General features: G+C 47.7%; 7 protein-coding genes and 3 non-coding genes across 19 annotated transcripts; 4 read left to right on the forward strand and 6 right to left on the reverse strand.

The window, feature by feature from the left end:
• The first annotated feature begins 2956 nt into the window (after positions 1–2956).
• SHF (Src homology 2 domain containing F) lies at positions 2957–30106 on the forward strand. Of its 2 annotated transcripts, XM_064517705.1 has the most exons (7): positions 2957–3653; positions 14444–14573; positions 16313–16531; positions 18732–18869; positions 23210–23381; positions 23803–23922; positions 29284–30106. In XM_064517705.1, the coding sequence occupies exons 1-7, from the start codon at positions 3186–3188 to the stop codon at positions 29468–29470; spliced, it is 1434 nt and encodes a 477-aa protein (XP_064373775.1). In that variant the 5' UTR covers positions 2957–3185; the 3' UTR covers positions 29471–30106. The 2 variants fall into 2 exon arrangements, with proteins under 2 accessions (XP_064373775.1, XP_064373776.1); XM_064517706.1 differs by lacking the exon at positions 18732–18869 and having other exon boundaries at positions 2961–3653.
• A 13593-nt stretch (positions 30107–43699) lies between these two features.
• Positions 43700–57107, forward strand: LOC112992545 (mitotic-spindle organizing protein 2B-like). 9 transcript variants are annotated; one of them, XR_010390841.1, is made up of 8 exons: positions 43700–43925; positions 44021–44166; positions 44250–44375; positions 45455–45520; positions 46360–46527; positions 46672–46708; positions 49117–49157; positions 56837–56883. XR_010390841.1 is itself a non-coding variant. In XM_064517710.1 (5 exons), exons 1-4 carry the CDS (start codon positions 43768–43770, stop codon positions 45469–45471), a joined length of 447 nt encoding a protein of 148 aa, XP_064373780.1. In that variant the 5' UTR covers positions 43700–43767; the 3' UTR covers positions 45472–45520; positions 56837–57065. The 9 variants fall into 9 exon arrangements, 4 of the variants coding, with proteins under 4 accessions (XP_064373780.1, XP_064373779.1, XP_064373777.1 ...); XR_010390840.1 differs by lacking the exon at positions 49117–49157 and having other exon boundaries at positions 56837–57065; XR_010390839.1 differs by lacking the exons at positions 46360–46527; positions 46672–46708; positions 49117–49157 and adding exons at positions 51901–51989; positions 52168–52227 and having other exon boundaries at positions 56837–57065.
• Positions 57108–61769: 4662 nt separating this feature from the next.
• Positions 61770–61841, forward strand: TRNAM-CAU (transfer RNA methionine (anticodon CAU)). Its single transcript has one exon. It is a non-coding gene; the product is annotated as a tRNA-Met (tRNA).
• Positions 61842–62036: 195 nt separating this feature from the next.
• On the reverse strand, positions 62037–62110 carry TRNAI-AAU (transfer RNA isoleucine (anticodon AAU)). Its single transcript has one exon. It is a non-coding gene; the product is annotated as a tRNA-Ile (tRNA).
• A 150-nt stretch (positions 62111–62260) lies between these two features.
• TRNAM-CAU (transfer RNA methionine (anticodon CAU)) lies at positions 62261–62332 on the reverse strand. Its single transcript has one exon. It is a non-coding gene; the product is annotated as a tRNA-Met (tRNA).
• A 2588-nt stretch (positions 62333–64920) lies between these two features.
• On the reverse strand, positions 64921–66139 carry LOC112992383 (olfactory receptor 10A7-like). The gene has a single exon (XM_026115400.2). The coding sequence runs from the start codon at positions 65884–65886 to the stop codon at positions 64921–64923; it is 966 nt and encodes a 321-aa protein (XP_025971185.1). The 5' UTR covers positions 65887–66139.
• A 6806-nt stretch (positions 66140–72945) lies between these two features.
• LOC112992372 (olfactory receptor 11A1-like) lies at positions 72946–73923 on the reverse strand. Its single transcript, XM_026115389.1, has one exon. The coding sequence runs from the start codon at positions 73921–73923 to the stop codon at positions 72946–72948; it is 978 nt and encodes a 325-aa protein (XP_025971174.1).
• Positions 73924–84064: 10141 nt separating this feature from the next.
• LOC112993020 (olfactory receptor 8H2-like) lies at positions 84065–85015 on the forward strand. The gene has a single exon (XM_026116320.1). It carries the CDS (start codon positions 84065–84067, stop codon positions 85013–85015), a length of 951 nt encoding a protein of 316 aa, XP_025972105.1.
• Positions 85016–95379: 10364 nt separating this feature from the next.
• LOC112992368 (olfactory receptor 10A7) lies at positions 95380–96363 on the reverse strand. Its single transcript, XM_026115376.2, has one exon. It carries the CDS (start codon positions 96361–96363, stop codon positions 95380–95382), a length of 984 nt encoding a protein of 327 aa, XP_025971161.2.
• Positions 96364–103015: 6652 nt separating this feature from the next.
• LOC112996852 (olfactory receptor 6N1-like) lies at positions 103016–103966 on the reverse strand. The gene has a single exon (XM_026122557.2). It carries the CDS (start codon positions 103964–103966, stop codon positions 103016–103018), a length of 951 nt encoding a protein of 316 aa, XP_025978342.1.
• Positions 103967–114534: the final 10568 nt, after the last annotated feature.

The raw sequence follows: 114534 nt of genomic DNA on the forward strand, positions 1-114534 counted from the left end.
CTGTGCCTGTGATGAGCTGTGCAGGGTGTGAAGAACTCATTTGGTCAGAACTTGACTCCCCTTTGAATCTGCCCAAGCACAAAGAAGTCTCCCACCGTAGCTACGCTCTCCTCACCCTGCCAGGCATCCTATCATCCTGTGTTGCTGTCTGGGTGGTTTGGCCTCTTCTCTTAGGAAGACATAGCCTATATGATGTTCATACCTGAAGGCTCAGGTGCTGCTGATTCCAGGATGGGATCCAGAGATCTTGTTCTAGATGCTCTGTTTGCATCGGGCTTTGCTACAGCCTCGGGTGAGGTCAGGATGCCCCATGGTGCACAGAGAGCTGAGACTGGGGCTACGCTGTGCCAGGTGCTGCATGGAGCCCACCTGCCTGGCTGTAGAAGGCTGTGGAAGAGTTTGAATAGTAGCATTTGAATTTGCAGAAGAATTTGCAAGAGAAACAGGCCCTGCGAATGGGAAGGAGGTGCCCAGCTCCCCTGCGTTCAGATACATTCAGATCACAGACCCTCTTCCATCCCTAGCACGGCCCTGGTGTGGCCGGACCTCAGCCAAAGAGGGCAGGAGGGGAGGGATGCACCAGGACGGGATGGTAAGGAAGGATCTCTGCAATTCCTCTTGTACTGCAATATTTGTACAAAAAAAAATGCGATGAGCCAGATCCCTCCTCAGTCACCGATCAGCGGACGCTAAGCACGTGTTTTCCAGGCCTGAGGATTTAACAAGAGCTGTCTCCAACAGATGTTGCTGAACATCCTCCTTGGCTACTGACAGACGGTGGAAGTACTCTCACTCCTGCGTGCCATCAGTCCTGCATCCTGCTTCCTCCCCAGTGCAGGACAGACAGAGTTACTGAGAACCTCTGGTTTCTCCGCATCTTAATAGCAGTTTTATCATCTCCATCTGCTGGGATTTATTTTGTTGCTGCTAGACCTCTGCCTTGTTTTCGTGTTATTCCTGACAGACACTTTTCCTCCTCCTGGTGTCTTTTGTGTCTAACTTTCCTACGCTTTGAAATTTGTAATCTTAGTTGCTGGGTGCTGGGGCTGTCTTTTCCCTAAGGAGGAAGCTGCCCTGTTGCCCAGCTGGAGCTGGGAGCTCTGTCTGGGTTCCTGCGTAGGAGTGTGCTCAATACATCGGGGAATTTGGGAGGCTGTGGGCTCACTGGGCGTGCTTTCAGCAGCTGGGACCATGCCGTGCCACACTGGCGCGGGAGGCTCGGCTCCTCTGCAAACCGATCCCAGCTCTTCTATCGGGTGCAGGGGCTGGAAGGAAGGGGTACAGGGAAGCCTTGGTCACTGCGGGAAGCTTCCCTCACCCTGCATCCTATCCTCCCTGCAGCTGGCACCCCAGAAGCCGCATCCAAATGTCTGTAATCCTTGCAATAGCTCAGTGCAGTTGCACTGAAACTGGTCTGACCCAGGAGGCTGCAATCTCCCACGGCCCTTTCACGTGGCCAAGAGTGTTGGGGGCCCCAGCAACTCACAGGCAACTGCCCCTGGGGCCCGAAACATGGACACTCACCGCTGGCTTTTGGATGCTGCATGTCACAAGTGCACAGCAGAGGTGATGGGGCAGAGCGGGGTGCCGGGGCCTGCCTGGCCTCCCTCTCCGCTCCATGGTTTCCAAAGCCCTGTCGCAGGGACAAGAGCCTGGCTCACGGCGTGGGGCCTGGCAGGGCCATGCCGTTACATCTCTGCCCCTCGCCGCCTGGCCTCTGCAAGGCTTCAGCTCCACAGGGTGTCCCGCTTTCGGAGCATCCTGCCTCTGGCCCCCTTCCCTTTCACCCTTCTCAGGCTTGGCTGGCCAAGGTCTTGGGGGGATGCAGTGTGTGAGAAGGACCATGAGTGGGTGTGCAGGGCCGGCTGCTGAGCCCAAGCGGGGCTTTGGGGGTGAGCTGAGGTGCCCAGCGAGCTGGGCAGCGCGTGGTCTGGGTGAACGGTGGGTGCTTAGGATTGCCTCAATCTCTGTTGCCACACTCCAGCACCTGCAGGGCCACGTGGCGATTCTGCTGCGGCCTTTTGGGAGAGGGCAGTGCTGAGGAGCAGCATTAATGTGTGCACTGCGCTGGCTGCAGCGGCGCCCTGCCGATGCATGTGTCTGGCATCCGAGGACAGGATGCTTTTGGAGAACGGCTACACATAGATGAAGACTGGCTGGCGGGCTGCTCCCCTGCCGTCTGGCCCTGTGAAAGCTCTCGTCGTAGGCTGCCCCCCTGTGAAGGCCCGTGTCCTAGGCTGGCCCCCCACCTACGAACTGCACCTTGTGCCTCTCGCTGATGGCCTCTGCCCTGTCCTTGCCCAGGTCCCAGGTGACCATACCTGTGCTCCACGGGATGGTGGGATCAAACTGTCTGTGGGCTGGAGCCCACCACCTGCCGGGCTGTGGAGACGCGTAGCCACGGGAGCGCTCCTCCAAACCCTTCCCCTGCGGAGCCCGGCGCGGTGGGCGCTGCACACACGCGTGGCCCTGCTCGCCAGCCTGGCGAGGGGAGCAGGGGGGCACGGCAGGGCACGAGGCCGGGGCAGGTTCAGGAGGCGCCGGGGGCCGCATTGCCCGGGCGGGGAGGGCGCGCAGGGTCCCCGGCTTGGCCCTGGGCGGGATGCTGGGGGGGAACCTGGAGGGCTCAGGGGAGCCTGGGCAGGCGCTGGGGGGTGGCCGAGGGGAGCAGGCCAGGCGCCGTGGAGGCAGGCCGGGCCCGGGGTGGGGGGAGAGCCCGGAGTGCTGGGGAGCAGGGCAGGCTCTGGGGGAGCCACGTCGGGCAACGCGGCGGGACAACGGGCAGGCGCCGCGGGCGCGGGGCGGGCGCTGGGGGAGGCCGGGCGGGGCGCAGGGGAAGGCGGGGCGGGCGCTGTGGGGAGCCGCGCCGGGCGCTGAGGGAGCGGGGCGGGCGCCGGGGCAGGGGGCGGGCGCCGCCAGAGCGGGGCGGGAGCCGGGGCGGGCTCCGGGGCAGCCGGGGGGAGCGGGGCCGGGCTCGGGGGCAGCCGGGGGGAGCGGGGCCGGGCGCCGGGGCAGGCGGGCCGGGCGCTGGGGGGAGCCCGGCGCGCAGCTCGGCGCCCCGCTCGCAGCAGCCGGCGCCGCGGCTCCGGCAGGTGGCACTGGCCGCCTCCCTCGGCCGCCTCCCTCGCTCCCCCCCCGGCCGGGGCTCCGCCGCCGCCGCCGCGGCGCTCAGTCCGCCAGTGCCGATGCTGCTGAGCGGAGCGGCGGCCGGCTCGGAGCGCGGCGGCGGCGGCGGGGCCGGGGCCGCGGCCGGCGGGGCGCCGCAGTGCGTGGGCACCATGGCCCGCTGGCTCCGCGAGCACCTCGGCTTCCGCAGCGCCAAGCCCGCGCCGCCCGCGCCGCCCAAGCCCGACTACCGCGCCGGGCCGCCGCAGCCGCCCCCGCCGCCGGGGGGCGCCGCCGAGCCGCTGGCCGCCGCGGCCCAGCCCGACATCGTGGCCGCCTACCGCCTGCAGAAGGAGCGCGACTTCGAGGACCCCTACAGCGGGGCGCCGGCGGGCGCCGCCGCCGCCGACGGGCCGCGCTACGTCTCGCCCAAGCACCGGCTCATCAAGGTGGAGGCGGCCGAGAAGGCGCCCGCCAGCCCGCCGCCGCCCGCCGCCCCCGGCTCGCCCCCGGCCGGCCCCGAGCCGCCCGACGAGCCGCCGCAGGAGGTGAGTGGCCCGGGCCGCGCCGCCCCGCCGCGCCGCCGGCGCCGGCCGCCCGGGGCGCCCCGCCGGGCAGGAGCCCCCGCGCCGGGCACCGCTCCGCCGCGTCGCGGGCCTGCGACAGCCTCCTCGGGGCCCCCCAGCCCCACAACCGGGGAGGCATCCCGCCCCACAGCTTGGGGTGCCCCAGCCCCACAGGTTGGGGGGCTCCTGCCCCCAAACTCGGGACCCTCCGGGCTCACAACTGGGGGAGGATGCTCCGGCCCCACAAGCTGGGGTGCTCCTGCTCCCACAGCCTGCACCCTGCTCGCTCCCGTGGTCCCCGCCAGTGGAGGACTGAGGTGCCCCGTGGCCTGGTTTGGGGGGCGGAGGTTGAACCTTGCGCTGAGCAGGGCCTTTGCGGCCGACGGCTTGCTGGGGCAAGGGGTGCACTTTTGGGAGCTGTGCTGTGACGAAATAGCTCCCCAAACGCCTCTGCGGAGCAGCTGGGCTCTGAGAGGTCTCTCGCTTTCCGTCCCTCGTCCTGGCAGCAATAACATGCCAGTCAGATGTCAGCAGCAGCTCTGCGGGCGCTGCGGAGGCGGCTCTATCTGTCTCCTCCAACTCCTCGCGGGAGACAGGTATAATCCCCAGCAGGAAACGTGCCCGCTCAGATGTGAGAGCGCAGGGCCTGCCGGTCTCCGTGCGCCGTCTCCCGTCCGGCCCCCCCTTCCCCTCTTTGCTCCGTGGCAATTTCTTTCTAGGCAAGCGCTCGGTGCCGCACGGAGGTGAAGACGGGCAGCCTGCGCAGTGTGCTTGCAGCCCGGGCAGGCTCCACCACGCAGCGCAGGACCGTCTCCGGTAGCCTCCCGCGGCTGGGCAGGTTACCCCCAGGCCTCCTTCCCGCCTGCGTGCGGCTGCGGGAAAGGCAGCGCGGATCCTCCTCTGGGCCCGTTCGCCAGGGCCCCGGCTCGCCCGTGCCAGCTGCGGCGCAGGCAGGCGCTGGCGGCTGGGCCTCTCCAAGCTGCCGCGCTGCTTTGTCAGGAAGTGCCTGCGCCTCTTTTGTCTGCCGCCTTCGAGCAGCCTCCTCGGGGGTAAGAGTTGAGCTCGGCGTCGCCGGGGCCTGCCTGCTCCCTCCTGCTCTGCCGGTCGGCATCGCCAGCAGGGCCGCTGCCGTGGACGGGCTGGGAAGCTCACGGCGTGCAGGAGGGGAGAAAAGTCCCCGGAGAGGTGAGGGGCAGGAGCCGGGGAGAGGCTCCAAGCAAGGGGACAGGCTCCGGCTGGCGCGGGGAGCTGGGAAAGAAGCTGGGGGATAAATGCGTCGGGGCTGCAGCCACCAGTGCTGGGCCTCATCGCGGCGAAGCTGATAAGGGGACTGTGCAAAGAAAGGCAGGAGGGGTAATTAGTGCCCGTCAGCACTGCAGCGTGCAAGACGGGGCTTGTCAAGTGAACTTGACAAGATCACAGATCTGGTTGATGGAGGGAACTGTTGATATAATAATAATATACTTGGTCTTGGCATGGCCTGACATCCTGATTAAACAAGTGCTGGGCAAAATCCACTTGAGAGTATTTTAAACAGATTAAAAACCGATGGATCTTTGAAAGTTGCTCGTAATGAATAACTGCCATTGAGTCGTGAGGTTTCCAGAGGGGCATGGCAGAGACCTCCTCTTCATCTAGGATCCTCAAAACTGTGACTATACCTTGGCTGCTACAGGAAGTCAGTCAGCAGCACAGGATAAGGAGGGAGTAAAGGTACTGTTGCAGGGATGTGGTTCGCTATGGCAGGCCCAGGGCGTTTAAATGATTTTCCTCTGACGACATGGGAATACGCACTGTCAGATCAGAGGAACCAGGGCTGTAACTGTAGGAGGGACTTGGGCTGTGGCATGCGAAGGGCTGAGCAGGAGCTGTGGGAAATGGGGAACTCTGACAGGTACTCCTTGCTGCAGCCGGGCCTGGCTCTTGCTTCCCAAGTGTCAGAGGGCCGGGGAGACATTGGAAAGTTTAGAGAAGAGCCAGAAGCTGTGAGGCATCTGCAGAAAGGCAGCTAATAGCATGAGTCTGAAGAAGGCCCTTCGTCTTAACCAAGGCAGACAGTGATTAGATTATCTCCTGATCGTCTACATGCCTCTGTGGGGAGGAGGTTTCTGATTCTTGAGGACTCCGGTATCTGACGGACAAAGGCAGAGCTCCAGAGGCTGGTTGGCAAAGCTGGAGATAGGGTGAGAGTATGTGATAGTGCATGCAGCTGCCTATTAAAACTATTTCTCTGGAGGTGCCTAGGAGTATCCATCAAGTGGAGCATTTCCATCTGGCTTGGACACCCTTTCTGCCTCACATTTGCTGTCCCTGATTTGGGCTCAGCAGTGGGGAGGGTTCCCCAGTTGCTGTGAGGTCTGGTGGTCCTTTCTGGTGGCCTTGAGACCAGTGCTTGGCTGGATGTGGCCCAGTGGGGCAGGACCTGGGAGGACTGTCAGAGCCCGCACAGACTCCTCTGGTGAGGATGCAGCCCTGAGCATCCCTGGGCGCTCAGGAGGTGGTTTGCTGGGGCTGCCCCTTCCTCATCAGAGGCCACGCTTCGGTTGGAGCTCAGTCTGGGCTCCTCAGCTCCCAGGAGGATGGAGGGCAGCCTGCTAGATAGTTGCTTACACCCCTGATGTGTGTTCTTGGCGATACTGTCAAGGTGTCCTGGAGCAGGGGAAGCAAACTGGGGTGTGGATGGAGCTGCTGCTGAATCCTTCAAATTGAGTTGGGGGGTTACTGTGGGTTGCATCGGGGGCTTCCGCGCACCCGCTTGCATGAAGAGCTGCTGGGCAGGTTCTGTTCCTAGCTCTGCTTTCCACTTGCTACAGGGACTGGGGCTCCACCAAGCTCATGGCTATGGACCTTGATGATGATGCTGAAGACGAAGGGAGAAGTTTAATTCTAGGTACAGGCAAAGCTGTGCTGGAGCAGACACACTTTCTGCTTATGACTCAGAGACACTAGCGTGGCACTGTCTAAGGCTGTGAAGCAGGAATTGAAGCGAGATACCTCACCTGCTAGGTATGGGCATGGGGCAGGAGTAATGACAGCTTCTGAGGCAGGCTGCGTGGTGCTGGCCTGGGTCAGTGCTGCTGGGGCTCATTTAACATCTTCATTAAAGACATGACAGTGAAGAACATGCTGATAAACTTTGCATCCCTTCCAAGCAGGGAGGATGAGGATGGGCAGGGGTGGAAGGAGCAGCCACAACTCCAGCTGCGGGGATCCTGGTTGTGCGGTTTGGCCAGGGCAACGTGGTTTGTGTTACAGGCTCTGCACCCCAAGGATGGGAAGCACATGCCCTGGGAACCCTGTGCCCGCCCTGGCCATGCTGCCCTTTCTGGAGAATTCAGGACAGGGCAGAAGCATCTTGGCAATAGCATCCTTCCTGCTTGAGCCACACGCGTGTGGCTGACAGTCGTTTCATTCGTGTACAGGGGAGAAGAGACGGTCGAGCCAGTTGCCCTTGCAGTGAGACAGAAACGAGAGAGAAGGTGGCTAGCAGGAACTGCGGGATTCTTTCTCTCAGGAAGGCCAGGAAATCCCCATGCTGGAGATGGCTGTGATGTGGAGAACAGGTTGAGCCTGGTGCTGGAGGTTAGGACACGCATGGGGACGCTGGCTAGCACAGCTGAGAGCCCCCCTGACTGTGTTTGAGTGTGTGTTTTCTGGTGAGTGCAGGAGCAGCCAGCACTGTACCTGGCTGAGGGCAGGTGAAGGAGGCAGGTGAAGGAGGCAGCTTGCCATCGTCGGGTGAATCGTTGCATCTTTCTGCGTTATGTGGGATTCGCAGCGTCTCGTGGGGGTGGGCAGTGCCTGCCCCTGCGCTTTAGGGCAAGCTCTGCAGTAGCTCCCGCTCTGCTGTGAAGCTGAAGGCTTCCTGGGCATGGGGTGGACAACGCAGCTCCTCCTCCCTCTGCTTGCTCTAGGCAGCCCCTTGCCTGCAGCGGGGGATGATGGACTGGCCCTGCGCGACTCACCTGAGCGAGGCAGGTACCTCTGAGATATTGTCTTCTGGGCAATGTTTTGGATTAGGAGCGGGCAGCAGTGTCACCAGGACACCCCTCGATGCAGTGGAGAGAGAATCTGCCTCTTTTTGGGGAGGGACCTCCCTGTGCAAGAGAGCGTGGGGACATGTAGGTGCCTGGGCCCAGGGCCTGGCATGCTTGGGGATGGGATCGTTTCTTGGGGCTGTTGCCTCTCTACGTGGCTTCACCTGCAGTAAGGATACAGTGGGTGGCTATTGCAGCCTGCTGGCCTGTGCTGCTGGGTGGACCTTGCCACACAACCGGGCACCTGGGTCCTTGCAGAGCACTTGGAGCCTGTCCTGTTTGGTGGCACCTGTCTCTTCCTCGGCCACCGTGGGATCTGTTTGAGCTGTTGCATGCCAGAGGCGATGGGGACAAGGGATCACAGCGCAGGGATGCGCGGCTCTGTGTGCTCTCTCCTGAGTGCTGCCTGTTGCCCACAGCTTGTCGGCACTCAGTGGCACTGTGATTAGGGCCAGGCCTAAGGTCTGGGGTCCTTTGGTGCGAAGTTTTTGCTTGGCACGCACAGGGTCAGTGCTGCAGGGTGTGGGAACAGCCGGCCAGGAAGCTCTTGGGTGTGTGTCTTTCCTGCAGGAGCCTCCCCGGACTGAGTCATCCTGCAAGATGTCGTGCTGTCCGCACTGGGCTACCCTTTTCCAGTGCCCCGCGCGCTGGGGTGCAGCCGTCCCGTGGTTGACTCCAGCTGCCGACTGCACATCCCAGCCTGGCCTTACCCCTCAGGAACCGTCCAGGCAGGGAATCAGCTCCCCGCTTGGAAGACCAGCACCTGCTTCGCTTTTAGGTTTTGCTTTGACCTCTGCCGAAAGCAATGAGCTGCAAGATGACAGACCTGTGCCTGTCTTCCGGTGTGTGTCCTTGGCGGGGGGCTTTGCTCTGTGGTGGCACTTTGTGCGTAGGGACGTGGAGTGTCCCAGCAGCCCAACCTGCTGGAGTCTCTTCTCTTAGAAAGCTCAGAGGAGGCAGTGTAATTCTGCCAGCAAAATTCACTTTTTGGCTAAGGTAAAACTTGGGAAATTTTTACACCCCAGGAGAGAGCAGACCGAGTTCAGTTATAACTCGGAGTGGCTCGAATGTGAAACAGAGCATTGCACCCGTGATCTGGGGAGACACTACAGCTACTTTATCTCCGGGGCAAGAAACATTGGTTGTTTATGGAGTGAAGAATCTCTCCAGATGTCCTTTGGGTAGAAATAGACCTTTTTATGAAGCAGAGTGTCTTGTTACAGCAATAACTAGTAGCAGCTTGGACATTTGTGGTTAAGACCGTGCAAACAGCCTTAACTCTGACCTGGGATTTCTCTGGCCGAACCGTGAACTCTCTCTTGGATAGCTGCCATATGTCTCGTTCCCTGGTGTACGGTGTAAAAACCGTTTTACTGGCCGATCAGCAGTGCCAGCTTTCTGCAGCCTCGGATTTCCAGCAAGCTCAGTGCACGCTCTGGCTGTGGCTATATTCAAGTTGTGTGCCCGCGCACAACCTGTGTGCGTGCGTGCATGCTCTCATGGACCTTGCTTCGGAGGGTCAGCATTGGCACGGCCCGCGGCAGTCGCTGCGTCCTGCCCCTGCTCTTCCCTGCCTTGCCATCCAAGGAAATTGCCGAAATACCGCCCGTGCTCCGTGCGCAAGCCCCGTGTGTGAGCGTGGGGCGGAGACTGACCGCGCGTGTCGAGTTTTGAACGTCCGCCTTTGTCAAGGGGGTTGTGTTTTGTGCAATGCGTATTTAATGCTGCTCTTTCTCACCTTAATTTTGCTTGTGTGTGTTTTTTGTTTTTTTTTTTCTTTTCCTTACAGGGAGCATAAATAATTGAGGAAGACAAGCCTTAGCACTGCATTAGGGACCTGAGCGTGTGTTGACGTGGTAGATAAACGCATGAAAAATCCTCGGGAGCCTGAGAAGGATGTACCAAAGGTGTCCAGCTGCCACGGAGGCCTGACCGCTCTGTGCAGAGAGCTGTCCCAGGACCTCGGCTTTGTGCTTCAGGCATATTCTTTTCACCTGAATTGTTTCAAATATAGCAAATAAGTCTGTGGTGTTTTTGAGAGGGAGCTAGTGTGAGTTTAGCAGACTAGCCTGACTCTGGAGGAGCTGTGTGGAGAGCGGGGCTGCCCTGCTCCTTCTGACTCCTGCCACAGAAGATGCTCAGGTCTCGTGTGTGTCAGTGCTAGGGCTAAACGTAGCCATTAACTAGAGCTTTTCTGGCTCTGCTCTTGGAGGAGATGATGGAAAATGCTGTGCTGTCCCCCGTTGCTGGCATTGCCTCGGTAGCCAGGGCATCTGAGCAGCGTGGGGTGCGGGGATCGCTCGGGCGGTGAGCGGCTCCTTCTGCGATGCGGTAGGTGAGCGAAGCGTCTGAGTCTTTGGCCTTTGACCATACCGGCATGGAGCGCGACGTCCCTGGGAGCTGTCGCGCCCGCGGCGCTGGGGGTCACTGCGGTGACGGCTCCAGCTCCGCGCCCCCCCCCCCCCCCCCCCCCGCCCGCGCTTTGTGCCGTCTCAGTGACTGGGGGCAAAGTGGCTGCGGTGAGGAGCCCTGCGCGGCTCTCAAAGTCCGACACTCGGATTAGGAAATGTCAGATACGCAGTTGCCCGGGCAACCTTAATTCGGGCCCCACGTGCAAATGCATTAGGATACAATTGGTATTTGCGTGATCCCTGCTGCTTGTCCTCTAACGGCCCTGCCTCGTTGCCTGCGCAGGCGAGCGGGGAGTGAGGCGATGCCTCCTTTCGTCCTCGCTGTTCAGGGTACGGTTCTCACTTGCTTTATTTCACATCCCTGACGTATCGGAGGAGTAAAGGCAATGGGGCGAAACCCCACCGAACCCAGGGAACACGGACACTCAGGTACCTGATCAGGGACCTTAGCCCTGGTTCTGAGCTGATTCCAGTACGCTGCGTCTCGCTTGCATAGAGTCCATCTAGTTGTTTCTGAGCACCTCCACAGCACCCTGGAAGCAAAATATCTGGTTTTAGGTCACTTAGCAGGTTCTCGGCAGAGATCTAGTGGGATTTCCCACCTTCGCTCTGCTTTCTAGACCTGGCGCCAGGAGCACCCAAGCGGGGGCCGCTCTCTGCAGGCTCGCTGGGGCTTGCCTGTCCCTCCCTCCTTACGGAAGTGGAGCAAAGTACTGGGGAAAAAGTTAATTTAAGCATTTTTGCTGGCATTCCCAAGGAAGTTGACAGCAGGGGTAGGGAGATGATACGGCAGCTCTGCTCTGCAGGTGGGTTAGCCGGGATTTTAGACTGCTGCTTTTGGGAGACAGGGTGACTTCGGCTTTTGTGGGACTGCCAAGGCTGGGGGGATTTCCACCGGTTGGAGAGAGCGAATGCCACGTGTGTAGTCTCGTAGCTGCAAAGCTGTTGTGCTGGAGCCCTGTCTTGTCTGGGGTTGCTCGGTGTTTATGGGGTGGGAGAGGGAGGGTACGGGACAGGCGCCAGCAGCAAGCCAGGTGTCAGTATATCTAGCAAAATGCATCTAGGAAACGGGGTTTGTGGCAGGTTTTCATGCGGGCAGGTTTGGCTCCGGGTAGGAGGAATGAGCAGCCAACCCCTTTCTGACCCCAGGAGGATCATCCTGCCGCGTTTCACAGCCCTGCAGCAAGCTTGGAGACGTCAGAGCTCTTAGCAAAGAGCATTTCTGGAGAGGAGTATTGGGCACGGTGCCTCGGACTGCACAAAACCTGTCGGCAATCGCAGCCGTTCGGTTACTCTGCGTCGGTGTGCCCGGCATAACGCCCGCGGCACGGTCCCAAGGGCCAGATGGGGGAACGCGCCATGCCGTTGCCAGTCCCGGCGGGGAAGGGCCGCGTGCGCCCGCTGCTGGGGTAGGTCGGTGCCACGCTGCGTGTCGAGCGCAGCCCGTGCGTTTGTGCGGGTCGATACACGTGCCGCCTCTCTGTGTGTCCCTTTGCGCTAACGCTTCTGCGAACGAGCTGTCGCCGTTTCTGGGCTGTGCTTCTCCGTGGATCACGTTGCAGCAGCATCAAAGGCTCTTTGCTGGGAACCATTTCCAAAATGTGGGCGCAACCTGTGCCATCTCCTGGCGCTTTAGAGCTGCGGGCAGCAGCGCGCTGCCTCGGTGTCTCGCAGGCAGCGGGCGGAAGGCATTCAGCTATCGCGGGCCGAGTCCCCCTTTGCTTTAGAGAGAAAAGAGTGTTTAGAGAGCAGCTTTCTGGAGGGGCTTCCCGCAGTGAATTTGCAATTGCTGTCGCTCATCTTCCTGCCACGTGGGCGTTAGATCTAACTGGGATTTTAGCAGGGGAGACAGCGCACGTTTGGGTTTTGTGCAAACACAACGCCCTCTGCTAAATCTTGCTGCGGGTGCGGGGTGAAGGGGGGGCAGATCCAGCAATTTCACAGCTCGAAAAGTGAAGAGCAATTCCGACTCTCCTGGAGCGGTTATGCTCCAGCGGCAATGAGCAAAGTGCTACAGTCCCCTGGGTTTGGCATCGCCCTGCGGGTGCTTGGTGCCCTGCTGGGAGCCTGGCGCTCAGGGAATCGCTGAGCTTAGGGAGGCAGGGCTGGCCACGTCTCCCTCCGATGATGGAGGAGAGAGCAGTAATAGCAGATTTCCTGTCTCCCGCTGCAAGCCAGGCGCTGGCTGTTCCTGCAGCCCTGTCCCGGCTCGCTGGCACCAGGCCCTGCCTGCAGGGCCGGCAGGAGGTTTTGCTCTTTCCCTCTCATCTGGAGAAGGCCATCACTCCTAGCAGCCATGGCTCCTCGCGCTGGCGTCCAGCCCGCGCTGGTGTTCGCTTGCTCCGGGCTTCACCCCCCTCAGCCGCGCCTGGCCGGGGCGGCTGCAAGCCCTGTGGCCGGCCGCGGCTTGTGCAGCCCCTCGCGCCCCCGGCACGGAGGGGCCGGGCTTGGCGAGCCGCCCCGGCTCCCCACTGCTCCGCGCTCTGCTGCCGCCAGGGCCGTGGCGCGTGGCTGGCTGGCGGCGCCCGGGCTGCTCCTCCCGTGCCCGGTCGGGGCTGGGGAGTGCGTGCGGCCGGCCAGCGGCTCATCCCTCCGCCGGGGCCTTCGCCCAGCCCTCCTGGAGTGAGCCGGGGCCGAGGAGCCGCGTCCCCCCGGGGGCTCAGGACCCTGGCGAGGTGTTTACAGCTCGGTTCTGGTTCACTTTTCCTCCTGCGTTTCGTTGCTCGGGGCTATTGTCGGGCTGTTTCGCAGCAGAAGGAGGGAGAGGGTTTGTTTGAAGCCCCGTACAGGAGGCCGAGATTAATCCGTGAGCGGCCTGGGCCTCTGCGGCCGCCTGGGGCAGCTCTTCTGGCGCGGCACGGGCGTGACGATAGCGTGGCAGGGAGGATGGAGCAGCTGCAGATGGCCGCGTGCCGTGCTTGGGCAGCTGGCCCTGGCTGCGGGAGCTTGACGCGGCCAGCGTCGCGGTGGCAAAACCCGTCCGGCTGTACGGCCTGGGGCTCTGGCATTGCGGGCTTGCAGCCCAGCACCAGTGAGCTAAGGTGTTTGGGTGCTCTCGGCCCATGTTTTAGGCTGTCAGTTTTGGGGGGACATGGGATGTGTGGCCTCAGGCTTGCTGGGAGCTGCTGCCACTGCACGCTGGAAGCTGCTGAGATGCTGAGGAGCAGGAGCGTGGGAGGACCGTCCTCCGTGATGTGTTGTCTTGCCTCGTACCCTATCGTGGCATTGGCCCTCTGTAAGGGCAAACTTTGGGCTCTTTTCTTCCCTCCTTGCAGTGTTGCACCTGAGAGGCTTCCAGGCCTGTGGCCTTTGGACCCCTGGTCATATGGAGGAGTTTCCCATCTTGTTACTTGGGGTGCTTGTGGGAGTCCTGCAGGGACCTGGGAGGGAGCAGAGGGGACCTGCTGGGCTGTTAGTAGCCATTTCGTTAAGAAACTTCTTCCAACGATGTTGACAAGCCTGCAGGAGCCTGGGAAAATAACCAGTTGTGCCAGCTGACAGCTCTTTGCCGGGAGCCTGGGCGCCCGTAGCCATGCAGGGCCACGCTGGCCTTGTGGGGCTGCCACACGCGCCCCTTTTCCGCCTTGGATGTGGAAAATCTGACTGTGATGCCTTTGGCGAGGCTGCCGGAGAGCATCTGTGCACAGCGCAGCAGGGGGGATGGCGGCTGCAGCAGGGCCCTTGCCTGGGCGTCTGTGCAGGCACTGGCGGCTCTGCCGGCGCCAAGCTGATGCTAACGGAGGAGGCCAGGCTGCCTGCTGCTCTGCTTGGCTCTGGCCCAGGTTTCGGGACAAAGGCTGGAGCGTTTCCACTGCTGCGAGCCTCGTGCGGGTGCCTGACAGCGCAGCCGGCTTGGAAAGCGGCCGGCTCCCAGCACCTGCTCTGCAGAGCTGCTCTGATACAGGCAGCGTGGTGAAGCCCACTGGGTGCTTTGCTTAAAAAGAAAAAAAGGATGCAGAAGGGAAAGCAGGAGGCAGCAGCCTGTGGTTTTCCCAGGCCCTCGGTGCTGGTTTGCTTTGCTGTGGGTGCCTTTGTGCTCTGGGCGCAATGTTGGGCTCATGCCAGTGGGCTACATTGCTTTTGCTCCTGGGCTGCAGGACCACGCAGGGAAGGGTCTGCGTTGTTGTGAGGGGTCTGTAATGGCAGCAATATCAGAAGCGTTCACCCTCCGCCGGCCTTGGGGCCTCCCTGCTGCCACTTTCTGGCTGCTCCCAGCATTGCTTGTGGTGAGATGGTGATGTTTCGGGGGACTTCATGTGGCCCTTAATGCCCCAGAGAAGGCAGGGAGTACCTTAACCCTTCTCCTATCCTGCTCTTCTTCCAGCTGGCTGTCCTGGAGGACTATGCAGATCCCTTCGATGCTACGCAAGTGGCTGGTAGCCAGATAGGACTCGAGAAGGTGATGGAGAATGATGGATATATGGAGCCGTATGAAGCCCAGAAGATGATGGCTGGTAAGATTAAAAGCGTTCTGCAAAGGCCAATGCACTCTTGGTGTCTAATCGCCACTGCTCTGTGAATTTGGTGGTCAGTGCACTGTCTTCCTCCTAGCCTATGACGTAAATTGGTGCCAAGTCCCCAAGACAAAGCTCCTGAGAGCCGGCCGGCAAACTTGGGGGATTGCTCCAGTGGGGCACAGCCACTTAGGAGCCGAAGTTTCTCATCATGACCCATGTGTGAGGAGCTTGCCATAGCCAGAGTGCTTTTGAAGGATAACCGAGCAGTAAAGGCACCTCTGTGTTTCTGCCTGTTGTCCTTAGCTCGGCTCTGTGCTGCGGCGCTGCCTCCAAGATCACAGTGCCCGCTTGCCGATTCACCCTGGGGGCAGCGGGATGGCCTAGCAAGGCTGAGCTGCGAGAGACCTGCCTTTCAGTACTGACATTTGATACGTCTTGCATAAAACAAGACGGACGCGGGAGCTATTTAATTCGGTTATGACTGGTCCTGAACGTGCCGTTGTCTGCTGCAGCAGCGGGGTCCCCAGTGGTCTTGTTTACGGCTTGCAAGCAGGAGAGGTGAGAGCGTGTGCTCCCAAAGGCTCTGCTCTCCCTGCTGCAGTGCGCACAGGGCTGTTATGCTGGCTTGCGCACTCCAGGCTCTGGCTCTGCTTTGCAATCTTGTGGTTTTCCTGGAGCAAATGGTTTTGGAAAGCTGAAACAGCTTCTGGAGGAGACCATTGCTTTTTTGGAAAAATCAGCAAGTAGCAAAGAAGCTGCATGTGTCTGTGAGACTTGTGTTCCTGTTTAACTTGAGGGAAGGGCATTTTATTCAGACTTCCTTTCTTCCAGACTAGCTGTGCTGGATGTTCAGGGAATAAACTCGTCCTTGTTGCTCATGCGGACCCTGTAGCTGGGATGCTCTGTCCCTGTGGACCTGCTTTGCAGGGCTGCCTTGGACTGGGGATGTTGTGCTGCAGGGAAGGAAGGGATCCTGGTGCTGTGGGAGGGCAGCAAGGCTGGCTCTGTGCTTTTCTGCCCAACAGTATGAGTTTGGCTCCCAGAAGACATGCCCACTTTGCTTAGGGCTGTCAGGGAAGGGCTGCGGGGCATCCGGTGTCGGTATCCATCCAAGAGGCCTGCCAGGAGCTGTGCCCAGCACAGTGCCACTGCTTAGCTCCCTCTGTGCCCTCTGAAGAAGTCCTCCAAGGTGTGCCATTTCCAAATATTGTTCCTCTGATGAGCTTGGAGCCTTTGGCAGCTGTACCCAGCTCCACTCTGCAGCCTGGGCAGACCTGCAGGGTGAACCCTGGTGTCCTGACCACCTTTTCCTGTGGTGGTTCCATCCGGTGACACGTGGGCATTTGGAGATAGATCTGCATTCCCATGATGGTGGCATTTTCCCCCACTGTGGTGTCTCTGGCATCTCAGCATCTCCTCTCTGTGGAGCAGCCAGCAAACTCCTGTGTGCTGTTGGTCCTGAGCCCAGATCGGGCTGAGGCAGGTGGGGAGCCGTCATTTGGTGCTTGCTGATAGCATGCTGGCTCCCACAGAAGGAAGTATCACCGCTTTCTGCTCCCAACTAGCTCCACTGCTTCTGGCAGGTGCTTGCTGGAGGTTTGGGCTCTGCTCTTTGCTGATGTGCCCTGTCCCATGTCACCCTTGGCTGAAGGCAGGCCCTTTCACCCGGCTTTGGGGACTGCAGCCAGGCTGTATTGGTCAAAAAGCTGATGGTCTTCTCTTTCGTCCTCTGCTAGAGATCCGCCAGAAGGGCCTCAGGGAGGCTCCAGCGCGGCCGCTGCACCTCTACGACACTCCCTATGAGCCTGTGCCTGGAGGGCTGGACACGGATGGCGACCGCCCAGCTTGCCCCAGGCCCAGGGAGTCCCGGCTGCCCGAGGATGATGAGCGGCCGCCTGAAGAGTACGACCAGCCCTGGGAGTGGAAGAAGGAGCGTATCTCTAAAGCTTTTGCAGGTGAGCAGGATGGAGGCAGCCTGCGGTTTGGGAAGGGTGGCTTAAGCACCTCGAGAGGCTCTTCCCTGCTAGCGTTGTGTAGTGTTTTGCAGAGGAGGGAAGCTGCTTCCATGGGTTCCCTTTGTTTTTGCGGGGTGGGTAGTGGCAGCCTCTGCTTTGTGGGAACACTTTCACTTGCAGAGGCTGTTTGTCTTCAGCAGGGCTCGTGGGAGCCAGCTGGGAGCACTGGGAGGCCCAATGGGGTGCCAGCCAGCCTGGCTGGACTGGTGGCTGGAGCTGCCTTGGCAGCCTGTCCACTGCCCATCGTCTCTAGCTCCACTCTAATTGCCTTTTCCCCTCTCTAATTGATCAGAGCCCCCAGTGTGAGTCGCCTCCACCGTTGCAAATTGCCGAGGAGAGGCTGAACTCCGGGCTCAGGCTTATTCCTTCTTTTGCGGGTCTGCCGTTGTACGGGCAAGAGCTGGTCACTCCCCGGGGAGCCTTTGGCCGGAGAACATCCAACCCCCTGACCTATTTATCCGTGCTGCGGGATCGATTGCGTTTGTGTTTGTTAATGAGGAAATCCATGCTGTGCATTAGTGCTGGCTCCTGTGCCAGTGCTGGCTAATTGCCACGCTTTTATCTAGGGTGCAGTTTAATTGCAGCAGTATGTCTGCACTGCTGGCAGCGTGCACGAGGCGCTCGAGCTGGTGGTGGCTGGCACTGTGCAAGGATGCAAGTGGAGAAGCATTGGCACTGGGGCTCGTAGCTGGGGGAGTGATTCAGCTTTTGAGCTTGGGCTCTGCAAGCCGGAGATGTGCGTGTTGGACTCTGTGTTGTGGCACCTGGATGAGCCTGTGTTGGCACCTGAGACTCCTGGGTCCTAGCATGGATGGGTGCAAAGCCGGGGGTCCACAGCACGCTGTGTTGAGGATTCGTCTTGCCGGGATCCATGATGTGGAAATGCAGTGTGCTGGGTTTATGCTGAGATGTGCCTGTGCTGTGGATTTGGGCCAATTAGCTGCATTGCTCGATGTCCCTAGGTGAGGGAGATGAGTTCACTGGATGTGAGTGGGCCCTTCCCAGGGCCCTCTTAATTTTGCGCCAAGTCCCACGGGAATTTGTGCGTGGCATGAATCAGGATGCCATGCCCTGGGGCATGTTAGGCCCTGCTGACTGTTTTCTCCCAGAGCTGGAGCAGGTCCTGCTGTTGCTTGCAGGGCTTTTCTCCTCTCTTACGATGCTGGAACCTCTCTGCTGGCCCTTTGTCCCCTTGCTGTGCCTGTGAGATCCTGTGCTGATGGGCACGTGGTACTGGTATGAGGCTAATGCACCACGAGCAGTCTGCACCCCCTTCCCTGATGCTGCTCATCTCCACTGCAGCCTTCTCATCACAGATGGTGGATTGTCTGCCCGTGACCTTACAGGCCCCAGGAGTTTTGCAAGCGCTTTGGGGTCCAGTGCTCGCTACCCCCATTTCATCCTCTGGCTGTGGAGCAGGACCCAGCTGGCTGAGCGCATCCCTGGGGAGCAACCTGCTGGCATGTGGCAAGGGAACTTGGACTGAGCTGGGTGACTGGAAAGTGCCTGGGGCGAGATGGCCGAGGTGGCCGAGGGTGTTTAAATGCATGGACAGGACAGGTTGTGATAAGACTTTCAGCCTAGGTCTACTGGATGGTCTTGCACGTAGGATGGGGGAGACTTCAGGCTCCCTCCCAGGCCCAGAGACTGTGCTGAGGCTGGCTGGGAAAGCTGGAGCCCTGACGGAGGAGCAGGGTCTCTACCCTGGGAACTTACCCTGCATCAGACCTATTCCTGCTTGGTGCTGAGGAGGGGATGAAGTGGCAGAGCTGTTTGAGCACCATCAGCTCCAAATATTTCCTCCTTGATGATTTCCAAGGCCTGAGGAGACCATGAGCCCACCAGCTCGGTTTGCTCCTGTGGCCTTCCCTGGGCCTAGCTCTGCTTGCAATGGCCTGCTGTGACAATGCAGGTCCCTTCAGCCACATGCCTTGCTGTCCACCCCGGCAAGCCTCGGCCAGCTTCAAGCTGCGTGCGCTCAGGCTCCTGGGAGTTTAGTCCTTAGGTCTTTCCTTGCCACAACTGCTCTCCTTCTCTGTAGGCCTCGTGTTGCTGACATTTATTTCTAAGCCCTTTCTCTTTCTCTCTCTCTTTCTCTCTCTTTCTCTTTCTCTCTCTTTCCCACCCCCCTCTTATCCAGTTGAAATCAAGGTCATTAAAGACCTGCCATGGCCACCGCCGGTGGGACAGCTCGACAGTGGTGAAAGCCCCCTGGATGGTGAGGCTGGTGCCTCCGTCCCTCCGCAGCATGGCCAGCTGAGCTACGAAGACGCCAACGGTGGGTCTCGCGCGACCAGTGGGGTGTTTGGGGAGGCTGGAGCCGATGCCTGATGGGACCCTGCCTTGCTGGCCCCACTTCCAACCCAGGCCCGGGATGCCGTGGCATCTCGGAGCTTGCTGACCCTGCCACATGGTGAAAATGCTCGCCAGCCCCACTGTCCTCTGGTCACGTCTCAGGGCCCAGGTGCTTAGAGTTCATCTACAGCTTTACTAGCTATTTCGATTTCTTGCCTCTTCCTCCTCCTCTTGATGTTAAAGAGGTACAAAGACAACCTTGTGGCTCTCACAGGATCCATCCAGCTCGTCAGTCTCTGACAGCATCTATCATCAGATACCTAGGAAGGAACATAAGACCAGGACAAGCATATACTCATACTTCCCACACAAATTCTCCTTGTGTCCAGCAAGCTGCAGCTCGGAACCTCAGCGTGAACCAGGCTTGGCTTTGTATTTGGAAGTCCATATCAGATTGATCTTCCATGAGTTTTTCCAAATACCGTTTGAATCCATCTAAGCGCTTGGCATCCACTACATCCTGTAGTGGAGATCCCCAGTATTGCCTCTTGGTGTTTGAACTGGTCCCCGATAACTTCATTTGATGCCCTCCTGCCTCTTGCCGTATAGGACCCCCTTTGCCGTGTCTGTGCCATGCGGAGCTCTACAGACATCTTTCCTCTTCCGTCTTCCCCCAGCTCCTCCTGGCCTCTTCACTTGTCCTTTGCAGGACATGAGACATTTGTCCTTGTCTCTTCTGTCTCCCCTCCGGTTATACGATATCTCTTTGCACAGAGTAGTAAAGATGCACCAGGGATTTATTCAGTGACAGAATTGTTGTCTTCTGCTTTGTTCTCTTCTTTTCCCCCAAATTCCTAACATTTGATTGGTGATTTTTTTTTTTTTTTTGCCAACTACTGAGCATTTAGCTGATGTTTCTTGGGACTCTGAACACCCAAGCCTCTTACAGGGGTGGTAACAGCTAAATCAGATCCCACCACTGAAGTTAGGGCTGTTTTTTTCTCCAGGTGCATCACTTCATTTAGCAGTGTTAAATTTCATCTACTGTTTTATTGCCCAGCTGATCAATTGCAGGAGAGCCTTCCGAACCCTTGGTGGCTAGCTCTCACTTTGGCTATACTGAACAACTAAATCTCGCAGGCACGCTTTGTCATTTCAGATTTGCCATGTTTTAAAGTCTTTTTTGTGTGTGTTGAGCGGAAGAGACCCTGTGTAAATCCCCTTGGACTCCGCTGGTTAATCTCTCTTATAAAAGGCAATGATTGTTTCTTCCCTTTTACCCAATTATTAATTTTTTAAGGACCATGCTCTCATGCCATGGTGGATTAGATTTTTAAAGAGCTTTAGGTGAGGGTTTTTGTCAAAATCCACCCTTGCCGTGTTGGTTGGATCGGCCTTGTTCACGTGCTGCTGCTCTTTCAGAGAACTCAGACCTGTGAGACGTGACTTCTCTCTACAAAATGGTGGTGGTGCCCCAGTGTACTGTGTCTGTCTGTGTGTCACTAATTCTGCTCCTGACAGGCACTGCAGTGTGCCAGGTGCAGATGTCTGATTTTCTTATCTGTAATTACCCAGATCCCTGCAGAGCTTTGTAAAAATCGGTAAGGCTTTTGCTACCTCCCGGGTGGTTTTGAGCAAGAGATTGCACGTGACTGCTGGTATTCATTGAGAATCGTAGGGCAACTCCAGAGTGAGGTGGCTGATCTGCCTGGGCCACTTTGTGGTATTGTCCCAAGCCCACTTCTAGGGATGTTGCGGTCTGAGATCACTCTTCAATGCGTCCAAAAAAGAAAAGTCTTGGCAGGCGGAAACTTCCATCAAGAAAATTTAATTTCTTTGCTACAAAGCCGCCTCTATTCCTTCATCATTTCTTATTCCTGCAGTCACCCTGACAAGCTTCTTGCTGCTGATGAACACATCAGTTTGTCATTTTTCATGGTTTTAGCAACACAAAGTCTCTCTCTCTCTCTCTCTCTCTCTCTCTCTCCCTCCCTCCCTCCCTCCCTCTCTCCCTCCCTCTCTCTCTCTCTCTCTCTCTCTTTTTTGACTTGCTTTGTTATGTTACGTTTATTTTGCCAGAGTTTTGTGTTATTTTCTACTTTCCCTTTCTGGGTGCGACTTGAACTTCTTGAAGGATGTCTTCTTATTCCAAGGGGCTTCTTTAAATATACTGTTTCATCATGTGCTCTTCCTCTGTCTCTCTCTGACAGGTGCTATGCATTTGTTCTGAGCCTCTAATATGATGACTTTAAGCTGTCTCTGGTGCCAGCAAACATTTCAGTGTTTTGATTGTCTGTTTTTTTAGTGCTTGTCCCAATTTTTTAGGTGATGAGTTGAAACTGAAGTTTTGTTGTTAAGTATGAGACAGAACCTGGCAGGTTAAAAGCAAGACTGCTGTAGAGGCATTGCTGGTCTAGACTTGATGCTGGGCACTTCATCCCCAAGCTTCTTCTTGTGGTTTTTAAGCCATGCAGAGCTGCAAAGGATTTTGGATGGGTTTTCTTCTGGCTCCCTTCCTCTCTTCTCAGCCCGAAGGCAGGCTGGGGTGGCTGGTGACCTGCTGCTGGGTAGAAGTGCCTGCAAGACCTTCCCTTTTTTGCATTCCTCATTTGCGAAGCTTGTCTGCTCAGGGTGCGGACCAGATTTCCCTCAAATAGCCCCCTTAGAGGATGCCTTGCACCCCGCTAGAGGGAAATGTCCTTCTCCTCCTGCTTTGATGGCCAATATTTAGCTTTCTGCATCTGCCCTGCAGCAGCGTGGCCTTGGCCTCGCTTGGGTTTGCCAAGCCCTTGGGGGAGGCCTGTGCGTGCCCGTGGGGCCCAGGAGCAGCACGAGCCTTTGCCCTGCCTCACGCCCCGTCCACGTGCAGGGCCAGCACCGGGTAGAAGGGCAGAGCCTGAGTGAGCCGAGCCCTTGTGCTCCTGGTCTCCCCGAGCCCGAGAGAGCAGGTCCCGTGGGGCAGGCCGAGGGCTGTGCTCCGGCAAAATCATCCCAAATGACGGGATGAGAGAGGATGTGGGGGAAGCGGCTCAGCCCAGTGGCTCCCGGTGAGCTGGAGCTGGCTGAGAAGCTGTTTGGACCACACGGCAGCCGCCTGCGGCTCGTCCTAGGGATGAGGGGAGGCCAGAGGAGGCCGTCAGGGCTCGGCTGCCTTTGGGGCACCCGTGCCTCCAGCTGCCAGCAGCGTCGTGTCAGCTCTGCTCGCGGCTGCCCGATCGATAAGTAATTTGTGCAAGGGGCTTGTGTTGCAGGGAAGCAATAATGAACTCTCTGGAGGGGAGAGAAACAATATTATTAATGCTGAAATCATCCTGCGAGGAAATAACATTCAGTGGGTGGCCGAGTCCCCAGGGCACATCTCCGCGAGCGTCCTGCCACTCGTGCGCCCCCCCCTTCTGCCGGAGCTGCGGGCAAGGCGGCCGGCGGCCAGTTTGCGAGGCCCGCGGGGGGCTTGGTGAGACCAGGCACGCGTGGTGGAAAGGCTGGGGCGGCCACGCGGAGGCACTTGACCCGGCAGCTGTGCCCCCAAGTGCTCCCCGAATCTCAGTTGCAGAGCCTCAAACCCACCGTGGCTTTGCCGGGGCTGTCAGAAAAAAACTAGGCCACCCTCGCAGAGCTAAAGTTTGGGTGCTGCCGAGGCGGTGCGCAAGGCGGATGGGAGGCCAAAAGGGCTCGCCGCACCAGGCGGTTGCGTTTCTTCCAAGCACCCCGCGTGGAGGCCGGCAGCTGGCTCTGGTGCATGGAGGTGTCAGGGAGGCATCGCTGAATCAAAATGTCTCCTTCCCCAAACTGATTGCCTCTCCCATTTGCTCCCACCTGAAGTTGTGCCCTCCATCTTTCCTCCTCCTCCCTCCTGAGATTGGAGAGCCTCTCAATGCTGGTGTTTTCTCTTGAGAGATATACTTAATTATATGCCACAACCACTGAATCTTTGGTTGGATTAGCTTTTGAAGGCTCTCTGGAAAATATTTCTAGGAGTTAAGGCATTGCAAAGACTCCAGTTTGCACTAATTCCCAGCTTGGCGTGGTTCTGACCTTGTGCATCCGGGGACTCTGTAGAGAGCAAGAATCCAAAAGCTCACCTGGCCTATCTGTGGTTAGACCAAGAGGATGGAGAAGTGAGAGGGGACCCAGCATGATGCAAAATGTCTCTGGGTGTTTCTGTGGCCAGGAGCATTCCCGCAGGCTCTTCCATGTGGAAAATGCGCTCAAAAGCTGGGATCCTGGCAGGCCCATTCTCCATCCAGCCCATCACCCTGCTGTCGGTCCTGGTTCTTGCCAGGGAAACTGCTCTGTGCACTCTGACGCGTGTCTGTCTTGCAGGCCAGGTGGAGGGGCTGGGATACGGCCGTACTTCGCCCTGCAGGGAGGAGAAGGCCAGAGCTGCCCTCAGACACGGGACCAGCAGCCTCAAGAGCACGAAGACGCTGAGCTTGGAGCCGGCCCCATTCCTCGGGGAGAGGATTGACCCGGCCCTGCCCCTGGAGAGCCAGTGGTGAGTCCTGCCACCAAATGGCTCCCCAACCCCTCTGCATGCTCTGGGATCCCCCTCAGGAAGCCATGAAGAAGCCCAGGACGAACTTGGTTATTGCCCTTCCTTTCTTCCCTGGTACCCTGTATCTGCCTGCCGCCATTTGTCCCTGCCATCCTTCTCGGAGTCCTGGTGTCCATTTGTGCCTGGCATCCCTCATGCTTGGCCTGCGTGCAGCCCCTGCTCCTTGTCCCCCATCCCCAGCCAGTTCTCACCCATATCACTTAGCCTGAACACGGTTCCTGTCCCAAGGGAGATGCTGAGTAAGCTGGCATTGCCACTGCCGTGAGGCACAGGTATAATCTGTTAGGGCTTTCCTTGTCCGGCATGGGGCATCCACTCCGGTTGTACCCCAGCAGCTTTCTACTCTCTCTCCTGTCTACAGCTGGTACCACGGGGCCATCAGCCGGACGGATGCGGAGACGCTGCTGAGGCTGTGTAAGGAGGCCAGTTACTTGGTGCGCAACAGCGAGACCAGCAAGAACGACTTTTCCCTTTCCTTGAAGTGAGTGAGTCTGCCTGGGGCTGTGGGGCCAGAGGTGGCTGGCACCTCCAGGGCCGTGCCATCCTGTACCTGCAGGAGCAATGATGCTGCCACGTGGCCCTGAGTGTTAGCAACTTGTGTGCAAGGGCTTCCAGAGTAACAGTATTGCACGTGGTGAGCCAAATGTGGAAATATCCCTGGCCTTAGGCTCCCCATAGGCTGGCCTACACATACCTGGCACCTCTCTCCAGCGACACGTGTGCGGGTAATGCCGTGCCACGCTACCACGCGTGGATGTGAGTTAGCTGCAGCCACATGTGTGCCCAGTGACGTGCATGCTCAGCCCTTTGTGTATGGCTGCGTGGGTTTGTGCCCACGATTGCCTGCATCTGTGGGCTGCTGGGAACGTGCACGCATGCATCTCCTCGTGCTGTGGGCCACCTTGGACTGGGCAGTGAGCCAAGGGAAATGGAATAACTTAGAGACAACTGCAAGACGTTCATAAATCGCTAGAATACAAAGTTTGTATTTCTTCGCTGCATAACACGGGCTTTTGACATTTGGTTTGATGTTTGGCAAAAGTGTCTCTCAGAAAGACTTGCAGATCTGAAGGCATGCTGCTTTCCCCTTGGCAGTGTTAGTAATCCAGACGGATAAAATGGTGTGCCTTATTACTCATTCGAATATGCCTGATTACAGCTTCCAGCTCTGGCTTCTTGTTATCCCTTTTTAGCCTAGTTTCATGGGAAAGAAAAGTTAGTGCGATCACATTATTTATGGAATTGAGGCTATCCCTCTGAGCCTCCCAGCCCAATTAAGTGTTACAGCTTGTTGCTTAGCCACACTGTAGAGAGGGTAGCAGTTTAAAAAGTACTGACATCCTACACAGCCCATGAAAACAGACAGGTAGAAGAGAGAGAGAGAAAGAGAGATTGGGAGACTGTGAAAGCCCCTAAAGAAAAGTCCACAGTGTGGGCTTAGCCCTTCTTAGGCTGCAGATTGGACCACTGCAGGAAAAGAGAGGTTATAAACACCCTTCCTGCAGGGGAAGTTCGTCATGTTATTACACAGCACAAAGTCCAACCCAGGGACGCCAGGGTGGTCTACCCAGGGACCTGGTGTAGTGACGCTGCCTTTTGGTTTTCTTTCCGAGAAACCAGGTTACGCTGCTTTGGTTTCTCAGCAGAGAAACCTCACCCCCTCAGCAGAGCTTGGTTTCTGTTTGTTTTTTTGGGAGGATTTTTTGTGCTCTCTCCAAGTTTTCCAGATTCCTATAAAACATGAGCACTGAAACTGCATGAAGCATCGTAGTTCAAGTCCTGCCAGGGAAAGAGTCCTGCTCCCCGTAGCTCCTCATCCAGCTTTTTTGGGACTCTTGGGGCAGCCCCCTGTGAAAGCAAAGCTGTTCCTGTCTTGAAGATGGATTAGCAAATACCTTGTTGCCCTCCTGCAGTACAAGTATGTCAACTTTGTTCCTGGCACACACAAAAAAAAGTATTTATTGAGCACTTCAGTCATCTCTCTCCAACAACAGGCCACATATCCTCAAGCTTTTCTTAATATACTTTATGTTTTTCTACCTGCATTTCTCCCTGGTGATTTGAGCTTTCCCCACTTATTTCCCAATGCCATAATTGGGAATCAGATTGCTTTGTCTCTCTTTATTTTACACTTTTTTGCTGCCTTCAACACTAAACCAGGGCAGATGTTTAGCTGAAAATATTCTCTCTTCCTTCTGCCCTTGTAGCTTTTAGATCACTCAACAAACCTTTCCAAAAAAACCTCTGCTTTGATTTTTTTTTTTTTTTTGCCAGAATTTTTCCTGACATTTTAATTTTCTCAATAATTTTTTCTTGCCCCGGGTTGCGAGCTCTTTTGAAGCAACAGCTTCTACTGGCCCATTGTATTTCCCCTTGGCCTTTTCTAATTGTAACTGTTTTGCATATCTGGTGATGCCCCAGTGATTTATCTTTGCCTTTTGGGGCAAGGTTCAAAATCAGGCAATTTCAAAAAGGTGTCAGTAGGCCTTGAGTAAGAAGATTAACTTGTCTGATTTGTCCAAATATGAATGATTATTTGCTCCTGCTAGAGTGAGTTTTTCAGCAGCTGTTTCCCAAAGTAGCGTTTTGGAGGCAGGCATCGCGGAAGTGATGAATCTCTGATTGTGTCTGAGGCTGCGAGAAGTCCTCTCAACCATCACCATGTGGGTGGCATTTGCCACTGCATGTATTTGAGAGTCTGGGAGGTGGTGGTAGGTTTCTTGATGGGCCTTCGCCCTTGGGCCAGCTTGAAAGCACTGATGTTGCTGGACTTCTCTCATTTTCATCACCCCTCTGCTAAGATCCCCAAAGTTGCCTTCATATCCTGTCTGTCCCTGCATGCACTGGCCCTGATGGATACCACCTTGAACCTCTTGCAGAGTAGCAGTGGTGGTTCCCAGCTGTGCTCTGGGGCATCACGGTGTGCTGTTGCTTTTGTGCTTAGGGGGCTCTTCCCGATACAGAGTTGTCTATATGTTGTCGCACTCGTTGCCTGTCTTTGGCGACTTTTGCAAGTCTCCCTTGGTGCTGATAGGACACTCCTGTTGGGTCACCCTGTGCTGGCCTTGGGCTGTCTCCTGGAAGTTAGATACTTCCAGCTCAGTTGGACACCTCCCATCTCTTCCCTATATGCCAGACATCTATTTCTTTGTTTTTATCTTAGCTCTTTTTGCTGATCTTACTCTTGTGACAAAAATGGCCAAATCCCCTTCGCCAAGAATTGCCCCTTCTCAAATGGCACATGAAGTTGGGATGTAGCCTTCCAGCTGCGTGCCTGCTCCCTGAAGGCTGTCTTTCTGGTGACGGAGAGGAGGCTGCAGACCATCCAACCAGCTCCAGGCAGCTGCTCGGACATTGCCTATCCACTGGCTGTGTTTGCAGAGAGCACACAGCCTCTAAAACATGTTTTTTACTCTGTTGCCTTTCTCTATAGGGCCTTTTCAAGGTAAATCCCCTAGGACCCTTTTCATGCAGCCGTAAGCTGGTTATCTGCATCCCTCTTTCTCTCTCTCTCTTCTTTTTTTTTCCCCTTTTTTTCCTTTTTTTCTTTTTTTCTTTTTTTTTGAGGAAGGAAGAGCAGCCAAGGAGATGGTCTGAAAGGGGAACTCCAGCACTGACCTAAAGTCCTTTTGTGCCACTTTAAAGGAAAACACGCACAAAAGAGAGCAGCAGGAGTAGCTGTATCCATAGCGTGTCAGGTAGCCTGAGGGATTTAACCCTTCCGTGACAGTCCTGTCTGGTGCAGGCTAGCCAGCCCCATGCATCGTGGCTGGTCCTAGGCAGAGTTGTACTGTTGTTGTCTCAAACCCTCTGAAAACGAGTCCTGCCTCATTTGTGCCTGCATAGCAGTGGCTGAGGCTACACCATGAAGGACTGCGTCCTTCCATCTGTCTCTGCCTGTGTGTGCCCATCGCTCGGGGCAGAGGCTGTGGGCCACACAGGAGCAGCATCCTCTTATCCTTGGCCTTGTCCTCATCAAAGCCCAGCTGCTGGCAGCAAGGCTGTTGTTGTTGGTTTTGCAGTGTGGTCTCTGGAGCATCTCCCTGGGGGTCTGGTGTCAGTAAGGTCCTCAGGCAGAGTTGCTGGTGTCTCTGAGCTCCTCTTGGTGCTGACCCCCAACCGTGGCCCTGCTCCCAGTCACACAAACCCAGGGAGTGATTTGGGCAAAACAGCCTGTATCGCTTCTCCATGGACCTGTATCGCAGCCCTCTTGCTGTGGACCTGGCAATAATCCTGTACCTGTGCATCTCTCCACTGCCAGCGCTAGGGAAGGGGTAGATCTGTCTGCCAACAAGGCACAGCGCCGATGGGCAACTGTGTGTGTTTGTGGTGACCTGGTACACGCGTGTGCGCATGGACAGGATGCCCATGTGCGCAACCTTCACGGGATGCCGGCACTCGCTGCGTGAGCAGTGCAGCTCTGTGTCTCTGCTCCTGCAGCTCTTCCCCTGCATCCGGAGGGACACGGGATGCAGCAGGTCTCTGATCGGAGGACTCGACAGCTCTGCTCAGACTGAGCGCCATCGCTTTCCTGGTGGGGCGGCAGTCCGTTGGCCTGGCACCTTGTGGGGAGCTGCACCTCTCCCGCCTGGCTTCTCCTGGCCTCCCCTTGGGGCAGCTCGTTCCCTGCCTCTCAGCTTGAACAGCTCCTAAATGGATTGCAAACCCATTCTGCTAATGCAGCCAATCTGTCCGTTATGGGCACCGTCTCCTCCCGAGATCCAGCTGGGGGGATGGGACTGGACTGTACAAAGCTGGAAACAGCTCAGCATTGCTGATGAGGTCCTGTCTGCTTTTAAGTCATCAATATTTTGCCGTAATGTGCATTCCAGACGCTGCAGACAGGCTGTGGCTCTCCTCAGAGACGCAAATTAATAGCAACAGGGCCATTAGCCCGTCACTTGGAATCAGAGCTCGTGGCATTATCTGCCTGCACAGCCTCAGATGGCTCGGCGCCCGCGCTGTGCCGGAAAATGGCCTTGCTACGCTTAGTGGGTTTTTATGGAGCCTGCAGTGTGTGTGCGTGGGGGTACACGGGGCCCTCGCACGGCTGATCTGAGGCTGAAGGAGAAATCCTGCTCGCCGTCAGCGTCCTCCTGGTGAGGTTGGGAACGCACAAGCACAACTCCGGGCGTGTCTGCCGCGTGAACCAGGGCGGTTGTAAAAAGCACTTTGCTGCGTGCAAGGGGCAAAAGCTTCTGCCTGTATGTCATCCTGAGCAAGAGCTTCCCGCTGCTCCCTGCCTGGCCCCTCTTAGCCGCAGCATGCGTGGGGGTTGGAGAGCTGGCCCACCGCCTCTCTGCGCGCGGGCAGCATGCACAACTGCTGTCCCCTGCATGCTGTCTGGAGCGCTGTGTGACTTCACGTCTCACAAGCCAGGGCCGGGCCCTCTTTGTGTGCCTTGGACCCACTCGCTGGCCCCTCACCTTCCCCTGCCCATGCGCATCCCGCCCATGCCTTGGGCACCGTTCCTGTCCCCAGATGGGCTTGTTCCACCCTGCGGTGCCACGGTGCTCCTGGTGCAGCCTGGCATGGCCATGCGTGGGCATGTCCCTCTACATCCCACATGCCGTGGGCTTCATCCCACTTCGTGGGTGGCTGCGTTGGTGGAGAGATGCATGGTTAGGGGAGGAGGAGAGACCTAGAGACTTGGGGAAGGGCAGGATGTGGGGCAGCATGGGCATAGCATGGGTATGGTTGTGGCTGAGGCAGGGAGCTGGCAACATCCCAGAGAGATGTAGGGGCAGGTTGCCAGTCTCGGTGGGGCCAGAAGTGGGGTAAGAGCTGTTAGGATGCTGGGAAAAGCTGCCTCCACCAACCCTGCCTTGATCTTTCCTTACAGGAGCAGCCAGGGCTTCATGCATATGAAACTGTCCCGAACGCAAGAGAACAAGTACGTGTTGGGTCAGCACAGCCCGCCGTTTGACAGCGTGCCAGAGATCATTCATCACTATGCCAGCCGCAAGCTGCCCATCAAGGGGGCTGAGCACATGTCCTTGCTGTACCCGGTGGCTATCCGTACCCTATAGTCCTTACCCCGCACGAGCCTGGCTCGAGGCCGGGTGTACCCAAAGCTGGCCCATCCTCAGGGCTGTGCAGGGCTGAGCGCTGTGATGCCAAGGATGGGCTCTGGACCGGCAGCCTGCGAGCGGCTAATTGGGCACAGTTGGCGCTGTCTGGGATTGCTGCAGCCAGGCCCCTTGTCCTGCTCTCTCGTGGGGTTCCCGTGCGCCGGTTTTTCTTCTAGGCCGACTACGGGAGATTCCCCCGTGCGAGGAGCTGAGCTGGGCCTGCTGCCACGCTCGTCCGCTGCCTGCTGCCCTTGCCTGCCTCCGGGCAGAGCTCAGGAAGCAAGAACTGAAGCTGAGGCCTTGGGAGAGGCCAGGGGTGGGACAAGGTGGGGGAAAACTTCTAGCCATGTGCTGCACAAGGGAGCTGAAATACCCATGTCTGCAGCCAAGGAAGCCCGGAGCCATCCCTGGCAGGGGCAAGGGGAGCTAAGCAGGGCCTGCCTGGGGCTAGCAAGGAGCCGGGGGGGCGGGCAGGCCGGTGGGGCCCCAGTCTACGTGGGTGCTCGGTACTTGCCACCTTCCTTTGCCAAATGTAAATAGTGACCGTCTTGGCCGTGCGTGCAGCACCACTGCCTAATAAAGCAGTGCATAGTCCTCCTGGTTGCCAGCCTCCTGCTTCATGAAGCCCTGTCCCCTCTTGTGCTCTCCTCTCCCCTCTGCGCAGACAGCCTGCCCTGAGTCAGGCCATGGGATCAGAGGCTGGCTGCCTCCTTGTGCTCCTGCTCTAGGAAACACATGTAGCAAAACTTGGTGCAAGACGGTGGGGAAAATCTCTGAGCAAGTTGATTTTTTTATTATATTTTATTCATTCCCACATACCAGTATGCCCAAGCAGTCTGGCCAGCTCACTTGTATGTGACACAGAGGACAAAGGATGCCACCTGTTAAGTCCTTGCAATGTCTCTGGGGTTCTGGATTGGTGGCAATGAACTGATTTTGGACTTACTTTTTATGCCCTGCAGGAGGGGATGCTCTTGGGGATCTTTTGCCTCTTTATTTTGCTTCCCCTCTCGTAAGTTGTAGGCAAAATCCCTGAATTTCACAGTTCTGTTCTCCTTCTGTGGGAATTTAGTGACTCCAGTGCTGTTCTTCATCTTCCTGACACCTTGTCTTTGGGTCAGTTTGTTCCTGCTCTTCATCTGAATGGTTACATCTGACACTGTAGCAGTTAATGCATACCCTGCCTTTTCACCTTTGTCCCTTCTGGATGCTTTCTACCATGCACATGCATTTCCATCTATAGTTCAAGCGAAGCTTAAGCTCTCTGTTACTAATGTCCACTGCATTTCCTTTACCCTCCTTTTCCTGGGGCCCCATCCTGCCATGCACAGAAGAGGGGATGGCAGGGACAGATTCACTGCTGGCCAGCAAAACCTGAGCATCACAAACATCAGCAGAGCAAAGCACCTGGAGAGTCTGTAGCCCTGTGTCTGTCCTCTTTGTCTACCTTGCAGTGGGCACCCAGGCACAGCGGATGCCCTTGATGGTGCTGAGCGGGCCCAGCGAGTTGTCGAAGGCTGTGTTGAAAACCGCTGTCATCCGCATCGCCTGCTCCTGGGAAGGAGCCTGTCTTGGAGCTTTCTTGAGAAGGAGATGATGTTCCACGGGAACACAGGGACCTTGCGTGCGCGCACGTCTGTGCTGCTGCCGCAGTGGGGTCCCAGCTCTACCCATCTGGAGCTCGGAGGTTTTCAGGCTCTCAGTTTTTAGGCAGGGGATCGCTATCCCAGCTGGTGATCATGGCTTTCAAGCTGTCACGGGAACCATTGGGTGTGACCAGCATGCTCCCAAATTACAGCTGCAGTTTGGAGCCCACAGAAACCCTGACGTTTCATTCCTGGACGCCTCAGCCTTCGTCGCTCCTTAAAAGGCAGCAGTTTGAGCTGCTCGGGTGCTTGGTGTCGCCTTACAGCCGTGCTTGCCTAGTGGCAGCTCCAGCTCACTGGCTGCCTCTCTCCAGCCCTGCCGGCCTCCCAGGGAGGCACCTTGTCCCACAGGGAAGGACCAACTCCGGCCAGAGTTTTTCTCCCTTCATTGCATCTGTGAGGAGCATGGGTGAGCAGCAGAGCCCACAGAAAGGGCTGGAGACGCAGGAATACCCTTTCAGAGATGCTCTTAGATGCCTTGATCCATTTAAAAGACTTAGAAGGGCCCTTAGCAGCCCTGTGGCCAGCATGATTGCTCTGAAGCCATGTTTTGTATGCACGTGCTTAAATTAAACAGCTTTCATAATCCTCCCTACGTAGCAAAGTGTGCAGCTCTTTGCAGAGACCAGAGTGCATGCATGCTTTTGCATAGCAGGTGGTGGGGGGGGGCTGCTGGCTGAAGTACCTGTTCTCACTCTTGCAATGAGGGCAGCAGATCCCTGCAGATCTCCCTGTTTGTATCCAAACAGCAGCTGCTCGGTGACTGTAAACACCTGACCTGCTTCCAGGTAAAACAGCAACTAGCTTGGTTATTTTATGGAGTTACTTTAAAGAGGGCCAAGGTTTGATTCAGCTGGTGTTTGATGGGTATCTGTGGGCATATAGGTCCTGACTTTTCCCCACCAGCGACTGCATGCTGCCCACCAGCCATGGTACCCCCCAGCCATTTGAATTCATGTTCAGGATGAATCTCTCCTCACCTTGCTGCGTGGTTCTCCTTGTTGCACGCTGCTTTGCTTCTCACTGGCTGTGTGCAGTCCTGTGTGAAGGCTACCCGATGAAGCTGCCTCTCTGGAGTGGGAGAGCTTGACTTTAGATTTCTTTCTTAAAATGGCTGATTGTCCATGGCATTTTGCATGGTGCGCTACAGGGAGATACAGGCTGATGCTTGGGGATGACATGATGCTGAGAGAGCCCCTGAGCTTCAGAGAAAAAGCTGAACTGTACAGCCATCCTGGCATTTAACAGCAGGCAAGAAAGCTCAGATCAGCTTGAATCGGGCCTAGCACCTACTCCTGACTTAGGGAAGGTGAAAGCTCAGCAGATGGGCTTTCCAGGACCTGGCACTGGCAAAGTTTATGGCTACAGATGGTAGAAACCAGCTCAGGTCCCCCAGTCAGCAGAAATGGTCTTTTCCTGGGGCAGGAGCGGAAGAAGTCTTGGCCTGGGAATGGGAAGAGCAGAGAACAATTTTTTCCTTGTGTCCAACTGGAATTCCCTTCCTGCAACTTGTGCCATTGCTTTTTGTCCTTTCACTGTGTGCCTCTGAGAAGCATCTGGCTCTGTCTTCCCCACAACCTCACTGCAGATAGTTGGAAATGGCAATTACATCCCTCCTCAGCCCGCTCTTCGCCAGTCTAAACAAGACCAACTCCTTCAGCATCTCCTTGTATATCAACCATCCTAGTGACCCTCTGCAGGACTGTCTCTTTTTACTGGGGGGACCAAAACTGGACACAGTGCCCAGATGCGGCCTCACCAGTGCCAAGTAAAGGGGAATAACCTTTTCCCTTGACCTGCTGGCTACACTCATAGGATAATTCAGGTTGAAATGGACTTCAGGAGATCTCTAGTCCTGTCTCCTGCTCAAAGCAGGGTCAGCCATGAAGTCAGAGCAGGGCCAAGAAAAGCTTTTTTTGGAGAGAAGCAGATCTGTCCTAGGCCCAGTTAGACTTTTTGCTTTCTTCATAGCATTAGCAGGACGGGCTAGACCCCAGGCATAGAGAGGGTTGCAAATTTCCTCCAACTTGAGAGCAATAGGAAGCCGAACACGCTGGACCTCCTGCAGTGGAGGAGGTCCTACAAGAAAGAAGTGGGGGTGGGGGGCAGGATGCAGAGCCATAGCAGAGAGTCAGCCCATAGCTTGATGTGGGGTCAGGGGATGGACCTGAGCTTCTCAAGTGGGGCAGATCCTGTAGAGTTAGTGTCTCAGTTTGGGATCCCCATAGAAAGTACATTGTACTGGGCTCTGGGTCTGGTCAGTGTGTTATACCCTCTGTTTGTGGTCAGAGCTGATCTCCATGAGCTCCCCAGAAAGTTTAAACAGTTTGAATCAGTCTTCCATGGGTACTTTAGTGCTCCCTCTGCCATCCTGTAACTGAAATGAGGGTTGTGTGAAAATGAGAATGGGGCAGCCTTGCAACAGAGCTAGAGAGGATACATGAGGATCCTCACCCCTGGGATGGACAAGGCCCTGAGCAACCTGATATGGCATTGAAGTTAACACGTTCTGCACACAAAGGTGGACTAGACAACTTTTTCTGTAGTAATTTCCAACCAGCTTGACATTGTTGCAACTTCCTGTGTCCTCCCAGCTGCCTCTATTCTCTGTACCTCCTCCCTGCAAGTGAAACAGCTCTGTCATTCGTGGCCTGTCCTCTAGTCCCTTGCTAAGCCCTCTGTAATCGCCAAGCTGTTTTAGCATGCTGCAGGCCCCGATAATGAAGGAAGGAAGTTTGTTTCATAATTGGATTAGCACTGCTGGGAGCATGCACTTGCACAGCAGTCAGGTCTGAGCTGGCGCAGTCTCCGAGCCCCGTGCTGCTCCGTTGGTTGTGGTCCAGCCGGAGGGCTTGGGGCTGTGCTCAGCGCAGGCTCCTGGCCGCTCTCACGCTTGCACAGGACTTTGCTGGCTGAAAAACATACTCTTTCAGGAGGAAGCCAGCCAAGAGGGATGAAAAGCTGATCCAGGGAAGAATTTCAGCCTGTCCTCTTTGGAAGTGGGGATGTGTTTCTCAAACTCCTTCACAGTCTCTGATGCCTCCTACCCGCTGGAATTAAAGGAATTTGGTTAGCATCAAGCCCAACATCCATCTCGTCACCCCAGCCTGAGCCCTCTGGGCTCCTGACTCCCACCACAGTGGTACTTAGGCTTGAAGTCCTGGGCTATCTGTGTTGAGGGATGCCCTCAGAGGTGGCATCAGCTTTTCCCAGAGCATGCTCTTTTTCCAGTACCTCCTTGCTTTAACACTTTAGGACCTGATCTCTCCCCAAAAGATTACACATCAGCTTGCGCCTCACAGGAGCATTGGGATGCTCACACTAGATGCAAGATGGAAACATCTCAGATACTGGAGAGCATCACTATAACTTTGATCCATGCAGGATGGAGTAAAACACTCAGATGAGTGTAGGATGTGGTCCATCATCCATGGCCCCTCCCTGACAGTCTGGCCCAGAGGAAAAGTTCCCTTCAGCCCAAATCTAGTGATGAGTTTAACCCCAGACCTACCAGTGATGCTTGAGGCACTTGAATATCACCGCCCTGTCTCCAACTGCAGTAATCTCCAGTGCTGCAGGAAAAGGATCAAATACCCTAACAACTCAGCTGCCAAAATTTATAGCAAAGGAGAGACATTTCTTCCTGATCCCTGCAGGCTACCAGCAAAACATGCAGTGTAGCACATACATAGCGCACACATGCATATGGTGCACATATGGCCTGGCTAAATGCCTCCTTTCAAACCCTCTTGTAGAGACCAACATATTTGACACAAGGGGCAAGCTTCAGCTCCTAACTCAAAGACCACTGTTTTTCAGCCCCTTCAGGACACTTTCCCAGCATTGTCTCAAAATAGTTGCTTGCTTCTGGTGCCCTGTTTGAAAATTGCCCTGAAACATCTCTGCTTGGATGCCTCCATCCAATTTTCAGCCTGTATTTGTCATCAGTTCTGTCCTTTTCCTTGCACAATTTTGAATGGATGTCTCCAAAATGGCATGCTCAGGAAGATCTTCCAGGTGAAGATCTTCCCTAGCTACTGATGCAGCTGTGTCCCTCCTGAAAATGCATCATGACATTATGACTCCACACCCTGGTCTCAGCCCTGAACCTTTTGCTGTTAATATGAGCAGGATCATCTCAAGACCAGGGATGGAGGAACAGTGCTAGTAACATCTCTTCACCCAGAGATTTCCCCTTTTAATCCAACCCATTGTCAACCCAATTAGCCATTTCCTCTTCCACTTCACATGGTATCCACCCCCATCACTTTCATCACTGGAAACTGGTTCATATTGGCTATCAAATCAAACCCTTCATTTAAACCTAAACAGCCTAAATGTGCTGTATCACCATATCTGAGTTAATTATTGAAGAAAAATCATTACATTAAACTGACACAATGCATCTGTGCTAAATCCTGTTTCCATTTGCCTTCCTGTCTTTAAAAACCTGGTCATAGCCTTAGAAGGGTATTAAAGTCTATGTATGTTTTAATCCTTCTTTTCCCTCTTCTGGATGTGGGCGGCATATTTGCTATTTGAGCGACAACCAGATTGTCCTAAACCATGCCCTTCTTTCACAGCGAGGTGACCCTGCTCTTTTGCTTCTTGATCTCATTTTTTGTAGCCTGAGAACATTTTTAAATATTTGAAAGTACATGGAAGTGCAGCTCAGCAGTGCTTTGGGCAGTTCCTACTTTCTGGGACATGGTTGTCTAAAAAGCCCCTTTACATGCTTCTTTAGGTCTTGTGCTCTCCTGTTTGAAGTGGTCACGTGTACAGAGGCATCCTTAGCTCTTTTTTAGTAGTTTGTAATTGCTTGAAAGGTAAATGTCAGGTTATGCTGCATTGACTAGCTCCATCCCTTATACATTTACACCCTTGAGCTTGTTAGTCCTTGCTGTCTCTAATTCTTTTCCGTACATGGTGGAAACTGCTAACTTTAGAGGACTTCTCAAGTCTTGTAGTTCAGCCTAAATGAAACTTAGGGCTGGTCTTAGCAAATGGGGAGGGAGAGTGACCTGCCTTGTGATCTCTCTGCATGCCTGCAGCATCTCCTGGTCAACCATCATCCCATGCATTCATAGTGTATCCTCATTTGGTGGTTGTGCCTCAGGCACTCACTCCATCACATCTTCCTCAGCCTGATGACCTGCACAGCTACAAGTCTTTCTCTAATTTCCAGGATAAATGTATGCATGCTGAATTTTTCTCCATTAAATGGCAGTGCACAGCAAGTCCTGATTTGTGTCTCTGTGTGACCGATGGGCTCTCTGCACGTGCATGTCCTCATTCACTGTTCACATACGGGGTAGCCTTGCTGCGTGCATACAGTGCAGTGTGATTTACTGCCCATATGCAGCATTATGGCCATTCTGCGCATGCACGGTATGTCCTGATTTACTGCACACATTAAGGGTTACCTCTCTGCAAATTCACAGCACGTCTGCCTTAGTGCCTGTGCTCAGTGCGCTCTCTCTGACCGTGCGCAGCATGTCCTGATTTACAGGGCAGGCTCCTCCATCTCTTTGCCGCTGTGTAGAGCACCTTGAGTTACTGCATACACATGCCACTGTCTCTCTTCAAGGGGAATAGTCTGGTCCATTTGCCACTTGTGCACAGGATGGTCTTGGATTTGCTGTGCATGCAATAGCTGAGCTCCCTGTGCGGCTGGAGAGCAGTGTGGCTTCCCTTACTATGCGTGGTATGGCCTCCGTGTGCGCACAACATCATAATCTATTGCATGCATGTTGGCAGCAGGTCCTGATTTCCTGCACATATGCCATGAGTCACCTGCGCAGGCATGGCACGGCGATGCTTTCTGCATGCATGGTGCCACCTATTACAGCAGGTGCTATCATTATGTCCTGACATTTGGGCAACAGACCCTGATTTTGGAGTCTCCCTGTCCAAGCCTGTATCCTGCTTTGCCTGTTTCCCAGCACAGAAATAAAACAGAGCAAAGGCGTATTCACCAAGACTAAAGTGAAATGTTTGGCCACAAGCCTAAGAAAAACAAAGCTAACCCACAATTCTAGCCGGTAGTGTATTGTGAAGACTGTGGACTCCACACTGCACTGAACTACCTTTTCCTTCCACACATGCAGGACGGCTGAGCCCACCGGCTGTCTGGTCGCCTCTGCCCCTGGCCACCTGCTCTGCTCCTGAGCTGAGCTGAGATACAGCCTCACACCACTGTCCCAAGGCTTTCCTGGCTCCTGTCCTGCTCTGGAAGCTGTGGGCTACATGGTGATTAGATGTTAAAGTCCTGCTTTAACGGAGGTAACGGAGGGTGTGTCTGGTGGGCAGCAAGACCCAGCGTCCTGTAGGATGGTGTTTAAGCCAGAGTCCCAAATGCCACCCATATTGCAACTCCAGCAACTGAGGTCATCCCTGGAGACATTTACAGGCTTCCAGTGATTTCCTTTATGGACCTGTTGATGTAGGAGAATGAAATGGGAAAACTGGCGTATCAGAGACTGCAGAGGACCCCAGAGAAAATGCTTCAGAGAGCAGAAGAGACCACACGGTATGTTCAACGGTCCAAAGGAGACTGTCGTCACTTGAAGAAGTTGCAGAACATGCCTGTTCAGGCCTACACCAGGAAAGGGAATAGTGAGGAAGACAGGACCTCACAGCCATGGCTTTTGACAGCCCATGAAGAAAGCGCTGGGGAGGCAGGGCCTCCCATTCCTTGTCCTGGGAAGGTTTCCAGTCCCAGCTATGGTGCTGGTGGCTGGAGCATATGGAGAGAGATGCCAGACTGAGGGGAACCCACTGGGTCTGATGAGGAGAGGGTGCAAGGTGGGACTCTGCCAGTTCATTGTACGGAAGGAGGTTTCTGTTTTTCTTCTTCTTTCCAGGATGGGGGTGAGGTAAAAAGCATCGTGCCCTGTTTTGCTGTGACTTGTAGCTGAGCTTGTCAATGCCACAGACAGATGCCACAGGTGAAAGTGGTCCAGGTGGGACCAGGAAAGGCTAGAAAGTGCATCATCCATGCGGTGAGGGCTATTCCATGTGTTCCTGTCCCAGATCATCTTTGCTTGTGCTCCTCCTGTCTTTTCACCACTGCACAGACCCAGGGGAAGCTGCAGACAGAGTCCCTAAAAGGCCTTTCATTTTTCACTCCCCCAAATAGCCTATACTGTTCCCAGCTGCCCCTGATTTAGTGGTGCATGTCTCCAGGAGCTATGCAGAGGCAACCATGCTCCTGGCTGAAGGCCTGTGCTGATAGTGGATGCCCTTGCATTTGACTTTCAGCCAGTCCCAGAGGTAGTTGCACATTGTATGCCACTGACACAGAGTGGGTGAGAGAGCAAGCACAGGGATTTTGGCTGGTCCCTTCCTAACTGTGGGCTCCTGACTGTCCCGCTCAGCTGTGGGTCCCTCTGAAAGTCCATTATTGGGGGCAACACCAGGCCTTCGTATCTGTGCCACTGCTAACCCCGCAGCTGGTATGGTAATTCACACTGGCAGCTGCTGTTCCTGCTATCAGCACTGCGATAATTGTCCCCTCCAGGCTGGTCTCGCTCAGGGCCATTAGCAGCGATATTGTTCTTTTATCATAATATATCTCATTCACATCTTGACAGCTACAGTAAATGTCTGTCTGTTACTGCCTGTAAGGACGCAAGGTCAAGTCGCCCTGTGGCAAGGGATAATTTAGACATGCTCACAGGTTGCTTGGAGTGTGGAGAGGGAGCGTACATCTCCTGTGGTGTATTGCAGACATGGGCCAGGGTCCCTTGTGACAATGCTGGGGGGGGGGTGACATCCCTGCATCTTGCCTCCATCCCTGCCCACCCTCTTCTGCAGCTCTGCCATCCGTTCAGTAATGGAGCTTGTCTCTCTGTGGTCTGTGTGTGTGTGCTGGGATGGGGGGAGCGGAGACATGGGCAAGCCCTCCTTGATGCCGGAGACGCTGCTGATTTCCATTTAGATAGAGGAATTTCAATCTAAGCTTGATGTCTCTTTGCCACAGTGGAACTAGAGACCCAAATTTCCAATTTTCTTTCCCACACAAAGCCAGATGCTCTCTGTTGGCCTGTGAACTGAAGTGTGTTACCGATGCTACAGCACAGCACAGGCAGACAGTCAAGAGCATGAATGCAGCTGATTATTCATGTGTAGCTCCATGGGGCAGCTGGCATGCAGGTGGCTGCATGGGTCCTTCCCTGCACCCAAAGCCGCTGCCCTTCCGAGGGCCCAAAGGACTTCTGCCACCCCTCATTAACACCTCCCCCTGCTACTGTCTGGGGCAAGGAGATAAATATCCAGGTAAAAGCACCCAGAGTTGGCCCCCAGCAATGCAGGATCTAGATGACTTGGCATAGCCACACAAAGGCAATCCCAACACAAAGGCAATGAAAACAACCAGCTACTTTTGTCTTCCATCAGGAAAAATGCAAGAAGAAATTCAGCAAGGGGGTGAGGATGCCCCCATTTATTGCCTGTATCAGGTACACTTTTGAATGATCAGAGGTAGGCAGCATACAAGCACAGTGTATTTAGAGTCTCTATTCCTGTAGGAATAGAGAAACACCCCACATCCACCGCAGTTTTGCTCAGCTAAAAATGTGAAAGTTTGTGAAAAAGAAGCTAGAGAGGATTTCTGGGGGAGTTACAACCTTGCAGGCAGAACAGTGATAACCAACGAACCCAGTCTGGAGGTTCAGGAAAGATGTCTACCACCAATGAAGAAAGCCTTTAGAAAGGAAGTTAAGGAAGCTAAACAGAAATGTAAGAGATGTCATCAAGAGTAAAAAGACATCTTTCAATGAGCTGAGGCTGTGTCCAGATGAAGAAAATAAAAAGGAAGATAAACTTGGAGAAGTTGCGTGTATGCACAGAGTAAGACAGGCCAGAAAGAATTTGAGGGACAACTTGAGGAAGACATCCAAAGCCATCTTAAATGTTGCTTTAGAGACATGAGAAGCAGGAAAGCTGTTGGAGAGCCTGCAGACCACTGAAATATAAAAGCAGCACTCAGAGAAGACAAGGCTACAGCAGAACAACTGCTAGTTCTCACTAAAACGGGGTGTAGGAAACCTGAGGAACCAAATAATGCCTGGGAGCCACAAAAGAAAGCAAGGGGTGAGGGGAAAAGACAAAGATCAGACACTTCAAATAAGGATGCTGGAGGAAGGGATGGGGCAGAGTATTACTGAGAGCACCCTGATGGAGCTCAGGGGCCCAGAGGCTGCCAGTGCCTGTCTAGAGATGTGGACGAAGGAGGTGGAAGCAGGTCCTGGGGTGCCAGGTCCCCAGCAAGTGCACTTACACCAGTGCTGGGGGTGGCAAGCTAAGCCTGGGCTAATGAGAGGGTCCCATGGTGTAGTGGGGCCTGGGACGGAGAAGCAAATGAGAAGGTTGGGGCGGGGCGGGGATTGCAGCCAGAATGCAGGATGTGGGTGTGGAGGAGAAGGAAAAGGGACCATCCCTGTGCAGGTGAGATGGATGAAGTATGTGCTTCAGACCATCTCCTGAAGGACCTGGATCTTCATTCAAACAAAGGCACATCAAGCCAGGCTCTCTGTGTCCTGCTCAGAGCTCACCAAGTGTCTGCTGACATTCACACAGCCAGCCAGGCTCCTGCAGCTCTCAAATCTCTGCCTCAGTCTCCCTGACACTCTATTTCTAAGGTAGCTGGTCTTCCACGTGCTGCCACAGCCCCTTCTCCATGCTTCTCTCCCTCTGGGCTGTGAGAGACACACTTCACTTTCTGCTGGGTATGCCATACTCTCCCAAGGCCACTGTGAAGGCTATATCTGCTGATAGGCTGTACTTGAACTTGTACGTCTGTGTGTGTGTTCTGTTTCAGCTCACAAGAAGCCAGGGGAGGTGGATGCTCTGTGAGGAAAGGCAAAACCAAAGGGGAATCCCACGGGCTTTGCTCAGAGTCCCCCTCTCTCTGTGTACCTCTTGGTGGGGACCTGTTTCTACAGGTGGAGGGTAGAGATTGCCCAAAGGGTGGACTGTGAGAGGTTGAATGAAGAGCTGGTGTTCAAGTGACTTCCTCATGAAGTATGGGAGAAAGACATCTGCTTAACCTTGGTGAAATACGTTCCCCTCCATGGGGTTTGGGTGCAAAGAAAATAGGTACATGCGTTCAAGTAAAGATGGTACAGACTCTGCATGCCCTGCAGAGGGTGGCAGCACCAGGTGACCCATGAAGCAGTACCATGAGCCTGAACCCACACTGCATGACAAACTTGGGAGGGAGCAGGTACTGTATGCTGTGGCCACTCAGTTTGGGGCTGACTTTGAAATACTGAAAGAAATTGCTTGGCAAGGATTCCAGCGATGAACAAAATAGTAAAGGATTAAGACAAATATCAAAGCATTTGTGAAATGCTGTTGCCATCTACTGGACTTTGGTGAAAGGACTGGAGCAACTAAGCCCAGCAAGATCTTTGTGGTTTCTGTACGGTCTCAGGCTCTGCTTTTGTACCCTGCCTGCCTGATCTAGTTCATTCCTGGCTCTGCAACAAATAAGGAGTGGCACTGAGATGCACCCTTCCGACAGCAACAAACTGTTGGAGCTGCTCAGCTTGTTCTGCACAACTTTGGCACCTGGGGCTGCACGCCAGCATGTAGGGTCTCAGCTGCAGTGTGCAACAGCGGGTCAGAAGGAGATGCTGAGAACCACCGTAGCATGGGACTTCCCTTGCTTGCTCTTGGAGCGCGTGCCAGGTTCTGACTGCTGACAACTGGAAAAATATCTATGTGATCCCTGGCACACATGCGCAATGCCATTAAAAATATTCAGGCACACAGTCATGAGAGGAAAGCACACAACAGCAAAGCATGGAGATGCACAGCTAATTTAATGCAAATGTTATGACTTAATAAAGCGTAAGAAGATGTAACTTGTCCAGAAGCAGAACCTGTTAGTGAAATGTGTGTGACAAAAAGGACAATCAGTCCATTTTTAGCAGTTTGGGGCTAGACATATCACCAAACCTAGCCTGCAGTCTGTCTGAAGCCTGGTTGAGGTTATATATCTTTATATTCTTTATATATTTCTTTACAGAAGCTCCAAGTCAGCTTAGCAAAGGTGTATGTTGAAGCTAGTAAGGTTTTAACTTGTATTATTCCATGACTATTATGAAACACCTCTTGAGTTAGTTTTGCTCCAGACCCTCAAGTCCATATGATTTTGTGTACCTTAGAGTTTGCTCTATTTCCAGGGCGCAGGGTGGGGAGCGGGGCTGGGCTGCCCCGGGTCTGCCCCGAGGCCCTGGGAACACGGCCTGGGGCTGGGGTGTGATGGGGCTGTGCAGGGGCGCTGGGGGCTGAGCGGGGTCTGAGGGGGCCATGTGGGGGTGTGTGGGGCCTGACGGGGGGGTGTGTGGGAGACAAGCGGGGGTGTGTGTAGGGGCTGAGCAGCATCTGTGTGGGAGCAGTGAGAGGGCCTGACAGGGGGGCCCTGTGGGACTCCAGTAGTGCTGTATGGGGCTGAGGTGGCTGTGTGGAGCCAAGTGGGGGCCATGTGGGTGCAATGTGGGGCTGAGTGGGGGCTGTGTGGGGCCGCATGCAGAGCTATATGTGGGGCTGTGTGGAGTTGTGAGTGGTGCTGTGTGTGTGGGGTTGTGCATAGGGTTGTGTGTGGGCTGTGCGTGGGGGTTGTGCAGGGGGCTGTGAGTGGGGTTGTGAGTGGGGCTGTGTGGGGGGTTGTGAGTGGGGTTGTGAGTGGGGCTGTGTGTGGGGCTGTGAGTGGGGTTGTGTGTGGGGCTGTGTGTGGGGTTATGTGGGGTTGTGTGGGGGCTGTGTGTGGGGGTTGCGCAGGGGGCTGTGTGTGGGGTTGTGTGTGGGGGGTTGTGAGTGGGGCTGTTTGTGGGGCTGTGTGTGGGGTTGTGAGTGGGGTTATGTGTGGGTCTGTGAGTGGGGTTTTGTGTGGGGCTGTGTGTTGGGCTGAGTGGGGCTGTGAGGGGTGGTGAGTGGGGTTGTGAGTGGGGCTGTGCTTGGGGTTGTGTGGGCGCTGTCTGTGGGCTCTGTGGGGGGTTGTGCAGGGGGCTGTGAGTGGGGCTGTGTGTGGGGCTGTGTGGGAGGTTGTGAGTGGCGGTGTGTGTGGGGTTGTGTGTGGGGTTGAGTGGGTCTCTGTGTGTTGGGTTGTGTGTGGGTCCGTGTGTGGGGTTATGCGTGTGATGTGGTGAGCGGGGTTGTGAGTGGGACTGTGTGTGGGGTTGTGTGTGTGTCCGTGTGGGGGGTTGTGAGTGGGACTGTGTGTGGGGTTATGCGTGTGGGGTGGTGAGCGGGGTTGTGAGTGGGACTGTGTGTGGGGTTATGCGTGTGGGGTGGTGAGCGGGGTTGTGAGTGGGACTGTGTGTGGGGTTGTGAGTGGGACTGTGTGTGGGGGGGTGCGAGCGGCGCTGTCTGTGCGACGAGGGCTGAGCGTCGGCCCTCACCCAGCTCCCGCCCGGCCAGGGCGGGGGAGGGGCACGCAGATGGCGGCCCCAGCGCGGGGGGCGGGGCGAGCTCCGCGGAGGGCGGGGCCGGAGCGCAGGCCGTTGGGGGGCGGGGTCAGGTGCGAGGCGGGGCGCTGGCGGGGCGAGCTCTGTGGGGGCGGGGCTAAGGCGGCGCGGCGCGGCGGCCATTTCGGGCGCGGCGATGTCGGGCGCGGCACTGGACGGGGCGCTGGGGAAGGCGGCGGCGGCGGCGACGACGACGACAGCGCGGCCGCGGCGGAAGCTCCTAAGCGCGGAGGAGGCGGAGCTGTTCGAGCTGGCGCAGGCGGCGGGGAGCGGGCTGGACCCGGAGGTGTTCAAGTGAGCGGCGGAGCGAGCGAGCGGGCGGGCGTCGGCGGCGGCTCCGGCGGCGGCGGCTCCGGCGGCGCCCGCCGCTCAGCGCCGTGTCCCCGCAGGGTGCTGCTGGACCTGCTGCGCATGAACGTGGCGCCGCTCGCCGTCTTCCAGATGCTCAAGTCCATGTGTGCCGGGCAGCGGCTGCCGGCGGGCGCGGAGGGCGGCCCCGCTGCGGCGCCGGCGCCGCTCCCCGCCGACACCCGAGGTAGGCGGCGGCGGGCGGGGGGGCGCGGGCGGGACCGGCGGCGCGGGCGGGCCCTAACGTGTCTGTGTCTCTCTTTGCCCCAGAGGCCCCCACGGACAGTAAAATCCCCGCGCCGCTCGCCTTCGCCTCCGCCCTGCGGCCTCCGCGGCTCGGCGGCGCGAAGCTGGTGGTCTGCAGCCCCGCCGACGGCCGCCCGCCTCTCTCGCAAGGTCCCCCCGCGTCCTGCCCGCTTCCCCGCTGCCTGTCCGCTCCTCCCGCCGGTCGCGGTGCTCGCTGCGCTCCGGGCTTGGCGCAGGCCGCGGCGGCGCCGGGGGCACGCGTGGGCGGGCCGGGGGCCGGGGCCGGGGGCGCTGCGGGGAGGGGGCCGCGGCCCGGGCGGCAGGGCCCGCGGGCGCTCGGGGGGCGCTGGGCCGCCGGCGGCCCCCGAGGGCCCCCTCCGCGGGCGGCGGCGGGGGGCGGCGGCGAGCGCGGGGCCCGCTCTGTGTGAGCCGCCGGCGGGGCCGCCCGCTCGCCCCGGGAGCCCCCCGGCCCGGGGAAAGCCGTCAGGTTCAGCTCGTGTTTCAGCGAGGTCACCCTGGAGAGCGCGTTGCTCCCCCGTCAGGGTTTGAAACTGCTGCGGATCGGCTGCTTTGGGGGCGTTATCTGCCCCCCCCCCCTTTTTTTTGTTGTTTTACCCTTTTTCTTAAGGCAGCACAGGTAGTAGTTTGTGGAGGAACGTGTGTGGTGCGATGTGTCAGGAATAAGGTGGTTTTTAAAGTCACTTCTGTTAGGTTTCATACCTGGATACCTTAAACCCCTGGCTCTGCCCTTCGAGTCTTTCAAAAACAAAACGAAAAAACCCGTTAGTACCTAATATTAGCCAATGCTGCTTCGTTTGTATCAAACTCGCAAAAATAAAGTTTCTGAGATGATAGGAATTGCTAAAAATAAGGGGAGTTGTGATGCTTCATCCAGTCCATCCTCAGGTAGCATGGTAGCTTTGGCTGCTCGTCTCGCCACTCTTCCAGCGGGTTACTGTACCCAGATGAATGGTATTTAGCAGGAACATGAGCACTCAGGGTCTTTTTCCTTTTCTGCCTGTTGCTGCAAAGCATTCAGCGCACCTTGGGTGAAATAGAATTGGAAAGCTCTGCGGAGCTGGCAGCTAAAATAGCAACTGCTTTTGAATATTTTTCTTTAGTCCTCTAACCTCAGTGGACAGTAGCAAATTTAGCCCTGAAGTTTTGCCATTTTTTTTTCCAAACCAGTTCTAATAAAACTTTTACTTGTTCTCTGAATCTTCCTGAAGTGACTTTTGGCTGGTAGCCTGCAACTTCTGGATATCTATGGATTACGTCTAAAAGGTTTAAAAGAGGTAACTAAAATACACCCGTTGTCACTCAGCTTAAATTCACTGTAAAGGGCTTCTCACTTCTCTTCTGCTTAAAAATATAGTAAAAAGGGATGATAGTCAAAGCAGTCAGATTTCGTGGTCTTTGTTTGTGGTTGCAGAGAACAAAATTGCATGCCTAACAACACGTTTTCTCCACATCTTGACACTGCTATACCAGTAATGTGGGAATGCTTGTTCGCCTGGTGGGAGCATAGAAATGAATGAGGTCAAGTTGGGTTTTATTGTTGTTTCGTTATCCCATCCTCTCAGTATTTCAGGGTGAAAACTCCCATGTGTGTACGTTGATCCACAAAGAATTTTCTTACAAAACTGAAAAAGTAAACTTTGGTCGGCAAGGACTGTGCTGACAGCATGAGATAAGTGGGGGGAAGCTTTGCCAGCACAGATAACTGGGGAAAACCAGTAAGCTTTACCTGCCACGCTAGCATACTAGCATTTATTCTAGTCCTACTGCCCAGACTGGCTTAGTGATGGGGAGTGTTTCCTCTGTATGGCAGCTGTCTGTGCTTGTAAGCTTTTATATCTGATGGTGAGTCCTATAGAGAGTGAAGTTCAAAGCATGATTCATTTGACCAAATACAGCGTTTTAGAATGAGATGAATTATGCCATGATCCAAGGTACCTTTACAGTAACAGAGCCTGCTAGCTCTGGTGTAGATTCCCACGCAGTAAGTGGGTGAGATTCACCTCACTGAGTGGCTGAAGGTGGCTGTACAGGGACTTGGGAAATTTGCTACAGTTTTAACGGGAATTAGGTGTAGAGTGTGCTAATAAAGTGTCTTGCACTTCACCTTGGACAGTTTCCTCTTTCTTGCTGAGTGAAAGAGGTGCTCTTGGTTAAGAATTCCCTGATGAGAGGTCATTTGTAGTAAGGAGAACAGCAAGATGTGTGATTAAGAAGTGACTCTAAAGACGTACAGGGGAAAAAGAAGACACCTGGCTGACTGTTTTCCTGAGCTGAGAAAGAGGTACAGCACTTGCACATTTTAAGTAACAAACAACATGCTATTCCTGTACTATGTTGAGAGGAAATGTCCTCAAAAGAAAACAGCAGTTTTGAACAGAAGATGCTGTTAAATTTTGCTTTTTCTTCTTCTCTCTTGATGCTTCAGGTGTGGTGGGACACTCAAAAACTATGAACGAACTTTGGTAAGGTTTTTGTTCCTGTCTGTCTTCTAATCTGGAGTAGCTCTCGTTCCCTCACATACGCTGGTTGTGTAGCACTTCCTGTCAAGATGAGATTTGTCTAGCACTGGGCTGCTGCTGTGATTCCAGTTTTGGCTGCTGGTAGGCTGACTCAAATTTGAAATTGCCAGATGGCTGCTTGTTTGATAACCATCACTAAATTTCTCAAGAGGAAAATCCAGAAACCTTTCGCTAGAGCTGACCTGCCCTGAGCAGTTGCCTTCTACTAGCTTGAGGTGGTACAAGTACCTTAGAAAGACTGAGTTTCCAGGAATTGTTATGCTATTTCTGGGGCTTAATTCAGTTGTCAGCTGAACCAAGGGAGGAGGTATGTAGTGAAGCTCAGAGAAAGATAGCGTTAGTACTGTTTTGCTTGTAGTAAACATTCACGGTATTAGTCTGGCCTTCTGTGTGTCTCTCGTTGCTGCTTTATTTCAGATGGCTGAAGTGTACCTGAAGTACCTTCAGGGCTTGTTGATGCACTGAAATTGCCGATTAGGTTGGACCATCCAGCCTTACAGGAGGTTGCTGACCGTCGAGCCACGGTCTTAATGTTTTACTGCATGTCTGCAGTGAATGTTGAACTTAGATCTCCATTTTTTTGCAGGTTGGTGCTTAGTGCTGGTGATAGAGATGCATGCTGGCCTCCTCTCTGTCATCAGATTAGATCCTAACCAAATTCTGATGGGCAGCATTTGCCTGGTCTTGCTAGAAGGTTTGGTCTTCCCAGTTGTGTCGGGGTTTTTTGTTTTCTGGAAGCTTTGGCTACATTAGACGAGTATCTCACTTTGAATGAGAACTTCTTTTTTTAGTTCCTATTAGCCCAAGTGACTTTGCTGTTATCCAGGGCCCTCTGAAGTTAAACAGCAGCTGATCTATATGTGAATGAAATCATTATTGAAAACCCAGTTCTCTCAAAAAATTCTTTGGGCAGAACATGTGCTCAGCAGTGGTTTATCACAATCTTACTCCTGTACTCTCCTTTCTGTGAGTGTAAAAAGTGCCAGTCAGCTCTCACTAGTGTCAAGAGCAGCACTCATTTTCTCTGGATCAGCTTGTGAGGATGTATCTCTATAGCCTCTCGGCTGGCAGGGAGTCTCGTGCCTGCATAGTGCCCAGTCTGACCTAAAACGGGCATCAAGTGCAAGCTAACAAGTTGTGCCACTTTAATTGCAGCTGTACAGTTTTTGGCTAGCTTGTGTCTGGCAGCACAGTGCGGTGTTGGTGCTTGGAGGGGTGTGCCTGGCATGTCCAAAGGAAGATGCATAGGATTGCTGGTTGAAGGTCACGAAAGCGAACAGACTTCCAGAGAGATGTCCCAATTCATGGACTGGTAATGATGATGTAAAGCAGAACTGGATCATCAGTACCAGCCATATCTGTGCTTTACTGGACCACCTGAGGCTGAACTAGGATTCGCACTATCTGTACCTCAAGATAGCAGCTTGTTTTACTAGATCCCTTGGGGGCAAGTGTGTAGCTGACATAAAGATCACATTAAAATCAGCATATCTTCAACAGAATAAGTTTTTCCCCTTAAATTGGGGAAATACCCAGTTAGCTCAAATTGAAGAGGAAGAGTCAGTTTAGGCTTACTTCTCTTTCTCTGAACTTTCTAGTTCTGCGCACAGTTCAAGTCCATCATCAGTGCCTCAGTTCAGGAGTTGGAGACTAAGTGTTAATAGGCTGACTGGGGGTGTCTTCTGGGCTGGATCCGTTCTGCAGGAGTGTTCGCTTTGCCTTGCCTCCTTTCCCTCTAGGACCTGCTGCGGGGAAGGGGAACCAAAGCTGTCTCTGCTGTTGGCCCTGCCACCCCTTGTTGGAAGATGCCTCTTCTGGTTAAGAAGAGGACAGTGCCACTTCTGCATGGAACCAGGCATTTGGAGATGGGAGATGCTGCCTCTGTGTGACCAGGACTTGTCTGCTGATAAAGCCAGAACTCCCTACACTAAGACAAAGAACAGTGATTGTCCTATATAAGCTTGCCTACCTGCTCTGCACAGTGTCCTTCAGCTCTGCATGTCTGCTCTTTCTCCTATGTTTCTTCCTTTGTCAGAAGACAGGCAAATGGCTGAAGTAATCCAGGTCTGTCTTAAAGATTAGCCAACAAAACTGCTTTGCTCAAGTTCTATCAGTAACAACGAGATACCAGTTTAGGCTTCTGAACTCATCGTGATGCAGGGAGGTTTGTTTGAAGCAGTTAATGACTGTTGCAGCATTTCTAGTCAACAGTATATTTAAAAAAAAAAAAAAAAGTTCTCCTCCTTCTCTTCCCCCCACCCCATAATGTACAGTTATTTTGGCTTTTTAAAACTAAAGCTCTTAAGTAGCAGGGAATCTAACCTGAATGGCTTTGTTCTGTGTTTTCCCAGAGAGCGAAACCGTGGTGTTCAGCCTGGAGTGGTGTTCGCTGGTAACTGAATTTCTGATAACTGGCTCAGAATTACTGGTTTTGAGCATTAGAGCATCCATGTGGCATATTTAGCTAGAAACAACTGCATGTAAGCCATGCACAAAACTGTTCATCACCGGTAACTGATTTGAGAGGGAAAGAGTTGATTTTAAAGGGAAAGTGTATCCTTTGGGCATTTTCCTTCTGTGGATGTGAGGGGGAGGTGTGTGAACCCCTTGGGACAGTGGTGCTGGTTTTAGTCTAGACTACTTATGTATATAGTTTATGGCTGTTAAATATGCCATTTTCCTACCTATTATTTCCTGTCAGCCCACAATCAAGCTGCCGATGCTTTCCCTGCAGTTTTCTAATTCTACCGCATATGCCAAAGCCTTGCACTTTCCTTCCAGGCTGATGAGTGTCTTGTCATGCTCCTGTTTCCCTCCACACTTCCAGTATTCTTTTCTTCACCTTTCCTTTCTTCTCCATTCCGTGTGTCTTCCATAAAGTTATTTCCCCGAGCTTCTTCCCCAGCTACTTCTCTATACCCAATGAGTTATTAATGTGAGCTTGCTTTTCACAATCCTCTCTCCATTTTGGGCATCTCACTTGGCTTATTAATTTTAAGGCTACCATGGACCATTGCAGCCTTCTAGTCTGCTCTGCACAGCAGAGATCAGAGCGCTTTCCTTCCCCATGAAATTCTGCGTCATGCTTGGGTGCCTGTTTGAAATGCCACTGAGTCCACCACCAACTGTGGGCTCAGGGAAGGGTTCAGTGGGTGAGTTTTCCTTGTCTGAATGTAAAATTGTGCTTCTGAGATTCATAAGTTCTTTTTCTGCCTCTGCATTTGTAAGTACTTTCTTGTGTAAATATTTAAGATGCGGTGATCGAGTTCTCTTCTAAGTGTTGCTATTCAGGTGTTTCCTAAATATCCCTCTACCTACTATGTTGTTTGTTGCCAGCTTTGTCCTCTTTACCTGTTCTACTTGCCATCCTTGTATTTTGCCACCATCCCTATTCATTCTTTGTCCCACTTTTTATTTCTTGCGCTTTCTATATGTTGTCTGCCTTGAGCTGCGGTGAGCATTTCAGGGTGACAACTACTACTGCAAGGACCCCAAGTAACTATTACTGCTCTGGGGTACAGCTGGCTGGCCACACTAGCTGCACTGCAGTCTTTCTGTACCCACCTTCTGCTTATCCAGCCTTGCATTATCTCAGGATTCATCTTGATGCTGGATTTGTAATGCAGGCTTCTCTATTAAGGAGATACAGCAGTTGGCAAGGATGATGCTGCATGGAGCTCAAACATGATGCGGGGAATGCCGCCACAGATACTAAGGACTTCCCTTTAAATGCACTTAATCTCTTTTCTGTACAGTGTATTTTTGTGTTGGTTAGGCTGGCTATCGTGCTTTGGATATATAGTATATTGTGCTTTGTTATTTTTAGATTAAATATATCCAGGAGGTTTAACCATTAGCAGCACATTCTTAATTCATGCTATGTACCTGAAAATACTGTATTCAAACATTTGCTGCGTATCTTCCTTGAAAAATTCTGTAGGACATCCTATAGATAATCTGGGGGACTGATCAAAGGACTAATATACTTCTGATCATGGTTTTCTCATGTAGTGGATTCACTCAAGTTTTCCAGTGCTTCATCAGTACCATTCCAGTAGCTGGATTTCCTTTGACTTACATTCACTAAAGAGCAGTCAGGTTGCACTCCAAAACAGATCTTTAACTTGTAACTCTCACGCATCTCTCTTGTAATGCTTTCTACCAAAGCAGTGCAATGTAAGCTCTTTGGAGTTTAGAGGCCTCTATTCTTGTTTTGTGTAGTGTGGTGGATGTCAAGAAGTTTTGATTTTGGCACTTTACTACTGTGGAGTTGCTGCGTTCCTCCCCAAGGTCCCATTCCAGCATGTACTTTTGTTTTTACTTTTTTGGATTGTAAGTATTTCCGTGTTCTATCAGCAACTGAATAGCTTCAGTTTATAGAAGATAAGTGGACCACCTTGTTCATCTTGTAGGACAGGGATTACGAAATAGTGTTGCCTGGATTTCAGATGCTGATATCAGTTGTTTTGTAACTGATTAAATTTGAAAACTTTCTCAGTAAGCTGTGCCGTACTTCCTTGGATGGTTTAAGACCCCTTAGTTAAAAATTCTAGCTTCTTTCCCCTCCCAGGAGGTGTGTGTATATGTGTGCACACCAGAACAAACATGCAAAAAGTTTGGGCTGGAGAACTGAAGCTTTTCATGGACCTAGTCCTAAAAGAATGTGTGGTTTCATTGCTCCCCTGAAAACATACTTTGCTCCAAGTAATGCACTTTGAAAGCTGAAGTCTAGATATACTTGTCTTTTAGTGAATCTTTAACTTTTTGAATGGAAAGAGCTGTATTGGATGCTGTGACTCCAATCTGCACTACTATATTTTGGGGAGGAATCTGTTAAAGACTGCTTCCCATTTCAGTAACTCTTAAGGAAAAATAATTGCCTAATCTGGGGTGTGCAGGCTTCTTCCGTACTCTTGTTTTTTTAAGTGTGCTATATTCTTTGCAGTGCTACCTGTGTAGGAGCCTGACATACAAATTTGCCAAATGATTTGGTCGCGAGTATTGTGGCTATGTCTGCTGAAGAAGCTAGGCCACAATTCAGTAGGAGAGCCGGTCTAAAACCATATTCCCTGAAAGCATTGGAGTCCCCCGAGTAGCCTGGGTTGCACTGTGTAATGTTTTTACGTATACTCTAGGTATGATGGACATGGATGCCCAAGTTAACATGGATGGATGGCTAAAACCAGGAGTTGTCTGGAACTGACAATGCTGTCAACATGAAAAGGTAGCAGAGACAGTTGGCAGTCTCTGGTCAGTATGGATGTCACGCTTTTGGCACAGAGGCTTTCAGTTTTACATGAAGCTGTAAGGCTTTCTCTGTGCTGGCTATTTGAGCTAATTCCCTGTTGTACTGGGAATTAGCTAAACACTGCAGTGGGATCAATTTTTAATATCTTTTTCAGGATTATTTTCAAGGCCATCCCCCTGCTCTGTGAGGCAAGACTCCAAAAACTAATAAAGAGGTAGGATTTAGAGGAGTCCTCTAAATGCCAGGCTTGTCATGTGTGGCTTTGTGGAAAAGTAATGAGATGTGAGTGCATCATGAGCAGCAAGTAATTCTCTCTTGCGCATGCTCTCTCCAAAAAAAATCCGGAAAATCTTGCCTGTAGTGGAAGGTAACCACACTAGGAGCCAGGAAAACAGACTGAGAAAAGCTCCCTGAGGAAAATAAGGAACATCTCCATCTTCCTATATAATCTCCATACAAGAGAGGGGGAGGAAGAAATGAGGTTATCCCAGGTGTGGGGAGAAAAACCAATCAAATGAGAAACAAACAGCGCACAGGTCTGGGGTAGATTTGTAGGAAAAGATTGGTGATTTTATATTGATCAGTAGATGGGAAATGATCTCCAGTGGCTCAGCTGAGCAGTGTCAAAGGGAGCCATCTTGAAAGAGTGGGAGATACGGATGAAAACCTTTTCTAAGGTAAAACAGGCACTGTTTGGGTTTTTAAGTTGGTAGCCTCCCAAGGTAACATAGACACTAGGGTTGCAGGGGAGAAATTCATTGTGCAGATAGAAACGGAGGCAGTACCATTTCAGAGCTGTTCAGAGAGTCGGCTTGGAAAAGGGATGTCGTATTCATCAGCCTAAGGCAGACCTCTGCTCTAGGAGCTGGTGAGTTGCTTCATAACTTAACCCACCTTCAGACATCTGAAATTTAGGGGATTCTTACTGCATGTGTTAAACTGAGTTGCTGGAACAACTAAGGAGGCTTGCCAGTGTGTTGAAAAGGATCTGAGAGTTATTTTGTTAACTTACTCTTCTGTAATTGCTTCTAGTGATGTAAGTTGAATGCATAGCCTTTTTTTTTTTTTTTTTTTTTTTTTTTAAGTAAACAGGATGTTTGAGAATAGAGGAGGATAAAAGTTTTCTTCAGGTGACTTATGGGCCCGTGTAGGTCTCAACTCTTCTGTGTTCTCTTCTTTCTTTAAATTCTTTTCTTCAGATAAGTGCGTGCACAGGAAAATGCACATACTTTGCCTTAGTGCATACTTAAGGTCTTAGTTAACTGCTTTAGAAGGTGCATTTAAAAAACATCCCCCTATTTTGCCTCTTCCTGTGTTTGAAAACTGTTCAGCTGGATTTGGCGAGACATGTTCTACCATTCTTAACTGGCCTCCTTACTGGGTCCTCTCAGGGAAGCTGCTTTAGCAAGGGTTGTGTTTAGCTCTGGGAGGAGCCTGACATGTCATACCTGTGTGTATGAGCTGTTAAGAATATCTCAGCAGCTTTGGAGACCTGAGAATGTACCGGTTTGTGTTGCAGAAGACGACTGCTTGTGATATTTGTATAGGGATGTGAGCAAGACTTTCCGTAGAGCAAACCTGGGAATCCAGTAAAGCATTGATTGTAGCAAGGCACAATCACATTTTTGGGTTGCTTTGGAAAGTGAGGTCTAGCTGTGGCTGTTTGAGATTTTTCCATTGCTGGGAAGTGATGAAATCTGAAGTGAGTGCTATCGCTGTGCCGTCTTCAATGGGTGCGTAAAAGATGTCTGTCTTTTAAATCTTGTAGGTAACGCGCAGTGATCGCAAGGAGGAGAGACTTATGCTATTGCGATTTATTTTTCTTCCAGGCCTAAAATTGAGTCACTGCCCTGTTAGAAAGGCCAGCTGGTTTATTGTGCCCAGTGTAAGGCTTGTTGTGAGACAAACAGGAGCAGGGTGTGGGAGAACTGAAATAAACTCACTGTTGCTCTAGTCCTTCAGCCCTGCCAATACTTATTGAGAGATGTTTCAGATCTATTGCAGTCCTGATATCCTAGGCCTCCCTGACTGTGTTCCAAGTAAAAGTAATAATATCAGCTGCTGAAGGCCTTTTTTTTTTTTTTTTTTTTTTTTTTTTTTTTTTTAAAAAAAAAAAACACGCTGTGAGAAAAGAAAGCTGCTCCAGATGCAGGAGGATCTGCAGTTCCTGTTACTGCTCAGAAACAGTAAAGGATCCTTTGGAGAAGGCAGTAGGTTGAGCAGAAAGGAGGCTGAAAAAGGACTTTAGATTTCCACTTCTAAAAGCATGTCTGGGGTAGGGATGCTTCTTCTAAATCTGATCTGATCTGCAGACTGGTGAAGACTCAGAGTGGCAGCTGTCTCCTTCTAGAGGTGGCAGTAGCCCTTCAGTTCTGTCAGAGATGATCATCAGTAATGTGTCCGGCAAGTAGCCAGAGAAGAGATGTGCTGGCAGTTTAGATGGGGAAAGCTAGCAATCAGAGGAAGAAAGGGCACGCTTCGACCACTGTTGCTTGCACATACCCATTCTTTTCAAACTTTGTCAGGTACTTGAGCAGATCTGCATGTAACTGCTTGTTTTTGAGTCATCTTTGGGCTGGGAGGTACTTGACTAGGTTCACTTTTGATGTGACTCTTATGTTTGCATCTGTAACTATTTGGACTGCAGCTGTGTTGTGACAGCCAGACACATCCAAGATAATGGCAACTTGTGTCACCAAGACAAGTATCAGTAGAATCCTTTTGCTAGTCTGTAGTGCTTGAATTGCAGAAAATCTGTGGTAGCTTCACTTCTGTGCTTTGCTCTTGTGGACCCTGATATCTCTGATACTCAAACTTGCAGACATGCACAACCTGTGCCTGTCCTTGCACATTTCCTGAGCTATTCTTCATTGATTCATGGGTCTAGATATGATACTTCCAAAAGCATGGATGAATCTCATGCTGTTGAAATAACTGGTTTGTTTTACTGTGATTTACTGTGGAGGGTATTTGTTTTATCTGAACGTGGCTTCTCTTTACAAAGTGATTCTCTTTTCCCAAGTAGTTTCCCAAGTCCCTCAGTTTTCCAATAGGTCAGAAGATCAAGGGCCTGACTCCCTGTAGCATTTAATGGTACAGTTTTTGTATGTGCACATGGTTAGAGTCATGTCGTACACAGGTTGGGGACCTGCACAGGAAATGTGCACGTAAGGAAGGGGAGGGCATTCACCTATATAGATGTACTGGGTTGCTAAAAGCATCATGGTGAACTCTAATGCTCTGTTCCTGCCAATTTTTCAATTATATAGTGTAAGATCATGTATTGCCTTCATGCAATTTGTTTGTTTTTTCATGGACAACACTTGCATTAGTAAAAATTGCTTAAGTGCTTACGAGCTTGAGCTAAGAAGAAAAATTGCAAGGCTGGCTGGCTGGCTTGGGCTGATAACTGCTGGCAGATCACTAGTGTGGTTTACAATAATGACTTTCTTAAGAGCACCTGACTTGGCTGGGATAAGTGAATTTATTTCTTTTGCCACCTTAGTCTGTCAAATGTTACAGATATGAAGGGGCCACATATGCTTATTTGGAAGCTCTCAGGGTGTCTTTCCAGTGCTGTGAGGTGTTAATTTGTGGTTTTGACATGAGTCCTATTCTCAGACAATACTGCAAGGAGGGAGGATGGTGTGGTAAGTAAAACAGGCATATATCTATGGTCTGCTGTCCTATCAGTAGTGCAAATGATCCAAGATGATGTTTTCCAAACCATGCCCATGGAGACTCCCCCATGTGGAGTAGCTACTGGTATTCTGGTATTTGTTGTGATACAATTACCAACATGCCACTCTCCATTTTAATTGCAATCATGTAACTACAGATATTCAGGAAAAAACTTACTGGATCCCTGTTTTTGCTTCCTTCTTACTGGTATTCATTTTTTTGTGATTCTTCTTGGAACTTGCTGTCTTTTGTAAAAGCTGTGGCCATTTCACCTTTCTGCTTTGTGTTTCTTTGTCCTTTTATTTCTGTTATCTTTCCCAATGCAAGTGCTATTTTTCATCTGAAGTAGTTCTCTCCAGTGCCAGGAAAAGTCAGACTTGCTTACTTCACCTCTTGCTCGGTTTTTCCCACCTATCTTTTGTTTGCAGCACAGCTTACTCTGTCCCTCTTTCTTCTTCAGGCTGAATATGGCAGGATGGGTGGATGCCCCTCGCCTCCCCTGCTTTGCACCTCTCTACCCATTGTTCCTCTCTGCTGTCATATTTCATTATAGAGACGGTCAGCTGTGCCTATAGAAAGGCAACTCTATTGCATTCTGAGCACAATAAGGAAAATCTGTGAGTAGCTGGCCCTGTATGGGATTTGGAGCTGCTGGGAAACTGCAGAAAATGATAGGAAATCCAGACTTGCTCATCAGGTTGCGAAAGTGACTTGAACAGATGGGTTTCTGATGTGACTGCAGGCTTCAGAAAGAAGTGGACACTGGCATGTCAGTTCACTTATCCCAGCTACGAGGTGTTAGATGCTCTTCATGTTCTTGAATTGCTGTCTGCAGTGCTGGTGTTCCTGTGCAAAATGGAAGCAATTGAATTTTAGAGAACAAAGTGACTGGTTACTTCATGGATTAAAATTGATGACAATTAATAATGCTCCTACTGCAATGCGTTTTGACTTTGTGGCCCTGATATCTGTTGAGCTGAAACCACAAATTTTGCTTTGTGTTGGATGCTGGATAAATTTGTGACGTCTAATAAAACTTTGCCTTTTGCATGAGTTCTCAAGGAACGCTTGCAGCTTAGATGCAGTGTCGTTGACGTATGGGGCTGGGATTTCAAAATTAATATGTTTGTCTGTTCATTCAGGGAGAAATAAAACCAGTTCTGCCGCCAGCGGGACCCAGGTTCTAGCAGAAAGGAGCAGCCGGGAAGGATCTGCCCAGAGGATGCCTCGACAACCAAGTGCTAGCCGGCTGCAGAAAGTAGGAGCTTCTGGAAAGAACAGTGGAGGCAACAGTACCTGAATAAGACACTGGCTCTGATGTATTTTGATGCTTTAAAATGTATATAATCTGTCCTGTGAAACTGCATGTTTTGTATGTATTTGTCTTACAAATAATATTTGTAATATCTGGGACTGAGCTGTTTCTTATTTCCAAAACTTCCTTTGGCAACTCAGGTTACTAGGAGTTGCCTGAAGACACCTGGGACAAAGAAAGAGATGTGAAGACCAGAAGGACTTGCAGTAGCGCTCAGTTTTCTCTGGAGAGGTCAAGACTCATCTTGCAAGGCAATGCTCCGTGCTGCTTCGCTGAAATCCAGTTTGACACATTCACAGCAGCTGGAGCATAGTAGCTGAATTATGGGAAAGGGATAGTATTGGTACAGGTCACATATTGGTAAAGGAAGAGCCTTACAACGATGGTAACTTGCACTGGAAACTTGAATGTCTGATAGGAGGTGTCTTTGTACTTGGAAATTGCCCTGTCCCCTTCCTATGCATGGTCAGGTAGGGTATTAACACCCTAATCTGAAAACCAGCTTGACCTAACTGTGTAACATCTGGTCCTTCTGGTGCTGATTCTAATATGTGATTTTTTTTTTTTTTTTTTAATTTATGAAGTGTTACAGAGCCTTTTTGCCTAATGAGCCAGGTTAAATGAGAAATTATACCACATAAGGGAGAGAATAGCTTCATCACTTTGTGTAAGATATAATCAAGTAGCTGAAATGGATAAATGGCTTTGGAGCTGTAGTATTGTCATTTATCGTGCTGGAGTGTCTCCAGGCAGTGGGCTTACTTGCTCTGTTCTCTCTAGCTCAGGAGCTCTTAGTGAAATCCATTTCTCTGAATTAGGAGAGAGCGCCTGCTCTTTTAGCTGCCTCTGTTCTTTGAGGGGATTAATAGCATTTCCTAGACTGGGAGATTTCACAAGCCTGGTGAAACAGGTGCTAAAATCTTTTCCTGAGCAAGATGAAAAATGCTGGAGAGGAAAACTTGTGCAAAATCTTAATGATGGTCAGATACTCCTTCCTTATTTGATTCTTCTCTAATATTGCAGATTAACTTACTCTTAATATATTAAGTCATTTTCCTTTTTCTCTGCCCAGGCCTGAGAGTGTTCTTAGTAGGAAGGTGACATGTCTCAGCATATGGCAGCTGCTGACCTAATTGTGGGCTGACACTTTGGATTACCTTCAGCCCACTCCAGTTCAGGGATTTTGTGAGTGTTGGTGAGTGTATGAAGGTCCTGCTTGAAGAACTAGCTGTAGGGGCTGGAAGACTGCAACCCCCTCTATGGTGGTCAGAATTTTTCAAGGGTGGGAGTTAGAAAATGGAAATGGGGCAGTTCATGGCTTGCAATCTTACGCCTTGGAGCTCTGCCATAGGAGAGGCATTCAAATGAGAGTTTATGCTTAAGAGCGTCAGCACAGTCTAGGTATCTCCTACTCTGATCCCTGTGCAGGAAAGTGTACAAGTTTGTCTTTTCAAACAAATCCCCCAAACCAGCTAGGACAGCTAGGAGAAGAAATGTTTTATTTGTTTTAAGAGTTGTATTTGTTGGTGAAAAGGAGCAGCTCAGGGTCTACTGTTCTTAGAAGAATCATTAGTAGTGCTCTTTACCCTGGAACAGGAGTGAGCAGGCTTGAAATGCAGCAGAAACAATCTCTGTGAGGGATATTGAGTTTTATTGAGAATAAACAGTATCTAACAAAGATGGTTCTTGCCTGCATGCTTGCCTCGCCCTCTTTCTTCTTTTGCCATTTATCCTTATTCATCTCTAGCTTGGAATAACTCCTACGTTGCATCTACCCATCCATCTTCAAGTCCAGATCTTCCCCCACCATGTTCCTCTGAGCTCTGCTGCACACTCATCTTCAGCTCTGCCTTTCTCCCTTCCTGGTGTCCAATTTTCTTGGACCTACTGTCCTGTACTGCCTTACACACCATCTAGATGAATAAAAGTGCTCAGTGCATGCTTTTGTATCCTATTCCTTCAAAACATTTGCTGTTTTGAACATGTGTCTGGGGAGGTGGTGGTGCCCAGCAGGTAAGGCACCCCCAAAGCTGATGTCACTTTTGTGCTCCTGGAGCACCTCGATGGAAGAGAGGTTCTCTGCTCTTCCCTTCTGCCCAGCCTGCTTGCTTTCTGTGGTGTGACGACTGCCTTGGTGGGTGATGCAAGAACAGTGGATGTAATTTTCCTTGACTTTAGGAAGGCTTTTCAGCATGGTCTCCCATAGTGTCCTTGCAGCCATGTTGGCTTGGATGGGTGGACTATTGTCCTCACATGTAGTGGTCAGAAGTTGGAAGTCCACCTAGCAGCCAGTTGCATGTGGCTTTCCTCAGGAGTTGGTGCTGCTTAATGCCATCAGTAAGGGGCTGCTTGATGGAACTGAATGTGGTATGAGGTTGGACAGTCATGGATTAGTGTCATGAAGCCTGTACTGACAAATGCCTAGGCTGTGGTGCAGGAAAGATCACCAGAGGGACATGAGGTCTGTGGTGTGTGCCTGGCATGGTGGGAAGGGCAGAAAACCTGTGATCGTAGTTGTCCCTGTTGGGGTTTCTCTGGAGGTGGGGGGCAGCTACTTCCCAGATCATTGTTGTCACGCTTGGGCCTCAGCACATAGCAGACCAGTAGCACATAGCCCTTTTACCTCCAAGTCCTTTCCAGTTGCCTTGCTCCTGCACTATTCATGGAAAAGGAGCACTCAGCAGCTGGGGAGAGTGACACAGATCTTTGGTTCTTCAGAGTTTTTCCTTAAAAAAAAAAAAAAAAAAAAAGTGCGGAGGCCTTGGACAAAGTGGTGCAAATGCTCAGGTCTGCTCTCTGTTGGCTCAGTTTTTATCTCTAAGGGCCTATGACCTTTATGCTGAAGAGCCACAAAAAGAGTGGTTCTTCTGTAAGATCACCAAGTGGGGAACCTGGCATCTTCCTGGATCTCAGGTTAGGATTTGTAGGCAGAGTTTTGTTTGCTTGACTCATTTCTCTCCCTGGATGGCCCTAAATCTCAGACAGCATCTGCAAAATAACCATCAAATATTTCTCCAACTTGATGAACAAGGAATGAAGCCTTCTTGCTGCTTGCGGGCCCCCTTGAAGTGCTTCAGGCTTTGCAGGCACAAACTAGGATGACGTAAGTTTGCTTGATGTAAGTGAACTGCATTGCAGGTGTGTGGACACAGAAACTCCCCTGTGATGGTTATAGTGACCTTGTGTGCAAAAATGCAGGGATGGCAGGGCAGGTCACTGAGCAGTTGGATTAGCAACAGCACACAACATTAAACCATGGTAACATAATCATGGTACTATGGGGGAATGAGTTTAACGCATGGATTTTGATATTTAGCAGAAATTATAAGTTTAATTAACAGTCAAATGTTCGGGGAATGAGTAAGTATGAAGAATATTTTGTTGTTGCAGGGTGGCTCCTTCTGACTTGTTTTCCAGGAATGATGTGCTGAGACACTTGGATTTTAGCATTAGTGACAGTTAACCCTGTGTCTTCTGACCCCAACCCTGCTTTGCAATAATTTTGACAAGGTTCATCAGAAAGGACCATGGCAAAGGAACGAGCAGGTCTGAATCTCAATCTGACGTGAACAAGCAAGCCCCTTTAGCCGTGGGGGTGCATGTGCAGCCCAGCCCTGCTATGTTCTGGCCCCAGTGCTTCCCTGCTCCCAGTGCTGGGGTGCCCCAGGGCCCTGAGATGGCAGCGCTGGGTCCCAGCGGGGATGCAGCACCACAGACTGTCACTGGTAGGCGATGAGGCTGGTCCATGCTGGGTCTGGGCCAGTATTGCTGCAGGGGAAAGTCCTTCAGTAATTTTTCCCAGTGTCTCCAACGTGATGGCCTTGGGTGTGTGGGAGGTGGGCAAGCTATGTCACCCAAACCCTTCCCAGCCTCTCGCCCAGGAATGTTCAAGCCTCCCTGCCTCTTCCCAGGCTGCTTTAGGGCTGCTGGGCAGCCGAAAACCATGCCAGCTCCTTGGCCCTGGGATCAGTAGTCTGGGGAAGGTAGAGGGGGCTGCAGGGATTGGTTATCCTTGGGGACCTGCTCAGAGACAATGGGGATATCCATAGCCATCCTCCTGGCCTTGTCTGGGGCAGGGAGGTGGCGAGCGATTTCCTCCCTGCCCCACTCCCATGTGTGGCCCCTGGGACTGACTCCCAGGCCCGTGTCTGACCCTCAGCTGCACATCTGTCCCCAGTTGTGGCTGCATCCCCACATCTGACCCCCAGCCCCATCCGTGTCTGACTCCCAGCCACATCCCTGAACCCCTCAGAGCCACGTGCCCGTGTCCAACCCCCAGCCCCGTTTCTAACCCCCAGCGCCACATCTGACCCCTCTCACAGCCCCGTCCCTGTTTCCTCCTGGGCCTGCAGAGCTGCAGGGGCTCCCGGTATGCGGTGACACCTCAGTGCCAGCATGCTAGAGCTGCGGGTGCCGGCCCTGTCGTGAGGGGTGCTCTGGCAGGGACGGGATGGGATACAGGATGGGAGTATCGGGGTCTGTCCTGGCTGGCATGGAGTGAGGCAAGTGGGGTGTGTTGGCGCAGGCTAGTGCTGGTCTGTGCGGTTCCCTCCCAGCACTGCCAGCGTGGAGCGCCGCGTGGGGGAGAGGCAGAGCTGAGGCTTTGCTGCAGAAGGAAGGTGCCAGGGGCTGCCCCCCTCCCCCGGCTGTCAAGGGCTGTCTGTAGGTCTCTGTGGGGCAGATCCTGCTGGGCCCGCGCAGGAACGTACCGCGTGCACGGCTGTCTCTGTAGTACGTGGCGGAAACACCCGACTTAGCGGAGCAGAGTGGCGCAGCGGAAGCGTGCTGGGCCCATAACCCAGAGGTCGATGGATCGAAACCATCCTCTGCTAAGTTGTGTTTTCTTTTCCCCTCCCCCCCCCTTCCTTCCCTTTTCTGTCGCTGCTGCCTCCCCACCGCTCTTACCGCACACTCGAGGGTTGCAGGGCGCCGATGAGGGTCGTGCGTGTCCCCGCACTACTGGGGCTGGCCATGGCCACGCAAAACGGAGGAAGACTCGTGAGGAGAGGAAAAAATAAAAGCACAAGTGGCCCGTACGGGGATCGAACCCGCGACCTTGGCGTTATTAGCACCACGCTCTAACCGACTGAGCTAACCGGCCGTCGTGCAATAGTTTCCCCGGCTCGCTCTGCAGTGCTGTTCAGGTGCGGCGCCGCGCAGTCGGCCTGGAAGAGTGGAGCGGCGGCGCCTCCAACTGCAAAAGCGACGTGAAGGCAGGAATGGGAGTGGGGGCGCGAAAAGCAAATCCCACTAGCAGAGGATGGTTTCGATCCATCGACCTCTGGGTTATGGGCCCAGCACGCTTCCGCTGCGCCACTCTGCTAATGCGTAAAAGGTTATGCCACCACCCCTGAGAGAGGCAGTGATGTTTGCCCTCCGCACGTGCACCAGCACCCTAGGACTGCTCCCATGGGGCCCCTGTGGGACTGGGTGAACCGTGGTGGCACCCGCGTTCCAGCAGCGCCCATCCCTTGTGAAATGATGCCATAACAGCCCTGGTGTCTCCCCAGCAGGCCAGGGGGGATCACATGAGCAGGCAAGTGGGTAAGTGGCTACCTTGGGTGGCTGCTTATCTGCTGGGAGTAACAGCTCTGAACTCCTCCCAGAGAAGGGAAACAAAGGGTCCCCTGTGTCCCTGAAAGCCAAATCCAGAAGATGCCTCTCTGTGATGTCCTCTGGTAGCTGTCATTTGCCTGTTGGATACAACTGCCTCTGCACAGGCTTGTAGAAAAATGAACAAGTTCCTGGTGGGGAGTGTCAAGGAATGACGGTGGGTCTGTTTTTGCACAGGTTTCTTTCAGTTTTTGGGACCTGGTTTGCAAATGCCCAAAATGCTGGCAGTTGGGAGAGTTAAAGCTTTTTGGAAAAAAAACCAAAAACAAAAGAAAACAAAAAACCTGGGAACCGCGCTGTTCATCACCTCACTCACTTGCAATCCACCTCAAAGTGCATCAGCTAACTCACTCTGGTTCCATGGAGCAAGACTTGGGTGTGAAAGGAAAACACCCTGCTGGTGCTGAGGTTTGTCTCCCTTTCTGGAGGAGAAGACAAGACTGTCACCTGTGCAGCTTTCTCAGCACAGAGCCCATTTGGCCTTGCAAAGAATGTGCAGCAATGACTGCCCTTCTTCCTCCATTCTCACTCCCAAAGCTCTGGTTTCAAATGGGTGCAAGGAAGTGGGGAGGACCTCCTAGAGGCTGATGTTATGCCACACCAGTAGTCCACAGATCTTTTGACTAAGCCCTTTCCTCTTCTTGTCTCCTGAGATGGCTGTCCCCAAGATTTGTTGACTTTCTTGAGATGTTCCTGCCTTGTAGCATGTCTCTGCTTGAGGCATCTTGCCAGACTTTGCTGCTAGCATAGCATCCTGCCAGTGGTGTAACAGCCAGACCTTGTCCTGAAGCCAGTCAGGCCCATCACCAGCCACATTCGTGTCCCCCTGGTCCTGCCTGCTTAAGCTACCTGGGAGTGCAGGACCTGCTAGGGCTCTGCGCCAAGCTCCTCCTCAGCTAAGCACCATGCCATGCCTGGTTTGCCTGGACACCCAGAGACGTGGAAGGCAGCCAGTCGAGCATCTGCGAAGGGCTTGACAGGGCTAATACCTAGTCCAGCTGATGGGGCTCTTGCTGCCTGGGTGGTGAGAGTCTGGACCTTGTCCCATGTTGGCATACTGAGGTTCTGGGCACGTGCTGGGGCCCTGCTCAGAGAACGCGGCTTTTCATGCTCCACTGCTGTATCCTGGCATGCTGTTTTCCTTTGTACCCACGTTCCATACTGCACAGAGGGGTCTGGCATTGCACCTGCCCTTGCTCTCTGATGTGTTTTTGAGCTGTTTTTGTGCAATTCTTCCTGGTGTTGGTTTGCAGTTTGGTAGAGCAGCAATATTCAGTTCTGGCAGCATGTGGAAACATCTCATGCAGCACGGTTCTTAACCATTCCCCATGCATCAGGGGATGAATCCTGCTCATCTCTCCAGAAGAATGATGGATAAGGGACATGGAGACGGGATGCAATTTCCTAACACTTCTCTGGAATGGCAGCTGGAGGCCTTTTGGGTTACCTACACAGTGCTTAAACACCCCTTGATTAAATTGCCCACATAGGCATGATTTGAAATGTCCTTGGGTGTCTGCAATCCCCATGGTTATTTCTTCTACATTTGGGCTGGCAGATATAACACAGACTTATGGAAAACACACCCGTTTGCACTGAAAACTGGAACTAGAATAGGATGACCTAGAATGTTTCTAGCAGCAGAAGATACCTATGTTCAAGCAACCAAATCAAGCTCTTCTCAGCTGTTCGGCTGAATCGCTCCTTAAATGCTACTGATCGTATTGACTATATTGTGATTGACTTTGATGGGCATGTAGGATATACCTACAGTTAGACATCTTCATCTTGAACTGAGTCTCATCCCTATACTCAGTCAACTGAATCTCTCTCCTTACTCTTTACTGTCTGGTAGGAGGAACTAATTACCATGGGATGAGTTTTACTGATATGTCAGCAATCACTTAGCATATTTTCCATGAAAATATTCATGACTTTTTTCCCCAGACTTTTCTGGGATTTTGCTGCATATTAGACTTTTTTGTATGCTGGAGCCATGTTTTCTTATGACAATAATTACTTTCATACACTCCTGAAGGTTAATCATTGAGTAGAAAAAGGGCAAAAGATTTAAAGACACTGTAATTAATGTACAGATTTGGCTCAGTTCTGTAGCCTGTGCAATATTTTGGAAACTTACATTAAGTATACTTATTAATTCAATACATAGATGATTTACATTTCTTCGTATTTTCCAATAAAAATCAAAATGACCAAACTCTTTAAAGGCTTTGAGGAACACTAATTCATTGATATTTAACGTTTCAAGTGTGAACGATTGTCAGAAAATCAGTGATACTATCTGGGCAGAGACATCTTGCTGAAGAACTGTCTCCTTCCACATGTCTTCCTCAGAGCATTTTTTACTTCTTTGTTCCGTAAGCTGTAGATGATTGGGTTCAGCATAGGAGTTACTACTGTGTAAGAAAGAGCCACCAATTTCTTGCTGTTTAGCGAAAGACTGGACTTTGGCTTTAAATGGATCACCCCAGTTGTGCAACAGAACAGTGTCACCACCACAAGGTGAGCAATGCAGGTAGAGAAAGCTTTGTGCCTTCCTTCAGCGGATGGCATTCGGAGGATGGCACAGATTATCTGGATGTAAGATGCTGCTATCAAGATAAATGGGATCAAAACAATTATAACAGTGGCAATGAACACAAGAAGCTCAAATAAGTATGTGTCTGAACAAACCAGGTCCAGAATGGGGGAAATATCACAGAAGAAATGCTCAATCTCCTTTGGGCTGCAAAAAGGGTAGCTAAATAGCCAACCAGTAAGTCCTACAGCAAATGGCATACCAGAAACCCAACATGCAATGACCATATGAAGACACACTCTCCTGTTCATTGTGGTGGCATAATGCAAGGGATGGCATATAGCCATGTATCGGTCATATGCCATGGCACCCAAGAGAAAACACTCAGAAGTGACAAAGAATATGACAAAGTAAAGTTGCAGGGCACAGGCAAAGAAAGAGATGACCTTTCTCTCCAACAACAAATCTACAAGCATCTTGGGCACTATGTTTAATGAAAAGCAAATTTCAATCAAAGACAAGTTTTTGAGAAAATAGTACATAGGAGTGTGCAAGGCAGGGTCAGTGGTTGTAATTACAATGATGAGAATGTTCCCTGTCATTGTGATCAAGAACATCAGAAAGATTCCCTCAAAGAGGAAGACCTGAAGGGTGGCAAGGTGGGAGAACCCTTGCAAGGTGAAATAGGTCTGGTTTCTGAGCCATGGTGCTTTGGCAGCTTCCATTTGAAAGAGGTGTTCCTCAGAAGGTTCCCAACTCAGTCTGCATGACCCAACACGGAAGAAATAAAGAAGAAAATGTTTATAGGGATCAAGATATAATAGTGAATTTCTCTGAAAACACTTCCATTATTCAGTAGGCTGGGTGATCAACCATAGATGGGCAAATAACACTTATCTAAAATAAACCCAATAAAAATCCTTATAATAAAAACAAGGAAATAAGAAAAACAGTCACATTAAATACAGAAGAACTAGGCTTTGCCCCTTTGCTTTGCTTATAATTTGCTTGATTTCCTTTTAATTAAGCTATGATGTTGCTGTGTCTAGTCAGCATTTCAGGTGAACTGATTTTTTTTGGGGGGGGGAATTATTTTCATCAACAATTTATGTATTTTATTTTGTGTGTGCAAAATAGCAGTTTTTTTTCCTACAGAACTGTAATTTAATTAAAATATTTGCTTTATTTTTAGAAAAAAATATTTCCCCTTGTTTTTACACACACGTACACACATGTATGTATGTATGTGTATATATCTATATCTATATCTCAAATTAAACATGGAAAATAAATTTGTTGATGGTACATTTGTATTTCTGACAGTTTGAAGAGTGGACAAAGCATGTATTTGTCTATTTAGTCTCATTGCTACTAAAATATAAACTAATGACATACTAAATTTATGTTTTTTAGTTATCATCATTCTTTATTCAGCTCCCTGAACAATTGCTTATTGATTCCATGTTTTAAGAAACCATCTTCTTGTAGACCTGTACAATCTACCTGTCCATATTTAGATGTTTGCAATGTAGATATCCATATGTGAGGTAAATGTTCAAATTACCTTTGTAGCTGGTGTAAAGACAAGTAGATTGAGAAGGTAAGTCAGAAACCTAGGTTGTATTTCTCACTTTATTCAGGTATCTGCATGGATATCACTGTGTGGAAGAACCTATTTCTCTCTATGCCTTGTCACAGAAAGGAGCAGCTACATGCGTTGCAGAGAGCAATATTAGCTGACAAAGGTGGTACCTGACAGTTTTCAGTTAAGGGACCCTCCCACTTGCACTTCAGTCACCAGCACTAGTTGACTTTCCTGTGTTTTCTCGTAGTAAAACAAAGCTCTAAGTCTGCATTCTTATACAACATAACCTCTTTCAGTATGTTTTTCCAACACACTTGTTTTCTGGAATGTGTCTTGCCACCACCTGCAAGGCAGGAATGAAATTATAAAATTAAACAAGCCATCACATTGGTTGTTTTTAAATATACAAATGAGATATTTCCATTTTGATGGTTTTCCAATTCCAGTTCCATTTGCTGAATAATTGGAAAATACTTCACTCAATACACCACTTCTTAATTTGATGTATTCTTTTTCTAAAGAATTTCTTTGTTTAATTAGTTGAACAAGGTATATGCAATTCCTACTTCAAAAATGAGGATGAGAATAAGATGGTGTTTGAAATATGCTACATAAAACACTATAATCTGGAATGTGAGCACTTAGGTCAGGTGAGCTGAATCCTTCCATTGATACGCGAAAATTTGTATTCGGTATAAAATGACAATGCTTATTCTTGGTGATGTTTTCTTGTCTTCCAGTGAGGTGAAGATTTTCACAGGCACATACACTCAAAGCTTAGAGTGAAATTCAAAGAGATCACCTCCTAAACTTCTTTCAGCAAGTTTGAATAGTCTAGTGTATAACTGTAAAAAAGTTATGAAATGGAATTTTTTTTTCCTCCAAACTACATGGATTAACTACTAAGAAATATGTACTTTTGAATTATAATGTATCATTTATTCTCGAATTTGAACAAGTGTATAAAATTACATGAAATCAATGACTTCTAAAATAACAATATCCCAATGAAATTTCTATTAAAGGGAAAGGAAATACAAACTTGGACACTTTAGGGATATTGCTATTATTAGTAGCAATAGTACTATTATTAGGGCAACTGTAGTAAATAGTATTCTGAAAAATTTGCAATAATAAAAGGATAACTTCAAAATCTAATATGTGGTGGTCCATCATGTGATGACATGGCTCTGAGAGATCATATGTAATTATTACAATTGCATGTGAAATTTTTCTTTCCTCCTTGAAAAAGAAAAAGGAAATGGGAAAGTAATTCAAAGGAAAACCATAGTTTGGAGCAGAAGTGCTTTTATGTTGTCCATGGCTAAAACTCATCTGAAGCCTTTCAAAAATTTTAAGAATTGTAGAATCATAGAAAAACTTGGGCTGGAAGTGAATCCTGAAGGTCTGTAATTCAACCTCCTGTTCAAAGCAGGGCTAATTTCAAAAGTATATGGAACTGTTCAAGACCTTGTCCAGCTGAATTTTGAAAATCCCCAAGGCTGAGGACTCCATGGCCTCTGGTCCAGTCCTTGACCTCCCTCTTTTTGATTTTTTTTTTTCATGCCCAAGTGGAATTTCCTTAGCTGCAACTTCTGCCCATTGACTTTCTTTTCACTGTGCACTGTTCAGTAGATCTGGCTCCATGTCTTTTACAGCCACCCTTTATGCTGAAGACAGCAATGAGATTCCCCCTTTTGCCTTCCCTTTGGCAGGAACTCCGTTCCCTTGCCTCTCCTCGCATGCCCTATGCTACATCTGACCATCTTAGTGGCCCTCACCTGGATGCTCTTCAGTTTCTCAGTCTTTCACTTGCATGGGGAACCCTGGGGTTGGATGCTGTTCTCCATAGGTGGCCTCACAAGCACCAAGCAGCGGGGGGGAGTGGGTGCTTCCCTCAACCTGTTGGCTAGCCCTTGCTAGATGATTATCTTTCACGATCTCACGAATGCACTGCTGGCTCACATTTGACTTGCCCTCCCCCAGTACACACACATCCTTTTCTGCAGAACTGCTCCCCAGATGGCCAGTCCTGAATCTGTACAGATGCATCTTTTGTCCCAGGGTCGGACTTTGGCCTTTGTCTTGGCTGAACTTCATGAAGTTCCTGTTGACCCATTCCTCCAACTTCCTGAAGTCCCTCTGAAAGGCAACCCTGCTCTTCGGTGTATGGACCTCTATCCCTGTTCCCAAATTGTTGTCATCTAGAAACTCCTGAGGAGGTTCTCCATTCTATCATCCCAGTCACTGATGAAGACATGAAACAGTGTCAGTCACAGTAACAGACCCTGACGAATGTCTCTCTTAGCCAACTGCCAGCTAGATTTCAGACTGTTGATCACTACTCTTCAAAGCCTGATGGTCCAGATAATTTCTTCACCTTCCTATTAGTATTCCCATCCAGTCCATACCTTTACAATATATCTACATGGCTATTACAGGAGACTGTCAAAAACTCTGCTGATGTCAAGATAAATGACATTCTCCCCTCACCCGTTGAACCAGTCATCTCAGCACAGAAAGGTAACAAGTTGATCAGGTATGACTTGTTTTTGGTAAATCTGTGCTGATATACACCCCTTCTTGTCCTTCATGTGCCTGGACATGATGATTTGCTACATATTCTTCCTAGGGCCTGAGGTGAAGCTGACCAGTCTGTCATTCATCTTCTTTCTTGGCCTTCTTGAAGATATGGACAATATGTGCTTTTTTCCTGTCATCAGGAACCTCCCCAGTGGCCACAGCCTGACAAAGATGGCAAATAGCACTGTCACAATGGCATCAGCCAGTTCCTTCAGCAGCCTCTGCACCATCATGTCCAGATGTCCAGTCCCTATGGATTTGCGTGGGTTCAGTTTACTGAATTAATCTGTAACTTGACTGCACTGCTTTGGGTAGCACTTCTCGCTCCCAAACTGTGCGGCTACTTTGCTGCTTTACAAAAAGGTTCATTTCAGACCGTGGAAGAGGTTTTTTTCCCTAAAGAAATCCATATTTTTAGCAAATAAATATGTTTTCCTGAATGATAAAAGCTTTTGTATTGTTATCTGCAAACATCCATATGGTAACCATCAGTAGCTGAGCTACTCATTTACATTTCCCTTAGAGCCTGAAAAGAAATAAATACTTTTAGATGTTATTTGTGTCATCCTTCAGAAGTAATATAAAATAGGCTAAATGCCGAAAGTGCTTGATTTTTCTTACATCTCAAAGGAAGTCTTAACATTTAGCTCAGACATTGTGTCCATTGCAAATGTCTGGAGTTCTCAGATGCATTCTATCCTGCCCTATAAAGATACAACTATATTTTTGCTTGAGCCTTCTATACTAATACACATTTTTCTTGCCAATTTCTGTTGCCATAAAGTCTAGAAAATAGTGGTATACCTCAATTTTCATGAGAAGCAATCGAGAGTTTTTGATATGATGCCTTTGTTCCTCATTTCAGATACCAGGATACCCGTTTTCCCCTTTTGCACAACACTTCATGTCTGTGAAGGTAGTTTCATCCAGGATCCTGAAGACTCAGTGGGATTTGTCTGCTTTTCTGAACTGTATTTTATCTTACATGTCTTTCTGAGATGGGAAGCCCTCTCTGTATTCATTACCAAGTATACTCAGAAGACAAAACATCTCCCTTGGTACTGTAGCAGACAGTGAACAACTTAAATTAGTGAAAGTCAACTATTCTTTTTTTCCTTCTTACGTGAGTAGAAACAATAAAATTAAGAATACTTAAGTTAAAAGTTAAAGTTAAAATAGGGAAAAGTGTGATTTTTCCATTGGAATGTAATGGGATGTGGGAAACACTTGTAGCTAGACGCCTTTTTTGAACTGTTAAAGAAGTCTGTCTTGACAGAGAGAAACAAAATCCCAAACAAATCAAACTGTTTGTTTTAGACAGTGATCTGAGGATGGGTAAACCACCTTCTGGAAACAACTCTTTTTTTTATTAACATGAAAGTAGCAGAGCATATCATTTAGTGAAAATGTTTACATTTGAATAGACAAGCTTGGGTGAAATGGTTGCTACAGCTTTTCAGAAAATTATAAATTCATGTTTCCAAAACTAAATTTTGAAAAGTGTCTGAGACCCACATTGAAAATAGTATTTTGTGAAAACTTAGGAAACCCATTAGCAAGTAAAAGAGCAATTCACCATACCTAACTTCAGACATTTGTAATCCAGTGTTTTGGTTGTTGCTCACGCACCTAGTAGTGTTCAAAATGCTCTAGAGTATCCAAGACATCCTCATAAAACTAGCAAATATGATACTGTTTTGTCTTATAGGTCTCCTGTAGGAGACCTGTCCCCTTCTGGAACATTACTGGAAGCCAGTCAAGATGCTCTCAGGTATCTCAAAGGGCACTGAAGGTCTGTGTTTGGCAAATGATTTGACCTCTAAATATCAACAGCTGAGCCTGTCATAGAATCACTCCCTCAATAGTCAAAGGAGAAGAACAGACACTTCTAAGACAATCCATCATATCCTTAGAAGTCCAAAATGTCACAGTATAGAAATGTCTTTTTTTCTCCAGTAGTATGCTGGGGCACTAGGTGACTAGCACATATGCAGAATTTATATTGCAGGTATTTAAGTGTTAACTAGTTTTCTAGACATCCATTAGAGTAAATGAAGAGATGTAGACATTTCTTGATCTGGTAAATTTGACCTATTGTAGATATGTGCTACATTAAGATCAATGCTCTCCTTTGTTCTTAAGTTAGGTACTAAGTGCCTAAAATTAGCCAAGGCATGGGAAGGCTCTTTCAGTCTCATACAGCTTTGGTTGTCATGGGGTACAATTTCTTCCCATTTCTGCTAACCACCTCTCCAGCTGTTCCTTCCTTCAGACCCCCAGGGGTGTTCCTACTAGCCTTTTCTTGCTTTGCCTTTTCTTGCTTGCCCTGCAAACTGATCTCAAGAGACACATTTCCTTGCCATGATGGCCACCCCCTGGTCTTATGCTCCCCTTCTTACTCTGCTTTCTGCTCCTGCTCTCTGTTCTCTACTGCTTGTTGCACTGCTAGACACTATAGAGAAATGTGAAGCTTTTCTAGCCATATTATTTCTTTATTTTTTTAACCACGTTAAATCTTAGTAAGAATTAAGCAATCACAATTCTATAACCTATAGAAGATTCCTAAACAGCTCTTCCTATTTCATAGCTCACAGAAAACTCTTCCTCTAGGTTTTTGGCCCTTCTTATTTTTCAACATTTCTGCTGTCTGTGTCCTAGCCTTGGAAACAACTGCTTTAGATTAGGGTGGTGACTTGAATCTCATTCACTTAGACAGTTATTTACCTTAGACTTCTATACACTGCTACAATAGGAAAAGTTTTTCTAACTAATGCTTTGACTCCTGTTCCAACAGAAATTGTTCTCAAGGAGAATAAAACAACATATACAAAATGGAACTAATTTCAAGTTGGTGAAAATGGTCCTTTCCATTTAACTCCTCTCCTCTCCACTAAACTGCAACATGGCATGCATTCCTTTTTGGAAGCTGTTGTGATGACGTGGGAGTTTTTCTTTCACTTTGAAGTTTCAGTCACCAATCTAAGTATGGGTAGGATTTAATTAATTTTAGACTGTCTACATTGTATGTTCTCCTATATGAGCTGGCTCTCTAAACTCCCTTAATTCTTCAGTGGAATGAATTGAGCCCTTCTATAACATAGTTTATACTACCTCAGAACAGACATCCAAAACAGATCAGATGAATCACGTTCAAGAAAATATTCCACTTTCTCTTCATTTGCAATGAAGGGAGTCCAGATGACTATCTTGGACACAGACTTCTACATTGTAGATGTAAAAACTAAGGCTAATCCAGAATGTAACATTATAAGGAACGGTCTACCCACTCTAAATTAAGTTTCAACTCATTCTGAACTGAATTTCAGTTGTAGCAAGAAGAAAAAAAAGGAAAGAAGGCAAGCAGTCAGGCAAGAAGATATAATGTGTAATAATACATTTACAATAAGAAATATGGATTTATTTTGCTTAATTTGTAATGTTTACTACATTCATTGTCTTTTGCCATACCCCCTGAATTGATAGCAATATTATATCACTTCTTTCTTTCTTTGCTTATTTATTTTTAAGATGCATAGCTATGCATTCCCAAGTTTTGTTCAAATTAACTATATTCGCATGCCATGTAGTTGTGTCTGAACCTATAAGTCACTATGGATTATTTGCCTTTTTTAAAAATACAAAACAATTCTCTGAAATCCAGTAATTTACTTGTCTGTTTTTGCAGAGCTTCCTTTACTTCTTTGTTTCTCAAACTGTAGATGAGAGGATTGACCAAGGGAGTGAGAATGGTATAAAAGACAGAAAAGACTTTGTTTAGAGATATTCGAGTATTGTAATGAGGAAATACACAGACAGTTAATATTGACCAATAAAAAAGTATCACCACAATAAGGTGTGAGGAGCAAGTGGAAAAGGCCTTTTTCCTTCCAGTGGCAGAAGGAATCCTCATGACTATGACAATGATGGAGAAATAGGATGAGAAGGTCAATAGAAATGGAGGCAGTGAGCATATGCCCGCCACAACAGAAGTGACAAGTTCCGCCACATGGATGTCACTACAGGAGAGTTTTATGATTGGGAAGGAATCACAGAAAAAATGTTCAATTTCATTGGGACCACAGAAGTCTAAATTTGAGATCAGAAACATCAATATAGAATTAGACAGAAAGCCACTTATCCAAGATGCAGCACCAAGTTGTAGACAGAGCTTGCCATTCATACACAGTGGGTAGTGCAGGGGTCTGCACACTGCTAGGTACCTATCATAGGACATTGCTGCTAGGAGATAACACTCTGCAGCTGCTAAGCAACCAAAGAAATAGTATTGTGTGAAACATCCATTGACTGAAATACTTCTGTCTCCATCCAGATAACTAAACAGCATCCTCGGCAAGATGTTTGAACTGTAGCAGATTTCCAGGCAGGACAAATTGCCCAGGAAAAAGTACATTGGGGTGTGAAGGTGCCGATTAGCCATGACCAGCACAATGATGGAGATGTTTCCAGTTATGGTCACAATATAGATTGCCAAGCACATCAGGAAGAGAAGAGAATGTAGTTCAGGGCCATTTCCGAATCCCAGGAGGATGAATTCTGTAACAGCTGTTTTGTTCTTCCACTCCAGCTGTGACATAACTTTCATTCTAGTGATAAATGGAGCTGTTAGCACCAATGAAGACCCTGCCAGTTAAGACAGAATAAAGGCACGCTCAAGCAGTGAATATTTGTTAATAGAAGAGAAGAGCAAAGAGAAAAAAAGTCCTTGTATTATGAGACGTGTCCTCTGATATCTATACAGATTTCTCATTCACTAGGACTCATAGGGTCAATTCTTTTATCCCAGGTACTGAAAAGAGCACTTAAAACTGAAGTAATGCACCCATGCTTCTCTTGTAGGGCAAGGAGTCTTTCTGAGAAGTTTTCAACATGTGTAATCAAATTAAAAATTAACTTCTTTTTCCATCAGAAACCATCACAAATTTTGCCATATTCCATTCTGGTGTGGAAAAAAGAAAGTATTTGGTCTGATTGCTTTTGTAGGAACAGAGCCATATTTCCACTGCTAATATGCATAGATGCATATTGTATGTTCATTATATATAACTATGTAACCATCTTTTATGTGTTTGTTTTTCTTATTTGAAGGAAGCTAAAAGAGAGTAGAAGTTGTAGAATCATGAACTAATGTAGATGGCAGGGAATTTAAGAAATTGTGAAATCCAACGGCTTCCAATGGAAAAAAGTGTGAAGAACGCCTATACCCTCACCAGCATATGTTCTTCTACCTATCAAAAAACCCCAGGACACACAAACACCTTCCAGTTGTCTCAGCATCCAGTATTGTCAGTGGGTAGAATGAAGGACTCCAGGCTGAAAGAGTCACATTTGCCCTACTATGAACAAGATGAATACTCTTCTGAAAGTAATGTCTTTTTTCACTGATAATGGAGAGAGTTTAGTGGACTAATTTTTATCAGAAACTTAACTGAAAAAGTACAGCTTAGCTGAATCCTACTGTTTGTCATAGTGCCCTTTTTGATTTTCTCTCGTATGTACTGAATTGCCTCAGTCCCTCTAAATCTCCTTAAAAATTCCATTTTCCAAAACTCTTGTGGTTTTGGCTGGTCTTTTCTGCATTTTTTTAAGTATATTCTTAAAATTCAGTAGCCAAAACTGGACACAGCACTGTGGTTAAGGTCATATCAGCAAAGGAATTGAACAGAAAAGTTACTTCTCTTTTCTTCTATATAGACTCGTCACCTCTGCTTTCACCCAGATAGGTGTAGAGTTGGAAGAGATATTAACAACCTTATGGGGATGCATTAATGAGGTGCGTTCTTTAAATCCATGTGGCTGGCAACACAAATTCCAACCATGACCCTCTGCAAACTGGAAGGAACAATCTTCCACCCTGGGGTTCCCTAAACACATCCTCTGTTAGACACACAACCTAGGTTTTTTTCCTGCCCACTCTCTTCTCAGATACAGCATTCCAATTTAGCATTGTCTGAGTCTTCTTCAGTAGTATTACTGTTACCTAACTTCAAATATCTGCATCTAAAGTACTCACCTCAGACTCCTTTTATACTCTACAGAGAGAAGTAAGCACTTTAGATTAATTCACTCAACATGTTTTAGATATCTACACTGAAAGGGCTTATTCATCCAAGGAAATGATCTATTTCCTTCCATTGACAAGAGCAGGAGTTCAGATATAGAAGTCGACTGCTGCAATGCAGGCTGCACTCCCATTTAGATGTTATTCAGCACATGTGTGCACTATAGAGAAGTGACCAGATGCTGTAATAGTGAATGTCATATAAAAGCAGTCCTTCAATCACTTGTAACTGGATAACTTTTGGAAGCATAACTCTAAGATTTTCACATTTCTTTCCACAGATGTAATTTAAAATTTTGCATTAAATCTTATTTGTTCAAAACTCCAATCCTGAGCCAATTTACCAGCATCTGGCAACTGAAATCACTGAAAGTGTGTCCCATTTCTGTGCCAATTATCAAACTTTTTAGAGCAACACTCTTTCTTACCTGAAACCATAGGAACATTGAAACCTGATCCAACAATCTTTCATTTCTCAAGGTTTGGTACCCTGCTTTATTTTCATTAGAAATTGGATTTTCTCATGGGGAAAAAAAAAGTTACAGCACTTTTCTTGGCAAAGAAACCCCAGAAAATCATTCTCATCTTTTTCTTTTGTTACAAGCTGAATATATAAACTCCCCTTTTCTGTTCTGATAGGCAGAGAGTGTTCCTCCCTTCACCTCCTTCCTTAAAAACATTTTCAGAGCTGAGTCTGGTGAATCACCCCAGGGGATAATCAAGCAAACAAAAGCCTAGAGAGGTTGACTCATCAGCCTCATACGCACATAAATAACCATTCTCTTCATGCACATTCGAGTTGTAATGCATTTTTTAGTCTGAATTTTGATTACTTTGGAGACTGGATGGAATCATATTGATAGATAGCATGAAAATTGAGTAAAAGATTACTATGGTGGTCATCGTTGCTATCAATTCAGCTCTTCCTTTGGGTTCTACAGAAGTTCCTAAGTCTAAAACTCACTAGGGCCTGGATTCAATACCAGGCAGCTGTCTGAGTGCCAGCTATTTCAGTCAGCCTCTGGAGATGCTGCTCTATCTATTAGTAATGTAGGGTAACTGTGCTACTAACTTTGGTGTAACAGATAAGTGAGATTGTTCCAGGGCCCCAGTCTTTAACCTCAGCTTCTCAGCTTGCATTAGAAGGCCAGGTGCCTTAGCTTTGTCTTGGTGGGTACTATTGGATTAACTCCAAAGCAGAGCCCAGGAACAAGCAAACCTGCAAGCAGTGTGGGGGTTTTGGAACCAGCATCCAAGGATAAGCTAGAAAGCTAAACTATTTAAAAACACATATGAATCCACTGTGAATGTGCAGAGTGGCAAGTTTAGTTCCCTAAACTAAGAGAGATCTCTAACACTTCTTCAGACATCTTTGTACTGTCAAAGACCTTTGGGGCATGTCCGAGGCATACGGCATTCCTCACGTCATGCTGTGAAACTTTACTCTGACACGTTGTGATACAGCCCTCTTATTTCAAGCACTTTGAAGAAAAAAAAAAAATCACACAAAGTAACTGTGGTTCACATCCATAAGGATACCAAAGATGGATAGGAGAATATCCAGGCCAAAGGATGTAGTGTTGATATGGCAAATCCACTTGGGGAGCGGCCCAGAGAACTCTGTGGAACAGCTCTGAGAACTGTAAACACAACCCTGTCCATATCAACTGTTCGGCAGTCAGATTTCTCTCTCTGGCATGACAAGACAGACATAAGGGTGGTTGCAAGAAATAAGAGACAAGGACTGCTTTGAGTCAGCTTGATAAGCCTGGAAAAGACAAAACATAAAAAACATGGGGGAATTCAAAGACTACAGGGTCCAATAAAGAGGAAAGGAGAGTTATATTACACACCACTAGATGTGAGTGTAGTCAATCCAAAACACCAGTTTCTATCCCAGTAACTTCTGCTTTCAGCAGGTGCAGAGAGGGTGCTAACTGAACGGCACGGACTGAATGCCATATATTTTGACTGCTAATGTGAGATGAAATAAATTTGCCTCAAACATCCAAAATCTACCTGTTGACTTTCACATGAGATACCCTTGGTTTCCCACCCAACATTGGCTCTGTCAATGCCAAGACAGTTAAAATGCTTGTGTTCAGCCAATAACAGTCTCAACTACATCATTGCCATGGTCTGTGTGGGGGGGTGCCCTTTAGAGGCTCTAGTTTGAAGGACAAGGCACATCAGAAGGCAAATCTCTGTTTTTGGTGCCAGAAGCCTCCATATAATCAATTCACAAACTACTAATTTATACCTAGCCTAGGATGGCTATTTACAGACTCCATCTGGAAAGTGAAGAGAGAATATCTACTGAGCAGTGTGAGTCATCCAGTCCCCAAACTGTCATCTGAAAAGGCTATGGAAACTCTCAGAAGTGTCTGTCTCTCTTCACTGATCATATTGAAAATTCAACTGACTCCTTAAAATAGTCAAATATTCAGGGGACTAAATTTGAGTGAGATGACTCTAGTTTCAAAATGTCTAATGAGATTTCTATCCTTCTTTTCTAAATTTGGAGAATTGTTACAGTATTTGCTCATTAAGTAAAATAATTGAGTCCTAACTGTCATATAGCTCAAAGGGTTGTTACTCCCAACTCCCTTAGTAACAGAGGGTATCCTAATGCCTAGGCTACAGGATGGCTCATAATACATTTTTCCCAATCTGACACTGCATTTTGCAGTGGGGTGGAAAGTAATGCAGGATTCATGGATGGCAAGAGGGACTCAACTAGGGACTGTCCCACAGTGATATCACAGTGATATTTTATGTTATTGTCTTCAATGCAAAATGCATTATCTGCTGCTAGGGAAAAAAAGCAGGCCAGCAGAAGGGAATCCTGCACATCTCAGGTCAGTACCTACACCTGTGTACATAGAAGGCTTTTAGTGGGTGCTCTTGTGAATTAAAGAAGAAAGAACAAGATGAAGATTTTATGAATGATGATTTGTCAGACACATTCATATTCTGATCAGATAATCTTAGCTCTGAATAGTTATTGTAAATCATTTAAATAGGTGGCCCTCCAGCATTTAAGCCAAGGAGCAACTTGCAAAAACAGATGACATCTTTCTTATGGATTCATTCCAGAAATTTCAGTTTGCTTTTGGCTAGGCAATCACTTGAAGTACAGAGAAGTCACATTGGCCATTAGCAATAAGTAAGCACTGGAGACGTGGAATAATGGTGAATGCTTTTAGGCTGTACAGAAAAGGGGTCTCAGAGAGAGGTAAAAAAGCTTTTCACTCTACCTTTTGGAAATGGATAGAAATATCTGCAGAGATAAACTCAAAAAAGAACATATAACCACAAACAGGATTACTGCTCACCTAAACCTGAAGATTATGACTCCGTCTGGACAAATCTGACACTAACAGGGGGCTCAAATAAACTTTGCTTTTCATAGTGCTTTTTCTCTTCCTTGAGAATGAACTTATAATATGCATATTGAAAACAGGATTCATTTGCCTAAACCTATGTGTCCAATGCCATTTTAGGTGGATTTGGATTTCTTATCTTGCCTCTAGCTGCTGCTTAAGAATGGTGCGGGTCTACCACAGGTATTGTGTCATATCTGCCAGCACCCTACAGATGTCTCAGAGAGAGTAAGATCTATGTTGAAGCAGCTGAATCCTGCACTCAGCTCCAGAGTGAAACACTTACATTGCAGTACCTGCCATGTAGGTCTCTACACATGATTAGGATGTCTAAGCTCCCATTATAGTCAATGGATATTTGGTCAATACTGCCTGGAGAGCTATTCAGCTCACGAACTTATAGCGGGATTCAGATGCATAAATATAGGAGCCAAGAACCAGTTCAGATACTCTAGAGTACCTTAGACACCCTTACAAAAATGGCAGGTGTGGCATAGGGTCTATGGGAGACCCTTCTGGAGTGATGGGTGGATGCTGGGTATTTTTGGGTATCTAAATTAGTACTAGATGACTATATTCAGGCAGTTAAATAAAGCTCCTTATTCACAGGGAGACACCTGAATTAGAGATATCTAGAATTAGATATTTGAATTTGGGTTTCAATTTTACCCCAGCAGATTTTTTTCCCTAGGGCTGTGTGCACATATTATCATCCCTGTAGGAAAAATGGAGCTGCAGAGATGTGAAAGAAACCCTGTCCAAAGATGAGGAGTGAATCAATAGTCTATCTTTAAAAACTGAAATACACAAAGAGAGTGCTGAAACTGCAATGATGTGCCATTCATACTTGGAAAACAAGTATAGGAATGAGCTACCTTGTTTTAGACAGCTAGTGCTAGGCAGCTAAACTGAGATCTTCACTGTAGGTCCCCTTTGCATCCTGGAGAGAGAAAGAGAAAACATGCTGAGAAAACATGTGATTCCTCCACCCTCTGGAACTGCTTCTTTCTCTTCAGTGACTATGGTGGGAAACCAGAATTACTATTTTGGATTCCTGACTGGAAAGAAATCTGTCTCTGTTTGGGGTTGCATCACCCAATATTATTTCTTTTGCTCTGTGGCAGTAGAGGGATGTCATGTTCTAGCAGCAATGTCTTATGACCAGTAGTTAGCCATATGTAAACCTCTCTGCTGTTCATTTCTTATGAACAGCAGACTTTGCAACCCATTAGTCACTTGATCCTGGGCTGCTGGCCTTCTGACTAATACTGTACTGATAACTTTCCTTTCACCGCTGACATTTTGTGCCCACCTCAAAATTGATCATTTCTTTTGTGATTTTACTCAAGCAATCCTAGTCTATTGCAGTGACCCTCACCAGATGGAACTTGTACTTTCTACTCTGGCCTCTTTCTGATTCCTGCTCCCATTTGTATGAATGGCAACATCATATATTTCCATAATTTTCACCATCCTGAGAATCCCTTCTACCACTTGAAGGCAAAAGGCATTTTTCTACCTGTTCCTCCCACCTCAGTGTGATTATCATTTTCTATGAAAACATTATGATTTTGTAAATATTACTAAGCACAGATTCATGGTGAACAGTGAATAATATTGCTTTCTACACACTTTAGACCCATAGTGAGCAATCTTATTTATCACTTGAGAAACAAAGAGGTGAATGAAATTGCAAGAACTTTTATAAAAATGCTGAAGTATGAAATGAAACACCAGTAAAAAAAATACTAAGTAGGGAGAAAAAAATCAGGAAAGTAATAGGAATTCAAGATGGAATTTCTTGCAGCTTATAGAATAACCACCTATATACGAACCAGGCTTCTAGATACGCTTCAGTGGAGATCTGCATTTCTACAGTATTGATCCTGAAGGCAACATCTTTAACATATAAGGTGGAACACACTTTAGAAACGTGTGCTTCTTACCCCTGACTGTAATGGTGGTCTGGATGATTAGCTCAAATGTTGCTGAAGATAGCTGAAGTTCACGGACTGACTCACACCTGAAATGTGTGTCATTCGTAAGAGTCAAGACAGTGCTGTTGTGTGAATTATCATCACAATTACAGGTTAATAAATGAGCTCCCTAAGATATGAGGAGCAATCTCATCTCTGCAGATGCAGTCAAGAGGTCTGCAGTAAGGATAAGTTGGTATTTTGATACGGTTCCCTGAGGACCAGCACACACACAAAAACAGATCATGCTCCCATAATCATGAACACTACAGACTGCCTCACTCTGTTCCTCTCCAGCTGGTCAGGGTTGATATGTGCTGGCTTTCACACATACACATGCATGCACCAGGTAGTCCAGCTTGAAGTTTGCTTAGGATGGGAAGCACACTCATGCAGAAGATAGATAGAAATAGGATTTAATAAGAATATAGGGTCAGCTAAGGTGATCAAGAACAGGGCTCAGTCAGACAGGTATACTGACCGGCACCTTGCTTGCACATGACTGACCCCTTCAGCCCCTTTTCCATTTTTCCATGTTTTTTCCTCCCCAATCCACCTTGATCCCTCCCTTTCCCCACCTTTTGTCCTTCTCCTAAACAAACCTTAATAAATTTTTCACTATCCCACACTCCCCTTAAAACATCCCATAAGATATTTTACATGGTCCCCAAATTCTCTCTGCTCTGTCCCAAATGTCTCTTCTCCCTGCTTACAGTAATAGGCCCTATACTCTTTTAAGTCACATGCTCCTTAATTTGTATGGCATTTTGGAGAAAAAGTTCCTTTCTTTCCCTTGTCTTGGTGGGTTTGTACTAGGGACAATGGTCTAGTGGTTCTCCTTCAATGGTCTTAGAAGTAGCCAATTCTGTGCCGTATTTGAAAACCTAGGACATCCTGCCTGGCCTCCAATGCTGCCTCAGGAGGGCATGGGTGTCCCAGGGACCCCAGACCATACCTGCTGGTCCTGTGTGGTGTCTCAGATACTCCAGAGTATCTAACATGACACTAGATGCCCCCCCTTTAGGCACTGGATTCTCTCTGCTAACTCTTAGCACACCAATGCTAGGTGCAGAAAACACAGCCACTGCTAAAAAGATGCACTTTGGGTATTGCATGGGAACAGCTGAATAATTGGATTCATTTCAGCTTGTTGGCAGGCAAAAACTGAAGACTGAAGTATAGGAAAAAATGTGGCACTTCAGCTTTTTGAAGTTTCTGCCCTATTTTTAATTCTCTGCCTGATATTTGGCATACATTTGACACTGAAGCCAAGTGGGAAAAGCATTCAAGAGAGCTGGGCTATAGCCCAGACTGTGCAATACTCTCTGTCCTGCTCGCTCTGTAGATTGAGCAGGAGTGCTCATTGTCTGGAGTCGGCCAGGACCCATGGTAGGAGTCAGTGCGTGTACAGTGTTGATTTGGCTTACTCTGTCTTTCATCCTGGGGTGTCGGGGCTTCTTATAATCCTCACTAGCCACCTATTTCTGTATTTCTTGTCTTCTTTCTGGAGCTATCCATCTATTCCCATTCAGAGAGAACTCAAGCAGAATTGATAGGGTGTATTTCTCCATAGTTTTCTCTAGATCAGGAATCTGGCTGTGGAAAGCACCAGTTGTGATTTGGTGCAGTAGCGACTGCTCTCTGAAATGCCACTGCATGCCCTCATGCCATACACGAGTGGCTGCATCAAAGGCCCTTAGTGCCATGCTATAAAGACACCTTTCAGCTGGGTTGTGATACAGTCCCCTCTTCTTTGGCATAACAGGCACCCAGCTCACAGCAAGTTCATGGGGTATCTAGATGCTTTTGGAAAATGGAAGATAATTGCAGATAATATGTGTGGGAGAGGGAGAAATAAAATTTTATTATTAAATATATGTGTAGTGTTAACGTATAAGCTTTCTGTGAGAATGTTATTGGGAGGTTTTCAATCAATCTATAAATTAAAATATTTATAATTCCCATTAGTAAAACTGTCAAAAGAGATTTTTGCATTCATATTAGAGAACATACAATGAGTCACTGGGGACTTCTGGAGTTCATTTTGGCTCTAGTAAATACAGAGATTTATTAAGAGCAAAGCAAACACTTTAGAAGATGTAAAGATAATGGGAAGAGAAGACAGCCTGCAGAATCCACACTTCATCCCACAAATGGTGACTGCAGATGGTGTATGAGAGATCCCAACTAGCAATTGGCTTGCCATGTAGGTAATGCTGTGAAAGGAAAGTGTTCAGATTTGGGGAGAAGGGGAATGAAGAACTGATGAAAAGATTGATTTGCTACTGTCTGTGGATAGCTTTTCTCTCAGTGGAAATAACCAATGTACTGAGCTGTAAAGCTCAGCAGTGACTGACATGATTTTACTATGGCAGTCACAGCTTTGCCTGAATGCCCCAATATTTTTCAAATGATTTCTTTGAACAAACTGGCCTGGAGATGAAGAGTTTTTTTGTTTTTTGTTTTGTTTTGTTTTATTTTGCTTCGTGCGTGCATGTGTGTGTGTATGTGTGTATGCGTTTTTAAGATAAAACCCATTTACATTATGCCCTCCTCCCCATCAAGATCTGTTTCTGGATCACTTACACTACATTTCTGTTGCTTTCAGTAGCTGTGCTCAGTATTGCATTCAAACTTAAGTCAAGTGGCTTCCAAGATTTGAACTCACTCTGTCTGTAGAGCATAGCCATAATGTGAGACAGTCCTTCCCCATGTCTGAATTTTACCTACCTTGTAAGTCAGTCAGGTCACACAAGATCCAGAATATGAGAAAGTTTGTGTTCAGGATGACTGGCTGGAGAAGCTGATCTGATGTGACTGCAAGCTTATATGACAGCTCAGATGTAGAGAGATGTGAATATGTTTCACCACTTTGGCGTAGTTGGGTGATGTACAAAGGAACTCGAGCATGTTGAAGTATATCCAGAGCACAAAAAATAAGAACTGGGGTATCTATTTTCAAGAAGAGGAAATAGACCAAGCCACACAGCCAAAAAATGGCATGTGATCATCCATGCTTCTTAGAAAAGAAGAAGAAAAACATTTAAACTCCTGTTTCATCTTGCCCCTAAGGCATACCAACTGTGAATAAGAAAAAATGAAATAAGGCAATTTGTTTTTTCATAGCAAATGTTGCTGAAACATTTTCAGAGTTGGAGTAATTGATAAGTTATCAGGACATAGCAATTGGATCAAAGAATGAATTTGAAAAGTGTATTTTGACAGACATGCTTTGAAAATAGCTTTATTATTTTTCACATTATATTTTAATGTTTGCTTGCCTCAAAATTCAGCCCAATGTCAGCTACAGGAAAGCAAAACCAAACCTACATTATGGAATTCATCCTCCTGGGATCTGGGAATTTCCCTGATATCCAGCCTGCTCTGTTCCTGTTCTTCTTGGTGGTCTATATGGTGACAATGACAGGGAACATCCTCATCATTGTGCTAGTGGTGGCTAACCAGCATCTCCACATGCCAATGTACTTCTTTCTCACCAACTTGTCTTGCTTAGAGACTTGCTACAGCTCTACCATCCTGCCCAGGCTGCTGGCCAGCTTCCTGACAAGGGACAGAAGTACTTTTTACAGCAGCTGCATGACACAGTTTTTCATATTTGCTTTTCTAGTTGGGGTGGAGTGTTATCTCCTGGCAGTGATGTCTTATGATCGATACTTAGCAGTATGCAAACCTTTGCATTATGTCACCTTAATGAATCGTAAGTGTTGCATAGCACTGGCTGCTGGGGCCTGGGTAGGTGGTTTTATGATTAGCTTTGTTATCATATTGTTGATGTTGCAAATTACATTTTGTGATCGCGGTGAGATTGACCATTCCTTCTGTGATTTCACACCTATGATAAAATGCTCCTGCAGTAACACATTCCTGATAGAAATCATAACTTCTTTGATGTCTGCTGCATGTACTGTGCTGCCATTTCTTTTCACTGTAGCATCCTATATTTTAATTGGCATTGCCATCTTGAGAATCCCTTCAGCTACAGGGAAGCAAAAGGTGTTTTCCACGTGCTCCTCTCACCTCATTGTGGTCACTATTTTCTATATAACTCTCATCCTTGTCTATATGTTACCAAAAACTTACAATCTCACAGCTTTTAACAAGTTGTTGTCTGTCTTCTACACTGTTGTGACTCCCATGGTGAATCCACTTATCTACACCTTAAGGAATGAGAAGGTCAGAGAAGCCCTGGGGAAAGCACTCCAGGCATTTATGGATTTATATAAATGACGTATCAAGAGCTATGCTTTGTGGGGCTTTTTTGGCCAGACTATAAAAATATGAACTATTGAAGATGATTTCCAAAGCAAGTGTATGGTAACTGGTGTGGTGATTTGCCTAGTCACAAGCAAAAATAAATTAAATTGCTTTCTCTGGTTGTGTGGTTGTTTGAGAAAAAAGAAGAGAGAAAAACATTTTTAGTTAGACTGAAATGGGCTTCTTTTAGAAAGAATGATAAAACCAAAATGTAAATACACTCCTCTCCCCCAATTTCTGATTAAACTCAAAACATTTTTGTCATGTTTTCATACTATTTCAGTCACTTAGGAATTAAAAGCCACAAGAAGAAAAAGTATTTCTTATGGCTACAGGCACTCTCCATGGGGCATAGACGAGGACCCTGGCTAAGTGCCATGCTGTGTGGACAAAAAAGGCAGGATTCACCTGCCCAGATGTAGACATACATTATCCTTTTAGATGCTGTGGGAATGCCTCCCTGGACTGTGTCTACTGTTCTAAAAGCACACAGGTCTATGCTAAGGCACAGGTCATATCTGCCAACCTTGTGAAGATGTCACATATATCTCAGGACTTCTGCTTTGACACTGGATGCCTGTGTTCAGCCCACCTGTGCCAGAGGGGGCTTGCAGCAGTGTGGATGAGAGCCAGCACTATCTGTCCAGAGGTCAGGTATCACTTCCTGAGGAGCTACCTTTAGTAGTGTAGATGCTGTCAATGCTTCCCAAAGGACAAAAATGATAAAGACATCCATATAGCTTTAGTGACACTATAAACAGGAATCCAAAAATTAAAGGCCTGTGTCTGTTCTCATCTTGGTAGCTAGGACTACCTTTGAAGTTCATGGAAAGAAATAGGCATTGCCAAGAAAAGAACATTCATCTCATCCGAAGATCAATGATATGAATTGCATCTTTAGGCATCATTTAGATGTCTAAAGTAAAGAGACAGGAATCTTTTCTCACTGTGACACTACCACATGGGTCAAACCTCACCTAAATTTGACAGCTGAAAATTTGTAACATAATCTGTGTTAGGTGTTTTGGTTCCCTCATGGAGAGAGAGAGAGGGAGTTCCCTATTCCATAACCCTGGTAGCACCAGTCTCTACCAATTATTTGGGGATTGTGAGGGAGCTGAACATTGTAGTTGCCAGGGACAGCTGCCTCTTCTGCTAAGTTTAGCCTCCTGATAAAGAAGAGCCATGCTAATGTGGGGAATGCAGGGTCCCTCAGGAGTCAGTGGGAAGCCACAAATACCTCTCCAGCATGATTCCTCAGGTTCTCAGGTATGCGTCTTGGTCAGGAGGGACTAGTTACCCTCTGGAGGTGCTTATTTCTTTTCCACTGACTGTAGAAAGATGCTAGGTATGAAACTTAGAGAGCTAATCTGTGATGTCCTTAGGTATGGTAAAATTAATATAAGAAATATTAATTTAAGCTCTTTTCCCTTTGGATCACCATTCTTTCTAATATTCCCTGCCACTTACTGTGCCACCTAGTAATCCTTCATCCAAGGTCAACACACTCTTTTCTGAAGACCACTCCACAGAAGAGATGTCCATTCTGTCCTTCTCAGCTGCTTTTGCCCTGAAATGCCAACTATATATTACAGTCTCATCTTCCCCATACCTTACTGCACTCCTTTGGTTCCAATGTTACATTATAACAGTTCTTACTCCTCCCTACCTCCTTTATATTCCTAGAGAGGTGTGAGATAGTCAATCTAAATCATTGTTTTCCAATGTTAACAGAAAGGTGACTGTAACCCGGGTTCATCTCACATGGCTCTGTGTCTAAAAATTCAGGCTCTGAGCTAAGCAAATTCCCTAGGCTCCCTTTATGGCCAATGTTGAGAACCAGTTACTTCCAGAAAAAAGATGATCTATTCTGATGGTCCACACATCAGGTAGGTCAGAGCTGCTTTTTCTATCCATTGACTCCAAAGGGAGCCAAGATGACTAGCTCAGAACTTACATGTCCAATTTTTGTGTCTAAGAGCACAATCAGTGAAACCTATACCCACGAGCAGCTTACATTTAAACCATTAAGTTTCAGCCACCCCTTGTGAAATTCTTGCCATCTAGACTGTAGGCATTTCTAATGAAAGTGAGAAATAATTGTCTAAATATAGGTATCTGGTGCTATTTCAGCTACCTTAAGGTATCCTGCAGCTCTCCTGTCTAGGTCATATCTATCAACCCTATGCTGACATCAGTGCTACCCTAGGTCACCCCAAATGGCACAAGATGCCTATGTTCAGACATGCATTCTTTTACCATGAATGGAGAGGCATTTCTAATGAATTTACGTTCTTCTTTACCTTACAGTGAGTTGGGTCAAGGCAGAAACTGTATGCTTGGTTTAGACTAATGCAGGGTTCATTCAGTCTGGCTTTAGCTATCTGAAAATTAGTGTTGGAATTGATCTCGGAAAAACTGTAAACATCTGCTATATAGGTGTTTACATCTACGTTAGTTGCTTTTGGCTCTCTTAACATCCAATAATCAGAAAAAGGTACTTTTAGGGTGAAAATCAGCTGAACAAATGATGTCTTCTCTAAGAGAAGATGCATCTTATTCCAGGCTGTGTTCACTGTACTGACTTTATCTTCTCTGACCAAAAAGGGGCCTGAGGGCCTGATACAGACACCTATGCCATAGATACCGATACCGAATTAAGCAAACCTTTCTAAATTAGTCAGCTAGACTTCATCCCTTGTCCCTCTGATAAGCAATAGCCATGGCTCAGCAGAGACTGATCCCATTGTAACTTTCAGGCAGCCTGAAGGAGTTGATAAGCAATTACAAGCAGAGTCATGGGTGCAAAAATATTTTAAAGCGCTGATTTTCACATTCGTTTTAAGCCTAAATCTGGAATTAAGTGTAATGAATCCTCTATAGCAAATTCCTATTTTGTTGCTGCTGTTCATTGGCTTTAAGGATACCCTACACAACTGTCTAGATTAACTACCAAACTTGTTGGTACATATACAAGATACACCTTGTCCATATAGCTTACAGCTAGCTTCCTCTAAAACACACAAGCCATGTCCTTACTGCAACCCAAGCTTGGTATTTATCCCACAGTTCATTGCATTACCTATCTACAAGCTTTCCTTGAATATTGACTGTGCCACACCATAGTGTTTTTCACATTTCCGTGTTGGTTCCTATCATGGCCTGATACACAGATCACTGTTGGATCTTTTTTTATTTATTTAAATGGCTTTTGCTTTCCAGTGTGCCTGAGTCCCTCAGCACAAAGACAAACTGTCTTAATCCTGAGACCTGCCTTAACCTTCCTCATGGCTTGAGACATTTAAAGGTTCTTTAGGAATTAATATGTCTTCATAATTTCCCCTCAATAGTGAGAGTTCCTCAGTTTTCTAGGTTTGTGCTAGGACAGCATGGTACAAAAGGAGAATTCATTCTCCATGCAGGAGGATGCTGCATGTAGGCATGTAAGGATGCTAAGTCTGCGCAGATACTGTTGGATGGCATATGTTAGCCATACTGCCCTTGGGAGTGGTCTCTGGACTAAGTCACTGAATATCTCTCAGCTCTTTTAAGGAGAGATCTATTTTTTTCACAGGAGTGGATCCTGGAAATGATCTGGCAGGTATGCAGTCTGGAAGATCAAAGGATCAAAGAGTCATCTGAACTGACAGTGTAAATTTACTTGTATTATGTTTGGGGCCTGCAACAGAGAGAGAACTCTGGTTCTCAAGCAAGCTGGTGTGGACTGCCTTTTATTTGCAATGCGAGGGTAGATAGTGGATGTTGAAATTCAGAACATGGCAACACCTGCAATAACAATTTCTGGATGTAGACCCCATTACTCTGAATTTTCTATTTTGCTGAAACAGCAGTGCCCAGATCTTGGTCTGTGTCACGTTAGCTGCTCCTGTTATGACCAAACCAGTAAGTGCGCAGGGAATTTCAAGTTGTTATTCTCTCCCCTCAACATAAATGATGGAGTTGATCTCTCAGAACAGGCATACAGGCCACTGTAGCTTGAGCTAAAGAGACAGCCTTATGCAAATGTCACCGAACACAGCTCGAGTGGAAGGGCACAGTTAACTGTGGAGCTCCCCAGTGTAGAGGTGTACACATGAACTCATCATCTAGATCCCCTTTAGAGTCAGGAGGGAGAAATAGTCAGTTCTTAGGGGTGATTCATCTCATCCTTCACAGTTGTCTCAAATACTCTTCCGATATCCTCCTCATTGTATTTGTTAATGCAGTTCCATCCTGATATTTCTTTCATATAATCCAGTATATATCATACTTTGCCTTAAAGTCACATTTTTTCTGCTTCTCTCTCTATTCATGCACGTGTGTTTTGGGAATAATTATATTTTATTCAATAACAATAATTAATTAAAATTATATTTTATATAAAGCTTCTAATGAAGCTTCCAATGAAGCTTTAACCTGGAAATAGCAGATTGGGATTTTAGAGAGGAGAGATGCTAATATACTATGGAAACAACTTATTTAGATTTTTAAAGAGAGGAATCTTCTCTCTTTTCAGAAATATTTTCCTCTGACAACAGGAATAAAATGATGTTCCTAAAACAGGATATAAGTAGGCATAAAAATCAGGAGATTCCTCAACTGAAATGTTTACTGTGGAACTTGACTCTCATACAATCTGAACTGATACTATTATTGAACTTAGGAAAAAAATGAATCAACCCAATGTGATAGAAAACTGTAATTGAACTATACCTGAGCGAATTTTGAAATCTACAATTCAAGAACACTTTTTTTTAATAGGAAGGGGAAAAGGCTGTTTCCTACTGAAATATGAATATTGTGAAACTTCTTAAAACAGGAAATTAAAAAATATACAAATAAAGGAAGGTTACTGATGTTTCCAAAGTTTTTAAGAAAAAATTCAGAATGAAATCTGATAAGTGGTCTAGTGGCGATTTAGGAGCAACCCAAGCCTTGACAGCCAGGCTGAGGACATGCCCTTAATAGAACCCTGGTTTGTCCTTTTTCCTGGAGAAGATGGTTACAAGGTAGTTGCTCAGATTGTACATCTCAGACAGACCAGGGAAACAACTTCCTATCTGCTGGACATTGTATGTGTGCCAGTGAGGCAGAACTATTCCTGAGGTAAGCTAGCTGCTAAGAAGCGAAGGGAAGGATGTTTCTGGAGGATATTCAGATATCAGATATATGGCATTTTTGTGGAACATTTAGCTATTCTTTCAGATAATCCTTTCAGCTCTCTTTTCGCTGTGTCCCCCGGATACAATTGCAGTATCAGCACTAGTCATATTTTGAGAACTCTGATTTTTTTTCCCTTCTTCTACTTTTTCAACAATTGAAAACGATAATGATGACATGTTCTTTATGAGGACTTAAACCAATGATTCATAAGAATAGCTGCATAGGCGAGTGTTAGGCATCTGTGAACATGAGTAGTTTCAAACTGGACTGAGATATCTTCCCTGGACTGCCTTAGGAGTCTCAGTTATCTCAGTAGACATCTTTATATTCTGAAAAAGATGAGTTGATAATTTGAGCTAGCTTGAAATAAACTCTTCCTCTTTTTGCTTATTCATTTCAAGCTGTCTTTTTATTCTTTGATGAAATAGATTGGATTTCACTCGATTCTCTCAGAGGCTGTGGTATGATGTGTTCATCTCTGAGGTACATGAAACCAGGCCCAGAGACGCTGTGGATGGACATTTCTCTCTATTTTTAGATAGTGACAGAGGCCTGGAACTGTAGTTTTTGAGCATCCACATCATGAGCATGTATGCATTTTATTGTTAAAACAACTCTCTTCAGTAGAGAGCAACCCATAACCTTATCTCAGTGTTAAGGAAGTTTTTGAACTGAAACTGTCTAGAGGTAGCCGCTTAGCACAACTTACATAAAACTTGCTTAGCATGAGAACTTACATAAAACTTGCTTAGCATGAGGCGCTAAATTTGCTGAAGCCTTAGGCCGCACTCAGATAACATGAGGAACTTTCACCTAGTTCAGTAAGAAAGGGCCCCAGAGCTGGACCAAGCTGAAAAGATGAGGAAGTTACAAGCAGCCTGCATTCCTGTGTCTCACACTCTGAAAGGGGGGATATCAAGACTTTGAAATAAGGCCTGTGCAGGGCATCAGGACCTTGAGAAACAAAGTCTCCTCTCACTGCTGGAGCGTTGTTAATTGTTGTGGTCTGGAATTACCTCCTCTTCGTCAGGACCTTGAGAGACAACGGCGGGACTCAACAAGGAACGAAGGTACATCCGTCAGCAGAAACTGCAACAGTAAAGATAAGGAAAGCAACAGCCTGGCTAGGGACAACAATGAGCCCCAATAAGGAATGGGAGACCCCAGACCTGAATATTGCTATTGGTCTGAACTACCGCATGAAGGGTGGGGAACTTAGACCAAAAAGTTAGAATTGCCCTGGGATTTCTTTGTTTGGGATCCCTGTTCGGAGGCACCCAGCTCAAGCTGTAATTACTGCACGTGCACCATTAAAATGTATTTATTTAATTCACTTTGATTTGGCTCCGAACTTCTCAGCGGGAACCTAGGGGTGGACCCTGTTATGGTGGCTGGTGAGCCTAACACTCCATAACACTCAGATCCACAAAAACCTCCAACATGAGAGGCACTGAAGATGGGATGCATTTTACCTGTGTTTACCCATCTAAAAGTTATGCCCGGGGCTTAAGTTGGTGCTATTGGATCCTTTGAGAAAGCAATTTCCAGAGGGGAATTGAATATCCCACTGGAAACACTCCTGGAAGAATGATGACAGTTCAGGACTGTGGGGCATTGGGCCAGCTGGAGCAGTATTGCTGAGGTGGTAGGGTCTAGGAGGCAGGATTTCTGCAGGGAAGTGACCAAGGCTTTGGGCTAAGGAACAACGTATGACACAGAGCGTGGGAGCTGGGGCACCCATTAACTGGAGCTAGACAGCAAGGCTGGGATAACTGGTGCCTGCAAGCTGTCACTGAGGAATACCACATCACCTGGGAGAAGATCCTCTTCATGTCTGAAGATCACCTGTCCATTTCTGGAAATGTAGGAGAACAGTGTTCGGGGTGGGGGTGGAAGCTCAGTGATAGTAGGGACAAGTATTAACTACTGCCGGCTGTGATTTGTGACCAAGAGGCACCACTCAAACAGAGGGGTCTGGTGGGGTGGGGAATAGGTCTGGGTCTGGAGTGGCTCTGTGTGCAGAAGCTGGCCACCACCTATATGGGGGTCAGACTGCTGGGGGCCTGCAGGCGAGGCTTGAGGGGGTATCAGAGAAACTGAGGTAGCGAGGGCTATGTTTCAGATCTGAGCAACGGTCCTTGAACCTGGGGGGGCTGGGGGAGGAGGGTAGCCCAAGGGCAATGTGTGGGCCAGACTGATATGAACTTGTGTGCTTGTGTGTGTCAGAGATGGAGTAAGAGTCACAGGGGGTGTTGCAGGGGTGTCATCAGGCTGCACCATGACAGGGAGGTCTGTCCTGTCCACAGCCCCTTGGCTGATTTCTGCCACAGTGACCTGGACAGCAGGAAGAGATGTCTGCTCAGACACCTTTGCTGTGCTGCCTCTGCTCCCTCCCAGGACCCTGGATGTGCAGCGGTGCTGTGTTGCTGCAGCCCTTCTGCGTGCCCCACACATCACACCAACCAGAGAGAAACTTCAGGCAGATGAGGGCTGGGAGCATTGCCTTCAGAGGGACTGAAAAGAGCTACGTGATAAGAAAGTTTGTTAGTTCTTTTGTCCTCCTGCAACCACGCCTCTGATTTTCTGGTCTAATTAACCTCTTGGGAGGGACACTTGCGTTTCCTGTAACAGTTCCACCTCTAACACCTCTCAGCAGGCCCTATTAAAACTCCAAGAAACTTTACTTCTGTGTCTGCCCTTCACACTGCATAACTTTTCCCCATGGGCTTGTTAGAGTGAGGAAACTATAATGAGCTTTTTGTTGCTTCTAATTTTCTGTACACTCATCGAGTGACTAATAGGAGAAATTGGCTTGCCGGAAGAGACTTGAGGATTTTAATGAGCACATGACATAAGATGGGATTTTTTTGTTTCTTATTTTTAAGCCTAACAATGTTAAATTAATATGCTCCAAATGAACTTAATGAAAGCCCGTTTCCAGTAGGAGCTGACAATGTCAGATAAAAATGAACATTATCCTTGTGGTCAAGCATTTTGTGGACTGTCTGTCTCTGGCTATTTCTCTCATGAATCCCAAAGGAGTAAGCTGTTGCTGATAAAATCTTCCCTCTCATCAGCCCCTTCCACAGCAGAAATAACACTGCCTTACAGTCCTTCAAGAACTCTGACTCCCTCTGGAGCTGTTGTTGTAAAATTACCTGCAAAATTTACAAATCAGTTGGGTTGTATAATCCTCTAGTTACAAAATATCATGACATGTATAAAATTATTAAAAAGCTGAGTAACATTTTTTAACATTCTGAATATGTTTTTTTCCAGACTCTTTCACCTAACTGTAAAATGTACCAACAGAACCAAACCTTGCCCCATTGCTAGAGACAGGCATATGATCAGGAGACACACAAACCAATATATAGTCATGAGCACAATAAGATGACAGAAAGAAGAACAGAGAACTAGCGGGAATTAGTGTTGAGAGTCTTTATTGGTATTTGTCCAAGAATTAGACAGACAAATAAAAGGTAGAACAAATAAATACCAGACTGATGGAAAAAATGTGTTGTAAGTAGACAGGTGGGCAAACAGACAGCTGGACATATTAGTGTATAAATGGAGAAAAAGGCAGAAGAAAACTTAGCTGGATATTTAGATACCTAAAGTATTAAGAATGCAAGTGCGTGTCATGCAGATCCAGACATTTTTTTCTTTCAACAAAAGAAAAATGTAATCGTAGAAGCAGGGGGAATATTTGCAAGGTGTGGATCAATTTTAGAGAATAATTTTGCACAACAAAATTAATTGATTAAAATTGGTGGAAAATGTTGACATTTATGGAATTTATGTATTTTTAATTTCCCAACAGCAGCTTTTCTTTAAGAAGTGCACCAGATTCATTTTTTGGGGGAAAAAAAGATTGTCTTTAAAAAGTTAAGCAGATATAAACAAGACTAAATATTTTGTTTTAGGACGAATAACAGCAACTGCCCTTAGTCCAAAATTAAGCTGGTGCATGACATGACTTGTCAAAAAAGACACACAGGAATGGGTGGACAGACTAGATTTCCTCTTGTGGCCACTTCCATGCTGTTTTCTTCAACATGGCTGCAATTGTAGCCCATAGGATGTATAGACATAAGTATCTGAGGTGCTTCCCACAAAGTGAAATGGGGGTAAGACAATTTTATGGGACAGGAAATCACTCATTTACTGAGATACACATTTAAAAATGCAGATAGTCAAAATGTGAATGGTGATATTTAGTTAGGTGAATTGATCCTCCTGTGTCCAGAAGTGAAGTGGATGGAAAAAACACTTGATTGCTACAGAGGAAAATGCTATTCTGGTCAAAATGATGTAAATCAGGTGTTAATCACACAAACTGAAAGGGAAAATGCTGCTCAAATTAGAAGGAATAAGAGAGAAAATAAAAGCACAAGCCACACTTCACTTTAATGAATACTCCTTCTGACAGACCAGAAAAAGGATCAGACAGAAAGGGTCAGGTTCAAATCAGTTAAAAATAAATCTCCTCCCATAACTTTCTTTCAGTGTACCTGAAAAGGGCAGTACTTCAAAGAAAGCTACTGCAGCTAGCTGGAAATGTTTCAGTTTACCATTTCTGTTTAAAAATGAGCAAGTCACTTGCTATACTGGGAATGAGATCTTTGTTTTGAGAGAAAAAAATCAGATCAAGTCTAGACTTGGACTGGGTCTCTCTCATCAGTGGGAAAGACACTTTCAGGAGTTACAGCTGTCTTTTGCAATTTTAAGATACTAATTTGTTTCTCATCTCATTATTGAGTTTTTTTTTTTTTTTATGTGAAAAAGGTTCCAGGTTTTCACTTTTACTTTGATGGAGGAGTAAAAGACTATTTTTTTTCAAGCAAGATACTTTTTGAACTTATGGACATACAGGCATAATTATGGGAGATGATTCATCTCATTGAATTGGAATTTTATAATGAAGACTTTCACATTTTAAATATTGCAACGCTAAGTCAGGCTTGCTTATTTGATTGCAAGGCCAGAGGTACAATCACAATAATTCATTCTAATATGCCAAGTAAATAAAGGTCAGATATTTTATGTTTTTGGTAACAAAGGACTGCTAAAAGGGCACAGATACTTTTAAAAGGCATTCCACTTTATTTAAAAATTCCATTAAAAATTTTGTTATTAGGGGAACAATTATTTCTACATCTATAAGGAATCCCTCACCCAGATAGAAGAAAAATGGCAAGCTGCTTCATAAGTAATGTTCTGTCAAAGCATCTCCTCAGGCTTTGCTTGACTTCCTGATTTCTCAGGCTGTAGATGATGGTGTTCAGCACAGGGGTGACAACTGTGTAAGAGAGGGAAACCATTTTCTTCATATTGGATGAGAGACTGGATTTGGGTTGCAGGTGAATGATGCCGGCTGTGCTGTAGAAAAGAGTAACTACCAGGAGGTGGGCTGCACAGGTGGAAAAGGCCCTCTTCCGGCCCACACCTGAGGGTATATGAAGCACAGCATGGATAATGCAAAGGTAAGAGATAGCTATCAGTGAAAAAGGGATCATCATTATTATGACAGTAGCAACAAAAATCAGTAGTTCAAACAAGGCTGTATCTGCACACACCAGCTTCAAAACAGGAGAAACATCACGGAAGAAATGATCAACCTTGTTTCCCCCACAAAAAGGCAAGGTAAATAACCATGTGGTGAAGCCCACGGCCACCGGGACACCAGACAGCCAAGACCCAATAGCCATCTTGACACAGAGGTTCCTGTTCATCATTGTGCTGTAGTGCAATGGATGGCATATTGCCACTTGCCGGTCATACGCCATTGTGCCTAACAGGAAACATTCACAGGTGACAAAAAGTACAACACAGTTGAGCTGCAGGGCACAAGCTGTGAAGGAAGTAATTTTTCTCTCCACCAGCAGAGTCACAAGCATCTTGGGGACAACGCTCAAGCTGTAGCAGATCTCCATCAAGGCGAGATTCTTTAGGAAGTAATACATGGGTGTGTGTAGGGCAGGGTCAATGGTTGTTACCACAACAGTAAGAGAGTTCCCTGTCATGATGGCCAGAAACATGAAGGAAATTGCTATGAAAAATAGGAGCCGAATCTTGCCGTGGAAGGCAAACCCCAAAAGTATGAAGTGGGTAATGATGGTCTGGTTTCCTGGCTTCATTTCCTCCACAAGTTGCATCCGAAGAGAGAAAAAACACTCTACAAAGGGATTAGTAGCTTGGGACAGACTTGTGGTCTCAGAAATAGCTGCAGTTGCAAATAAATTGGGGTTTAAGATGTGAGATGAGGCATGGATATGGCAGTGACCCCAGAGTAAAAGAGCTCAGCTAGGGAACCTGTACAAGACAATCTTTAACAGTCACAGGCTGAGATTTATCTTTTCTAAATTAGATGAACAGAAGATAGACATACGAATTTGAAATAGCCTTCCTGTGTTAATTTTATATAGAAAAAAATGGGTATCTCCAAAGAACAGGTTATCTTATCACGAGAGGCATCTATGATGGGCCAGAAGAATTTCACTTTGGATGGGCTGGATGTCTCTTAGTTAACTTCAGCATCTAAGATACAGACATTTACATGTGAGGCAGTCATCTTAGAAACACTTTATATTTAAGGAAGAGAAATAAATCACAGTACAGAAGCACAATTTGTTCCCATTTAAGATAGATGTCAAAGGAATACCAGTATTGGTGGTATCATTAATAATGAAGTGAGTATATGATTACCAATTTTTAGATAGCTGAAATTAACTGAAAATAATTTCATTCTTGGTGCTCAGAGCTAGGTGATATGAAAATCCTTGTGGCTCCCCACCTACTGGTTTGATTCGTGAGCAGAGATGATCTACCTAGGTTAGAATTATTTTCATTGGTTAATCTTACCTGCAAAAGTACAGTCCAGTCTAACCAAGATTAAATTAATGACAGTGTTCACACACTTACACTTATTTCATCAAATCTTATAAAATGTATATCCTGAATTTTAATTTAAGTTTTGAGAAGTAAAAAGATGTTTACCATACAGATAGCTGCCCGCATAAAAGAGGTCACCAACATCTGCATCCTGCTGCCGTTTTGTGGGAATTTATCCCTGATGAGCTCTACTAATGGAATTATTTGTCTGGGAATCTTCTTGGACTGTTTTAGCCAAAATATACTTGGCTGAATTTGAGTGTGCTGGATTGAGAAATGATCACTAGTTTCGTTTCATCAGCTGTTGCACGGAAGGTAAACCTCCAGAAGTTAACATCAAATTGCTGGAAAAAGTAACATCCTGAAAGGCTTTATTGATTTGCTAATGGTCTTGGGGTGGGATTCAACGGTTAATTCTAGCTTTGAAAAAGTAAAGTGTCTGGGCAAAGTAGTTATGCTGCTTTTGCTACCAGGAAATAACAAATAACAAATGGGAATAGCCTGCACAAGAATGTGCTTCATTTGAATTGATTTAACTGTCTTATGATTTAATGAATCACTCCTGCTGTGAATTTTTAATAAAGGTAAAGTTTTACTGACTTAAACAAAGAGACCTAACAGCTATGCACTGGAAACTAGGTAAGATCAATGCCATTGCTTACAAATGCAACACTGTGCAGCGCAGAGCAATGAAGAGAGAGATGGCGAAAAGACAGCAGAGCTGGATGAAAGAGGAAATTAGTCTCAGTAAATTTGGATGATTACAATGCACCTATCTGTTCTAATTTTCATATTATTATTAGAAAGAAAGAGGTGCTCTTAGGGCATGAGTAACCTGTTAAATTTTAAAGAAGACTTCAGAATTACATTAATTTTGCCAAACTGTCTGTTTCTTCCCACTTACAGAGAAAAGATAGCTTAGATACAGATGTCTATATTGTAGATATTTAAGATCAAGCAGGATAAATCCCAGCTTGCAAATTAGGAAAGTCAGAGCCATAGTGACAAAAAGAATAATAAAAAGTATTTTTCCTATATTTACAACATTGGTATTGAGATCAAAATCTGACCCACAGGATCTGGACCTCAGCTTTACAAAATGGAACTAAGAATTAGCATTTCTTTTTCAGGATTTACATGCATGAGATCAGGATATACAAGTGCAACAAAAATTCCAAACTAATAATGGGAAACAAATTGCTTTGACTACCATGAAGATATCTGTGTGTCTGGTGGAAATTTGGCTTCAACCTATAGATTAAGAAAGACTCTTGCTACTGACACAATGGTGAAACTCTATCATTAATAACCATTTCAATTATACAAAATGGCTTAAGATTTTGGGGGCTTTGGGTTTTCAGAATTTCTGAAAATGCTTTTTTTTTCTTTTGCCTTAGCAATAATGAGAGAGAAAATAAGTAGATCAGTAGGCTAGAAAGAGATAGATAGAGAGAAAGAAACTGTGTATTTCATATGTTCAATGTAATTACGAGCAATATAGGCAACTACAATTGCCAAATTCTTTTATAGACGATAGAAATAAGGAAGGATTTTCTGGGTACAATTAATCTTTCTCCTCCATAGACACCTAAAATAGTACAAATTGCTCATGCTATGGAGGTTTCTATTTCTCTCAGATGACCAAGTGAATAATTCAGTCTGCATTGCCAGTGTTTAGAGCTAGGTGGGATGGACACCACTTGTATATCCTAATAGCAACTCTGGATTCCAATTGGAAAAATAAACTATGGAAACACACTTATATTTTGTTTTTGTCTTAGAAACCCACTAACAATGAAGAATAGAAATTGAAATATTACCTTATATTACTAAAACTGATAAAATTTTATCTCTCTTCAATAGGGGCAAAAAGGAGGATAAACTGTGAATAGAGATGAAAGAAAACAATCCCTTTTTTTCCCCTCTGTAAGAAGCAACATCTCCTCTCTGACTTCAAAGGCTCCTAGAGCTTATGGGTGGAGGTATTTGAACTTTCTTGCACTCCCAGTAGGACAGGGTCTCCAGATAGTGATTTGTTGTTATGATGAAATCATAAGTTAATGACCTTTTTTTAATCCATGGACTATATAAATATGCAGTATATTTTAAGAGATACTAGAAGTCTAAATATGCTATAAGTAATGTTTCTTTTCACATATTCAGAGTTGCACAAGTAACTGATATAATTGTAAACAGCAATTATACCACTAATAATAGTATAATTTCTTATTCTTATCCTTATCCAGTTTACTAATACTGGAAAAAATGGAATTTGGCATGTGTTGGTTTCCAGGAGTTCTAGAGATTTTCAAGAGATTATAGAAACAAATACTTAGATAAAGAGTGGTATTGTGAATATGGAATATTGCAATATGAGACCAATGTAAGGCATAACACTAAACTGGACAAGAATAACAGCTATGCTTATAACTTTTTAAAATTGTTTTTGTCCACTTAAGTCTGGAAATGAAAGATTGTTATCATCTGATGGATGTGCACTTCAGTCATCTGAACTGCTTTTGATGAGGGTGTGGTAACTCAGCATAAGGCAGAGGTAAAGGATTAGATGATAAGAATTCAGGACCAAAGTATTTCACAGATGATCAGTTCCAGTGAAATTTGAGTTTGTATCCTGAAAAAGCTAGAAATGCCAGTCAACCAAATGTTAACTTGAACACTGAAGGATATTGTTGTACCAGAGCATCACAAATGAGAACCATCACAGAGGATTCACTATACTGTCCTGTTGCAAAAGGGCTCAGACTTGGGCTCTGACTCCCTGACTGTACACAGAGCATACTGGGACTCATCCTGCTTTTGGCCTGGAATGAGTTAGGTGTCTCTCTTGGCATTAGTGTGAATGCAAATGTCTGCCATGTCATACGGCAAGCATAAGTTCTCCTGAAGGTACAGCCAACATAAACAGTACAGCCACAGCTAGTGTGATGCTTCCTTCTTTGTACAGAAGGATTGTGATAGAATAAGGAAGCTCTCTCATTTAACTCTCATTAAATGTGTCTGTAGGGATTTTTGATGACTGATTTTCAGTTATGACTGATTTTCAATACTATCCAGGTTTCTCTTGATTCCTCCCCCCCCCCCCCAATCTCACTATTAAGATTTTCAAAAGAAAATTATTTGTCTGCCAAGGTCCTTGCATGACTTTATTGTAATAATTTCCAGAGTAATTTCCAGCTAGGTATAGTTTAGTCATCACAGCACCCTCATGAATAGGAAGGAGATAGTTCCATGTAAAAGCAATGAGGACGCTACATAAACTCACAGACTCCAGTGCATCAGGAAGCTGATGACTGAACTAGGAATAGCAGCTCTTCCCAGCACTGTTTTCAGAAGATTAGGTGGCTTCTGCTACTGACTTTCTACCTCTGTCTCTTCAGCCTATGTACTTATCCAACAGTGTACAGAGAAATCTGCGCATATGGTCTTCCTCGGAATGTCTTTCACCTCCTTATTCCTCAGAGAATAGATCACAGGGTTCAATGCTGGAGTCAACACAGCATGAAAAAAAGACTCTGCTGTGTTGAAGTTGAATGGATGGGTCTTCTTGGGCTTGGTGTACATGAAGGTAGTGATGGAGAAGCCAATGACCCCAGTGAGATGGGAGGTGCAAGCGGAGCATGCTTTGCTCCTTCTCTGGGCAGAGGACATGCCCAAGATGGTGGACATGATGCAGCTGTAGGACAAGACAATGAGGAAGAAGGGGAATCAGCAGCAGGACCAGGCCCAATGCAAAGCTTGCTGTCTCTGCCAAAGACATGTCAGTACAAGAAAAGTTCAGCACCGGAGAGATGTTGCAAAAAAAAGGTTGATGACCATTGATGGTTGATTCCCCCTCAGTCTTCTCTTCTCCAGGCTAAACAGCCCCAGCTCTCTCAGCCTCTCCTCGTATAAGAGATGCTCCAGTTCTTCATCGTCTTTGAGTTCTTTCACAGGGCTCACTCCAGGATGTCCATGTCTTTTTTGTACTGTAGCACCCAGAACTGGACACAGCATTCTAGGTGTGGCCTCACCAGGGCTGGGTTGAGGGGAGGGATCACCTCCCTTGACCTGCTGGCAATGCTCTTCCCAATGCAATGCAGGGTACCATTGGCCTTCTTTGCCACAAGAGGAATTGCTGGCTCATGGCCAACTTGGTATCCACCAGGACTCCTAGGTCCTTCTCTGCAGAGCTGTTTTGCAGCAGGTCACCCCCCAGCCTGTACTGGTGCATGGGGTTATTCCTCCCTAGGTGCAGGACCATGCACTTCACTTTATTGAACTTCATGACATTCCCTTCTGCCTATCTCTCCAGCCTGTCGAAGTCCCTCTGAATGGCATCACAGCCCTCTGGGATATCAACCATTCCTCACAGTTTTGTAGCATCTGCATTTCGTTTATTATCCATCAAATTTGACTGTACAATCTATCACACTGGGTGAGTCCATATTGTTTTTGCACTTCTCCATCTCTGCCAGTGACAAACACTGTATTAGGCAAGATTTTTTGTGTTCATACAGCTTAGGGCAGAACAGAAAGGACAGAAGGGATGTTATGGCTTTAGTCATTGCACTTACCCCTAGAGAACTATTGGAATATCATTAAAATCTCATCTGATTATCTAGGCTCCTCCTTTAGTCAAAGGAGGAAAAAAAAGGAAGATTACTAATCCAGATGGAAAAGATTTGATGCCTAGAGAAGATGTGTGTGTGTGTGATTCATCTAGTATAATTTAGCCATGTAAAAAAACCCCATAATATAACTCACACTCTGGAAGTGCCCACTTCTCTCTAGTGACTATAAAGGGAGCCTGGGCTTATGAGTCAAGATGTAGCCAGAGCTATTACATTTTATATGGGACACAGGCTAGTACAAATACCATGTGGGAAGCACAAGGAACACCCCCTCAGCTGGTACTTTTTTTTCTCTCACCCAAGACCAGTAACAGCTAAAGAAGTCCTTCCTTTCCTGTTTGTAGCAACATCAGGTCAAAGAAGCTAATTTAAATCACAGCTAATTGATTTTAACTAGGAGGAGAAGGCCTAACACAGCTAGACATCTCTCCTGTTGAGAAGGTGATGAGCAGCAACCCTGCTTCCCAATCTCATGTCACATCCAGGTGCCTCTGCTGGGAGCAATGCTTCTTCACACAAGCCTGTCTCCTCTGCCTTGCTCCCATGGTGATTTAAACTAATCTCTCTGACTTCTCAGCAGTGCACTAGGGTGAAGGAGAACTGATAGCATCCCAGATACTGGTCTCAACTGGGAGGTGAAAAAGTTGCCATGCCCAGTAGAGAATGGTATGTATTGTGTGGACAACAGATGAAGCAGAGCAGAGAAGCAGCTATGCAGTATAATGGGCACTGTGGGCTGCAGATGGTGGAAAAGGAGGTAACAGTCTGTCATATAGAATGGGAAGTGGAGAAGAAGGTTTGAGAAGGAGAAAGGATGCCTACATTAAGGAAGATTGATGCCTACCTAAATCCTGAGAAACCAGAGCTCAGAAAAGTAGGATTCATCACACCCTCCTGACTGCCTGAAAGCATAAAAGCTTAAGCAATTACCTAGTCATAGATAAATCCAGAGATCAATGCTACTTAATAAAAGTAAAGGTTTCTAAGGTATCTAAGATGACTTTTTCCCCTGGTGCTATACAGTCTTCATTGTTGACTATAGATTTCAGAAGACCAGCTGAGAGTTGGTAAATTTTTCTGGGGTATTTAAATATGAGATGGACTGCAAAAATGAAGTTGCTGCAGAATTATATATTTATAACAGGTTTATATGATATAATTCCTATAGCATCAGGGCAGTGGACATAACAACCTACTTATTTTCACCCAAACCTTTGCTTTCTGAACTGAATTGCAGGAGTTGGTTTGATTACTTTTTTGTTTAATTTTTGGTGGAATATTACTATTATGCAACATGTTTGGAGACATCTCTTGTCTTTGCTAGGGCAGTCCTGAAAGCCTCACGAACTTCCCTGTTCCTCAGGCTGTAAATGAAAGGATTCAGAAATGGAGTTACAACACAGTAGAAAACAGACACTACTTTGTCAGACCTAACGGTATAACCCACTGATGGCCTCACGTACATATAAATGGTGGATCCATAGTATATAGCCACCACAATCAGGTGAGCTGTGCAAGTGGAGAAGGCTTTGTGTTGCCCTGCAATGGATGGCATCCTCAGGACAGCATAGATAATATGCACATAGGATGCCATTATGAGCATGAAGCAGCCCAACACCACAGTCCATGTGCAGGAAAGGAAGCTGATTTCACTAATGGAAGTATCTGTGCATGAGAGCTGCAAAACAGGAGCCAAGTCACAAAAGAAATGATCTATCTTCCTGGGGCCACAAAAAGACAGTTGGTAGAGAAAGACTGAGGGGAAAAGGGGAACAAGGAATCCACTCACCCAGCAACTAAATGCCAGGCGGCCACAGATTCTGGCATTCATGACAGTTGCGTAGTTCAATGGGTGGCAGATGGCTAAGTAACGATCATAGGCCATGGCCACCAAAAGGAAGTTCTCAGTAGCCCCAAGGAAGATGTTGAAGTAGAGCTGTGTAATGCAGCCTGATACACTGATGGACTTCCTCCCTGCTAGGAAGTCCACTAGCATTTTGGGTATAGTGTTGCTCATATGCCCAATCTCCATCATGGCTAGATTGCTTAGAAATAGATACATGGGAGTGTGAAGCTGCTGGCTTGTCTGAACTATGACAATAATAGCAATGTTCCCTGTAATGGTGAGCATGTATACCAGTGAGAGGAAGACAAAGAGAAAGATCTGGAGTCCATGGGAACTGGAGAAACTTAAGAAGATAAATTCAGTCACAGAGGTCTGGTTCCCTGAGGGCATTTCTTCCACTTCCTCCAAGATACTGAAGAAAAAAAAAAAAAAAAAAAAGGTGAAATTATATGCAGGAAATTAGGCTTACTATGGCATAGGAAAATGTTCCCTATATGTTAAGGGAGACAAAAACAGGAACATGTAGTCATGGGACTGGATGCTGAGAAGAGAATTACAGGAATAGCTGGATTGGGTTTTCTGGGGTTTATTGTTCATCTTAAAAAGTGTAGAAGTCAAGAAGAATCTTTCCACATCCCCAAAATTTCCACAACCAGATCTAGAGAGATAAAATAAAAGGCATATGTTTCTGGTGTGAAGTAAAACCTTATTTCAGTTATTAAATCAAAAAATTTAAAAATTATGAATGAAATAATTACAAAAATTATGATGTTGCAAAAATATACATTTAAAAATAAACTGGATATAAATGCTATTTAAAAAAGATAAAATTCTGTTCTGAACTGAGTGATCATAGGAAAGAGCTACTCCATGCCTCATATATGAATATTATTGCAAAATAGATGATAGGTGGGCTTCATTTTGACATTAAGATAGCTACATCTTGGTGTTTTCCATCTAGACGTCTACATGTGAATAGACATGTAACTTTCATTACAGATGGATAGGAAATGAGATTTTTTTTTCAATGTCCAGGTATTACCAAAACATCTACATTAGTCTGAAATACAGGATTTAGGAAAATACAAATTTTTTGAGCTAGAGATTAAGTGAGATGCCCCACATATTCCAAAATAACAAGAGATGACAATGTTTAGTCAACAAAATCCTACTGTAACAGCATGAGCCAAAGAGATATTTAGGACATCACTGCTGGAATATGGGTTAGATTAGTTTAAAGGTGCAAGTTCTTGACTGCAGTAGAAAATGTCTCACCAGTCTGAATTCACCTTGCTGCAACAGTGTAGTGTACTCATTTTTGTATGCTTATAAGGCAATTGCTATCATTCCCATGCCACACTGAAATCCACAATGGCATTAAAAGAATAAAAATTAGGCATACTGCCTTGAACTGATTCCAGAGTGCTAAACTAACTGTTTATAGCTACCAAATCCAATGGATTTTCAAGTGTTGTATTTACCATCAGCTAACTGGGACTTAATCTATTACTGGTACAATTTCCAGCTATTGCATCAGAATACTTAGCCCTGCAAAATCCTGAACATAAATGAATGAAGGGTCAGTCCTCCAAATATTTCTGCATGGAGATGTTCCACTCACATGAGTTTTCATTCTAAAGTCACATAGTTTACAAATGTGATTATCTGCTTGAAAGATAAGGAGTGCCATTATTAGTAGTACCATTTTAATTATCACTGTTATTATGAGAAGTATTACTATATGTTCATCATTAAAATTTTAAATAAATATCTAAATAAATAGATTCATATTTTGAAATATGTATACATGCTTCTATTCTGAGGAAAACAATGGAAAAAAAAGATAACAGGAGCAGGAAAAATGCAAGCTGACATATACATCAAACTTCTATTTACTTACAAAGAATAAGATTTTAAACAGCGGAGTTAGGTTATGGAGTTATGCAGATTTTTTAAACAACTATTCTTGACCTTTAATAAGATCCATGTGTCTTTGAAAATCTTGCCCTTGTTTAAGAAAAATGTACCCAGTGGGAAATCATTCTGGTTCAGAACTGGACCCTTGTCTCTCTCTGATTTTTGGGGTTCTGCTGTCTCTCTCACCTTCCTTTCTTGCCAAGCATTCTCTTACCTTTAGTGATATTCAGTTAAATTGTATTCTTTCCAGGCATTACGTTTTTTTTAAAGTTGCAGACTGTATTTTGAACATGGTTTTCACCAGAATAAATTTCCATTACTTTCTGACTGTTCCTGTTTAAGAAGAGTTGACTATTTTATCTCATCCCCCTTTTCAACGATTCTTAACCATTTGCTCTCCATTTTCACATCAAGCAGAATTTATGTTTACATTCTTGGATCACTTTCAAGATCTAGCTTATTTTTGTCTTTCTTGACCCTAAGTTATTGCTTTTATGTAAGCAGCAAGTAAACATTTCTGTGATCACTTTTTGTAGCCTACCCATGGGTTTATAAGAAAACAACCCACAAGAGGTTCAAGTTACTTCTGGGATGCCATTTATTATCTATTTGAAACCATCTCATTATATTTTCTCTGATGCTGCTAGTGATGCTTAGCCATTACTTAATGATTATAGGGGATAACCCCGTAATTATGATGAGCATGGCTAACAGAGGCAGGCAACAGATGCAGCAGCTTGCACAGCAGTCTCTAGGCTCCGCTTAGATCTTCTGGGGACTTTGTTGGAGATTGTGGGGGGATTCCGGGGAACCCTCTGAGGAACTAGAGGGTGCTTGCTGCTGACAGGTAAGGAGACCCAGGCAAGGACAGCCATAGGAGGCCTTAACTTCTGAGAAGCTCTAGCAAGTTCTAGAAGCTGATAAAGAGCTCAGCAGGTTGCCCCCTGGTTGGAGGGAGCTGGGGCCTTTGTTCCAGCTGACACCTAACTAGGTAGGGTCAAGCACCCTTTTAGCCAGTGCTAGGGAGAGGCCTATAAAAGATCCAAGCCCAAAGTGCAGCCAGCAGATGCAGCAGTTTGCACAGCAGTTTGTGCAGAAGGGTGAAAAGAAGAGGTCCTCATTTCAGTTCAGATTATCATGTCAGATATGGTGCTGACATGCCACAGGGCACACTCCCCAGCAGTTGTTGCAGCAGCTGCCCCTGCCATGTCAGAGGTTTTGACCCAGACAGAGCTTCAGATGGAGGATGCAGCTCTGCAAGTCTCAGGCTGCAGAGTATCTGGGGCCTCTCCTTGAGGCTGGGGCAGATGGTCCTCTTTCCTGCTGGAGGTCTGCTGTTGAAGAGCTGTGTTGCCAAGTGAAGGAGTTGTGGGAGGAAGCAAACAGGCTGCACAGCATCAGTGAGGATGAGAGAGAGAGAGAGAGAGAGAGAGAGAGAGAGAGAGAGAGGGAGGGAGATCTTCTCGGAGACCCTACAGCTTCAAGAGCACCAACTACAGTGGAGGTGCAGGTGGAGTCTATGCAAAATGGGATGGTGAGTAGAAACCACGAAAGGTGAGGACTGGAAGCTGGTGACTTCTGCCACCAGGAGGAAGGCTCCTGCTTCTCTTGAAGGCTAGTAGCTATGGAACAGGTTCACTGCCCTCAAAGCTGAGATGGAGCTGGGTGTGCTTTCGAATGAAGAATCTGGGCTGGCAAATCCTGAGCCACACAGGAGCACCAGGAGGAACTGACAAGTGATAGTAGTGGGCGACTCCCTGCTACAGGGGACAGAGGCACCCATCTGCTGACCTGACCTCCTGTCTAGAGAGGTTTGCTGCTTGCTGGGAGCTTGAATCCAGGATATTGTGGAGAGATGGCCAAGCCTTGTCAAGCCCTCACTATTATTCCCTGCTGCTCTTCCATGTAGGTGCCAATGATACTGCTGCGGGCAACTTGGAAAGTATCAAACATGACTACAGAGCTCTGGGGGCAATAGTCAGGAGTATGGAGGCCTTCTCAGTCCTGCCAGTGAGGGGGAAAGGTATGAGGAAGAGTGGACTGATACTCTGTGTCAACAGTTGGTTGAACAGCTGGTGTCAACAACAGGGTTTTCATTTCTATGACCATGGGACTCTGTTCGAGGATTTCCATCTGCTTTGGAGAGGTGGGATCTACCTCACTAAGCATCTTTTTCAACAGGCTGGCTAACTTGTAACAAGGGCTTGAACCTAGAAATGATGAGGGGAGGAGAGAGTTACCAGCAGCCACGTGACGGACAGGATTGAAAAGCAAAGGCCTTGGGGTGATGTGAACAAAAGGGAACATATAACCAGCAAAACACGGCTTAGGTGGGGGCACCTCAAACATTTGCATGTAAGCAATGAAGTGCCTACAAGACAGAATTGAGGGGAAACCTCTCACCCTTTCTTGCAAATCAGCACACTTGAGTGCCTCTCTGAAGTGCCCGTATACCAAGGCATGCAGCATGAGGAGTAAACAGGAGGAATTAAAGATCTGTGTGCAGTTGCAGGGCTATGATCTCATTGTAATCATGGCGATGTGGTGGGATAGCTCACATGACAGGAATGCTGAAAGGGACGGATACAAGCTTTTTAGGAATTACAGGCCAGGAAGGAGAGGAGGGGGAGTTGCACTTTATATGAGAGAGCAGCTGGAATGTATGGAGCTCTGCCTGGGGTGGATGACGAGCTGACTGAGAGCTTACAGGCAAGGAGTAAGGGGCAGACCAATACAGAAGACATTGTTGTGGGTATTTGCTATAGGCTGCCTGTCAGGAAGAAGTAGATGAGGCATGCTACAGACAGCTAGAAGTAGCCTCACATTTGCAGGCCCTGGTCCTATGGGGGACTTTAACCACCCTGGTATCTGCTTGTGAGATGACACAGCAGGGCATAAGCAATCCAGACGGTTCCTAGAGTGCATCAACGACAATTTCCTGATACGGGTGACAGAGGAACCAACAAGGAGATGTGATCTGCTGGACCTCATACTTACAAAAGAGGAAGGACTGTTTGGGGATGGGAAGGTCGAGGGCTGCCTTGGCTGCAGTGACCATGAGATGGTGGAGTTCAGGATTCTGTGAGGAGGCAGCAGGGCAAAAAGCAGGATCACAACCTTGGACTTCAGGAGAACAGGGATCTACTTGAAAGATGCAAAGGGGTATGGCCGTAGATTGAAGAGGGGTCCAAGAAACCTCACTAACATTCAAAAATCACCCTCCTCCAAGCTCAAGAATGGTCCCTGCCAATGAGAAGGAAGTTGAGCAAAGGTAGAAGGAGGCCATGCATGGATGGACAAGGAGCTACTGGCAAAATTCAAACACAAAAAGGAAGTATACAGAAGGTGAAAGCAGGAGTAGGCAGCCTGGGAGGAACATAGAGATACTGTCTGAGCATGCAGGGATGGGGCCAGGAAAGCCTTCTTCACCTCAGTTCTGCTGGTAAGACTGGCCTTCAGAGGTGAAGGGCGCTTTCCCTTCGTGAAGGAGGATCAGGTTAGGGATCACTTAAGCAAACTGGACATGTACATGGCCCTGATGGGATGCACCATGAGTGCTGAGGGAGCTGGTTGATGAGATTGGCCTCGTAATGACTATCATCTTTGAAAGGTCATGGCAATCAGGAGAGGTGCCTGAGGACTGGAAGAAAGCAAATGTCACTCCATTCTTCAAAAAGGGCAAGGAGGAAGACCCAGGGAACTACAGGCCAGTCAGCCTCACCTCAGTCCCTGGGAAGGTGATGGAGCAGCTCATTCTGGACACCATTTCCAAGCACATGAAGGTTGAGAAGGTGATTGGGAGTAGTCAGCATGGATTCAAAAGGGGAAATCATACTTAACCAATCAACCTTCTGTGATGGAACAACTGGCTGTCTAGATGAGGAGAGAGCAGTGGCTGTTGTCTACTGTGACTTCAGGAAGGCTTTCGACACTGTCTCCCATAACATCCTCATAAGCAAGCTCGGGCAGTGTGCGCTAGATGAGTGGACAGTGAGGTGGATTGAAAACTGGGTGAATGGCAGAGCTCAGAGGGTCATGATCAGTGGTGCAAGGTCTATTTGGAGGCCTGTAGCTAGTGGTATACCACAGGGGTCAATCCTGGGTCCAATCCTGTTCAACTTATTCATCAATGACCTAGATGAAGGGACAGAGTGCACCCTCAGCAAGTTTGCTGATGATACAAAACTGGGAGGAGTGGCTGATACCCCAGAGGGCTGTGCTGCTGTTCAGAGGGACCTTGACATACTGAAGAGATGGGAAGAGAGGAATCTCATGAAGTCCTTCACCTAGGGAGGAATAACCCCATGCACCAGTACAGGGTGGGGGCTGACCTGCTGGAAAGCAGCTCTGCAGAGAAGGACCTGGGAGTCCTGGCGGACACCAAGTTAACCATGAGCCAGCAATGTGCCCTTGTGGCCAAGAACGCCAATGGTATCCAGGGGTGCATTAGGAAGAGTGGTGCCAGCAGGTTGAGGGCAGTGATCCTCCCCCTCTCTTCAGCCCGGGTGAGGCCACACCTGGATTTCTGTCTCCAGTTCTGCCTGTACACAAGAGACATGGAGCTGCTGAAGCAAGTCCAGCGGAGAGCTACTAAGATGATGAAAGGACTGGAGCATCTCCCATATGAGGAAAGGCTGGGAGAGTTGGGCCTGTTCAGCCTGCAGAAGAGAAGGCTGAGGGGGGATCTTGTCAATGCATATAAATATCTGAAGGGAGGGTGTCAAGAGGGTGGGGCTAGACTCTTTTCAGTGGTGCCCAGCAACAGGAGGAGAGGCAACAGGCACAAACTGAAACACAGGAAGTTCCATCTGAATCTAAGGAAAAAAGTTCTTTACTATGAGGGTAACAAAGCACTGAAACAGGTTGCCCAGCGAGGTTGTGGCATCTCCATCCTTGGAGATATTCAAAAGCTCTAGAATGAGTCCTGGGCAATGTGCTCGAGGTGATTGTGCTTGAGCAGGGGGGTTGGACTAGATCTCCAGAGGTCCCTTTCAACCTCGACTATTCTGTGATTCTGTGGAAATTTAAGGGCAGAATAAACCGTATTACGTGGCATTTTGCCTTTAGCTCATTGCCTCATACAAATTATTTTCCCACTTTACTTCTGAATCTAAGGTAATACTTTGTGTTTGAATAAACATGTGTTTGGTTGCAGCATATATTACAGACTTTCCTGTCTTTGTTGACTTTATACATGCCCTACCCTTTTAGGCAAAAGGACTTTACCTTACTGCCAGCACTACTTAACATTTATTTGATCCATGCCTGCTTTGAGGTTATTTAGGTATCAGCATGGGCAATAATGAGGGCTCTTCTCTGCTTTTGGTTTGTGTGTTACTCTTTCTCTTTTCAGTGTCACTTTTTAGTACTATTCTTAACGTAATTAGCATGAAGATGCCCTGACACATCTTTCCAGCTGCCCAGGGATACTCTTCTACCTAAAAATTCCTTCCTCTCATTGTCCAAGTCAAGAATATCTTGAAGCACATGACCAGAGGAGCTAGTCCAATAAGCTACTCCAATGTGGCTCCTCTTTGGATCTGAGACATTTCAATAGTTTGTTCAGATTCTTTAAGATTTTGTAGGTAATGAAATGACTATCTAACAATGGGACATAAAATGAGGCAGAAAGTGTGTATGTGTGTGTACTCAGAAGAGATCTGACTTCATGGGTGTGTGTGCAGATGCAAGGCCTATTAGGACAGTGTTGGAGAAAAAATGGCAAAAAGAATAAACAAGACTGTTAGTCTTTCTGATTCTTGGAGTGGTATGTAAGGCAGCCAAATCTCTGCATTTCTCCCATATTTTGTGAGAGTAGCTGTTTTGCTCCAGAAAGGATACAAGGAGCCCTTGGAGTGACTCCTGATTGAGCTCAGACAAGAAAGAAAGTTCACAGAAGGTGGAAGGAGGGACAGGCTACCCAGGAGGAATATAGAGCTTGTAGGGATGGAGTTAGGAAAGCCAAAGCTCAGCAGGAGTTGCAGCTAATAAGGGATTGGAAGGCAAGAAAGAAGGGTTTCTATAAGTAAATCAGCAGCAAAAGGAAGGCTAAGGAAAATAGAAGTCCACTGTTCAACAGGGCAGGGGACCTCATGACCAAGGACCTTGAAAAGGCTGAGGTATGCAATGCCTTTTTTGCCATGTTTTTCACTGGTAAGGTCTGCCATCAGGCCTCCCAGATCCCTAAGCCTACCAGCAGAGCCTGTGAGAGTGAAGCAGCACAAGCAGCAGATATAGACACATTTAGAGAGCACTTAGGTCAATTGTACATACAAAAGTCCGTGGGACTGAATGGAAAGCATCCAAGCATGTTGAGAGAACTGGCCAATGTCATTGCAAGGCCACTGCCTATTGTCTTTAAGAGGCCATGGTGACCACAGTAGGTTCCTGATGCCTGGAAAAAGTCAAATGTCACATCCATCTTCAAGAAGGGCAAGAAAGCGATCTGAGAAACTACAGGCTGCTCAGACTCATCTCAGTCTCCAGTAAGGTGATGGAGCAAATCCTCTTGGTAGCCATTTTGAGTTATATGAAGGACAAGAAGATGACTGAGAACAGCCAGCATGCACACATCAAGGGCAAATCTAATTGCCTTCTGTGATGAGACAACTTTCTGGATGGACATGGGAGGGCAGTGGACATTTTATATGTTAACTTTAGCAACACTTCAGTACAATTTCTTATAGTGTCCTGAGAGCTAAACTGGGAAGATATGGACCGGAAAAATGGATGATAAGGAAAATTGGCTCATTTGCCAGGCTGAAAGGGTTGTATGGTATGAGGTCCTGCTGGCAACATCCCCCTGTTCTTCAGGGATCAGTATTGTGACTACTGCAGTTTCATTTTTTTATTAACAACCTGAATGATGGGGTAGATTGCACTCTCAGCACGTTTGCAGATGTTTCCAAACTGGGAGGAGTGATGATACAATGGAGAGAAGGGCTGGCATTCAGAGAGACATTGACAGGCCAGGGAAATGGGCTGACAGGAACTGCCTGAAGTTCAACAAAGGCAAAGGAAAAATTGCATGCCTGGGAAGGAATGAATAACCTCATGCCACAGGGCAGGCTGGGGGATAACCGGCTAAAAAAAGGTACCTGTGCAGTCCGGGTGGACAGGAAGCCAAACATGAGTCAGGAGTGTGCCCTTGCTGTGATGAAGGCCAACTACATCTTGGAGTGCAGGCAGCAGGTCGAGGCCAGGGATCCTCTCCCTCTCCTTGGCACTTGAGAGACCACATCTGGAACAATACGTCCAGTCGTGGACTCCCCAGTACTGGAAAGACATTGCCATTGTGGAACAAGTCCTGTGGAGGAAGACGGGGTCACCAGGGTAATTAGGGTCTGACTCATCTGGTGGACAAGGAGAGGCTGGGAGACCTGGACTTGTTCAGCGCTAGGAAGAGAAGAATCATGGGAGATCTTTTTGCTGTCTGCAGCTACTCATTGTTGGGGCGTAGAGAAGATGAAACCAGATGTTCTTAGAGGAGCATTGTGATAAGACGAAAAGTGATAATAGGCACAAGTTGGAACATGTGAAATTCTGATCAGACACTAGGGAAATCTTTTTCTTCCTGACAGTATTCAAACATTGGAAGAGTTTACTAAGAGAGTTTGTTTGAATATCCCTGGAGATATTCAAAACTTAATTGGACAAGACCGTGAACTATCTATCAAGTGCTTCCTGCTCTGAGTGGGGGATGCACCAGAGTCTACAGAGGTTTCTTCCAACCTACATTTCTGTGTATCTATGAAACCATGCTGAATGTGCTGGATTTTCAAACCTGAGACTAATTAGGAGCTGACCTGCCAGGAACTTTATAGAGGATATGTAAGACTCCACCTTCTTAGAAAGAGACATGTTTGTGGTTCAAAATTTCCCATGTGACTTGTATCACTACATCTGAACTACTTGAATTGCAACTGAATATGCTACTTTTGTAAACAGTTGTGGAAACTTCCCTATAGGAGACAAAATGAAGACTACGAAGGAAATTTGTGATGTTCCTTGACTACAAACAGGCAGAAACGCCTCCTTATCTGTCACACACCACCCTCCCCTCCCCTCCCCCCCAAAAAACCCCAAACCCCAAACCCAACAAGAGCTAGTAGATCAGAATGGATGGAACACTGACTTGGCTTGACAGATTCTAATATTTTTAAAGAGATTTAAGAAGCAATTTAATCCAATACTATTCAAATTCGGCTGGGGTTGCAAGACTCATGCCTTTATCACCTGTATCCAGCCATAAATTATGTGCACTGAGATGAAGGTATTTGTGTTTTGTTTTTGTTTTTATTATCTAGTCCCTGTGGGCTGCTTCATTTTTTGTCTACTGCTTTTCAGGCAACTCGTCTATGAATTATGTTTAGGGAATACTCGACTTCTTTGTTCTGCAACTCACCAGTGAATCACAGATCTCATCTCAGGAGACTGATCAAAGAAATAGGAAATTTACTTCCCATGATGTTGTTGATATTTTGTATGTCATTAACATAATAAAAAGACCTTCTTTTCCTCTAGCTAGATCATCAGAGATTTCTAGTATAGGCTGAAAAACTTTCTCCTTGCATCTTACCTGAGCAGCTAAAAATCCCTGAGAATTTTACAGTACAGCTTTTCCTCACAGTCACAGTGTTAATCTGTCAACTAGAAAAATGCCAGGTAGGTATGAAACAAAATAGTAGGACAGAAATTCTCAGTCTTTTAACACCACAAAATAAATAGCTTTGTCCTCGGCTTTGCTTTCTGGCTTCCCCAGTTACTCACTGTCAGAGGGCCCTACTACAATCAGAAAAATGATGATTGATAGTGAGGTGACATTTGTACAGAAAGATAATTTTTTTGTTGTGTAATTGATACAGTTGGAAAAATAGGCAAGCTTCAGCATGAAAAGACTTTTCTTTGCATTTGTATTTAAGAAACAGTCTTTCAAAAAGAACGTTTGAGAAAGATACTTTCCTTTGATGTGCTGATGTATTTATTATTAATCAGTTAATTGCAGAAAAAATCAGTCAGCTTCTGTGAAACAGAAGGGAAGT

The sequence above is a fragment of the Dromaius novaehollandiae genome, chromosome 10 (assembly GCF_036370855.1).
Source record: "Dromaius novaehollandiae isolate bDroNov1 chromosome 10, bDroNov1.hap1, whole genome shotgun sequence".
Lineage (NCBI taxonomy): Eukaryota > Metazoa > Chordata > Aves > Casuariiformes > Dromaiidae > Dromaius > Dromaius novaehollandiae.

Bases quoted from the DNA above. Each gene is read 5' to 3' on its own strand.
- LOC112992368 (XM_026115376.2), bottom strand. From the start codon at position 96,363: ATGCAACTTGTGGAGGAAATGAAGCCAGGAAACCAGACCATCATTACC.
- LOC112992545 (XM_064517707.1), top strand. From the start codon at position 43,768: ATGTCGGGCGCGGCACTGGACGGGGCGCTGGGGAAGGCGGCGGCGGCG. The intron at 44,167-44,249 runs GTAGGCGGCGGC...TCTTTGCCCCAG, and splicing joins GCTCCCCGCCGACACCCGAG to AGGCCCCCACGGACAGTAAA. The intron at 44,376-56,836 runs GTCCCCCCGCGT...CTGTTCATTCAG, and splicing joins CCGCCCGCCTCTCTCGCAAG to GGAGAAATAAAACCAGTTCT.
- LOC112993020 (XM_026116320.1), top strand. From the start codon at position 84,065: ATGTCAGCTACAGGAAAGCAAAACCAAACCTACATTATGGAATTCATC.
- LOC112992383 (XM_026115400.2), bottom strand. From the start codon at position 65,886: ATGGAAGCTGCCAAAGCACCATGGCTCAGAAACCAGACCTATTTCACC.
- LOC112992372 (XM_026115389.1), bottom strand. From the start codon at position 73,923: ATGTCACAGCTGGAGTGGAAGAACAAAACAGCTGTTACAGAATTCATC.
- SHF (XM_064517705.1), top strand. From the start codon at position 3,186: ATGCTGCTGAGCGGAGCGGCGGCCGGCTCGGAGCGCGGCGGCGGCGGC. The intron at 14,574-16,312 runs GTAAGATTAAAA...GTCCTCTGCTAG, and splicing joins AGCCCAGAAGATGATGGCTG to AGATCCGCCAGAAGGGCCTC. The intron at 23,923-29,283 runs GTGAGTGAGTCT...CTTTCCTTACAG, and splicing joins GACTTTTCCCTTTCCTTGAA to GAGCAGCCAGGGCTTCATGC.
- LOC112996852 (XM_026122557.2), bottom strand. From the start codon at position 103,966: ATGCCCTCAGGGAACCAGACCTCTGTGACTGAATTTATCTTCTTAAGT.